This window comes from Anolis carolinensis, chromosome 2, assembly GCF_035594765.1.
Source record: "Anolis carolinensis isolate JA03-04 chromosome 2, rAnoCar3.1.pri, whole genome shotgun sequence".
In the NCBI taxonomy this organism is placed as follows: Eukaryota; Metazoa; Chordata; class Lepidosauria; order Squamata; family Dactyloidae; genus Anolis; species Anolis carolinensis.
This window is the reverse complement of record NC_085842.1, coordinates 88,233,958-88,351,134: the sequence shown is the minus strand read 5'-3', so window position 1 is coordinate 88,351,134 and position 117,177 is coordinate 88,233,958. Positions and strand designations below refer to the sequence as shown.

At 44.6% G+C, this 117,177-nt stretch overlaps 4 protein-coding genes and 1 long non-coding RNA gene across 9 annotated transcripts; 2 read left to right on the top strand and 3 right to left on the bottom strand.

Moving 5' to 3' along the window:
- Window positions 1–16,071: 16,071 nt before the first annotated feature.
- On the bottom strand, window positions 16,072–30,865 carry rab24 (RAB24, member RAS oncogene family). Of its 3 annotated transcripts, none has more exons than XM_008104959.3 (9): window positions 30,727–30,865; window positions 21,649–21,855; window positions 21,072–21,140; window positions 20,590–20,668; window positions 19,653–19,720; window positions 18,867–18,966; window positions 17,883–17,933; window positions 17,160–17,219; window positions 16,072–16,555 (listed from the first exon to the last, which is right to left on the bottom strand). In XM_008104959.3, the coding sequence occupies exons 2-9, from the start codon at window positions 21,763–21,765 to the stop codon at window positions 16,488–16,490; spliced, it is 612 nt and encodes a 203-aa protein (XP_008103166.1). In that variant the 5' UTR covers window positions 21,766–21,855; window positions 30,727–30,865; the 3' UTR covers window positions 16,072–16,487. The 3 variants fall into 3 exon arrangements, with proteins under 3 accessions (XP_008103166.1, XP_003217583.1, XP_008103167.1); XM_003217535.4 differs by lacking the exon at window positions 30,727–30,865 and adding an exon at window positions 30,591–30,715; XM_008104960.3 differs by lacking the exon at window positions 17,883–17,933.
- Window positions 30,866–30,956: 91 nt separating this feature from the next.
- On the top strand, window positions 30,957–36,646 carry prelid1 (PRELI domain containing 1). The gene is made up of 5 exons (XM_003217536.4): window positions 30,957–31,211; window positions 34,140–34,365; window positions 34,471–34,584; window positions 34,800–34,878; window positions 36,089–36,646. Exons 1-5 carry the CDS (start codon window positions 31,120–31,122, stop codon window positions 36,226–36,228), a joined length of 651 nt encoding a protein of 216 aa, XP_003217584.1. The 5' UTR covers window positions 30,957–31,119; the 3' UTR covers window positions 36,229–36,646.
- Window positions 36,623–47,900, bottom strand: mxd3 (MAX dimerization protein 3). Of its 2 annotated transcripts, none has more exons than XM_003217537.4 (6): window positions 47,690–47,900; window positions 47,399–47,498; window positions 42,767–42,796; window positions 40,075–40,189; window positions 39,280–39,448; window positions 36,623–37,455 (listed from the first exon to the last, which is right to left on the bottom strand). In XM_003217537.4, the coding sequence occupies exons 1-6, from the start codon at window positions 47,898–47,900 to the stop codon at window positions 37,337–37,339; spliced, it is 744 nt and encodes a 247-aa protein (XP_003217585.2). In that variant the 3' UTR covers window positions 36,623–37,336. The 2 variants fall into 2 exon arrangements, with proteins under 2 accessions (XP_003217585.2, XP_008103168.1); XM_008104961.3 differs by having other exon boundaries at window positions 36,623–37,452.
- Window positions 47,879–93,199, top strand: LOC134296107 (uncharacterized). Of its 2 annotated transcripts, none has more exons than XR_010002679.1 (3): window positions 47,879–50,389; window positions 57,258–60,858; window positions 92,180–93,199. It is a non-coding gene; the product is annotated as an uncharacterized LOC134296107 (long non-coding RNA). The 2 variants fall into 2 exon arrangements; XR_010002680.1 differs by having other exon boundaries at window positions 47,935–48,364; window positions 48,949–60,858.
- Window positions 50,391–96,161, bottom strand: zfyve28 (zinc finger FYVE-type containing 28). Its single transcript, XM_008104962.3, has 13 exons — window positions 96,007–96,161; window positions 72,264–72,404; window positions 71,319–71,456; window positions 70,658–70,860; window positions 70,114–70,203; window positions 69,802–69,891; window positions 68,524–68,625; window positions 61,180–61,332; window positions 60,469–60,605; window positions 59,440–59,553; window positions 55,548–55,634; window positions 54,697–54,809; window positions 50,391–54,037 (listed from the first exon to the last, which is right to left on the bottom strand). Exons 1-13 carry the CDS (start codon window positions 96,046–96,048, stop codon window positions 53,906–53,908), a joined length of 1,542 nt encoding a protein of 513 aa, XP_008103169.2. The 5' UTR covers window positions 96,049–96,161; the 3' UTR covers window positions 50,391–53,905.
- Window positions 96,162–117,177: the final 21,016 nt, after the last annotated feature.

Sequence of the window (117,177 nt, the reverse complement as noted above, 5' to 3'; positions counted from 1 at the left end):
AACTTCAGCCGCCACGGGGGTTAGAAAAGCCAACAAGGAGAGGAAATTATAACAAACACCTTGTATTTGCAGCAGAGTGGAGTAACAGAGTAGTAAATGTTGTAATCCACAACAGTGACCCTGTGTAATGTTTGCTTCAGCTTCAGCTTCCAGAGTCCTTGGAAAGTTAAACAGGTCAGCTTTTTTCCTCACCCCTCTTTTTCCTTCTATGCTGGGAACCTTCAATGCTGATTAATAGCTTGTTATTGGTTAAGTTTGAAACTCCCCCTGAGATAAGAATTATTTAGTAGTAACTTATCAGCCTGTTGTTAGTCTGTTGTCGTTATTCTCTCTATTGTGCTGCTCGGAAGATTAGGGAGTGAAAAACACTTGACTCCAGTCACGCCGCCATCTTTCACCGGAACTCCCGTGTCTTCAAGTAATTTCCAACGTTTGGTGACTCTGAGGGACATGTGTCAAACTCAAAGCCTGTGGGCTGAATTTGGCCTGCCATGTCATTTTATGTGGCCCTCCAGATTCTGGACTACAGCTCCTTGTTCTTCATCATTAAACATCATGACTAAAGCTGAAAAGAGTTGTGATAAAGTAACATCTGAAAGGCTGCAGTTTGTTCTGTTTAGAATTTAGATACAAGGCTTGTAGATGGGGCCAGATGTTAAAATATCCTATAACCTTTCTCCAATCTTAGAACCACAAGTGCTATTCGGTTGCAATTCCCATTTTTAAATAGACATTCGTCTCTTTAGCATCTGTTTCTGAAAGCTTTCTCAATCCTGTACTTATGGGAAATGAACTCCACAAACGGACCCTAATCCTCCTTATCATTTGTCTCAGGTTTTAAAAATCGGAGCAAAAGCTAGACATCAAAATTTACAATCGAGACTCATGGGTCACTTAATCCTTGTATTCTACCACACACAAGCAGAAGGTTGGCCACTGTACTTTGGTCAAGCTGTCTAGGATCAAGGGGGGCTGGCATTTGACATCAACAGGGGGCACATATTAAATATTTTTATAGTGTTATTGATAGCTTTACTACAATTTAATTATAACCTTTGGTACATGCTTAATTTGGTATTTGCTATGAATTTTAAGCTGCCTTGACTCTTGGCAGTGAAATTGAGTAAGTAGCTCGGTGAATGGCCAGTTTTCTATAGTATCAACCACTCATGCAGGATACTAAATGACCTAGTAATTCTTAGGTACTGAAGCCCTCATGTTACAAGTAGGAGTCATATAGTGACTGGCAATAGTGTATAATTCTGCATAGCATCATCACGGGCTTTCTCTTCCATCAACTTTGAGCAAAATCTTAGCTGTAGTTTTAAAAGCCTATTACAGGGGGCTTATTGGATGGTTTTGTTGTTGGATTTTTATGGTACACTGAATTTATATCAAAATTATAGTCATCCATAATATTTATAATTCCTTCAAATGTCAAACCTGGACAGTAGAAAAAGCTGACAGAAGGAAAATCCACTTAATTAAAATGTGATCATAGAATCATAGAGTTGGAAGAGACCTCATGGGCCATCCAGTCCAACCCCCTGCAAGAAGCAGGAAAATCTCATTCAAAGCATCCCCGACAGGTGACCATCCAGCCTCTGCTTAAAAGCCTCCAGAGAAGGAGCCTCCACCACACTCCAGGGGAGAGAGTTCCACTGCTGAACAGCTCTCACAGTGAGGAAGTTCTTCCTGATGTTCAGGTGGAATCTCTTTTCCTATAGTTTAAAGCCATTGTTCCGCGTCCTAGTCTGCAGGGCAGCAGAAAACAAGCTTGCTCCCTCCTCCCTATGACTTTCCTTCACGTATTTGTACATGGCTATCACGTCTCCTCTCAGTCTTCTCTTCTGCAGGCTAAACATACCCAGTTCTTTAATCCACTCCTCATAGGACTTGTTCTCCAGACCCTTGATCATTTTAGTCGCTGCCCTCTGGACACTTTCCAGCTTGTCAACACCTCCCTTCAACTGCAGTGCCCAGAATTAGACACAGTATTCCAGGTGTGATCTGACCAAGGCAGAATAGAGGGGTAGCATGACTTCCCTGGATCTAGATGCTATACACCTATTTATTCAGGCCAAAATCCCACTGGCTTTTTTTGCTGCCACATTACATTGTAAGCTCATATTTAACTTGTTGTCCACGAGGACTCCAAGGTCTTTTTCACACATACTGCTGTCGTGCCAGGCATCGTCCCCCATTCTGCATATGTGCATTTCATTTTTTCTACCTAAGTGAAGTATCTTGCATTTGTCCATGTTGAACTTCGTTTTGTTAGTTTTGGCCCATCACTATAATCTGTCAAGATCATTTTGAATTCTACTATCTTCTGGAGTGTTAGTTATCCCTCCCAGTTTGGTGTCGTCTGCAAACTTGATGATCGTGCCTTCTAACCCTTCGTCTCTAAGTCGTTAATAAAGATGTTGAACAGAACTGGGCCCAGAAAAAGAATTCTACAGAGACATTAAGATGCCAAAAAGACAAATAAATGGCTTGAAATCATGACTGGAAAATGTAAAAATGCACAATACAGGTCATTGGAAAAGATGGTGATGCCTAGTAAAGGGGAAGTTAGTAGGAAAACGGGATGATTAAATCACAGATGGATTAATTTAGTCCATGAACTCATGGTCCTGAGCTTGGAAGCTCTGAGCAGGACTATTAAGAGGATCTCTTTGGGGTCTTTCATTCCCAGCGTTGCCTTAGTTTGAAGCCAAGTTGATGTCATAACAATATTTTGGAATATGCATCCTTTTGTTTGTTGTCCGCCTCTCCTCATGGTTTGAGGTAGAGTAAAATATGATGTCAGGTGTTACAATTTTTGTCCTGTAGTAGCTTTGCCACTACCATAGATCCTCAATATAAGAGCTGATCTATAGCGAAATGGCAGATGTGTAGAGCAATCCCATGTATATTTATGTAATAGCACATACAGTATGCTCAGTGTCTTCACTGCCAGGTGAGGGAGAATAGGAGTGCAGGATCAAATCCTGAGCATACCAACTAGGGCACTCTGTCTATTGGCCTGTTTGGGACTTCGGGAGTAAACTTGCTTAGAATGTATTTTGCATGCTGTAGTACCTAGCAAAGAAAAGAAAGAATGCTGTTTTCGGATTGCCTATTCTGATCATTAAACAGCTTGAGCTGCATCCATAATCTGATTGTGGTGGAAGGATTGAACCAAGGAGAACCTCCGACCAATTTCTAGAATGCCCCTTTTTTCCTGTACTGAGAAAAGGGCTGCCAGCTCACTCAAGGGGGTACCTTCCAGGGGGAATCATAGAATCATAGAGTTGGAAGAGACCTCACGGGCCATCCAGTCCAACCCCCTGCAAGAAGCAGGAAAATCTCATTCAAAGCACCCCCGACAGATGGCCATCCAGCCTCTGCTTAAAAGCCTCCAAAGAAGGAGCCTCCACCACACTCCGGGGCAGAGAGTTCCACTGCCGAACAGCCCTCACAGTGAGGAAGTGCTTCCTAATGAAGCAGCAGTCTGCTTCTGACAACCCAGTTCCACATGCTGAAATCTGAGTCCATCCCTATATCTACATTCTGAAATCTGGCTACAGATTACAGATTGAGTTTGAACTAGTCTATTATCAAGTGATCTTTGTTATGTATGGCACTAAAATCTTCCTGGCCTCACACAAAATTGCAGTGCAAGTCTTCTAAAACCTCCTTGGAAATGCGGTGAACTAGCAGTCTCTTATGATGAAAATCAGGAGGCTTCTGTACTTGCTTCAGGTCAAAAATACAAAATTGTAGAACAATGATGGTGGGGACAATGGTCTTAGCAAGGGAAAACTGGTTAATCACATGCAGTACTTAAAAGTATTGCAAAACAATGTATTGAGTCAGCTTCTTAGATGCATGATGTTTACTCATTTTAGAAGGAAGCTGGAAAATCTTGTGTGAAACAACCATGGCAATTTTTCTCTTTCAACAAGTTTTTTCTAGCTTCGGTGAATGTGAAATTCATAGCAATTATGCTCAATAAGGCTTTGGATATTCTAGCCAGGAATTTTTGGGGAGCTATAGCCCATACAAGTAACTCAACCTCCTGTCTTGTTGATTACTAAGGGAACTTAGAAGTCATTTCTATAAAGCCTCAAACCATGCCTTTCAAGGTTTGTTATGTTAGCTTTATGACATACTGGGCTAACGGAAATCCCTTTAGTTTTTGACATACGCAAAGGAAGGTCAACCTTGCTTTCATGTAAAGTTGATGTATACTTTTCTTTTTTAAAAAAATGAAAGCTAGGAAGAAAGGGAAGCCCATTCAACTGACTGAGTAGCATGACAAAAACAATGTACACAAGATCTGTACATACAGAAATTCTGGGTATCTGACTGTTTCCTATAAAAATTGTAAGTGTGCTGTAAAATGGTTACGTTTGCAGTGCTGTCATTAGGAAGTTAGCTTCATGGGTCCTTTGCCCTGCAGGAAAGATTGTTAGTTTCTGATTTACTAGCCCCATCCACCTACAATGTGTAGGCCATAGAACCATACATTATGAAGAGGCAGACATGGAAAAACTGATTTTGTGTTTCCCCTCCCTATTTCTTTATATACTGTTATCAAATAAATGTCACCTTTTCCTGAATGATGTGTCTGCCTCAAGCAATAAAAAGTAGAAATTACTCCATGCAAGGAACAATTATAGTAGTTGAAGAATACCAAAGTGATTAAATTATGGAGGGAGATGGTCAACCCCTGGAATCTGAAGAGTATTTAGACATTGATATTACAGAAAGCTATAAATTGCATCAGTTTACATGGTCTCTGTGGAAATCACACCTGTGGTAGTTTTCTGCAGCTGTGCAGCCAGCTCAAAATCTTCCGGAAAGTCCTGAGAGTTATAGGGCTGCAGCCCCGCCCACACTCCCCATAAGTGTATAGCCAGTGGGAGAGGCTTAGCCTCAGTTCCTTTTGTCTGTGAAATCAGCATCTTAGGAATCTCAAGCTCAGATCGCTCTTACTATTTTGACTAATGGATTGTTAAACGACTAGTCTTTGCCTACTCCTACAATACTATTATTGGATAATTGACTTGGACTACTTCACTATGCTTCTACTTGGACTAATAAAATAATAATAATAAAACTTTATTTATATACCGCCCTATCTCCCGGATGGGACTATGTTTGCTAGCTCTACCAGTACAGGCCAGTAATGTCTACAACCTTGTTTAAAAAGTGCTCATCTTGCGACGGAAAGCTACCCAATGCACACAGCCATACTATGTGTTTGTTGTGTTTGGGGAGGTGCATGTGGTGGTGTCCTGTGCCATTTGGCTTGCCTTTACCCCTCAAGCACAGAAGAACCAGGAAGCCCGACTTAAAGCCCTGCTGTAAAAGCAGCCCCCCCCCCCCCCAGTGACATGTGGTGTCGGAAGCACAGGCTCCGACACCGCCTCTGCTGCAACTAACTTATTTCCACTGGAGAATATATCCTCAGCTCCATCTAGCCATCCATCTCCATCTCCACCTGGTTTAAACTCTTACATTTAACCCTGAAAATTCTGGATGGTGACCCTACTCACCATTCTTCCCGTTGACAAAAGGGGCCTGGTTTGTGACCATTGACCTCAATGACGCCTGGTTCCATATTGGGATTTGACCGCAACTTTGTAGGTTCCTCATTTATGATAGGAGACCAAGCATTTTGCTTCCATGTTCTCCCTTTTGGCATTTGAATGGCAGGTGTTTACAAAATGTATGGCTGAGGTAGCGGCCCATCTCCATCTGCAGGGCATAACTTTATACCCCTACATTGATAACTGGTTGTTAGTTGTGAAGTCCAAAACCCAATTCCTGGCCCATATCTGGTATGCTTTATCTCTCCTAAAGAATTTAGGATTCAGCATCAATACAGAAAAGTCTCACCTTAACCCTATGCAGTGGATCTGCTTCATTGGTGCCATCTTGGACTTCGTACTGCAAAGGGTTTACCATCCCGATGACAGATTTAGGGCTCTATGAGCATCCGCCCTGTGCTTAATACGAAAGAGGCACATTCCAGCCAAACAAGTCCCGTCACTGTTGGGACACATGGCTTCCACCACAACAATGATGCCTTTCACACAGGTAAGGCACTGGCTGCTGCAGGCCTGGTTCCTGAGGGCATTCAAGATGCCCCAAGATGATTCCAGCAGGCTGCTTACTATTTCTGAGTGCGTCAATCACTGCGGTGGTGGACACATCAGTCTAACATGTATGTCGAATCCCCAAGCCCGTCGGAAATCCTAATGACGGGCGCTTCTCTCTATAGTTGGGGGGCACACTTAAGAAACCCCTTTCCTCTTTTAAGTGGTACTGTCACGACCCAGGCGGCAGAGGCACCAATAACCATACACAGAGGCCAGAATCTAACTAATATCTTTATTGAAGGAATATATAAAGTTAATAAAAACAAGTATAGAAAATAGTCCAGAATTAGACCCTTCAGGAAAGGTCAGAATTAGTCCAAAAAAGCAATGTCCAATAAGAAATATTAAGGTCCAAAGTTGTAATCCAATAACCGAAACACTCACTTTGCCAAGCAAAGTGAGGGGAGATGACAAGGTCCTTAGTCCATAAAACTTGAGCGTGGCTAGGAAATAACTTGATACTTGAAACAAGGCTTGAACGTGGAACAAGGTAACTAAGAACAAGAACAAGGTCCGTGGAATAACTTGGTAAAATCCGTGAAACAAGGCAAGGATTAGTCCTGGGAAACAAGGCAAAGTCCGTCGGTAAACAAAGGCTGGGAATCAAGGCGAAGGCTGGATAGCAAGGCAAGGCATGAGCTGAAGCGAGGCTTGAATCGGAGCGCGCTGTCCAGACACAACTCGCTCCGTAGGCTGACGAATTGACTCCGCGAAGTTGCTACGCGGGCAAAACACCTATATAGAGTCCAACTTTCTCACCAAAGCGGTTCTCTGGGAATCAGAAACGAAAGCTAAACTCTGAGACCAGATGTTAAACTCCTTAAAGATTCTCACGAGAACCAATGTTAATTGGCAACATTCTTAGCTGCTATCCTCGCACTCCTGCGCGAAGCTGAATCCAAACTTCTCTGTTGTTTACAAAACTCCCGGCGCAAGAACACGGGAGAAGTAGGCTCTGGGGTTGTTTGACATACTTCTGGGGCACAACTTTCTTGCAGGTGCAAGGTTTCCAGATCTGCCTGGGAAGGATCTGGCTGAGAGGAATCCAGTTCAGACTGGGAAGGTAAAAAACCCAAGTTTTCATCTTCATCAGGGATTACAATGTCCTGAGCAGGACTACAAGGCCCATGGTTCATCACACTATCCCCCTCCTCAGGGCCCCTCCCAAACTGGGGTCCTCTCCCCGAGGCGCGAGGTCGCGGTTTGGTGGGATAGGTCAGATGGAAGCGACGGGTTAGATCAGGAGCATGGACTGTGGAGGCGTCTTCCCAAGAGCGTTCCTCAGGCCCAAAACCCACCCAGTCAATGAGATATTGTAGGCGGCGGCGATGAAAGCGAGAATCCAAAATGTCCTCAACCTCGAACTCCTCCTCCCCATTCATCAAAACAGGAGGGGGGGCCGGTTGGTCTGTATCAGGACGCACACCATCCGCCGGAAGGAGCAGGGAACGGTGAAACACTGGGTGAATGCGCATTGAACGCGGAAGTTGGAGTTTGAAAGTCACGGGGTTTAATTGCGCCACCACTGGATAGGGGCCAATGAAGCGGGCATCTAACTTCCGGCATGGGCGGTGGGAGGGCAGAAAGCGAGTGGACAGAAAAACCCGATCTCCTACCTTGATTTCGGGGCCCGGCTGGCGGTGTTTGTCAGCGTGGCGTTTATAGTCCTCCTTGGCTTGGTCCAGTTGCTGGAGCAAAAGTTGTTGCACCGCTGTGAGTTCCTGCAGCCAATCCTCTGCTGCGGGAACTTCTGAAGTTTCAATGACAGGGGGAAAGAAACGTGGATGGAAACCGTAGTTTGCAAAGAACGGCGTTTCTTTTGTAGAAGCTTGAACTCCATTATTGTAGGCAAACTCAGACAGTGGTAACAGAGAAGCCCAATTGTCCTGTTGGTAGTTTACATAACAGCGAAGATACTGTTCCAAAGTGGCATTGGTGCGCTCCGTTTGCCCATCTGTTTGGGGATGATGAGCTGAAGATAAGCGAGAGTCTATGCCCAGTAGTTTTTGTAGTGCCTTCCAAAAACGAGAGGTGAATTGAGATCCACGGTCTGTGACTAAACTCTTGGGCAATCCATGTAGTCTGAAAACATGCTGAAGAAATAGATCCGCAGTTTCTTTGGCCGTGGGGAGGCCTTCGCAGGGAATGAAATGGGCTAACTTGGTGAATAGGTCCACCACCACTAAGATCGTGGTGAATCCACAGGAAGGTGGTAGGTCAGTGATGAAATCCGCGGAAATTATTTCCCATGGGCGAGATGGGGTAGGAAGGGGGTGCAAAAGCCCTGAGGGCTTCTCCCTTCGTATCTTGGAGCGCTGGCATACTGGGCAGGTGTTGACATATTTTTCCACATCCTTGCGGATCTTGGGCCACCAAAAATCTCTTAGGATCAAATGCATGGTTTTAAATAGTCCGAAGTGTCCTGCTGGTTTGCAGTCATGACACAGACGAAGCGCTTTTTCCCTGCCCGGTCCGGGTGGGATATAAACATGATTTCTATAGCAGAGCAGCCCATCTTTAAGCGAAAAGGGAAAATGCAGACCTTGGCGAAGTTGGTCCTGCGCCCAGGCATCTGCTTGCTGACTAGCCCTGATTTCTTGAGCACAGATGGGTCCTGGAGTAGGGGAAGTTGAACCAATGGGACTGGATTTGGTGTTCCCCACTGTGAGCGTGGCAAAGTTCTCAGGTTGTAGCAGTTGGGATTCAAAGGTCTCCTTGCGTCCTGCAGCGTATTCCGGTTTACGTGACAGGGCGTCTGCTTGCTTGGTTTGAGCTGGGGTCACATAATGGATCTGGAAGTTGAAACGTTCAAAGAATAAAGCCCAACGTTGCTGCCTCTGATTTAGTTTGCGGGCAGTTCTTAGATGTTCTAGATTACGATGATCAGTGTGGACTTCAATGGGGAATTTGGCCCCTTCTAGCCAATGTCTCCAAGTTTCAAAGGCTGCCTTTATGGCCAGTAGTTCTTTTTCCCAAATGGTGTAATTCCTCTCTGGTGTGGTTAGTTGACGAGAATAAAAGGCACAGGGGTGGAGGTGATCTCCCACCGGTTGTAAGAGTACAGCCCCAATTGCCACATCAGAGGCGTCCGCTTGCACCACAAAAGGGGTTCCAGGATTTGGGTGCTGTAGAATTGGCTGGGAGGTGAATAGTTTCTTCAGTTGCTGGAACCCTTTCTCTGCTTGATCAGTCCAGCGGAAAGGCTGCTTTCCACGGATGCAGCTAGTGATGGGGTCGGACCAGCGGGCAAAATCTGGAATGAACTTGCGGTAGTAGTTCGCGAACCCCAAGAAACGCTGCACCTCTTTCTTGTTAGTTGGCGCCCGCCATTCCAATACTGCTGAAACTTTGGCTGGATCCATGGAAAGCCCTAGAGGCGAGATGCGGTAGCCAAGGAAATCTACCTCTTGTAGATCAAAAGCGCATTTTTCTAGCTTGGCATAAAGTCCATGATCCCGCAGTCGTTGCAACACCATTTTGACGTGGTTCTCATGTTCTGATTGTGATCTGGAAAACACCAAAAAATCGTCCAGGTAGATTATCAAGAATCTGTCTAGATAGTCCTGAAAAATATCGTTGACAAAATGCTGGAACGTTGCGGGAGCTCCGCATAAACCGAAATTCATAACTCGGGACTCGAACAATCCGAATTTAGTCTGGAAGGCGGTCTTCCACTCGTCCCCTTCTCTGATGCGAACTAGATTATAAGCCCCCCGAAGATCCAGCTTGGTGTAGACCTTGGCTCCTCGAAGTCGGTCCAGTAGATCCGAGATTAAGGGCAGGGGATAGCTGTTCCGCTTGGTGATATTGTTCAATGCTCTGTAGTCCACCACCAAGCGTAATTCCCCTGACTTCTTCTTCACAAACATCACTGGGGAGGCGGCTGGGGATTGAGAGGGTCTGATGAACCCCTTGCGAAGGTTTGTCTCTAAGAATTCCCTGAGAGCTTCTTGCTCTGGTTCAGTCAGGGAGTAGAGATGCCCTCGCGGGATCGGGGCCCCCTCCACCAAGTCAATGGCACAGTCATAAGGTCTATGTGGGGGTAATTTCTCGGCTTCTTTCTCATTGAATACATCCCAATACTCGGAGTACTTCTTTGGCAAGGTGATGATGGGCTCGGAGTCTGTGGCATGGCATACCTTGGCTACGAGGCAATGGTTTTGGCAGTACGGTGAAGCAAACTGCAGTTCTCTGTTGGACCAGGAGATGTTAGGGTCGTGGAGTGTCAGCCATGGAATTCCCAAAATCACAGGGAAATGGGGAACCTCGGTAACAAAGAAGGAAATCTCTTCCATATGTTCCCTTATCCACATCCTGGTGGGTTCCGACCACTGGCTTACGGGGCCCGTCTTGAGGGGACGGCCGTCTATGGCTTGCACCACACGGGCATTCTTGAAATCATGATATTGTAATCCCAGAGAGTCGGCATACTCTCTATCGATGAAATTGTTGGTAGCTCCAGAGTCTATCATGGCGTGGATCATGACGGGTCCCCTTTTTGCTGACCATAATGTGACCACGAGAAGGAACAGGACCCCGGTTGGCGGCTCTTGGATGGATTTTTTGACCGGGTTGGCGAGCCTCTCTACACCCGGTCGTTGGCTTCCCCCGCCGGCTGTGTGCCAGTCGGCTCAGACGCCTTCGACTCCGTGGAGGACGCCGCCGCAAGACGGGCGGCAGGCTTCCCTTTGGCTGGGCACTCTCTGGCGAAGTGGCCCCCGTTCCCGCAGTACCAGCAGAGGTTCAAGCGTTGACGACGGGCCTTCTCGGCGGCATCTAGTCTGGGACGCACATTGCCCAACTGCATCGGCACCTCCTCGCCTCCTCTGGGGTATGGGGTTGGCGGCGGGGGTCTCCACACCGGACGTGGCTGAACACTGGCGGGAGCGGGGGGTTTTGCCCCGGCTCTACCGCCCTGGCCTCGAACCCATTGTTTCCTGTTGGCAATCATGACTTCAGCCCGTAAACATTGATCAATGAGTGCCTCGAGGGTCTGGGGAGGATCCACCTTGGAGATTTCTTCCAGCATTTCAATGTTGAGACCCTCCCGAAATTGTTCTCTGAGGGCTACATCGTTCCAGCCGGTGTTGTGGGCCAGCACGCGGAACTCGGCTATGTACTGAGACATGGGTCTGTCTCCTTGAAGGAGGCGCCGGAGTTTGTGACCGGCTGCCTCCAAATTGTCCTCGATTCCCCAGGTCTCCTTAAGGTGATCCAAGAAGCGTTGTGCTGAACTTAGGTGGGGGGAGGCTTGATCAAACAGGGCCGTCGCCCAGCTAGCCGCTGGTCCGTCTAGAAGACTGTAGACCCACGCCACCTTGATGTCTTCTTGGGGAAACTCGGCATCACGGGCCTCTAGATAAGCTTGACATTGGCGGCGGAAAACATGAACCTTAGCAGCTTCTCCAGAAAACTTGGTAGGCAACGCCATGGCCGGGAGGCGAACTCCGCGCTCCCTCAACCCTTTTATTTCTCCATCCTGCGCGTTGAGTCTGTCACGGATGCGGTCCACTTCGTCCTTGCTGATGGTGTAGCTGAGCGGCTGTCCAGCCGGCGCGGCTCCGGTAGACATCCTGGCCTCGGTTAGTTGGTGCTTATGGGAGGCGGAGTCAAACTGTCACGACCCAGGCGGCAGAGGCACCAATAACCATACACAGAGGCCAGAATCTAACTAATATCTTTATTGAAGGAATATATAAAGTTAATAAAAACAAGTATAGAAAATAGTCCAGAATTAGACCCTTCAGGAAAGGTCAGAATTAGTCCAAAAAAGCAATGTCCAATAAGAAATATTAAGGTCCAAAGTTGTAATCCAATAACCGAAACACTCACTTTGCCAAGCAAAGTGAGGGGAGATGACAAGGTCCTTAGTCCATAAAACTTGAGCGTGGCTAGGAAATAACTTGATACTTGAAACAAGGCTTGAACGTGGAACAAGGTAACTAAGAACAAGAACAAGGTCCGTGGAATAACTTGGTAAAATCCGTGAAACAAGGCAAGGATTAGTCCTGGGAAACAAGGCAAAGTCCGTCGGTAAACAAAGGCTGGGAATCAAGGCGAAGGCTGGATAGCAAGGCAAGGCATGAGCTGAAGCGAGGCTTGAATCGGAGCGCGCTGTCCAGACACAACTCGCTCCGTAGGCTGACGAATTGACTCCGCGAAGTTGCTACGCGGGCAAAACACCTATATAGAGTCCAACTTTCTCACCAAAGCGGTTCTCTGGGAATCAGAAACGAAAGCTAAACTCTGAGACCAGATGTTAAACTCCTTAAAGATTCTCACGAGAACCAATGTTAATTGGCAACATTCTTAGCTGCTATCCTCGCACTCCTGCGCGAAGCTGAATCCAAACTTCTCTGTTGTTTACAAAACTCCCGGCGCAAGAACACGGGAGAAGTAGGCTCTGGGGTTGTTTGACATACTTCTGGGGCACAACTTTCTTGCAGGTGCAAGGTTTCCAGATCTGCCTGGGAAGGATCTGGCTGAGAGGAATCCAGTTCAGACTGGGAAGGTAAAAAACCCAAGTTTTCATCTTCATCAGGGATTACAATGTCCTGAGCAGGACTACAAGGCCCATGGTTCATCACAGGTACCTTGTTGACATCTTTTTATAGAAGAGCAGCAGGCCTTCCATCCTTTGGTAGGGGTTTTTCTCTGGTCACACCAGTGACTTCCTCCTGGAGCCTAGAAGTTGTATTATCTGCACTTACTAAACCTCCCTTTGAACCCATGGCATCTGTACATTTCCTACCTCTTCTGGAAAATGGCCTTCCTTGTTGCTATCACTGCAGCTTACCAAGTCAGTGAGTTGTGCATCCTCCATGTCGATGAACCGTATCTGCAGTTCATCCTTCATACCGATACTGCATTTCTTCCTAAGGTTGCCTCCAGGTTCCATAGGTCCAAAGACATAGTGTTACTGACATTTTCCCAGAATCCATCTACACTGCTAGAATGCTTGCTGCATTCTTTGGATGTCCACAGAGCTCTGACATTTTATGTAAAGAGAATGGCTGAATCTAGAAAATCGCCCCGACTGTTCCTGAAATATAGGAAGGATGCCAGTGGTCTTCCGATTTCTCCTCAGCTGCTATCTTCATGGATTGTGTCAATGATTTGGTTTGCATACCAGCTTACGGGGCAAGACTTACCGTTGCAGATCAAGGCCCACTCCACATGAGCCATCGCTATGTCAACTGCATTCTTAAAGGGCATTCCATTGGAGGATGTCTGCCGGGCAGACATTTTGTCTACCCCACTTACCTTCGTCACTCGCTACAAGTTGGATGTTCTTTCCAACTTGACCTTCAGCAGAGCGATTCTGTTTTCTTCAGTGGCATGACGCCCACCATTCCAGGTTAGTGGCTCGCTACTCCACCACGGGTGCGATTTTTACAGAGACCACAAAAAAAAACCCAACACATTTACAGATAAGCAACCATTCCTTATGTTTAGTCACTTTAGAAAAGAGCCCATTATAGCAGTTGACACGGCATTGACACAAGGACGTTGCTACCTCATTTGTACAGTCCTAAAAAGTCTTGAGATGTTAGAAATGCTCAAAAGCGACAGGCATGCTTTGTGATCAGTATTAACTTTTCTCTACATTCGCTATAGGGATTGTTTTAAAGAGGAAATGTTTGCTCTTAATACCTTAAATAATTCTGGTTATTATCCCAAGCAAACTAGAAATATATCATGTCTTCAGCTTAGGATCCTTTAAGTGCCACTTACTGTTCTTTGCAAACCGAAATGCATAGAAAAAAGATTCACTAGAAGTGGGTAAGCCATATATAGCCCTTCTATCATCCCATTAGCAAGGGTTAGTGGAAGCTGTTTTCAAACAATATTGGACCAGGGGGAACTGTCCACCCTTGCTCTAAAGGTTTGAAGTTTTAAAAATTAATGGTCTAGGAACCCCACTCCCAAACCCCCAAATCAATCCAAGGAAAACTCTTGTATGAAAGGCTCATTGTACTCACTCCAACCATAATGAGCTCGTTAAACAATCCGCTTTCAGAAATAGTGGCAGTGTGAATAAGCACTGTTGGATTTTTCTGTCCTGGGTGAATCAGGAAGTGACACCATGTTTCCCAGCCTGCTTCCAACTAAGCCAAACTTGCAAATTGCTAGGAATAACAGTGCTTGACAGAAGCTTTTTTCAATAAGGACTTAACCCCCTACTTTGGTGTTACAAAAGCAATGGCAAAACTCTTCTGAGCAAACATTACAAAGAAAACTGTGTTAAGTTTGCCATAGGTCAGAAATGACTGTGAAGGTATGCACCAATCTGGAATCAACTTTACTCCTTGTCATCCTATCAGTACATTGAATTACTTGTTTATACCCATCTTTTTTCCATCAAGGAAGTCAATTGCTGACTGTTGGGAGCTTGGGAATCAAAAGATCTATACAATCTCTAGAGCAGGGGTGGACAACTATGGAAGAGAACAGGGCTACACTTTCACAGCATGCAAAAAAGCTTTTTCCCAAATCTTTGTTGGGACATGGGAAATGTTTTGGGACTTTCCTAGGTTCCTAGAAGATACTTTGCACATTTTTGTTTTGTTCCCTTAGAGCAGGGGTCCCCAAACTAAGGCCCGGGGGCCGGATGCGGCCCATTGAAGCCATTAATCCGGCCCCCACTGCCCAAGGGCAGAAGGGGGATGGGCTAAATGACCCAAGGGGTCTCTTCTTCTCTTACAACCCTTAATATTAATATTGAGGCTGGGTGCTTTCAGGGGTGCTTTGCTTGTGCTTTTGGTGCACAGAGGCAGAAGGGGGTTGGACTCAATGGCCCAAGGGGTTTCTTCCAACACTCTTCATTATTATTATTAACATTGAGGCTGGGAGGCCATCTGTCAGGGGTGCTTTGCTTGTTCTTTCGGTGCACAAAGGCAGAAGGGGATTGGACTCAATGGCCCAAGGGTCTTTTGTTGTTGTTGTTGTTGTTATTATTAACATTGAGGCTGTTCTTTCAGTGCGCAAAGGCAGAAGGGGGTTGGACTCAATGGCCCATACAATAAAATAATAATTATCTTGTTTGCGGTGTCATACAATAAAATAATTATTATTATTTTATTGTATGACACCGCAAACAAGATAGATATGCTGGATTTCGTTTCACAAAATCACAAGTCGAACACTTCCCAAGTGTCTAGGACTATGTGATATATTTTCGGATGATGCGCGCAGATCCCAGCAGGGTGGCCTTTTGCAGTTATGTTGTTGACATTGAGGCTGGGAGGCCATCCGTCAGGGGTGCTTTGTTTGTTCTTTCAGTGCACAAAGGCAGAAGGGGATTGGACTCAATGGCCCAAGAGTCTATTATTATTATTATTATTATTATTATTATTATTATTATTATTATTATTATTATTAACATTGAGGCTGGGAGGCCATCTGTCAGGGGTGCTTTCCTTGTTCTTTCAGTGCACTAAGGCAGAAAGGGATTGGACTCAAGGGCTCTCTTCCAATCCTCATTATTATTATTATTATTATTATTATTATTATTATTATTTATTGCTCGGTGGCCAACTATAGTCCGGCCCTCCAACGGTCCAAAGGATCATGAACTGGCCCCCTGTTTAAAAAGTTTGGGGACCCCTGCCTTAGAGGGTCCAATGAGGCTCATAAAAAACCCTCCACACACTAGACATCATTTTGCAGCATTTCAAAGCAGAACGTTTTGTGATTTTGTTTTACTAGCGTAGACACATACAGCCCATGGGCCACCCTTTACCCATCCCATATTCTCTATGAAAAACATAGAAATATTTCTCTTGATTCAAAATCATGACCTTTTCAGCCATAATTACAAATGAACATTTAACTCCATCTGCTTCAAAAAAATCCTCATTAAAGTAGTCTTAAAATGGTATACTATCCATCAAGAAAAAACAGCTGGAAGATACTCCTCAACAACACAAGACTGCAAAGCACTTTTATTTACATGTATATAACTTATTAGAAGCCATTTAAATAAGCAAAAAATCAGGCAACACCTTCAAATTGGCAAACTTGACCACAGCCAGCACAGGATCTCTTCTTCAGAGCCAACTGTGAGTGAGACAACAAAGCAATTCCTTATATGCTTTAATAATTCACTCAGCCTCTGGTGAGGATGGGCACACAAGGCAATCATGGTCTCTGGTCAACAAGGCAGCAAGTCTTGCAGTATTTACAAAAACAAAAGAGGTTCTGCTGAATTCTCCTCCAATTCCAAGGAGAAGTGCCAAAAAGTGATGCTGTAGATGTCCAAGGTGGGATATTCTGAACCACAGGCAAAATGTAGGGACTTTCCAGAAGAGCGCAGGTTGCTATTATTCCAGGAACTCAGTGATGGCAACAGCTGTAGAAGTAAGTGTTGGGGTTCTTCTGGTTCAAATCCAGTCCCTTCTCCTCTGAAAGCAGAATGTATACACAGCTTAGGCAAGATGTGCACAAATTGTAGAAGTTGGATTCTCATCTTACAGGGAAGAAAATTTGGCCCTGAGGTCTCAAGATCAAAGTCCCATCAATGGGACCTAGATCAACCTCATTTTAATGGAGAAAATAAAATTGAATGTCTAAAAGTCTCTTTTCTAAAAATGGAAAGGCATGGAGGGTGTCAGGGCACAATTTATTTGAATAGAAAAGTGCTGTTTCTGGAGTTTCTAGGGTCTATTTTTTTCCTACAGATCTTAGCATGGGGCAGGGAAAGAGGTTGCAAAAATGTTTGGGCACACGTGGCCCTTAAATTAAAAGGGCCTGTATATTGCAGGGGAGTCTTGCCCTTTCTTCTTCAGTTGAGCATAACAGGAAGGGCAACAGCTTCCAACTCTCCGTGTTACTGACAAGCCAATAAAGTAATGTTTGGGGGACCATCTCATGAACCCTCTGCTTCCTGCATGTGTAATAAACATCCTCATGTTATGGCACTTATCCTGTGTAACAGAGGAACACACATCAATGGATATAACTGTTTTCAAAAACGATAAAAACAATTTGTTTTGGTCAAAAGCTCACCTGACATCTCAAATGCAGTGAACTGTACATAATCCTCAGCCACCCTCTGGAAGAGTTCATCTACAAAATAACACAAGTTCTTGTCTCACCTACAGTTGTCTTCAGTATCAAACAAACAAGCAGAGCTGAACTCAGAAAACTGAAGTGCTCAGGGGAAAAAAACCTCACATTTTCCTTAGGGAAACATCAGCCAAATTAAGCCATTCAAAGGACATACATTAACTATTTTTTCATACTATCTGTTCACATGAAGTTATATTCCTGAACTCAGGCATGTGCCTGAAAATCTGCTCAGAGCCATGTTGTAGCTCTACTTGAACAGAAGACAAGGCAGCAACTCAATAGCATACTTCCTCCTCAAGAAGCAAAGTGACTCCATTTAACACAGGTAGGGGCTCATGAAATAAAGGAAAGCAGGAACAGGAGATCCACGGAAAAGAGGGACACCTACAATCTAGTCAACTATTCTTCAGCAGATGAGCAATTTCTAGATGTGATTTTCCAAGATCACAAGTCCTGTTTTTGAAGTTATTCACGTTACTTTGTTGCATAAGTATTCCACCATTCCTCCAATTAACTCAAGGCATATACAAGACTTCCCTCTCCTTCCCATTTTATCTTTATGGTGAGACTGGTAGTTCAGTCAGTTTGGGGAAGAGAATGAATCAAAACTGCCAGTTTGTTTTTATGTCTGTTTGGTGACATGGTGAGGAAGATACTCACCCACATTTTGACCAGTCTTACTAGAAGTTTCAAACAGCTCAGCTTTGATCTCTGAAAGCACAACATATTAGGAGAGTACAGGTGTTTTATTCTACAGTACAACTTTCCCCAAGCATCAGTGATGCTGCTCCCACAAGACACCCAGATATAGGTCATGAATACAGCTGTAAAGATGAGGCATGTTTGAATCCTCTGAATCTTGCTGCCCTTAACTAGTCTAGCCAATTAATAAAGATGCTGTCCAACAACATCGTAAGGGTCACACACTCCCTATCTGGAGGTTTAGTAACTGTCTACAATGCAGTCCATCTCCCAAATGTATGGACAGCTCTCCCCCAAATTTCTTCCTCCAAGCCTTATGATATAGAGGGACACCAGAGGCAGGATTGCAATTTTCCAAGAACTCTGCTGGCTGCCAAAACATGAACAAAAATCTAACAACCTTGAAATGATGCGAAGTTACCTTTCTATCTTTAAAAGATTTTTTTCCCAATTAAACAGTGATATATTTTATGTTAAATAGGACCTGCAACATATTTAAAAGGTGAACAACAAGGACAGTCTAGGGAATCTGGAGAGGCTAGAGGAGTCGCAGAAATAACTACGGACACTGTGATTTTGTCCATTTCATTTATGGTTACTGTGTGGCCTATTTCTTTATTAAGGTCACCACCACCAGCTTTTCTCTAAGGGCTTATAGCTGATCACTTCATATAACCCAAACACAACTCGCTCACTGCTGCATCCATGACAGGCGTCTTCTCTGCATCTCCCTTTAACCCCTTAGGTACTTCCAAAGCCCCACTTCCTAGAAAGATTTTAGCCTAGAGGAAAACATTTCTTTCCTGGAGCAGGCTGCGAAGGCCATTCAATTTCCTACTGAACTGCTCATAACTGCCTCCCAAGAGGAACTGCCATAGATCTCAGAATGGAGTGTCATAAAAACTGGTTCCTTTCTCCAAGCAATGAATAAAGAAGACAAACCATCTGCATAGTCCTGCACGTCATGAAAGTCGATTTCCCTTTTCCTCCTGTCTTCATCCAACAAGTCACTCTTTGTGCCACATAAATAGATCCTGCAGTTCTAGAAAGGAAGAAAACAAGGCCAATACTTGCACACAATAGATATACTTTCATCTCTGTCCCTAAATCTGCATGTCCACACAAATTAAGGTCCAGAAACAAGCTAATGATCTGTTGAAGCAGTCTCTTGTAATGCCCCAAATGCAAATCCAAGACACACACAATTAACTGGGCTCAGGAAATGGTGAGACAGTAATTTGGGCTGACTGGTACCCAGGTAGGACACTGGTTGGAAAGCCCACATAAGATGTTTTGAAATTTCTACAGCATGGATCATAAATGTAAAATACTGGCAAGTAGTCAGGGCCGTAGCCAGAAAAAATTTGGGGGGGGGGGGTTGAACCCCCCTCCCACCCCCAGCTACAGACCTGTCAATATCTGCTTGAGATAGTGCCTGGAGGGACTCTTAATTTTTTGCGTCTCATAGACTTAGCATGGGGATTTAGTTAACCAGTTAAAATTCATAAGTAAACCAGGTTTTTTTTTAACCAGCTACAGCCCTGTAAGTAGTTAACCAATAGTTCAGGACCATGTTACACACAGTCTCAAGTGCCTCACGTAAAGACTGGAATCAATACGCCTCATATACAAGACAGGACTATGCTCCTCATTAAGGCCAACATTCCCTTCTCTCTGCAAACACTCAAGCAAACCCTTTTCCCTGCTTCAAAATGGAAATCTACTTACCTCCTCAAAGTTCTGCAGCTCATTCACCCAGAATTTTGCTCTCTGGAAACTGCTGCTATCGGTAAGATCTGTGGAAGTGGGGAGGTGTCAACACTAAATCTCATCCCAAAATATATTATTTCACTCACCCCCGTGTAGTCAAAGAAACATCAAGCAAACACAAAGAGCCATGCATTCCCATCACTCAATGTCTTATGATAAAGCCATTGCCATAGCCTTTGAACACCAGTTCTCAGTTGGCCAGACATATGTAAAGAAACTGTACATGTCTATAGATTAATTTGTAACTATGTGAATTAACATTGTGCAGGGAGATCAGGAGTCCCTTAAAGAACACATATTGATATTGCCTTGATGCATGGAGTAAGACAGTCCATGTAAAGTAACACACCACTCTTGCTGCCTGTGTGCTAATTTGATAGGATTTTCAAAGCTTTACACACAGACCTCCTTCAGAATTTAAGTCTGCCTAATGCAGTTTTCTCCCAATCCGCTAGGCCAGGTTTCTTTAAAAAATCCACTCACAACCCCTTCCCACCTGATAAATTTTTACATGACCCAGGTATACAAAATAACTATAAAAACAAAACATTAATCATAACCAGCATTTGTAAGGCTTGCTAAACAGGCTGATTTTCCTTTTTATGGCACACAGCTGAAACATTTTCTGCAGAGTCACCTGTAAACACTGAATTCTGTTGCAAAAGATTTGTGTAAATGGGTGACATTCTGAAACCTTTTACAGTTGCCAATCTTTTGAGACCCCCAACACTAAGTTTAGGAGACCCCATTTGGGGTCAGAAACCACAGTTTAAGAATCAGTGTGCTAGATCAATCAACCCAACTGCAACAGTGTAGCCACTCAGGAGAAGAATGTTCTCTAGATACTGGAAATCCAGTGCTACATGTGTGCTCTGAAATGCAAGAGAATTCTTACCATAACATACAATGGCAGCTTTCGCCCCACGATAATATATCCGGCTCATGGCCTCATACCTTTCTGAGCCAGCTGTATCCTAAAACATAGGAAAAGGGAGGAAGTCAGATTTTGGACTTATGAGCAAAGAACAGAAGAGCTCAATATATACTCTTATTCCAGGTAATATACAAAAATAGCAATAACAAATAGACTAAAGGAATTAAAATTAGAGCAATTAAAGCACAACAAAGGGGCAAAACTTGACATTTCTAACACCATAGCAGGCCCACTGAAATCAACAATTTGTGTATTTTGGGAAAGACTAATGTTGGATTTAGCCCAAATACTCTTAGCGTTGTGTTTAAGGTTTGGGCAACAAAAGTTCGGGTTTGCAAGACCTTGCATCCTATCCTACAAAAAAATTCAATACAGCAGTATTTACAACAAACATTCTCCAGTGCTTTAAACTTTATGCTGCTTCCATTTCAATTCTGACTTACCCAGATTCCCAAGGTCACCGTCTGGCCTCCCACTGACATTACTTTGGCCACAAAGGCAGCACCTATGGTCTAAAACAACAATACTAGTTATTAACACTGTTACACCATCCCCTTAGTGCCTTGTATGCAGCCATTGATGCATCAAGTACCTATTGCTCCCAGAAGAAATGAGGATTTACAAAAACAAGGAAGCTTTTGTAAGTAGGAAGGGTTATTTCATTCTCAGGTTACTGATGTTTCACAAATGACTAACAGTGGTATGTCTTTGAAAAGCAAGCTAGCAAATGTTTTTGTGGATTAGTAACTTCCCTGAATTTTCTGCAAAATTTCCTTAAATTGACACTGACATTTAAAGTTTTTTTCCTGGATCCAAGATGTCTCTTTGACAGTAAGAACGTCTGCATTTTCCAAGATTTCCTTGAGGTTAAAACTATCTGTTCAAATGTGTCTATAAGTTACAAAAAGAAAAAATCTTAACTGTAAAAGCTCAAAAAGGATTATTGGAATGGTAGAAGTCAAGGGAGGGCAATGAAGTGCTCAGCCCAAGAAGCTCTGTCATCATGAAGGAAGAACTCACATTCTGGTAGGGTCCCACGAGGAAGCGGTTGTGGACGTATCTCTCCACCAGGCTGGTCTTACCAACGTACTCTTTGCCCAGCATCACAACCTTGGCATCCACCCGCTGGCCACTCATCCTCCTGCCAGGGGCTGCCCTCCAATGGGGTCCCAGAGGTCCACTGCCTCAGCAAGAAGTCAGTCATGCAGCACAGCCCCCAAAGCTCACCTGCAAGAAGACGAGGAAGGGAGGCAGTAATGGAGAGATGGTAGCAGCATAGAAACCGAGAGCTGGAAGAAACCCTAAGGGCCATCCAGCCCAGCCCCCTTCTGCTTTGGAGGAAGACACAATTAAAGCACCCCTGACAGATGGCCATTCAGCCACTGCATCGCCTCCAGAGAAGGAGACTCCCCCATGCAGTCTGCCCCCATTTTAGTTGCCATGACTCAATACTATGGAATTGTAGGAGTTTATTTATTTATTTACTATATTTATATACTGCCTTTCCCACCCCTGGGCAGGACACAAGATGGTTTACAACATATTAACGGCAAAATTTCAATGCCAACATACATATAATAGAAAAGTAATAATTAAACACTAACATATAACTATAAATTAAAATTATTAAAACCTCAAAAACCATTTAAACCATTAAACATATGCATAAACAACATTTAAACTGTCAAGGACAGAACGCCACAAGATTCAAAGTAACAGAGTTTATTAGATACAGAACTCAAAAATGCCCGTAAAACACAAGGGCCAGGCAATTTTTGCCTTTAGGAGCAAAAAGGGGCAAAAGTAAATGTTCAAAAGATAAACCGGATTAAACCGGAGTTTAATCCGGGTAAAAACAAACTGCTTTCTTCAGCCTGGGTATAAACAAAACGAAAGCCAAGGAACAAAAGATACAAAGAATGCAACTAATTGGCAGCAGATTCCTCTCTGCTGCCAACACTGTGTTTAGAGTAACTTGCGTCGCTCCCACACACACACACAGCAGACAGGATTCCAACACGAACAAATCAGCCAGGGATTTTAGCAGTAGAGTAGACCAGTTCCGTTCCGTAGATCAAAGCCAGAAGCAGACGTTTGTAGTTTTTCCAAGTCCAAGAAGGGGGGAAGACAAGCCGTGGTCAGTTCAGTCCGAGTTCTCAAAGCAGGAGATGGCGTCCGTCAAGAAGACGACGGAAGGTCAAGCTAATAAGAGTAAGCACAGGTTTGCACAAACAAATGCCCACACAATCCCTCCCGCCGTCTGACCCTGGATTCCAATCAACTTACGTCTCAGCACAGGAAAGTACACAAGTCTTCAGGGAAGCGTCCCACACACACACACGAATCCCAAGCGTTTGCCCAGATTACCTTGCCCGACGCAATTTGCAATTGCTCCCAAGCCCCATTTTATGCCAGTTACAAATCTTCATCACTGTCAGCTGTCCTCCTTAACCCGGGCGTTTCCTCATCACTTTCCTCGTCAGAGCTGGAACACCTCTGACTACGCCCAACAGCATCTCCAGCTGTGGATCCCGTCCCATCCCTCCAGCTAAGCCATGGGTCTAATCCTGAAGGTCCCCATTCATCTTCTGCCCCATCATGGCCAGTGGCCCCCAATTCCTCCCTTACCCGAGTCCAATCCATCTCATCCTCCTCTGAGCTAACCAGCCCTTCCTCCATTCTCTCTGTGAACCCCTCGAAAGATTCTTCGTCAGATGGTGCTGCAAATATGTCTCGCAGTCTTTTTCTCTCTCGCTCCTCGAGAGTATCCGACTCTCGAGGAGTCTTACGCCCACGCCTGTCAGAAACAGAGCCACGAGGCTCAATCATAACACTATCCCCTCTCACAAAGGCCTCCTCCCCCGATGGCGGAGAAGTGGCAGTGATACCCTCCGCTATAGCACCACGACGACTAGAGGTATCAAGTTTCAACAGCGAACGATGAAAGACTGGATGGACTTTTAAACTAGACGGTAAACGCAAACGAAACGCAACAGAAGAAATCTTTTTAACGATAGGAAAGGGACCCAAATACCGAGGCGCAAACTTTCCCCCAGCCTGTTTAATATGTTTGGAAGATAACCACACCAAATCCCCTTCTTCCAACTCCTCCCCTGCCTGCCTGTGGCGGTCAGCCTGAGTCTTCTGCGTTGCCTTAGCTTCCAACAGTAAGCGACGGGCAACATCATGCAATGCAGCCATTTCCGTAGAGCGGTACACAGGGTCCGAAGAGACCACATTGGTCGACGGCGCCACACCTCCCCGTGGGTGAAAGCCATAAGTAAGCTCAAACGGCGTATGCTGACTAGACGTGTGCACCGCATTGTTGTAAGCAAATTCCGCCACCGGTAACCACTTCACCCAAGCCGTGGGTTGATCTAAACAAAAACAACGCAAATACTGCTCTAAGAGCCCATTAACCCGTTCCGACTGTCCATCCGTTTGCGGATGGAAGGCGGACGACACGTTTAACTTAGTCCCCAAGCACTCATGGAAGTGTTTCCAAAAGCGTGACACAAATTGCGGAGCCCTATCGGAAATAATCACCTCGGGTGCTCCGTGCAAGCGATAGATGTGCTTTGTAAATAGTAAGGCCAACGTAGGGGCCGCCGGAATGGTTGAACAAGGAATAAAATGAGCCAGTTTACTAAATAAATCCACCACCACCCAAATACAAGTATAACCCCCAGACTTAGGCAAATCTGAAATGAAATCCATGGAAATGATTTGCCATGGCCTCTCCGGAACAGGTAAAGACGACAACAACCCTCTAGGGCGCCCAACAGGCGTCTTACTCTGCTGGCAAACGGCGCAGCTGTCACAAAAGCGCAGAATGTCTTGCCGCATCTTTGGCCACCAGTAGCTCCTGGTGATAAGCTGTACGGTCTTGAACCTGCCAAAGTGTCCAGCCATGGGTTCGTCATGGTGGGCTCTAATCACCTCCAACCTGAGGGCCCCCACTGGTACGTAAACCTGCCCCCTACGCACCAATACCCCGTCTTGATCTTGGAGATGCGGCAGTATGGTACGGTTACCTGCTGAGAGCAGCATCAGTTGCTCCTGTGTCCACACATCATCTTTCTGAGCCTCAAGGATCTGATCATGTAACCCGAGCTCATTATCTACAACACACAGCGAGGCAGTAGGCAAGATGGTCTGACATACTACCTGCTCATTGGTCTTAAATTCTGGCTTGCGGGATAAAGCATCGGCCCGCAAGTTTGCCTTCCCCTCCACGAACTGCACCTTGAAGTTAAACCTGGAGAAAAACAAAGCCCAGCGGATTTGACGCTGGTTTAACTTCTTTGCTGTTTGCAAGTGCTCTAAGTTCTTATGATCAGACCTGACCACGATCTGGTGCCGTGCCCCTTCAAGCCAGTGCCGCCACACCTCAAACGCCACCTTAATCGCCAACAACTCCTTCTCCCATATGGTATAGTTCTGCTCGAAGGGTGTTAGTTGCCGCGAGTAAAATCCACAGGGACGCAAGGTCCCTGAGGAATCCTTCTGAGACAATACAGCCCCCAACGCGTAGCTAGAAGCGTCCGCTTCTACCACGAACGGTTTGTCAACATCAGGATGGGTTAGTATGTTGTCCGATTGAAAACTAGACTTAAGTTGTAGAAACGCCTCGTGAGCTTCCCGCCCCCACACAAATGGCTGTTTCTTGCGCAGAAGCTGCGTCAAAGGTACCGTGAGCTTTGCAAAATTCGGAATAAACTCCCGGTAATAATTAGCGAAACCTAAGAACCTTTGTACATCCTTCTTAGTCCTCAGCTCCTGCCATGAGTTGACGGCGTCAACCTTATGTGGGTCCATTTTAAGTTCCCTACCTGACACTACATGACCTAGGAACTCCACTTCAGGCACATGAAAGACGCACTTGGAAGCCTTGGCGAAAAGCCCATTAGCCCGCAGTCGGTGCAGAACCTGCTTGACATGTTGACGATGTTCTTTCTCGTCCTTAGAAAAAATCAAGATATCATCCAAATAAATCACTAAAAATTGGTCAATTAGGTCCCTGAACACATCGTTCATGAACCTCTGGAAGACCGCAGGAGCATTACAAAGCCCAAAAGGCATGACTCGGAACTCGTGGCATCCGAAACACGTGTTAAATGCCGTCTTCCATTCATCCCCTTCCCGTATACGGATTAAGTTATAGGCCCCCCGCAGGTCAAGCTTGGTAAAGACCTTAGCCCCTTGCACCCTTGATAACAGTTCCGAGATTAAAGGGAGCGGGTACCTATCCCGAATGGTGTATTTGTTTAGGATCCGATAGTCGCAGACCAGCCTAAGTTCCCCAGTCTTTTTGGCTACAAAGAATACTGGTGCCGCAGTTGGAGAACTAGATGGGCGAATAAACCCCTTGGCTAAATTTTCATCTAGAAACTCCCGCAAAGCTTGCCTTTCCGGTACAGTCAAGGCATACAGCCTCCCTGCTGGCAGTTTAGCACCTTCTGCCAACTTGATGGCGCAATCATATGGCCTGTGCGGTGGTAATTTGTCCGCTTCTTTTTTACAAAATACATCAGAGAACTCCCCATACTCAGCAGGCACTCCCTCCATATCAGAATGAGTAACATTTAAAGTGCAACAGTCCTGCCTCTTTAAAATCACTTTACGTGTTGCCCAATCTACTTGTGGGTTTACTACAGCTAGCCAATCCATCCCCAGGATCACATCATATCTAGGCAAGCTCGTAATGTCCCACACAAACGTTCCCGTTACTCCCTGCACCTCCCACGTTACTGCTGAGGTTTCCTGGTTAACCACCCCAGTCTCCAGCAGTCTCCCATCTGCTCCTTCCACCCACACGTCGCATGCCTTGCGCACCTTAGGAATGCCATGCTTCTTAGCAAACTCAATATCTACATAAGAGACCGTGGCCCCTGAGTCCAGCAGTGCCAGAGTAGAAACAAGTTCCCTTCCCCCAACAGATAATGTAATGGGTACGAAAACATGCTTCCTCCCCTCAGTTGACTGCTTGAGGAGCCCTAGTGCGTTGGACTCACGTCGCACTAGGGCTGGCCTTTTCCCGAAAGCTGGGAAGGTTTCACATTACAACTTTTGGCAAAATGCCCAGCATTCCCACAGTACAAACACAAGCCCAGCTGCCTCCTACGGCTCTTTTCCTCTGTAGACAGCTTTTTAAAGACCCCAAGCTCCATGGGCTCTTCCCCCATCACCACAGGTGCCCTGGTTACATGCATGGGTGGCGCACACATTGCTTTTGAATGTTTACGAGCCTCGAACCTTGCGTCTAAACGCAGCACCTTAGCTACTAAGGCGTCCCAGCTTTCAGCCGGCTCCAAGCGTGCTAATTCATCCTGGAGCATATCACTTAACCCGGCAGTAAATAAAAGCATGAATGCATTTTCCCCCCAATCCAGCTGGTGGCGATACAGGTTAAACTTATTTAAGTAATCCAAAACAGTCCCCTTTCCCTGTTTCAACCGATACAGAGCCCACCCAGCGTTCTCCGTGCGGAGAGGATCCCCAAAAGTATCAGTTAACAACTTTTTGAAATTATTCAAATTGTCCTTGACTGGGTCATTTCCCAAAATTAAATTAGTGGCCCATTGTCCTGCGGGACCGGTCAACAAACTCAAAATAAAGGCCACTTTGCTAGTGTCTGTAGGATAAGCATGAGCACTGAGCTGAGAAAAATAAAGCTCCACTTGTGCCAAAAAGGTTGGCAACTTGCACCTGGTTCCGTCAAAGCGTTCAGGAGTCAAAACATGTCCTTTCACGGCATGAGCGGTTTGGCTAACGGTAAAAGCCGTTTGCAATTGGTCTAATTTGACCCTTAACTCATCCATCGTCTTCCTGACGGGTTTATTGCTGCAATAAACCTTTTATGGGCGTCGGGCAATCTGTCAAGGACAGAACGCCACAAGATTCAAAGTAACAGAGTTTATTAGATACAGAACTCAAAAATGCCCGTAAAACACAAGGGCCAGGCAATTTTTGCCTTTAGGAGCAAAAAGGGGCAAAAGTAAATGTTCAAAAGATAAACCGGATTAAACCGGAGTTTAATCCGGGTAAAAACAAACTGCTTTCTTCAGCCTGGGTATAAACAAAACGAAAGCCAAGGAACAAAAGATACAAAGAATGCAACTAATTGGCAGCAGATTCCTCTCTGCTGCCAACACTGTGTTTAGAGTAACTTGCGTCGCTCCCACACACACACACAGCAGACAGGATTCCAACACGAACAAATCAGCCAGGGATTTTAGCAGTAGAGTAGACCAGTTCCGTTCCGTAGATCAAAGCCAGAAGCAGACGTTTGTAGTTTTTCCAAGTCCAAGAAGGGGGGAAGACAAGCCGTGGTCAGTTCAGTCCGAGTTCTCAAAGCAGGAGATGGCGTCCGTCAAGAAGACGACGGAAGGTCAAGCTAATAAGAGTAAGCACAGGTTTGCACAAACAAATGCCCACACAATCCCTCCCGCCGTCTGACCCTGGATTCCAATCAACTTACGTCTCAGCACAGGAAAGTACACAAGTCTTCAGGGAAGCGTCCCACACACACACACGAATCCCAAGCGTTTGCCCAGATTACCTTGCCCGACGCAATTTGCAATTGCTCCCAAGCCCCATTTTATGCCAGTTACAAATCTTCATCACTGTCAGCTGTCCTCCTTAACCCGGGCGTTTCCTCATCACTTTCCTCGTCAGAGCTGGAACACCTCTGACTACGCCCAACAGCATCTCCAGCTGTGGATCCCGTCCCATCCCTCCAGCTAAGCCATGGGTCTAATCCTGAAGGTCCCCATTCATCTTCTGCCCCATCATGGCCAGTGGCCCCCAATTCCTCCCTTACCCGAGTCCAATCCATCTCATCCTCCTCTGAGCTAACCAGCCCTTCCTCCATTCTCTCTGTGAACCCCTCGAAAGATTCTTCGTCAGATGGTGCTGCAAATATGTCTCGCAGTCTTTTTCTCTCTCGCTCCTCGAGAGTATCCGACTCTCGAGGAGTCTTACGCCCACGCCTGTCAGAAACAGAGCCACGAGGCTCAATCATAACATAAACACTAAGACAGAGCATTAAAATCCTAATATAAATATTAAAATCACATGTTCCAAAAATCATACACCGTGGCCATTCCGATTGTCATTGCACATATTTAATTAATCTTGGCATGGCATTACTGGCCAAATGCTTGGTCCCACAACCATGTCTTTGTTTTCTTTCTAAAGGGCAGGAGGGAGGGCGCTGATCTAATCTCACTGGGGAGAGAGTTCCAGAGCCAAGCAGCCACCACTGAGAAGGCCTTGTCTCTTGTCCCCACCACTCGAGTTGTAGTTTGGTGAGGCATTAGCCCTCTTTGACAGAGAAGGTGCAAGACCTTGTAAAACTGCAATCCATAAGATTATATGCCATTCAGCCGTATCAATTAAAGTGGTATCCAACTAAATTAATTCTACAGCGTAGATCAGTGGTTCCCAACCTGTGGGCCATGGCCCATTGGTGGGCCATGAGATCTAAAATAAGGTCCATGAGACATAGGGGAAAATTGGCGCCAGGGCCTGTTCCTGGGGTTATTTGAGGTGCTGATTCAGAAAACGGCATTGTATAGACCACATCAGCTCTAGATTATTAAATACAGTTTTCTGTGGGCGAGCAGATGGCGACTCCTGTATGGCATATGCTCTGTATCAGAAACTAGAGCTGATTTTTTTTTCATGTCAGGAGTGATTTGAGAAACTGCATATCACTTCTGGTGTGAGAAAATTGGCCATCTACAAGAACGTTGCCCAAAGGATGCCCGGATCTTTTGATGTTTTTACTATTCTTGTGGGAGGCTTTTCTCATGTCCCAGCATGGAGCTGGAGCTGATAGAGGGAGCTCATCAGTGCTCTTCCCAAGTTGGATTGCGGCATCCTTCAGGTCAGCGACCCAACCTTCAAGTCATCGGTCCTGTCGGCACAAGGGTTTAACCCACTGCACCTCAAGAAAAACATTGTTTTCAACTTTATGAGTAATAATGATGAGGACATTCCAACTCTTGAGGCTTTTTCTGCACAAAACATACTTTGTTTTGCACAGAAAGCAGCATTTTCTACACAGGAAACAGTCACAGCGAGAGTAGGAAGATATTGTTTTGTTGTTGATTTGCACAGAATAAGTCCCAAGGTATGGTTAGGTTTCAAAAACTGAGTTCTTTGGGGGAATTTTCTCTCAGTGGGAAGAAAACTGTTTAAATGACTAGTTGCTTCCTCTGAGAATATTAGTGAAGAACTACATCTGGAGTACAGGGTAAAGGATGGTCAGAAGAGGAAATTACCGTTTTGTGTGAAAGAAAAGGAAGTGAACCTACAGCTATGGTATCTTCTGAAACTGGCCTACAGCAGCTGAAAAAAGTGTTATACTTTCATTAAGTACATACAGTGTTAGCCTCATTACTATACCGTTGGTATCTTCTCCCATTCCTGCAATAACAGTGGAATAGAAATGTTTTTCTTAAGAGAGATTGTGAGGATGCCTGAGGATGCCTGCCATAGATGTGGGTGAAACGTTAGGAGAGAATACTTCCAGAACATGGCCATACAGCCCGGAAAACATACAACAACCCTGTGACCAAAAACTGATTCGTAACCTTTTTGGTACTAATGCTGGGGAGTGGTCCCTGGTCAAAAAAAGCTTGGGAACCACTGGCGCAGATGCACCCCAAGAGGTAGAGGAAGGCCTGAACCCCTCTTCTCTGTTCCCAAGCCACTCTTCCTTCTGAGAAGGGCGCAAGGCCAATGAGCCAAAGCCCTGGCACAGAAAGAAGGGCTCACCCCCTGCATCGCAAGCAGGACCAGAAGCTCCATGGAATCAATCATGGATGAGGAGGAGGAATAATGGCAGCAGGACTCCCCTTTGCCTCCCCAGCAACACAAAGCGGGCAGCAGGGAGTGTCCACCCGCCTTAGACAGCTCAGGCACCGGGGCAGGAACGGGGAGGAGGAGGGGGGCACCTTTTCAGCAGGAGCAGCAGCCTCCAGAGAGGATGGCGTAAGAGGAGCCCCATGTTCTATGGGAGCCATACACCTCGCGAGTATGGAGAGCTGCTCTCGGCCACCGTAGCCCCAGGGCCCCAGAGGAGCCACTCACCCCGGCCTCATGGCGCTGGAGCCGGGCGGAGCGCGCGGGAAAGAAGAAGGCAGGCAGGCAGGCAGGGAAAGCGGCCGAGAAGGCACCGCGGTGAGCAGCCCTGCGAGCCACCTCCCGGGCCGGGGCGCCACTGGGCAAGGGGCGGGGCCTAGCGTCAGAACCGGAAGCGCGTCCCACGGGGCGGGGCCGAGCGCGCGAGGACAGGAAGTTTCCAAGCGGCCCGTCGGAAGTCGTTGCCGCTCCCGTGTCCCCGCATGGCGGCCGCTGGGCGCCTCCTCCTGCTTCCACCGCGGACTGTGGGGCTTCCCGGCTGGGCCGGGCTGAGGGCGCCCGGAGCCTGAGGCGGACCAGGCCGCTCCCTTCCTTCCTTCCCCGCCTCCTGCCGCAGGACCGATGGGGAAGTACTTCCTGACCCTGAGCGTCCTCAAGGGGCCCTGGGACCAAGTCTTCGCCGCCTTCTGGCAGCGCTACCCCAACCCCTACAGGTAAGAAGGGCACCGGGAGGGCAAGGGAGGGGAGGGGAAAGGAGCACCCGCACTGCGGAATTAATGCGCTTTGATACCACTTTACCCGACGTGGCTCAATGCTAGGGAATCACGGTAGTTTTATAAAGTTTTTCGCCTTCTCTGCCAAAGAGTGCTGGTGTCTCACCAAACTACCACTCTCAGGATCCCATATCATTAAGCCATGGAAGTTAAAGCGGTGTCAAAGTGCATTAATTCTCTTCTGAAGACGCGCCTTCAGTGTATTCAAAGCGAGGAAATGAGGGGCCCTTCCACACAGCCATATAACCCAGGATATCAAGGCAGGAAATCCCACAATATCTGCTTTGAACTGGGATATCTGGGTCCACACTGCCATATATTCCAGTTCAAAGCATATAATGTGGGATTTTATTCAGCTGTGTGGAAGGGGCCAAGGAAGGAATCCCATCACTGCCCAGGGAAGCTCATTCTCTGTGCCTAAGCGCTGCAACACAGAGTGTGTCCATACAGCACTTTGACTCCACTTTGAATTGCTTTAGTTCCTGGAATTTGTCATTTTGGGAGGACTTTTGGGCAAAGGAGGCTACAGACTTTGCAAACCTACAATTCCCAGAATTCTTTTTCACTATCCCGTGATCACTTTATTTTTTTCTCTGCTTCCTGTGTTTTGGATATCGTCAGCTTTTAAGCAAAGCCAGGGATGGGCCGGAGAGCTCAGAACTGGATGCTGATGAGGCCTCGGGTGGCAAGCGCCCAGCAGGGAAGTCTGATCCCTTTAATCCCCTTGGCTGAGGCCAGCAGGTGGACCTTTCACCCAGAGAGAGAGAAGGAGGGAGGGAGAGAGTGATAGACAGTGATGTCACTGCCGCTGCAAAAAGCACAGAATGGGTTTCTGTGCATGGACCCAGTAAAACCAGAACATTTTGCTTCCTAACTCAGTGTTTCCCAAGTTGGTCTTTTCAGCTCCCAGAATCCCTGATTATTGGTCAAAGCATCTGAGACTTCTGGCCGTTGAAATCTTCCAAACTTCACCTGGAAGACTATAGGTTGTTTCAAAACGATGGACCCTATTTCAAAGCAGTACATTTCACAATGTCAACATGTTACAATTACACACAAAGTTATAAATGGGTTGGCGAATTATCAAGTTTTACCGACCATTTTGAATCAGAAACAAAACTAGAAAGTAACTCTTCAAATTGAGAATATCTCATTAGGCCTCATGGTGGGGGTTGTCATCTGGCAAATGACTGAGGTGAGGGACTGTTTATGTGCTGGGAGAGGCATCAGTCCTTTGAAACTTAGTGCCCCACCCTTCCAACTAGTTAGACTGATAGACTTGAGTTTCATTCTTGGCCGGTTTGTGGTTGCAGAGATAACAGCGATTTCAAATCAGATCCATCTTTTTGAAATTCCCTGTAGTGTTTGGGCCAGTGTGGAGGATAAGCAGAATGTACAGGTCCCTTATTTGTAGAAAATAGTTTGAAAATGTAGAGACTTCAAACAGTAAAAAACCTTTTGAAATGCACTTTATTAAGTAATGACTTCTGAGGAATTTAGTCTAACATGATGTTGGAGCAAAAAAACAAACCAGAGACTGGGTAAAAGATGGAATGGAATGGTTGTGGAATTTTAGGAACATAGGTTAAGTATCAAAGGTGGGAAGCTGCCATAGCAACACTCTTCTTAGTAAGGCTCCCCGGCACTTACTTTGTTATCCTTTGTTTTATTTATTTACGACATTTATACCCCACTTTTCTTAACCATGGAGGGGACTCAAGACCATAAAATGACCTACAACATGCTGTCATAGGGTTTTCATAGCAAGATTTGTTCGGCAGATGTTTGCCATTGCCTTCATCTGGGATTCAGGGGTCATCTATATTGTAGAGTTAATGCAGATTTTTAGCCTTCTCTGCAAATAAAATGCTAGTGCCTCAGCAGACTGCAACTCCCGTGACTGGTGTCAAACTGCATTAATTCTACAGTATAAATGCACCCTTGTATATTTGTATATTTTAAGTTGTATTGCAATGCTCTTACTTGTGAGTTGCTTTGAGTCTCTGTATGGAAAGAAAAAGTGGGATATAAATAATAATAATAATAATAATAATAATAATAATAATAATTAGTGTGACTTGTCCAAGGTCACACTGCAGGGTCGAATGATGACTGAAACTCTAGTCTCAAGTCATAGTTCAACAGTCAAACTACTATAGCACACTGGCTCATCCTTGTTGCCCTTTTAGCACCACATAAAGTCTTTTTTACTAAAGTTTTTAAAAATAGCTTAATGTATATTGTTTAAACTTATTTTAGGCTATACAGTATTTGTATTTTGTAGATTTTAATTTTTTTGTATTTTCATTTTAATTGTTTGGTAAATTGCCTAAGGAATGATTGAAGGGCAGTGTACACATAAATAATAAACAGTTTACCCCAAAGGGAAAACATGTGAGTAGATTGTCCACATATGAATCATACCTATGAGGCAGTACTCCTGGCCAGCTAAAGAGACTGATTCAGTCATGATAGAAACATATTTGCAAATTTAGTATTTCAAAATCGATTGAAATCATCTTCCATGAAGCAATCTAGAGTGAATCCCAGAGGATCATGCCTCTCCTTTCCCACCCCAGTAATAGTAATAATAATAATAATCCACCTCTCCTTGAGGCGGGATACAACATAGTTAAACAGATAAAGCACAAGACTATTAAAATGCACAAACCAAAGTGCACACAACAAAGACCAGCACCAAACTCCCAGTATTTCCCTGCTCACATGTCCAGTGCAGACTGGTCCATCAAGAATCAGTGTTGTTGTTCTCTGCTGATTTGCACCCCCATTGAATGGGTTGGGACTTGGCTTGCTTTGGTTGTGACTAAAATGAACACTTTTAAGTAGACCTTCCCATCTTTTTCCCAGCAAACATGTCCTGACAGAAGACATCATTCATAGAGAGGTGACCGAAGACCAGAAGCTGCTTTCCAGGCGGCTCCTCACCAAAACCAACCGGATGCCTCGCTGGGCAGAGTGCTTTTTTCCGGCTAACGTTGCCCATTCTGTCTACATTCTAGAAGATTCCATTGTGGACCCACAGAATCGAACCATGACCACCTTCACCTGGAACATTAATCATGCCCGTCTTATGGTGAGCAGCGGCAATAGGGAGCTTTATGTGGAACAGAGAAAATTGCTGGGAGCCGTGTTCACTGTGGGAGAATTGAGTCACTTTGCTGTGTCCTCTCCTTTGTAGGTAGTGGAGGAACGGTGTGTTTATAAAGAGAACCCAGAAAACAGTAACTGGACAGAAGTTACGCGGGAAGCTTGGGTGACCTCCAGTCTGTTTGGGGTCTCTCGTGCTGTCCAGGTGAGTGGGCCACCGGTCTGCAGGTATGATATAGTTTGCATTAGAACCATGAGACTACCTGTCTCACATGAAATGAATTGTGCTTTGGCTGTAAGGTTAAAGGAATGGAGTGATTCCCCAGTATTCAAGCCATGCAAATCAACAAGGAGAGGAAAAGGTTGCATGTTAAGCTCTTTCTTCATTATTTAACTCAAACTTGCTTTTCTTTTGTTTAGGAGTTTGGTTTGGCTCGGTTCAAAAGCAATGTGACCAAGAGCACCAAAGGGTTTGAGTATGTACTGGCCAAGATGCAAGGTGAGTGGATCTGTAAATGTCAGTTTAGACGAGGTATGTGGGCAGTGGCAAATGACACATTGTTACCAAATAATAGGCTGAAGCACTTAAGACTTCCAGCATAATTAACAGATTTGACATGTCAGATAGTCTGGATGCAACTCTGTACTTTTTTGAAAGTAAATGAATGCACACTGCAATTTTGTGGAATAGTATCTACTTAAACTGAATATGATTAAGAAAAAATTAGAACAGTTGAACTACAGTCATCTGTTGCCATGGCCTGGCTGATGTGAAAGAAAATCGTAACAGTATCTGAGGGTTTGCATTTTGGTTGTAATGCAAAGCATAGGGCACCAAATCATTTCCCTTAGTTTGTTGTCATTATGGCTAAGCAAATTATATTGGAGTCTAGTGAACCTTCTTAACAAGAACTTGCTGGACCATTCTGGCTTAAGGTCTAACTGCTGAATTTAATTTCTGATAAATATTTGGGGGCGTCCGGTGACAGGTGAGGTAAATGAGCAATATTTTGCCTACTATATTTTAAGTTAAAGTTATTACCAATATCTAAGACACACTTCTACCTCTTAAAGTAGGAATTGTATACAACAGTAGGGAAATCACCAAATGTTGGTGCCATGAGGAAGAGATTCTGGCCATATAAAGACAGACAAAAGGCATGTTTGTTAACTAAGGAGGACCAGATTCAACCATTGCTCTCCATTATATCAAAGGGAGGTGGCTCAATTCTAGTTTTGCAGGAAATTTATGGGTTGGTAACTTAAGGAATCACGACAGAGTAGTTCCACTGTTCCAGCTCAAGGAAGGGTGGAGAGAAAATGCAGCTTACATCCCATTTGATTATGACTCTTGAAGCTATGAGACAGAGATAGATGTTTGGCAATAAAGGGAGAGAGCTGTTAATAGCCTTGACAAATATGTGGGAGACATGTAAAACAATCTCCTGTTTCAGAGTCCTTAGCTGACTCACTTTGTTTCTCATGAGAACTAGGCCTAGAAACTTGGCTGCATGATAAGGGGAAGCACCAATTAACAGGTTTTGCTATGTGGAATGAAATCCAGAGGTAGTCCTCTATGGTGACAGTCACACTGAGAAGAGCAGATTAGATTCAGCACAATGTTTTATACAAGTCTTTTGTTTTTTGGCAGCAGTGAAGTTCAGTGGGCATGCTTTTCTGAACCTTTTGGCTTACTGATTTCTTTACAGGCGAAGCACCATCTAAAACTCTGGTGGAAACTGCCAAGGAGGCAACTGAGAAAGCCAAGGAGACTGCCTTGGCTGCTACTGAGAAAGCAAAGGACTTGGCCAGCAAGGCAGCTACCAAAAAGAAGCAGCAATATGTGTGACAAAACAACCCCACCCACACATCTTCCTGCTCAGGAGATAGAATACTGCTTGCACAGTGCAGTATAGTAATGCTGGAAGGCTCATCTGTAACTAAAGCTTCCCTTCCAAGGTAGAGCCAACTAGAGTGTCTCTAGATTTTATGTTGGTTTTTTTTTTACTGAAACTGTATAAATTGGACAATCATCTTATTTCTAAAAAGGTGTAATTATCATTCAAAGTATATAATAGTTTAGCCCATTCCTTGGGCCTGTTCCTGCAGTACATGCTGCTCTTCGAACTGTGACTAAAACAATATAAATCCTCCTGTTTACATTTACCTCCATCACAATATGGAGGCTTCTGTCTGTATATTAAAATTCTTTTAATTCTTAAGCAAAACACAGATACAATGCAAATAATTAAAATATTTACTACAAATGCTGCTGGGTTTACAGAGATGGTCACAAAAGGAAAACACACTTAAGTTTCAGGGAAGTAAGGCTGTCTGTACAAAGCAAGCTTATCATGATACACATATATGGGCGGACACACACTTTCCAGCATAAATACGGGCGGTTACTGACTTCCGTCAGCTGCAATATAAACCCTTTCAAGGAGAGGAATAGAAGTGCTACATGTTTTGCCAGACTTTTACAAAATCTTTAATGCTTGCAGCTAAATACATTTTCTCTTTAAAAACAATTTATATCCCAGACTTTATTGGGATTTGTCTTTAGCTTCCATTGCAAAAGCCCATCTGCTTCATCTCAAGGAACCAAGATGTGCAATGGGATGGGATAAGACTAAATACACTCATTGTCTACACAGTCATCACATAAAGTTCAAGTACTTGAGACCTTGGTCTTCTTTTACAACTCTTACCAAAATTGAAAGTGAGTTTGGCCATCAGTTTCTGGTAGTGACCCTGCCTGCTTCCAAGACAAAGGTAGTGGTGCATTATATGTGGTATAGTCCTTTGCACCATGGGTGAGGTTTCTCCTTTACTTGTGGAAGGCACCGTATTCTAGTGACCCAGGTTCCATTCATATTAGCACAAAACTGTAGCCATGTTGCTGGGAAACAGGAAATCAGAGGAAGTGCTTACTTTCCGAACTTGGTTTATTTCCATCATAACCAGACGTTGTTGGTGTTGGAATAGCTGTGTTCCTGCCCAGTGCTGATGGCAGCCACAACATCCTCTTCAGTGCTAATGAAAGCCAAACCTTCCACATCCACCTCAGCATCTTCTGTAGGAAAAAAGAACCTTAGTATAGTTCCCTAGCCAGGTGGAATATAGTCTCTTGAGCAAGGGTTTTATCCAAAGACCAAGAATGTAATCCTAAATTACTTTAAAGTATGGATGTGCCAAGTACAGCCCTCCAGATGAAATTGAACTGCATGTCCCATAATCTTTACAATTAGTGATACCGATTAGTAAGCGTTGGTGTTCATGCCTCTAAATACCTTCAGATAACCTTCGGATATATGGGAAAGTGTTTTAATTCAACCAACATTTGCTATTCAGGAGAGAAATCCCCCTTCCCGTTTTGGAGTGGCTGCTTTCTATGGCTCTCTTAAACCGGCTTCAGAAGTGGAGGGAGCCTGGATCTTGTCTTCCCGCGCTTAAACTTGGGCTTGCAAAAATGGAGGGAGGATCTCCCTTGCAAATCACTTCGTCTTCCCGTACTTAAACCGGGGCTTGCAGAAGGGAGAGAGCCTGATAATTGTAGGGCTTTAATTCTGCAGGATCTCCCTTGCAAAACCCTTCCTGCTTTTGCCAGAAACTTTAAGTGAGGAAAGGGGGGATCAATCCCAATGTGCTGGCAAGACCCCAAACTAGAACTCTCCACCCAATGGGCAGGGAAAGCAAACTATCACCCTGCTAAGGATCTTCCACAATTCCCCCCTATTATTTTAAATTACCTTGATATTATTATTATTATTATTGGCACCCCACTTTTCTCTCTAGATTTGAGATGGAAAGGGACTCGCGTTATTTATATATATTAGTATTCTGGGAAGGGAAAAGGTTGCATTTTAAATCTATGTTTTAGTAGTATGTGTATGTGACATGTGTAAGCCCCATCCACTCCTGAGCACGGGAAGAAACCCACTCCTAGATCATCTTATCCCAGTTTATATGGCAGTGGGGACATATGTTCTCTTTCTCCTTGTTTACAAGATGAGGCTGGATCTACACTGGCCTATATCCCAGGATCTTATCCCAGATTATCTGATTTATACTGGATTATATGAGTCCCCACTGCCATATAATCTGGGATAAGAAGAAAAGTGACGGATCTTGGCACACAGCTGTGAATCCTGGGGGAGTTTTGGGAGTGTTGACCCAAGACTTTTGGGAATTTTAGTTCACCCACATCCTTATACATTTTCTCATGGGAGCATTCATAAAAAACAAAAGACTGAGTTTTTTTCCTAAGAGATAGCGTAACATCGGATGCGGACTAAGCCTCATAGGGAAGAAAGCCACTTGTGAGGGGCTAAGCCTCAAAGGCAGAAACAGCTGGCCCCTTTTTGGGACAGCATGGTGTGGTGTAGTGGTTTGAGAGTTGGACTACTATTGTGGCTTCATTCCCCACTCAGCCATGGTGGTCACACACTCTCAGCCCCAGAAAACTCAATGAAACCTGAAATAACACTTTCAAACCAGGAACAGATTTCCTTATTCAGAGGCTGATGGCCATCTGTCAGGAGTGATTTGATGGTGTGCTATGATTTCTGTTCCTGGTTGCTAAATGTCATTCCCTAATTGGTTCTATCATCCTATAAAAAATAGCACATTCTGGTTTGTTGAGTCTCTCCATCAATTTAACAAGGTTTCAGCCACAAAAACAAAGTATTGAACAATTTTTTTCATGGATCGCACATGCCTACTGATTAGGGCTTTAACAGTAGCTCAACTTTAAAATGATACACTTTGCCCACCTCTTTTAGGAGACATTAACTGCCCAGCCCTCCATGTTATTGTACCATTGTGAATGTTATACAATTGAATTTACCCACAACATGGAACGCTGCATGGACAGCTGGACTTTTTGGGCAACACTCACCTGAGTCAGAGTGTTCTGAGGAAAATCGAGAAGAGTCCAGGCTGTCTGCGCGTGGCCGCTCCACACTGGAATGAGCCAATAACTCCTCTAGCCGCTGGTGCAAGTTCCGCTGCTCCGAGCGTAACCTCTCCTTTTGTCGCCGAGCTTTCTCTTCCTGGTCCTCCAGTTTCTGGAGATTGAAGAATGAGAACCATCTCCAATAAGTATAGGAAATGCTTTGGCTCCATATGGACCTACTAGCATTTGTGTGCACATTTTTGGAGTCTGAATTGTAAACCAGAACTGTCCAGGAGAACCTTGATGCTCTGCTTGGAAGCCCACCCAGAAGCACCAAGCCAGCCAAAGACTAATGCTGGACTCAAGGAGCTTCTAGTTTGATTCAGTGCTGCGGGACTATTAGGTTCTTAAAATTAAGCCCAGAACGTGTTCATTCAGAGTTGGAATGTCTTATTACAGGCCGAGTATCCCATATATGAAATGCTTGGGAACAGAAGTGTTTTGGATTTTGGAACATTTGCATCTAAATAATGGGATATGTGGGAGATGGGGCCCAGATCTAAACACAAAATTCATCTACATCTTACACACATTGTCTGATAGTCATTTTATACAAGATATTTTAAAAATTTTGTGCATGAAACGGTTGTGTATATTGAACCAGAAAAATCAAAGGTGTGGATAATTTTGGATTTTGGGATTCTGGATTAGGTATGCTCAACTTGTATTGTGAAAGCAAGCATAACAAACAATTTAGTTACTGAAATCCTGCAGCTTTTGATAATGTGTGTCACTTACCTTAATGTGCAATCTAGCTCGGTGCAAAAGATTGAGGGTCGTGTAACGGGAATGCTCTGTGTTCATGGGAATTTGCTGCTTCAGCTGTTCTAAACAATGTCGCAGCTGGGCTCTCCTGAACAAGGTGAGAGGAGGAAAAACAACATGTCTTGAAGCTGTGTCTTAAGTAAGGCTTGGGGACAATCGGTCCCTTTTAAAAGAAGCACACATTTCCTAAATTCTCCCAGATGAGCTACAGTCATCCCTGTAAGCCAGATTCCCAACAGGTCACTTAATTAACGGTGTTTCTGTGCAATGGTGTAAACACTGGGGTCAGCAACTCTAAGAGGCCACAGGACCCCACTAGAAGACCGCTAATGCACTATGCCCTCACACAGAAAAAAATCTGCATGTCCCCATCACCCTCTAGTGGCTGTGGAGGACACACGTCATGTTTTTAGGCCCAAAAGAGGCCTTTCTTCAAAAACAAGAAGTGACTGGAAATTATTGCTGGCTTTCAAAAAGGCCTAAAATGACCCAAGGGCCACCCAAAAGTTGCAATATCCCCTATGCCTTTAAAAGGTATTGGGGAGTGGGAATTAATGAGATCTTTGATATATGGGGAGCTATCATTGTGACAGTCTGGCTATAAAAGTTTGTGTATATCCAATCAACCTTAAGAAAATCCTTATAACTGGGTGGATAAGTAGAATAACTAATATCAGGAAAATGGTCGATTCTTGATACCACCAACAAAACATCTATGACTCTTTCCATCTGCACCATTTTGCATCAGAATTATTAGTTGTCCTAATTTTGGCAGGATTTGAGTGGCCCCTTGTAAGATCATGAAACTTAAAGTAGGGCCAAACTAATAAATATATCACAGGAGTGGTAACTAGGTCTCTTTAGTGAATAGAGTCAGGAGACTGATCATTACAATTGTGGTGCGGAGTTAAATACCTTGGGCTACGTTTTAATTCACATACATGGGTTGGAAGGGAAAGTATCAATCATAGATCTCCCAACAACATGTTCCCTTTTCAAGCCTCTCTGTGCAAAAGTATCTGGATTGGTCACTTCCTTGATTATAGTGAGAAGGCAATTTCAAATGTCCCTGAACCAGAACTGAGAAAGACCACTGGAATCAACGGACAATCAAAATGATAATGTAGCTGGAACTGGGCACAAGTATGTCACCCCTTCCCAAAAAAAATAAAGAAGTACTCCCATATCACACACCGGTCTATGGAAGGGCACAGAATGTTGATAGAGATCTGGACAGCATGAATTTTGCCCTGTAATATTTTGCTTCACATGCCAAAGCAGGTCTTGTTAATCATAGGCAGTTGAAATGCAAAAAGAAGAAACAGAGAAGATGATTGTGGAGAAATTTGGCCTAGGATCAAGAAATTAAGCAGGAAAAAAACTGATTGAATTATGCAAAGCCAACAGTTAGTTCAATGCAAACACATTTCTTCAAGCAACCCAAGAGATGACATCATCTCGTGGTCAATGCAGAAATCAAATACACTACATAACTGGAAGCAGGAGATGGAGAGGCTCTATTCCCTCCAGTAAAAACAAGCCTAGGAGCAGATTATGGTAAAGACCATTAATAGATAATATAAAATATTAGAGTAAAGCTAAAGAATAATACTAAAACAACCATCATGCCAAAATACAACCTGAAGAACATTCCCATAGAATTTGTGAAAAATAGATTTGCACTATTTAAGCACAATTGATCGGGAACCAGGAGCTTTCGAATGATGTCAGAAACATTATCAGAGAGGAATGCAAAAAGACAGCACTGCAGCCAAAAATAAAGCAAAATTTCAATGGATGACGGATGAAACTCTCCAAGCAATTTAAGGATAAATAAGAAGCAAAGGATGAGAGAAATAAAATTAGAAACCTGAAAGCAATTATTTGAGTTTAGGGAAAAGGAAAACTACTACAATAATCAATCGACAGTAGCAAGGGAAAAAAAAGGAAGAACAAGAGACATCTTCCTCAAGATCCAAGAAATCAAAGGGAATTTTAAACCAAGGCTTTGTGACCAGGATCAAGACACAAACAAGTAAAAATAAAAAGGCAATGGAAACAATACACAGAAGCAAAAATGAAGGGGTGACAGCTTTGTTTAAGAAAGAACCCTATATAGATGCACCTCCAATTTTAGAAAGTGAACAGAAGACAGTAGTAAGAAGACTCAGGAGAAATACGTCACCAGGAATAGATGCCATACCAACAGAACTGCTTCAGTCTACAGAGACAAATATGGAAAACAGAAGAATGGCCCACAAATTGGAAATGCTCAATATACAATTCCCATCCCCAAGAAGGCACCAGTCATTGCAGTAACCACAGGGCAATTGCAGTAATTTCCCATGCAAACAAAGTGATGCTCAAAATCTACAACAAAGCCTTCTGTGATTCTATGGAGGGTCACACGATCCCCATCCCTGGTCAACAGCATGCTCATTCATACAAGGATTCTGCCCACATTTCCTAGGTTTGGCACGAGACATAAAATGTATTGATACAGAGGTCTTATCCATTTGGCTGCTATTGCCATTTAATGAATATCACCTCATGCTTTAGAGAAAGTACATCCAGTGCTACTGGTTCCCCCCCCCCCCCCCCCACACACACACCTTTACCTAAACATTCTGCAGCAAGACAAATGAAACTATCTGTATAAGTTTACCTGTGCTTCTCCAGCTCATTGTGTGCAGATCTGAAACCAAACACAAAAGAAAATAATACAGATGAACCACATGCACATTTCCAGAAAATGATTGTCACATCCATTCACACCGTTCACTGAAGCATAGGTAAACTAAGATCTTATCTAAAATCCTTTCTTCACGTATGTGAGCATGGATACAATCTGTTCTGGGTAGTGCACGGCGTTTGTGGAGAAGCTCAGTAATTAAAACTGAACTACTGTATTACAATGGAACAGCCTCCTTTCTACAAGCAGTAAATATCAGGTGCCTACTGTAGAAGGCTATGTGCCCAAGGCAATGCTGAACTAGATGGTCACCTGAGGAAACTAGTCAGATTTCACTGAGAAAATATCCTTTTGAGACTGCCTATTGTACTGTGGCTGACAGACTTATGATGGGATTCAGTTCCCACTGGCCCCAGCTAGTGGAGATAGGAGCTAGAGTTTAGCAGCATCTCAAGGCACACTGGTTCCCCACTTGCTGCAAGCAGACCCCATGGATGCATGAGCCTGTAGCTCACTGGTAGAGCACATGGTTTAGATCAGGGGTCCCCAAACTTTTTAAAGAGGGGGCCAGTTCAAGATCCTTCAGACTTTGGAGGGCCGGACTATAGTTGGCCACCGAGCAATAATAATAAATAAATTATAATTATTAATAATTTAAAAAGAGGGTTGGAAGAGACCCTTTGGCCCATTGAGTCCAATCACCTTCTGCCTTTGTGCACCAAAAGCACAAGCAAAGCACCCCTGACAGATGGCCACCCAGCCTCAATGATGATGATGATGATGATGATAATAATAATAATAAAAGTTTTAAGAGAAGAAGAGACCCCTTGGGTCATTTAGCCCAACCCCCTTCTGCCCTTGTGCTATGGGGGCCGGATAAATGGCTTCGATGGGCCGCATCCGGCCCCCGGGCCTTAGTTTGGGGACCCCTGGTTTAGATGCTGAATATCCTATGTAGTCCTGGATTAAAGCAGACTCTGAAATCTAGATGGGCACTGGGACCAGACCCCCCAAGACTGCTTTTGTAGCCTTCATCTCTTCTGCAGATGTCCTCAGTCCTCCCAATTTCTCACTTAAAAGGGGGAATTGCCACTCCTTGGAAGTCTACAAGACCAGGAACATGCATTTGCAGTAAGTTACAGTTTAACTTTTTTTTTTTAATGCTGTTTTCCAAAACCAACAGTGGGCCTTCAATCATTTCTATTTTCGGGATGACATAGCACTTTGGGCAGTGAGTGAAACCTCAAAGGGTCTCATTATGGCCATGTTCCAGAAGCATTCTCTCCTGACTTTCACCCACATCTATGGCAGGCATTCTCAGAGCTTGTGAGGTCTGATGGAAACTAGGCAAGAGGAGTTTATATATCTGTGGAATCTGCAGGGTGGGAAAAAGAACCCTTGTCTGTTTGAGGCAAGTGTGAATGTTGCAATTGGCAAGCTTGAGTAGCATTGAAAAGCCTAGCAGATTCAAAGCCTGTCCACAAGCATGTGGACAATTTCAACCGAAAGGAAAAAACCAGGAAGATGAACAAAATCTGGCTACCAGTATTTTAAAAACTCTAAAATCAGGACAGTAAATAAATAACATTAAAAGGGGGGGGGATTTCAGACAAGAAACAATCAGGGCCAGCTAACAGCTCCCAACAAAGGATGCCCCCCAGGCAAGAAACAGCCAGGCTTTGAAGTTGCTAGGCTTTTCAGTGCTAATCAAGCTTGCCAATTGCAACATTCAGACCTGCCTCAAACAGATAAGAGTTCTTTCTCCCACTCTGGAGATTCCAGATATATAAATCTCACTTGCCTAGTTTCCAACAGACTTTACAACCTCTGAGGATGCCTGCCATAGATGTGGGTGAAACATCAGGAGGGAATGCTTCTGGAACATGTCCATACAGCCCTGAAAACTCACAGCAACCCAAACTAGTCAGTTACCTACTCCTGAGTTAGAAAAACCAAAGGGCTGGTTTGATACGAGGCAAAGATTTGTGTATCTATGTGACTGTGACAAAACAGGTTTCAGAGAACTTGACACCAGCAATATTTATGATTGCTAATGACATTGTTATGGATTCACACACAATCTCACCGGACACTTCAAAGTATTGGTTCTAGCATGCTTCTTCCTGCAGTTGGGAATTATATTATAAGCTGTTGTTGTGCACCTTCAAGTCATCTCCAATGTATGATAATCCAAAGGTGATCTTGTTATGGAGCCTTCCTGGCAAGATTTGGAGTTGTTATTGCCTTCTTTTGAAACGGAAAGAGTGTGACTTGCCCGAGGCAGTTTTCCATGGCTGAGAAGAGATTTGAACCCTAGTAGTCTCCCAGTCCTAGTCCATCACTCAACATCATGCTGGCTCTACATAGATGGCATGGGCAACATTCCAACATGTAAACCATTCTTCCAAAGAGCATTTAGAGAAAAATATTAATCACTGAATTCCAGACGCGGGCAAACCACCATGGAAGGATGCTTTCATATTCACCATCTGGACAGCCTACCCTTATTCTGAATGAAAATGGAAAACAGTTTCACTTCCAGCACTGATGAATTTCTTGAAAGCTCTTTGGCTGCCTTTCAAATTTTTACTCATTTCTCTTAGTTTATTCCATTTTCCTAGTATAGGAGAGGGTGTTTTTTTACTACCCCCTTACTTCAGCTTTCTTGTATAGGAACTATTTCCCTCTCTGAGAAGAGTGGTGAAAGGCAGGAGCATAGTCCATCCTGGGAAAATCCAAAAACACACTGACCCCTCTCCTGTCTTTGCTGTGGTGTCGCTTTTGGCCTTCATGGATGCCTGGGCAGAGAAATAGCAATGCTGGCTGGGGCGACTGGTTCCCCGAGGCCCAATTGATTCTTTTCCCTCTCTGTAGAATGACTTTCAACTTAACCACAGGTCATATCAAAAGCCATACTTTTGGTCCCTAAACTTGCTCTTGACCTATACATGAGGTCAACTTATAATGAGCATATGTGTACGTCACTGTGGCATGGTGTGGCAAAGAGAATCTCTTTGAATAAAGAGAAGCACATGTCCTGGAGCAGGGCTTCTGAAACGTTTTCTACTCATGACCCCTTTCCTCTGGAGAAATGGTTTCGCAATCCCAAATATATATGGTAGGTGTAAAATCAAACATTTACTGATAATAAACCAGCATTTGCAAGGCTTGCTAAACAGGCTAATTTTCCCTTTTCATGAAAGAATAGCTGAAGTATAGCTGAAGCTATGGAACAGAGATGGCACTGGTCAGCTTGGTGGATGATTTACAAAGAGAGCTAGACAGGGGAGTGTGTTCCTGTTGGTTCTCCTGGACCTTTCTGCGCTCTTTCAATACCATCAACCATGGTATCCTTCTGGGCCACCTCTCCGGGATGAGTCTTGGAGGGATTGTTCTACAGTGGTTCCAGTTCTTCCTGGAGGGCCGGACACAGATGATGTAGCTCCATGCTGTTTAACATTTACATGAAACCTCTGGGAGAGATCATCCGGAGTTTTGGAGTTTGGTGTCAAATTTACGCAGACGACACCCAACTCTATTACTCCTTTCCACCTAAAACCAAGGATGCCACCCTGAACCTGAATCGATGCCCGTCATCAGTAATGGACTGGATGAGGGCTAACAAGTTGAAATTAAATCCAGACAAGACAGAAGTACTCCTGGTCAATCATAAGGCAGAACAGGATATAGGGTTGCAGCCTGTGCTGGATTGAGTCACACTCCCCCTGAAGATACAGGTTCACAGTCTGGAGGTGATCCTGGACTAATCGCTGATCCTGGAAGCCCAGGTGCTGGTGGTGGCCATGAATGCCTTTGCTCAGTTAAAGCTTGTGTACCAGCTCCACCCATACTTTGAGATGCCAGACTTGGCCATGGTAATCCATGTCTTAGTCGCATCCTGTTTGAACTACTGCAATGCTCTCCACATGGGGCTGCCTTTGAAGATAGTTCAGAAGCTTCAAATGGTCCAGAGATCGGCAGCCAGGCTACTAACTGGAACGCTGTTCAGGGAGAGAACCACTCCCATCCTGGGGCAGCTCAGCTGGCTGCCGGTCTGCTTCCAAGTGCTGGCCATTAAAGCCCTAAACAGTTCAGGCCCAGGCTATTTGACCAATCACATATCCTCTTATAGACCACCTCTGATGCTCTGGTCAGCGGAGGAGGCCCTGCTCTCGGTCCCACCCCCATCACAAGTACAGCTGGTGGGAACAGGAGAAGGGGCCTTCTCCTTGACCCCCCCCCCTCTAGAGCGCCCTCCCCAAAGAAATAAAAACGGTCCCTCTTCTCCTTTGCTTACACATCTTTGCTATCAATGTATTTCTACTTATTATTGTATAGGCATTGAATGTTTGCCTTCTGTTGTTGGAATCCGCCCAGAGTCCCCCCGGGGAGACAGGGCCCTGTCCTCCAGAAGCACTTCCCAGTCTCTGGTCCTCCCAGGAGCCCCTCCCTCCCTCGGCCAAGTGGGTTGGCAGGCACCCCTTGGAGCTGGAGTCCCGGAGGACCCACGTTTGGGAGGCGCTGCTTGAGAGCAAAGGAAAGCTTTCCTCTATAAACAAGCGTGGCCTCTCTCCCTTGTCGTGCAAGGGAAGTAGTGTCTCTCACCTGAGGCTTTTGACGGCCTTCCGAGGCTTCGGCCTCCTCCGCGACTGGCGCGCGTCCCGCCCACAGTGAGGCGAGAGAGAAGCATAGCCATGCTCGGCTTCTGAGGAAGGAAACACCACAACCGTCGGCCCAACGAGATCATCATCGCCGCCGCCTCCCGCATCCCCGAGCAAGGGGCCCGCCGATCCGTCCCTCCCGCCCGCTCCGCTCACAGCTCAGGCAGCCTTTCAGCGGAGGCAGGCAGGCAGGCGCTCCCCGCGAAGGGCCCACCCGCCCCCTTGCCACAGCTACCTCTCTCCCGGCGCTCCAGGTACTCGGCCGCCTGCAGCAGCACCTGAATGTTGCTAGCCACGAGCTCCATGACAACCAGCATGGGAGGCTCGATCCGACCAAGGACTTTGTTACGCCGACACTGTAACCGACCCACGGCCGCCTTAATGGGCAGCCAACCCGGGCTTGACCCCGCCCCCTTCGAACGCTCCAAGGTTCTGTCCCCGCCCATTCCATCCCCGCAGCAAGTGCTGGCTCCTGGGCCCCTTCCGGATTCCGCCCGGGCCAGCCGCGTGGAGGCGAGAAGGCGGGCTGCTTTGCTTGTCCCCCATTTACATTCCGAAGGCGCCAGGACCGGAGCCCCCTCCTCGCCGCCGCCGCCGCCTCCCCCGACGTCTTCTGAGCGCGCGCCGCTGGTTGTTTTGAATTTCAACCTGCGCTGGGCGGGGCCAGGGAACACGGCGCTCCTATTGGCTGGAAAACGTGAGCCGACCTTTATACGTCAGCGGACTTTCAAAACAAAATTCGGGCGGGAAAATAACAGAGGGGGCTTCAAATTTGAATTGGGGGCTGTCCTTCGGATCGAAGGAGTTTTATTGGGGATGGGGACATGGGCACTGCCTTTGACCCTCCTGAATGCTTACGAACTAATCACAGAAACTCGTGCTTAAAATATAGCAACGGTTCGTCGTGAAGGTGCTGCTAGATTTCTTTTTTTGGTTTGTTTCTCTTTATTCTTTTCGGGGGGTTTTGCAATGACATGGGGTGCATCTAAAATGCAGAATCAATGTAGATTTTTGCCACTTTAACCTCCATGGCTCAGTGCTATGGAATTATGGGAGTTGTAGTTTCATTTGTTGTCTTGCATTGGACTAGGAATATTTTCACCTTACTCTGTGTCTCACTACTTTCTGTTCTGCACATTTGGTGAGAAACAGGATGCCATTTGAGTTGCTGTTTCCAACCTCGTCTTTTCTTATGGTCCCTGGCTATACATAAGTCTCATCCGACTCTTACATTAAAATTCCCCAGGAGGACAGTTTCCTTAGGTATCTCCGATAGGATGGTGTCCAGCTGACGGCAACATTTTTCTTTGATGTCTTCGTCAGCATCTAGTGTTGGTGCATAGGCACTTATGATGGTTGCCTGTTGGTTTTTGGCAAGGTTAATTTGGAGGGTTGAAAGTCGTTTGTTAATGCCGATAGGTGCTTCAGACAGCTGCTTCACCAGGTCATGTCTGATAGCAAAGCCAACTCCGTGTATTCTTCGTTCTTCTTCAGGCAGTCCCTTCCAGAAGAAGGTGTAGCCTCCTTTTTTCCCCTTCAGCTGTCCCTCTCCTGCTCTCTGGATCTCCTGAAGGGCTGCTATGTCGATGTTAAAGCGTCCCAGCTCCCTTGCAACAATAGCGATCCTGTGTTCGGGGCATTCACTGATGATAACATAGTCTGTGCATGTTCAGAAGAAGACCTACAAACAACTATAAACACCTTTGTAGAAGCACAGCTTCTCATTGAACTTCAAGACAACCAAAGTGCTCTTCCAGCCAATCCCTCTGCAATGCCAGAAATACAGCTTAATAGTGAAACACTAGAAAATGTTGATCTTTTCTGCTACCTTGTCAATCACTTCTCCACAAAAGTCAACATTGACACTGAAATACAACACCTTCCAAGCTCTGCGAGTTCAGCATTCTTCCAAATGAAGCAGAGAGTGTTTGAAGATCGGGACATCTGTAGGGAGACCAAGGTGCTTGTTTATAAAGCTATTGTCCCTGTTATACATTTGTGAAACATGGACTGTCTATAGACGTCACACTCAACTCCTGGAACGATACCATCAGCATTGCCTCTGAAAAATCCTATAAATCTCTTGGGAAGACAAGCAGGCAAATGTCAGTGTGCTGGAAGAAGCAAAGACCACCAGCATTGAAGCAATGCTCCTACGCCATCAACTCGGCTGGACTGTTGTCCGAATGCCTGATCACTCTCCCAAAGCAGTTACTGTACTCCCAACTCAAGAATGGAAAACGGAATGTTGGTGGACAAGAAAAGAGATTTAACAATGAGCTTAAAGCTAACCTTAAAAACTGTGGCATAGACACCGTGAACTGGGAAGCCCTGGCCCTTGAGTACTCTAACTTGAGGCCAGCTGTGACCAGCAGTGCTGTGGAATTCGAAGAGGCACGAATGGAGGGTGAAAGGGAGAAATGTGCTGAGGTGGTGTGTCAAGCCAACCCTGACTGGAACCACCTTCCACCTGGAAACCAATGTCCTCACTGTGGAAGAACATGCGGGTCAAGAATAAGGCTCTACTGTCACCTGTGGACCTGCTGCCAAGGCACTACACTTGGAAGGCCACCTACTCGGACGAGAGATCATCTAAGACTATTTTCTGTCATAAGTGTCTTGCTTTCTGAAAAAGTGTTCAGGATATTTGCTGTCTCTGCCCATATTTTCTGGGACTCTGCCTATACTATGCAAATTCATACTTTCTTGTTGACTACCTGGAAAACAGAGGACACCCCTCCCTTGCTTGATGTGTAACTGATTGCACCTTGTAGAAATCTGCTTAATCAGACTATTGGTCCAGCTAGTCTGGTGCTGGAAGCAATAACCAAGATTTTAGGCTGGATTATTTCCTAGCCCCCTACCTGGTAGTTTCCTGTCCAAGTACATAGCAGATCTGACCCTACTTAAATCTTATATAAACTGGTGAGATCAGGTGAGTATCCAAATATATATTTTTTATTTATTTACAATATTTATATTCTGCCCTTCTCACCCCGAAGGGGACTGAGAGCAAATCACAGAACACATAAAAGGCAAACATTTATTGCAGATTATAACAATAACAAGACAGACAATAGGTAGAGGTATATATAGGATTTCCAATCTTTCGGCATCTTTTGTAGGCTGTGCTTGGTTCCGGCCATTTGGGGGTGCTGTTGCTCCATTGCCAAATAGCATTGTTGCTCCCTACCAAATAGCTTTGTTCGTAAACTTCCTCCTTTTCCTGATCAAAATGCAAAGCCTAAATACTTCCCCGCTTTAATGTGGTTCCTATTTATCTACTCACATTTGTTTTCGAATTGCTAGGTAGGCAGAAGTTGGGCTAAAGGCCAGGAGCTCACTCTGGCCCAGGCTTCAAACTCTCAACTTTCCAACTGGCAAGATTTATTGCAGCTTGGTGATTAACCTGCTGTGCTAAAGCCTGGCCCTGTCTTGTTGGATGTGTCAAACAGCTGAACCCAACAGAAAAACTGTTTGTCTGATGTTAACATCATGCCTGACAGAGTTAATGAACAGTGATAGAGTTATCTCATAAATTGTGACTTTTAAACTGTGATGGCCTTAGAATATTACGTCCATGCTTAATATTTCTATCACCGTGCTTAGTTTTAGGGGAAACTGCAATGGTAAGTCTTGTCTGCAGTGGCCCTGGATATTGACAAGTTTGAGACAGACCCTCACTATTACTGCTCCGTACAATGTAGTCTCTTCACAATGAAGTTGGAGGCACTACTATCGGATCTAAGGTCACACCATTCCCTGATACTACTCACTGGGTCTCCCTGTCCCTTCTGAGAGCCTTGCAGCCATCGGTGCCTAGCCTATTGCTTCAACTACTGTATCTTTCATATTAGCTCATTACTTGCTGTCCAAGAGACATTATTACTATGGCTCCTGCTCTTTTCCTCCAATCGCACACCCAATCAAAACATGTTTGTTCATGTTTGGGGTCTTGAATAGCCCTAGGTTGGTATTCAACCTGCGTGTTCAGAAAAAAGCACTAAACAACCAGAGTACTTTTATGGCTCCTATTGTCAAGCCAATTAAAATGAAAACCTCTGTAGTATCTCTAATGCTAAGCCAGGAGTGAGAATTATGAAAGCCTCCATATGCTGAATTGCAATTCCTATCAGTCCTAACCAGCATGCTAATGGTGAAGAAAGCTGTGTTGTGGTCTATTAAGGTCTGGAATGCTATAAGTTTACTACTCTCCCCTAAGGCATCACCATGTCTCTATGTGGAAAATGCTTTTTAGGACTGAAATAATACAAGTGTCTCTGACTAGCTCACGGGCATGCCTTTCTGATTCAAACATGTAATGCCCAACTTCATAGCCCTTTATGTGGAATGGCCAAATCCCCAAAGTTTGTTGCTTCCTCAATTCCTATTCCACCTAAAAGAAATCATCCCCTGTCTTGTCACTGCAGCGTTTCAACATATATGAATGTATGCTATATAGTAAGTATATATACTTACTATGTAGCATATATTCAAACAGTCTGACCTTAAGCTAACGTATATTTCATGTTCTTTGTCAGTCTGTTCATTTCTGTATCTTGTGGTGTGCTCAATAGCTGCAAACACAGGCTGAAGTTTTTAGGCAAGATATTTGTGTACAGTACTGAAAAATACGTATTCCTGAGGAATTAGAGCACTAAATGAGGGGTGAGCCACGTGTAATGTTTTAAAGATTTGATTAAAACATTGGAGGCAAGGGTTTGAATCCCTGCTTGGCCTTAAAAACCTACTAGGTACCCTAATTTTTGGCAGGTGCCATTCTCTCAGCTTTAGAGGGAGGTAAGAACAAAGAAATCCTGCCTGTGATGGGTTCACCTAAGAGTCACCATAAATTGGAAATGACTTGAAGGTACACAAGAAACAACCACCAAGGGACAAATTTGTTAAACTAGGCCTAAATGACATGAATTCCACACAGCTCTTTCATTCCTTTTTTGTGGTGGCTAATGAAGTTGCAGAGCATCTCCACAGCACAGTGGGCCCACCATATTTTAGAATGCTCTAAATGTTATTCTTCATCTAACAAAAGCAATATCAGCTTTGGAATGAAAAACCTAGTACTTTCTTGATGCTAAGATAACACAGGTGTTAACATCTTTGTGTTAAAAGTGTATACCTCTGTGCTGCTTTAGAAGCATTCACTAAATGAATACATTACTGCAGGTTGAGTATTCCTTATCCAAATTTCCAAAATTCTAAATATTTTAAAATTCTAAATTGTCCTTTTGGATGGCTGAGATAGCGACACCCTTGCTTTCTGACAGTTCAATGTACACAAACTTTACTTTATACACAAAATTATTTAAAACATTGTATGAAGTCATTTTCAGGCTAGATAGACAGACAGATAGATAGATAGGAAACATAAATAAAATTTGTCTTTAGAGACCATCTTTATGCAAGTACTCCAAAATATAAAGAGATCCCAAATGCAAAACACTCCTGGCTCAGAGCATTTTGAATGAAGGATAACCAACCTGTACTGGCTCACATTTCCAGTGCGGCCTACTGTTTTAAGTTAGATCAAAGGCAAATGCTGCAGCCAATTAAACCACACCCAGAGACACTTAGGCGATATGGCAGAAGAGGAAAAGCAACAAGTTTTATAGTCTTCCTGGAGAAGAGTTCAGAGCAGGTTCCCTCTGTGAACTCCCAGTGTAACAATGCAACAAGTGCAGGTATTGTGAACCCAGAGAAGACAGGTCAGATATAATAACAGCATTTATTCAAGTATTTAGGAAAATAACCAATTTAATTTGGTTACAAAAATTATGAGTCTCACAGAAGTTTCCAAAGTGTCTTCCACACAACCCTGTAGTAGGTGGGTTCTACAGAAAGCACACTGTGCATGAAGACTTCTGCATCTCTTAGCTGTATCCTAAGCTGGTAGGCAAATAGCTATGGCTATCATTCCCAAGGCTCTATTTCTGGGCAATCTCTTCAGTTCTAGCCAAAGGCACCTTTAAAGCCCTTACTGCACATATACCAAGATCTGGTAATGCAACCCTCACAGGTTTCTCAAAAACAAACTGTAGGACAGGAGATTAACAATTCTCCACCAGAAGCCAATACCTGGCAATCTTTATAAAGGTCAGAGTTCTTTCCATCCTGATGAAGAATAATGGAGACCGGGAGAAGCTTTCGTTGGGATGTTGAAGATTTTGCCCAGACATCTGTAGTTCATTTTAGCTCAAGCCAAAACAAGTCCCAGAGAGTCCTTTGCATCAAACAGGAGAGATTAAATCTTGGAATTCCCCTTCACCCCAAACCCTGTCCACCAAATGGGTTCCGAAGTGCTCCCACGAGGATCCTAGTAAAGTGTGGTTGCTCCTCTGTAGGTGATACAGGCGGCTGCCACTTTCCAGTATTATCTGTTGTTTTCTCAGGCACAAGTGGTGTTTTGATGAAGTCACATTGTGCAAGCTACTGCTCATGAACCATTCATATTTTTGCTGCTAGAAGGCAAGTGGGTGGTGTAGCAGTGTGTACACACGCGGACTGGTTTCAGTTGCCTGAAGTGGGGCAGAGGTGCCAGGTGTGACGAGCAACGAGAGCAAAAAATCTGGAGAAAAATAAAATTGTGCATTAATAATGGATCAGGGGGGTTACCTGATATTGCAAGCACTGCTTCAGACACAAAGAAAAACATGGCCTCTCAATCAAGATTTGATCCAATGTAACCTAGTACAGAACCTGGCATGAATGTTACCAGATTCATTTTAGTCCTCTTACAAACAATATACAGTCTGCCCACCACACCTGTGGATTTAATTTTCACAGATTTGGTTGTGTTTGATTAATCCAGTGACTGCCTCAATAATAACATATATTTCACGGGATAGAGGAAATATGGGCTTCGCACCTTTTTACTGATCTCAAAAATTGTTTTTTTTTTCCTTGGGAAAAAAATCTGCTTAAAGGTGCCCCAAATTCCACCTACAGCAGTATTCTCATGCTAAATAGTAAAACTCCCCAGTCTTTGCTGGTTTTCAGCCAAAATAATCTGACAAAATGTTAAGTACATTTCCAGTTATGGACAGGCCTCATTTATGGTTGATATCCTTTTGGAAAATCAGACTGTAGAGCTTTCCACAGGAGCTAAATTAGACTAAACAACAGTCCATAGTTAAAACAGAGACCAGCATTGTCCCTCCAACCATTATGTTGGTTTGACCTCTCCCAATGAAAAGGACTTTACAGATCCTACATAACGTTTTGTACCTTTCCACAACTCCGGCAATGATGGCGTCGCCGAAGAAATGTGAAAGGTTGACGGCAGGCCATACAGTGGCTGCAAGTACTGTCTGGCACCCATTCTGGTGGCCCCAAAGCACCTGGAAAGAAGCAGAAGGGCAGGTGTTGAGCTAGCTGTGCATCTGAGGTCAATCAGAGCCGCAACATCTCAGCTGAAAGGTTTTAAGAAAACATGTAAATTCATCGAGCCTCCTCTGACCACTATATTCATAAATAGCTGAGAACAGTAACAACAAAGGTGTGCTAATCTATTTCAACATAAAAACAAGATGGATGGGGGGAAGAAATATAGTAGCACCTGTAAGGCTGATTTATTTAAACACGAACTTTTGTGGATTTCAACTTCTTTTTTTCATTACATCTCATCCTATAACAACCAAAATTTACTCTTAAATGTGCTGCTAACTTTTATCCCTCCGCCCCGCAATTGCTTTCAGGTAAAGAGATTCACTTAATGGCAAAGAAGTAGGGCAGAGAGTTGGGGGAGGGAGGTTATAGAGTTCCACATTAAGATTCATCTGGCCAGGAACCAAGTTTCAGAATAGGACAGACTCAAACCCAACAGGGTCTCAAGTGGGAAATACCCGTAATAAAGCAACAACTGGACTTTGAGCAGGATCTCCAGTATGAAAAACAAAACTCCACCTTGGCAAAATCTGCTGTCCCATCTTCTGCCTAAAAAATATTTGAACATGCTGTGTACTTTTCTTGAAGGTCAGGCAGAGAGAATGACTGACTGGATCAAGCAATTTTCCCTCAGACAGCGATCATGCCCAAACAGGCCTGTAAATGACCCATTCCACATTCTGTGTTCTCACCTTCTCTGCCATTGCCTTCTCTGCTATTGGAACAGAGAGCACAGTTTTGTGTTTGAGAATCTGTTGGCACCACGCATCTCTCTGTCTCTGAAAATGAAAAAAGGAGAGAATTATTATGAAGCAGGTTGCTACCATGCCACAAAAAATGCCTGCACAAATGCAATTATGCCATATCCAAGATGCAGATTGCATAACTAGCACAGAAGTTTGTAGACTGCTTCCATTATTATTATTATTATTATTATTATTATTATTATTATTATTATTATTATTATTATTATTATCACCCTTTATGAAAAATGGAAGAGATCAATCTATGTGGTATGTAGAATCTGAACAAATGTCCAAATACTGTATATTTGCAGTGGGGAGTGTGAATTTAGCATTTGGTGCTGGTGGTGGGGGAAGTTAACTATTTCTATCACAAAGCTTTGCCATTCTAAATATTCTTCTTCTAAACCTGATTTTTCCCCCGTTGCAAAAAAAAAAAAAAGGAGGATCAAGAAAAGTGAAGGAAACATTCAGTTTCCCCTTAGTGCTGATCTTTATTATATCCAGAAGGTGACTGCATTACAAATTAAAAAAAAATCAAAATACTCTGAGATTTCACATTGCTCTAGTATAGTGTAACTATCTGCCCATAGAATTCTATTTATTTATTATTTATTTACTTTATTCTTATTCCTCCTTTCTCCCAATATAGGGACTCAAGGCGGTTAACAGCAAAAATGATGCAATAATATTACCCAACATCTATGATGAATATCAATGTCGTACAGCCTATGGTTAATATGCATGGCTACCAATTCACGTGCAATGTACAATACGCAAAAGTAATGCATAGAGGCAATGTGTTTTTATATGTTCCTTTATGTATTAATGCATGTGCATGATTCAGCTTATGCCACCACTAGTTGGCTATGACCGTTATTGTCCAAAAATATTACTTAGCAAATGTAACATAAGTAACAATTGTGTATGTCACTAACAGGATGATGGTCATTTTGTATAAAATGTACATGTTAGTCAAAAATGTGTTGGGGAACTTTTGTAGGTATTGAGTGAAGGAATTTTCTGCTTTTGGGATGCTCTGAGGAGACCACCAGAATTTTTTTTTAAAAAAATTGCCGGTGAAGGAAAAAAATCTAACAGTAGCCAGAGATCCACTTCTTGTTTTGAAATACATTTTTAAATAGTTCAAGAATGCAGCAGAAGGGAGAAATGTCCTGCCATTTACTTAAAAAGTGAATTGTGATCCTGGAGGGTTCCAGGAAGGGCAATTCATTATTGCAATTATTGTTGTTAGAAAAAAGGCAGTCCAGGAAACTCATGAAGGCCACAAAAACAGTCCTGGGAGGTCAGATTTTGTCTGCTCTGAAAGCAGGGGATAGAAAGAAATAAAATCTCATAGAACACATCTCATGATTCATGAATCTCATGATTCATGAATCTCATGAATCACTTCAGGCATGTGGTCCATTGAGAATTTTTTTTCCTAAGTTCATTGTTGCTAGCATGCCTGCTATGACAAATCCAAAAGACAAAGGGGAAGAAAACAGAATTAAGCAAACCCAATTACAACCACCAAATAGGCTTTCAATAGCAGCAATGTTAATGGCACTTTGGCTTAGACATCAAGAAAACTAGCAGACTTCTAAATAGACAGTTATAAAGATGATCTGCAACTTTTCCATCTTTTCTTCTTAACAGATTTTTTTGGTTAACAAAAATGGAAGAAGGAAGAGAAAACAGAAGAAGGTTAGTGATAGAAGATGCCATTATCTAGACCTCCATAAAATTCTGTAAACAAGACAGGGTAATTGCACAATAAAACTGTTGTCTGGAATGATCCTATAATTCTGAAACTCCCTTCTAGGGACTATTGTGCTGTGTCAACATGTAACCAATGGAGAAGAACAATAAGCTTTCTTGGGCCCCTTCATACATCTCAGTCTTACTGTACCTAGGTAAATCCCCATGAAGTAGCACGGGTGGCAGGATAGGTCATACCAAGCCGAGTCTACTCCTGTCACTTTGGGGCTCAAACTGAGGCAGCGGATTTATGCTTTAAAACCAGACAAGCCCCTACACTTAGACAAGCCCCTACACTTCAACACTTTAAGAGTTAAAAACTTGTTTTTTCCAACAGGCATTTGATAACGTTTAGACAGTAACCAGAACTGATTGCTAATCACTTAGCACTTTATATCTACACTAGCTGTGCCCGGCCACGCGTTGCTGTGCCGTTGTCTGGTGCTGTTGGTGAGAAATTGTTGAGGTAGTGGTGGTATTGAATGTCTGTTGTATGGTTGTCTTTATGTTTAGTATGCACACTGAAGTGGATTATATGGCAGTGTGGAGTCAAGATAATCCAGTTCAAAGCAGATAATATAAGATAATATAAGATTCTAAATGGGTTATTATAGCTGTGTGGAAGGGCCTTGAGTCTACACTGCCATATAATCCAGTTCAAATCCTAAGTGAGGCCTAACTGTGCCTGTCCCCTGGGCTGAGTAGGTTGCTAGGAGACCAAGTGGGCGGAGCTTAGCCTTCAAACTGGCAGCAATTGGATAAAAATTATTATTCCTCTCCCTGTAATTAGGACTTTATTTTTCTTTTCTTTTTGTTGTATCAACCTAGAGGCATGAATGATGGGTTGTGTTGTCAAATTTCGAGGTTGGGGGGCCTGTAGTTTTGTTGTTTTGTCCGCTGCCCTGATGCCATCACTCTTTTATATATATAGATTCTATGCATTCAGCTGAGCTGCAATGCTTACATGGATCTTTTAACTGATTCTATTTTAATAGAGGTTGTTTTATCCAATTTATATATCTGGTTTATGTAATGTTAGTATTGTTTTCATGTTGATATATTTTATTTTATGTATTATCTATTTTATGTATGGCATCTCTGTATGCTATTTTGTAAGCCGCCCCGAGTCCTTATGTGAGATGGTGATGAGGTATAAAGTTTTATTATTATTTTATTATTAAAGGAACAGCATCACTTAGAAATAACTTGCTTAACTTAGATTGTTTTATTCAGACAGGCATTTTAAAATTAGAACCCCTGGCAATATGTTTAGTTTGCTGCTGTGGATATACTTTTATAAAACAATTTTATTGCTGTTTATTTAATTGTGATCAGACAGTTTTAAAACTGATATGTGTATGCATGTGTGCATATGCATGGGCCTCCATCAAACCGATTTTCATCATAAAAGTACGTTAACAAAACGGAAATAGGTATTTTAATGAGAAATATCTAGGCATCCACTCAGAGATTTATATCCCTCTCTTCAAATTCATTTTCATTGTTCTGCCTGGCTCAGAACAACAAAATCTGCACTTCATAATAAAAAAACTTGAACAACAATATAAAACCAGGCTCAGCATATAAAAAGCCACAGAGAGGAATTGGGATACAAAACCACAGTATCCCAACCTTCAGTGCAAAACCTTGCCAGGACAAGAATGTTTTTAACCAACAAAGAGAAAGCAGAAAGAGAAGGCAGCAACTGCAGAAGCAGACAACTTGTGGCCTGCCAGATCTTGTTGGATTGCCATTCCTGTCATTCCTTGCCAACATAGCCAATAGTATAGGTGTTGGGAATTTATACTGGAAAACATCTGGAGGTCAACAAACTGCCCACCCATTATAGGAGAAGTATTCCATAATCTCTAAACATTGCCAAGAGTTGGAAAATACATGTGGTTGCCATAATCATTACAGCATCATGGCTTAAACTGTCTCAGTGAGATAGCAGCAGTTTCAACCCAGGAGCACTTTGTGCTCTTACTTTCTTTAGTCCTTGGTTTTTCATCCTGCTTTGCTTGCAAACACTAAAGAAAAGGACTATGAAACCACACATAACTTGAGGAGATTTACTCACGGCCAGTGTCAGTCACCACCAGTTCCTCTGTTCGGGATGTCACAATTTTGAACACACTCTTCAGAATGGCACGCAGGTCACTTGCAAAGTTCGTCTGGAGCTGGTCTGCCACTCCTGTCCATATACAAAACACCAGCTCAGCTCAGTTATATCAATGACACATTGATTCAAGAGATGATAGCAGATCTCAATCAACAAACATAACACTCCTCCTTCAAACAGAAGCCAGCCCATTGTGAGTGCTGAACAATGAATTCTTTCCATTTGCATTCTCAACCAGATAGCAAACTATTTTCACCAAATATTTCCAACCAATGCAATCAAATGGCTTATTAGGCTCAACTGCTGGCAGTGTAGTGTAGCACAAAAATGCTTTTGTTTTTATTTGAAAGCTAAGTAAGTTACAGCCGCTTGCAAATGTGTTCGCATGAATATAATAGTTATAATTGTTATAATCATTATAATACAATATATAATAGTTACTACTCTCTCATTATTTACTTTGCCAATAGTTGCCATCTTCTGAGCCACAGAGGATTTCATCAGAGTGCAAAACAACAAACAACAAGTACCACAGACTGATTCAGTTAGTTCTATTTTAAAGTAAAGTTCTTCTTACTTTACTTTACTTTGGTATAGGCCCTCTACCCTATACAAGATTATTTCATCCCGAGTGGCTTCCCAAATCTCGTTATTACTGTTTCTAATCAGGATCAACTTCTCAGTTTCCTTGGGAGAAATAGTACATGTGTCCCCTTCTTGCTAATATTATCAGCTTGTTTCACAAATTCGGATGAAAAGAGGGCCATCACGTCTCTTATGTCCTGAACATGTTTCTTTCATAAGTAGCACTTGATCCCTCATCTGGTTAGTTCACATTGGTGGATTGCAAAGGATGGTATGCCTGTTTAAGTCTCCTTTGCAACCAAAATATCTAAGTGCAATTCACTACCCCAAGAGTACCATGAAATATAGATAATATAAAACCCCGGATTATTTGCCTTTGGCAAAAAAAGTTGTTGGACTCACCAGAGATGCAGACAAACAGCGTGTGAATCATGTCCTCTGTATTGCTGTAGCGGGCTCGCAGCTCCATCCTCCGGGTGCTCTGTGGAACTCCTGTGATCACTCCTACTGGGATGCTAGTAGCCTCTTGCCCAAGATGCCTGTCAGGAGAACAAGCAGTTAGAACACACACTAAACTTACTCCTTTACCTTCTATCCCTTTCACAGAACAAGAGTGGAGAAACTGCAATCTCTCCTAGATTTCTTAGTGCAAGTTAATGAACTGCAAAAGCAAGGCCATTCTTTGACACTGGCGATGCATGTGGCCCCCACATCAGCTCAAGGCCAGACAGAATTCCTCCATTCTCCTTATCGTGTTTCAGAGAGAGTGCCACAAAATTCTAAAATACTGAAGTAAGTATGACTGTTCAGAAATTCTTTCTGGTTTCCTTTATTCCCATCAAGCTAGTAAGTAGTTAAGAGTACTGAAAACCACAAGCTGACAGCATATGACAGAAACACCTCTAGCTAGGCTTGATCATTTCATACTACCGGAGAAAGCTTCATTGCTGCCAAAATTTCCACATTTTGGGGACAGAAGTGTCATGTATCCTGGGTTGGCACCCACATCTTCTTTGCTCCTGGTATTCAAGTAGCCAATCAAGAGGTAATTTGGGTTAAGAGCAGAAATAACTCATTGGAATGAGTGGAGGGAGTAAAGGTTCTTGGTCATACCTTGGGGCAGGTGGGCAACTGTGTCGAGTTGCAAGATCTCTGGAGTCATGAGAGTCTTTGTCACTGAAGGGCTGTGAATCTGCAGCATTCTCATTCAGCACACGTTTTTCCAGCTTGTAGAGCTCTTCCTTGGACAAAACACGCAGCAGATCCCTATAATTGAAAAGGCTTATAAAGGAGGCAACTGGGAAAACTCAACGAAGCCCTGAAAGAAGAGCAGATCCAAGCTACACTTATGACTAGAGTTTAAGTGCAATGCAGTGCAAAAGTAGGCCTTTAAAAAGAATCTACTGGTACATACTATGAACATAAATCTATCTTGCAACACAATGAGACAGTCAACAACTTGCATATTCTTCAAATATGTGCATAAACCCTTACCTTGCTGTCAAGGACAGAACGCCACAAGATTCAAAGTAACAGAGTTTATTAGTTTACAGAACTCAAAAATGCCCGTAAAACACAAGGGCCAGGCAATTTTGCCTTTAGAAGCAAAAAGGGGCAAAAGTAAATGTTCAAAAGATAAACCGGATTAAACCGGAGTTTAATCCGGGTAAAAACAAACTGCTTTCTTCAGCCTGGGTATAAACAAAACGAAAGCCAAGGAACAAAAGATACAAAGAATGCAACTAATTGGCAGCAGATTCCTCTCTGCTGCCAACACTGTGTTTAGAGTAACTTGCGTCGCTCCCACACACACACACAGCAGACAGGATTCCAACACGAACAATTCAGCCAGGGATTTAGCAGTAGAGTAGACCAGTTCCGTTCCGTAGATCAAAGCCAGAAGCAGACGTTTGTAGTTTTTCCAAGTCCAAGAAGGGGGGAAGACAAGCCGTGGTCAGTTCAGTCCGAGTTCTCAAAGCAGGAGATGGCGTCCGTCAAGAAGACGACGGAAGGTCAAGCTAATAAGAGTAAGCACAGGTTTGCACAAACAAATGCCCACACAATCCCTCCCGCCGTCTGACCCTGGATTCCAATCAACTTACGTCTCAGCACAGGAAAGCACACAAGTCTTCAGGGAAGCGTCCCACACACACACACGAATCCCAAGCGTTTGCCCAGATTACCTTGCCCGACGCAATTTGCAATTGCTCCCAAGCCCCATTTTATGCCAGTTACAAATCTTCATCACTGTCAGCTGCCCTCCTTAACCCGGGCGTTTCCTCATCACTTTCCTCGTCAGAGCTGGAACACCTCTGACTACGCCCAACAGCATCTCCAGCTGTGGATCCCGTCCCATCCCTCCAGCTACGCCATGGGTCTAATCCTGAAGGTCCCCATTCATCTTCTGCCCCATCATGGCCAGTGGCCCCCAATTCCTCCCTTACCCGAGTCCAATCCATCTCATCCTCCTCTGAGCTAACCAGCCCTTCCTCCATTCTCTCCGTGAACCCTTCGAAAGACTCTTCGTCAGAGGGTGCTGCAAATATGTCTCGCAGTCTTTTTCTCTCTCGCTCCTCGAGAGTATCCGACTCTCGAGGAGTCTTACGCCCACGCCTATCAGAAACAGAGCCACGAGGCTCAATCATAACACTATCCCCTCTCACAAAGGCCTCCTCCCCCGATGGCGGAGAAGTGGCAGTGATACCCTCCGCTATAGCACCACGACGACTAGAGGTATCAAGTTTCAACAGCGAACGATGAAAGACTGGATGGACCTTTAAACTAGACGGTAAACGTAAACGAAACGCAACAGAAGAAATCTTTTTAACGATAGGAAAGGGACCCAAATACCGAGGCGCAAACTTTCCCCCAGCCTGTTTAATATGTTTGGAAGATAACCACACCAAATCCCCTTCTTCCAACTCCTCCCCTGCCTGCCTGTGGCGGTCAGCCTGAGTCTTCTGCGTTGCCTTAGCTTCCAACAGTAAGCGACGGGCAACATCATGCAATGCAGCCATTTCCGTAGAGCGGTACACAGGGTCCGAAGAGACCACATTGGTCGACGGCGCCACACCTCCCCGTGGGTGAAAGCCATAAGTAAGCTCAAACGGCGTATGCTGACTAGACGTGTGTACCGCATTGTTGTAAGCAAACTCCGCCACCGGTAGCCACTTCACCCAAGCCGTGGGTTGATCTAAACAAAAACAACGCAAATACTGCTCTAAGAGCCCATTAACCCGTTCCGACTGTCCATCCGTTTGCGGATGGAAGGCGGACGACACGTTTAACTTAGTCCCCAAGCACTCATGGAAGTGTTTCCAAAAGCGTGACACAAATTGCGGAGCCCTATCGGAAATAATCACCTCGGGTGCTCCGTGCAAACGATAGATGTGCTTAGTAAATAGTAAGGCCAACGTAGGGGCCGCCGGAATGGTTGAACAAGGAATAAAATGAGCCAGTTTACTAAATAAATCCACCACCACCCAAATACAAGTATAACCCCCAGACTTAGGCAAATCTGAAATAAAATCCATGGAAATGATTTGCCATGGCCTCTCCGGAACAGGTAGAGACGACAACAACCCTCTAGGGCGCCCAACAGGCGTCTTACTCTGCTGGCAAACGGCGCAGCTGTCACAAAAGCGCAGAATGTCTTGCCGCATCTTTGGCCACCAGTAGCTCCTGGTGATAAGCTGTACGGTCTTGAACCTGCCAAAGTGCCCAGCCATGGGTTCGTCATGGTGGGCTCTAATCACCTCCAACCTGAGGGCCCCCACTGGTACGTAAACCTGCCCCCTACGCACCAATACCCCGTCTTGATCTTGGAGATGCGGCAGTATGGTACGGTTACCTGCTGAGAGCAGCATCAGTTGCTCCTGTGTCCACACATCATCTTTCTGAGCCTCAAGGATCTGGTCATGTAACCCGAGCTCATTATCTACAACACACAGCGAAGCAGTAGGCAAGATGGTCTGACACACAACCTGCTCATTGGTCTTAAATTCTGGCTTGCGGGATAAAGCATCGGCCCGCAAGTTTGCCTTCCCCTCCACGAACTGCACCTTGAAGTTAAACCTGGAGAAAAACAAAGCCCAGCGGATTTGACGCTGGTTTAACTTCTTTGCTGTTTGCAAGTGCTCTAAGTTCTTATGATCAGACCTGACCACGATCTGGTGCCGTGCCCCTTCAAGCCAGTGCCGCCACACCTCAAACGCCACCTTAATCGCCAACAACTCCTTCTCCCATATGGTATAGTTCTGCTCGAAGGGTGTTAGTTGCCGCGAGTAAAATCCACAGGGACGCAAGGTCCCTGAGGAATCCTTCTGAGACAATACAGCCCCCAACGCGTAGCTAGAAGCGTCCGCTTCTACCACGAACGGTTTGTCAACATCAGGATGGGTTAGTATGTTGTCCGATTGAAAACTAGACTTAAGTTGTAGAAATGCCTCGTGAGCTTCCCGCCCCCACACAAATGGCTGTTTCTTGCGCAGAAGCTGCGTCAAAGGTACCGTGAGCTTTGCAAAATTCGGAATAAACTCCCGGTAGTAATTAGCGAAACCTAAGAACCTTTGTACATCCTTCTTAGTCCTCAGCTCCTGCCATGAGTTGACAGCGTCAACCTTATGTGGGTCCATTTTAAGTTCCCTACCTGACACTACATGACCTAGGAACTCCACTTCAGGCACATGAAAGACGCACTTGGAAGCCTTGGCGAAAAGCCCATTAGCCCGCAGTCGGTGCAGAACCTGCTTGACATGTTGACGATGTTCTTTCTCGTCCTTAGAAAAAATCAAGATATCATCCAAATAAATCACTAAAAATTGGTCAATTAGGTCCCTGAACACATCGTTCATGAACCTCTGGAAGACCGCAGGAGCATTACAAAGCCCAAAAGGCATGACTCGGAACTCGTGGCATCCGAAACACGTGTTAAATGCCGTCTTCCATTCATCCCCTTCCCGTATACGGATTAAGTTATAGGCCCCCCGCAGGTCAAGCTTGGTAAAGACCTTAGCCCCTTGCACCCTTGATAACAGTTCCGAGATTAAAGGGAGCGGGTACCTATCCCGAATGGTGTATTTGTTTAGGATCCGATAGTCGCAGACCAGCCTAAGTTCCCCAGTCTTTTTGGCTACAAAGAATACTGGTGCCGCAGTTGGAGAACTAGAGGGGCGAATAAACCCCTTGGCTAAATTTTCATCTAGAAACTCCCGCAAAGCTTGCCTTTCCGGTACAGTCAAGGCATACAGCCTCCCTGCTGGCAGTTTCGCACCTTCTGCCAACTTGATGGCGCAATCATATGGCCTGTGCGGTGGTAATTTGTCCGCTTCTCTTTTACAAAATACATCAGAGAACTCCCCATACTCAGCAGGCACTCCCTCCATATCAGAATGAGTAACATTTAAAGTGCAACAATCCTGCCTCTTTAAGATCACTTTACGTGTTGCCCAATCTACTTGTGGGTTTACTACAGTTAGCCAATCCATCCCCAGGATCACATCATATCTAGGCAAGCTCGTAATATCCCACACAAACGTTCCCGTTACTCCCTGCACCTCCCACGTTACTGCTGAGGTTTCCTGGTTAACCACCCCAGTCTCCAGCAGTCTCCCATCTGCTCCTTCCACCCACACGTCGCATGCCTTGCGCACTCTAGGAATGCCATGCTTCTTAGCAAACTCAATATCTATATAGGAGACCGTGGCTCCTGAGTCCAGCAGTGCCAAAGTAGAAACAAGTTCCCTTCCCCCAACAGATAATGTAATGGGTACGAAAACATGCTTCCTCCCCTCAGTTGACTGCTTGAGGAGCCCTAGTGCGTTGGACTCACGTCGCACTAGGGCTGGCCTTTTCCCGAAAGCTGGGAAGGTTTCACATTACAACTTTTGGCAAAATGCCCAGCATTCCCACAGTACAAACACAAGCCCAGCTGCCTCCTACGGCTCTTTTCCTCTGTAGACAGCTTTTTAAAGACCCCAAGCTCCATGGGCTCTTCCCCCATCACCGCAGGTGCCCTGGTTACATGCATGGGTGGCGCACACATTGCTTTTGAATGTTTACGAGCCTCGAACCTTGCGTCTAAACGCAGCACCTTAGCTACTAAGGCGTCCCAGCTTTCAGCCGGCTCCAAGCGTGCTAATTCATCCTGGAGCATATCACTTAACCCGGCAGTAAATAAAAGCATGAATGCATTTTCCCCCCAATCCAGCTGGTGGCGATACAGGTTAAACTTATTTAAGTAATCCAAAACAGTCCCCTTTCCCTGTTTCAACCGATACAGAGCCCACCCAGCGTTCTCCGTGCGGAGAGGATCCCCAAAAGTATCAGTTAACAACTTTTTGAAATTATTCAAATTGTCCTTGACTGGGTCATTTCCCAAAATTAAATTAGTGGCCCATTGTCCTGCGGGACCGGTCAACAAACTCAAAATAAAGGCCACCTTGCTAGTGTCTGTAGGATAAGCATGAACACTGAGCTGAGAAAAATAAAGCTCCACTTGTGCCAAAAAGGTTGGCAACTTGCACCTGGTTCCGTCAAAGCGTTCAGGAGTCAAAACATGTCCTTTCACGGCATGAGCTGTTTGGCTAACGGTCACAGCCGTTTGCAATTGGTCTAATTTGGCCCTTAACTCATCCATCGTCTTCCTGACGGGTTTATTGCTGCAATAAACCTTTTATGGGCGTCGGGCAATCTGTCAAGGACAGAACGCCACAAGATTCAAAGTAACAGAGTTTATTAGTTTACAGAACTCAAAAATGCCCGTAAAACACAAGGGCCAGGCAATTTTGCCTTTAGAAGCAAAAAGGGGCAAAAGTAAATGTTCAAAAGATAAACCGGATTAAACCGGAGTTTAATCCGGGTAAAAACAAACTGCTTTCTTCAGCCTGGGTATAAACAAAACGAAAGCCAAGGAACAAAAGATACAAAGAATGCAACTAATTGGCAGCAGATTCCTCTCTGCTGCCAACACTGTGTTTAGAGTAACTTGCGTCGCTCCCACACACACACACAGCAGACAGGATTCCAACACGAACAATTCAGCCAGGGATTTAGCAGTAGAGTAGACCAGTTCCGTTCCGTAGATCAAAGCCAGAAGCAGACGTTTGTAGTTTTTCCAAGTCCAAGAAGGGGGGAAGACAAGCCGTGGTCAGTTCAGTCCGAGTTCTCAAAGCAGGAGATGGCGTCCGTCAAGAAGACGACGGAAGGTCAAGCTAATAAGAGTAAGCACAGGTTTGCACAAACAAATGCCCACACAATCCCTCCCGCCGTCTGACCCTGGATTCCAATCAACTTACGTCTCAGCACAGGAAAGCACACAAGTCTTCAGGGAAGCGTCCCACACACACACACGAATCCCAAGCGTTTGCCCAGATTACCTTGCCCGACGCAATTTGCAATTGCTCCCAAGCCCCATTTTATGCCAGTTACAAATCTTCATCACTGTCAGCTGCCCTCCTTAACCCGGGCGTTTCCTCATCACTTTCCTCGTCAGAGCTGGAACACCTCTGACTACGCCCAACAGCATCTCCAGCTGTGGATCCCGTCCCATCCCTCCAGCTACGCCATGGGTCTAATCCTGAAGGTCCCCATTCATCTTCTGCCCCATCATGGCCAGTGGCCCCCAATTCCTCCCTTACCCGAGTCCAATCCATCTCATCCTCCTCTGAGCTAACCAGCCCTTCCTCCATTCTCTCCGTGAACCCTTCGAAAGACTCTTCGTCAGAGGGTGCTGCAAATATGTCTCGCAGTCTTTTTCTCTCTCGCTCCTCGAGAGTATCCGACTCTCGAGGAGTCTTACGCCCACGCCTATCAGAAACAGAGCCACGAGGCTCAATCATAACACTTGCTTTCATTATTCTGCCTCATCTTCTGATAACTTCATATCTACCTGCCTAAAAGTGCCACCTTTACTAAATCTCTACCTCCCATCTTAAGCATTTTATTCAGGGCTGCTCAAATCCCGTCAGCAACATCATGCAGTAAAATACTTCTAGGATTGCATCATTCAGATCACAAGATATCAGGAAGTGCATTTTAAGGTATCCCCTTGTATTTATTAAGGTATTACACTTAGGAAGAATAGCTAGGCCAGAGTCTTTGTCCAATGCGATTGATTACCACCTTCAGGGAATTTTATAATATGTGGAAGCATTCAGATTGCAACCTTGTAAATGTCTATACACTTTATCTGCATTCTTATTTGTGTACTCTTTCAAGAGTCTTTGTTATAGATTAAGATACAAAACTATATATAGTAATAAATACAATTTTACTTTAAAAAAGCCCTTCATGTTTTGGAAAATTGTAAAAAGGTGAATAAGTATCATGTGTTTTGTATAGGATGTTTAATTTTGGGACAAAGTGTTTCCCCTTCTAAAAAACGAGACAAGCCCCACCTATTTTGGTGATGTTCCAGCTAGGTTGCTTTGCAACCTTGGTCCCTGTTGAGCCACTCACCTGATTTTTCTAAGCAAGACATAAAATGGACTGAACACTCTAGATATCTCCTCAGGCCTCCTCTCCAAGTTGAGGGGTCCATCTGGATAAATCAGCAGACCACTGGGTAGAAGAAAGAAAGAAAGAAGAGAACAAGGTTACTCCATGATTTTTTTAAACCATCACAAAAAAATTAAATCGGGGTGAATAGTAGACCAACTTATTACAAGGTCTCCCTAGACAACACATCAGTGCTGAAACACAATACTGAGCCCGGCCCCAGCCCTTGAAAAAGTATTTGTCCACCACAACAATAGTAACTTTAGTCACACTTAATAGTCTGCTCCATCTTTTATATAGACACCTATTCAAGCCTGATGCAACTTCTCTTTCTTTGGCCTGCATTCTATGTTTAAACCCACCCAAATCAAAGTCACATGCAGAAACCTGCCAGAAATGCTATGCTGAAGTAGAATAGCCCCTTCTTGCAAGACAAGGGCAGTCTTTTGAAAAATAATCATTATGAGAGGAATGTGGCATGTCAAGTCATGAAGGGAAATGCCACCTGCAAATAATTGGATGTTTGGGCTGGCCTTCCATGCAAAGTACAGAACTCAAAAGCCATACTATACAACTGTTAATCACCAGCAGCCTCTTCCAAGGATGGTTACTTGGAAAAGGAGTGTCCACACATTAGAAAGGCTTTCCATGCATTATAACACACAGTTGCAACGTATTATGAATCATGTCAACACAGCAAAAACTGAAGCAGTAGCAGAAACTAAATTTAACCCAAGTGTAGGCCACTTGAGCAGTAGGGGAATAAAGTGCCCCCCTCCCAAATCTGTATTCTACTATTGCATCACGAAATGTGCAGAAGGGCACCACACCCTATCTGATGTTGAGAAAAGGCTCAGAGGAAGAAAATCTCATTTTCAAGAAAAGCTGTGCATTTCAGAGAACAATTGGCACATACTGTGTCTTGTGTCAAAGTAAATATATAATTATGAAGGGCTGGTGCAAAGTTGACAGTGGGAGGGACTGCAAGTGGCCTGTATACCACATTTAGCCCTAATTTATACTATGTGATATACCAGTGTCATTCTAACCACATTGCCATATCATTCTGTTACTGTAACCATGTAATTCTGTCAAGAATATATGCTTGTCTTGCCTTCTTTGACAACTAGAATTGAATTTCAGACATTTGGGTCTATGGAGCCCAATGCTGCAGTAAAGATCTACATAAGGTAACTGGTTAAAAAAAAAAAAGAAGAGAAGAAAAAGAAACCCACATACCTAATGATGGCCAGGCGGGGAATGGTGAACATCAGCTGTGGTTCATACCCATCAATCATATCCTGAGTCAAATGACCAAGTTTCAAAGCTCTAAGTGGGAGAAAGGAGAGAAAGAGTAAAACTTAATACTAAAAATAAGGGCAGTTTACAGACCACCCCCTACTATCCAGGCAGCTAATCACTCTGGATGTAAATTGGACATAAATTTTCTTTATCAAAAGATTATCAATTTTATTTCATAAGATGTAGGCTCACTGTGTCACAGAAGAAGACTGTGCTTGTCCAAATTACAGGGAGTGCCCAAACCCTCACCTGGCCACAGTTTCACAGAAGAGTACAACGATCTCCTGCTGCCTATAGATCTCTTCAGGCGATTTCACTGAGACTAAAGATGAAACGTAGCTGGAAAAGAAAGAAACCATGAAACTCAATGCTGCCACTGCCAGTACCTGCTTAGCATACAAACATCAAGACATTTACACAACTACCACTGCTTCTGGGTTCATTTCAGCTAGCTATATGTATGCTACCCAATAAGAATACAGATTTCTGTTCAGATTCCCATTACCACCCAGATGCAAGTATCCAGGACGAATCCCTGCCATCATGGCATTCAGCACCGGTCTGCTTATATAAAAATTTCAGCTGGACTTAGAATTTTTAGACTTCTGTGAATAGATATCTGGCTAACTTACTATCTTGTTTCCACTTCTTTTGATGGGACTCTAAAGCACTAGAACTCAGCAACCCTGCTAGATCAGATCAGAGGCTTATTTCATTTGATAGAGGAAAATCTAGACTTTGGAAATCCTCAAAAAGGGGGAAATGATCAATAGTGAGGAAGCCTAACACCTACCTTAGCTCAAATTCAGCAAAGAGCATATCAAAGCGAATCAGTGCTCTCCGGATAGGTTCTGAATAAGGTCCTAGTTGGTTCAGGCTTTGCTCCCGAAGGACCACCCGCACCAACTCTAAGCTGCACAGGAGATCTTTGGCTAGCGGTCGTAATCGTACTCCATCTGCCTCATCCACATCAATATAGGTGCGTGCCATCAGACACTGAAAGGAAATAATACTGACAGCTCAGAAACACTGCCTGTTTTTCAGCTTCCTGCAATATAATACATTTATTTTAGAGCCAGGATGAGTATTCCATCCAATTGCTGAAGGGGAATTCCAGGAACAGTCTCAGATTTCATCCCAGTAAAGCAACACTCCCCAAAGATTAAGTAATATCTGCTCAAGTGGAATCTGGTATAATACAACAAAAGAAACTGAGGTGATGATTTATGGAAGAGCAGAAAGGGAGAGGTCATGACGCCAAGCATTAGAGGTAGCATCAATTCAGCACTTCACATTTGAGCTTGTTGTTCATAATTGCTGTCAAACTGACTTGAAATTACGATGACCACATGAATGAGAGACCTCCAAATTGACCCCATCATCATTTGACTGCTACTTGATTAAGAATACAGAGCAGTGCACCCAATCTCAAATTCATCCCCTCAATGGCTCACCTCAGCAGCAAATAGCATGTGATTACGGAGGTTGTCTACCAGAAGATCTTCAGGGAATTTAATGACATAGTCACGACCATGACGTTCTCTGGGGATGCACTCGTCCATAATCTGTTCTATAATGGACAGCAGCTCAGCCTGGTAAAATGGAAAGACACATTATTATCTGCAAGACCAGTGCATACCAGTGATACCCAATGATTTAAATACCACAAAGCAGAAGATTATTTCTTCCCAGAACACTACTGAAGGGCAGGGCAAGTTCTGGCATCTACTTAACAAAACATCTCTCCCAAAACTAGAATGGAGCAGCAAAGTCAGTTCCTCTATTTGATGGTGAGGGGAGATGGGAATGACGCAAAAGTAGGACTATACACTACAGTTACTTCTTTATACTTTGTACTTTATACTTTTTAAAGGAAGGTTAGAAGCCAACTTATGCAACAAAGAGAAATAATAATTAAAAATACAGTGTGTTGTATAGAGATGTGAGGAGGTGCCTTATTTTGGCAGTTTGGGAAGGATCAAGATAAGAAATAAAATGTGGGGTTGTTGTGTGTTTTCTGGGCTGTATGGCCATGTTCCAGCCTGGAAAACACACAACAACCCTGTGATTCCAGCCATGAAAGCCTTTGACAACACAATGAAATAAAATTTATTTTATTAATCAGTACCAGCCATAGCCTGGAATAAAACTCTAACTGTGGGTACAGTGAGATCAATTGATGTCTTGTCACTTTCCTTGAGTAATGTGTGTGTGGATGGAATTTAAGGTACAGGAGATGTAGTAATGAAAAGCAGATCCACTATCCACAATAGAAACCTTTTATTTGAGACAAAGAGAGAATTAGTACTCCAACCTGCCAAAGCTGCAATGTATAGTGATATCATTTCCTCCTGTTTTTGATCACTGGTTTGCAACCAGATTCATCTCATATGCATTACCTGACTAAGGTGCAACTGGTTTAGTAGTGCAAGGTATTGTTGAGGATCTGTCTCGACATCCAGGCAGTTGATTTCTGTTACTACTTGAGTCACTCGCTCGTCAGCATAGAAAAACTGTGACAACAGTCTGGGATCAGAACGCTGCACAATAAACAAAACAAAAACATGGATTATTCCTTGCAAAGCATGCTGCTCTCAAAATGAAAATGAGGTATCTATTAATCCTGTTTCTGGACTGGGCAACTTCTGAACATGTTTAGAAGCAATTTCCCCTCAATGAGAATAGCCCAGCTTTCTTCACCCTCTGCATACTACATGAAAGATTATTCTTATATGGAGAAATGTTAACACATGAGATTCATCACTTGAGATTTGAATGCTACTCGTTTTGTGAGAGCTATTTCAGATACCATTTATAGCAATCTCTTTTTTTCATAAGATTTTGCAGAAACCTCTTTTGATATTTTAAGAGATGGGGCAGGGGGAAAGAGTATAGAATGAAGAATAAATATCCATTTGCCAAAATGTTTGATTTACACAAAACCAGATGGAAAACATATTATGTAAAAGTTCAGATGAAGAATCCACCTAGCAACTAGACTCTAGTCCAATGTCTTGTTTACAAGAGCAGCCAGCCAGGTCACAAGGCATTCATACATACATATATACTGTACATACTTACGTATATAGCAATCCCTACTTGAGCAACTCTGCCATTTGTTTATATGATACAATACTAAAACTCTCTTGGAAGAAGAAAGCTAGCTTAACTCTCAGGACTCCATAGCTAGACCCTATCCATCCCAAACTAGAGTATCACTGATGCCTTCAAATCTAAGTACTTTTATTAGTGAAGTAAATAAGCATAGTTCCTCCATCCCTATCTCAGTGCCTTCAAATCAAAGCACCTTTAGTAGAAGATGCCAGGTTCTTGCATTGTGCTTGTCAATCTATATTAAGCTAGAGTTCCTTTGATCAGCGTTTTTTAAGTTAACTGAAGTTGCAGCTCAGCAAGTTTTCTCCTCAATATGCCAGCACCATATATGTGTCCATTTGCTACAGCTATTTCATTGCTCAGTCATTGTTTCCCAAACTCTCAGACGTTTTGGACTTGAGCTCCCAGAATCCCTGATTACTGGCTAAGGCAGCAGAAGCTTCTGGGAACTGAAGTCCAAAACACCTAAGGAATCATTAGTGTAGATGTTCCTCTTCTCTATTAAAAAGCCCCCATCAGTTTTTTATTCGATTTCCTGTCACCACTTCTTATGAATGCTAAGAACTGTACTTCTATAGTGGCCTAAACATCAATGATTGTGAGTTTTCCAACAGAACTATATTTCATAGGATCTTGAAGGTGCGTGGGAGATAATTAAATTGGCTTGTGTTTAGCCTATGTTGTTAATACAGACATACAAGTCGACACTTGTTTTATTGCATGCAAGTGTTGAATCACATTGAGTCTATCAGACTGGAAAACTCTACAAAAGCTGGATCTTGCCTTCCTTCAGGTTACCAATGGCTAATATAAGCCTAGGGCGAAAAAGTGGACAGAGCTGTAGAAATGTGGGTCTTCTCGTTAAGTTTGCTTGATTTATTTACAATGCCGTCTTTCATATCAGTGCCTTTCATATCAGTGCCGTGTGAGTGCATAGAACAGCCTTTGCCAAAGCAAAGTAGAAGTAATAAATGTGAGATTATCAACAGTCATGCCAACAAGAGTCAGCACATTTGATCAGATTAACCCTGGGGGCAAGCCAAAATTCTCAGAATACTGCTCTGAAGGCGTTAAACACCTGATAGCAAATCACTTTGCACAAGTGCCTTTACCCTCCCCTTTTAGCAGTTAAAAGAGAGCTAGGCTGAACCCCTAGTCAAATAGTTGTGCTCATCCTTGTCTCCACTGACTAGAGGATTACTAATAGATTACAGTCAGATATTAAATCCAAAAACCCAGCGAGCCTAACCAATGTCAAAGGACGGTGGGAGTTGTAGACCAAAAGCATCTGGGGAGTGGAATTGTTGACTCTCAATTTTTGCAACAAATAGAGTAATGACAGACTTCTAATGGGTTTCTAGGCATACTGGTTTTTAAAACCTGTCAGCTAGCAAACATCCTCTTTATTTGTTCCAAGTACTGTACACAATAAAACAGGCTTTTGTCTGAGCACATTCAAACTGCAAAACCCAATAATTTAAGAAATATGCTAAAGCATACAGTCATTTTGCTGCTATAGATTAACCCAGCAGCTCTTCTGGAATGACTACATTTTTAACATTCACAGATACTCGTTTATTAAAACACCGATAGCTGTGACAACCATTAACCACACTCCTTCAGACTCATCAAGGGGCAGATTCAATGCCTGTTACAGATTCTTTCTAGGCAGAATTCAGCAATGTTACAGTTGGAGTTTCTGGTAACATAAAGGAAATACAAATATACAGGTGCAGAGCTGGGTTTATTGATTACCAATTGGCGCAATCCCACTAAAGAGCTAATAGTGCTATTTGGATCTCAAATTATAAGTATGAAAGGGTGTTCAAAATGGAGAAAGAAACCTTTTGTATTTATTTTGTATAATAAAAACCATTTCTCTTACACTGAATGAAATGAGTTTTCCTGGACATTTTTTAGGGAAATTTTTGTTTAGAGGATTTTTGGGCAAAATACAGCATCTTGCTTGAAACTATAATGCTGAGATAGAAATAAAATGTAACTTCAGCCAGCCACCCACACTCACACACGCATACATATAAATACTCACACGCACTGTGCATAGCATAGGGAAGGGCTAACACACTTGTGGTGTTTGTTTTGCTGTCTGTGCTCCTGATCAGAAGATTTCACCTTACTTTCTGTCCCTGTAATAATTGGATTTTGAAAAATTTGACTTGTTGTGGAAGCAAGGAATGGTGATAAAGCTTCAGTGGAGACACCTTTTCCCCATGATAATTCTTACAGGACTGAATTTCCCTTCCTAAGGAAATTGGGTATTTGTAACTTGGGAACTTCCTGTATTGATCTATATTTTACATCTGTTACTGTATAAGTAACTAATAATTTTGTCACAAATTCTAGAGCAGTTCTTCTCAGACTGTGGGTCTCCTGATGTTTTGGCCTACAACTCCCAGAAATCCTAGCCAGTTTATCAGCTCTTCGGATTTCTGGGAGTTGAAGGCCAAGACATCTGGGGACTCACAAGTTGAGAACCACTGTTCTAGAGAGTAGGCTCCCTCACCTCATCATACCATATAAACACATCTCTTTGAATAACCACAATATTCAAGACCTCATCAGTTGGGCTTTTTCTTCCTCCTAGCACGCTGCTGGAACAAAGCCAGGACGGAGTCTGCCAGAGCCCATCTTATGATGCAGGGCTACTTCCGGCTGGGCTACTTCCAGTGAGGCTTTGTTGAGCTTTCTTCTGGCTCCGTCCTGGCAGCATGCTAAAAGGAAGCCCTGAGGATACAGGTGATTACGTGTATCATTGAAGAACCTGGGACAGTATGGGAGGAAGCCAGGGACAGCTGGGAAACATCATGGGATGGCAGCCCAAGATCAACCATGGTAAGGAATGAAACTGGGCACTGCCCCACGGTTTCCCCTGCTGTCCCCAGGCTTCTGGAACTCTATCTGATGAGGTCTTAAGTCAGCCAACCCACTATTTCACTCATGAAATTGTAATATAGGCAACTAAGTCTGGTGTGTGTTTTAATCCAGCAGTTGGAGCAAAAAGCAACATCTCTTCCCTACGTACTCTCCAGCCATTTAAGTAAGGTAACCAATATTTAGGTTTCCCTGCATGCTGCATACCACAGTAATTTTACTAATTCAAAGCCAGTAATGGAGTATCAGGCCTGTCCTTAAAGTGTTCTGACACTGCCATGCCCCACCACCTCAGCAAGGCTACCTGCATCTTAATATGCAGCAAACTCATGATAATGGATCATAACTAGAAAAGCTGGTGGCATAGGGTAAATCTCTTTGTATTCTGTGGTCACCACAACAGACATACTAGCATTTTTGTTCAGCCAGAATCTCTCTTTCTAGACACTCTCAAAGGTTGTACAAATACCCTAAAAACACTAGATTCTGCCTGGACTTTGAAGCGAAGCAGATTCAGCTCTGGTTAGTATTTTGAATGGAGACCGCCAATGACTACCAGATGCTGTTGTCCGTATTTTAGAGGAAAAAGCAGCTCTAAGTATTCCTTGCATCAAAAAAATCTTATGAAATTCATGGGGTTGTTGTCCCATAAGTCAACAGATGACTTGAAGGTGCATACACATACAATCCATACCAGAAAAATATAGCTGAAAACCACCACCACCACTAGAAACCATTATCAGACTGAGCCATATGCTCACACAAACAGCATTGACGTGTAATAATTTCCAAATAATTGACTCAGCAAAGGGTTTTGGTCAGAGTTAACAGAAGATTAAGTCATATAACCATCTCATGATGCATATTGCGTTGTGGCATGAAGTCAGACACACACCCCTCTCAGGTATGCTGAGAGGGCAGGAAGCTCTCACGCACAAGAGGATATTCTCAGAAACACAAGCATTACATTTCTACCAATCATACAGCCAACTGACTTCATCCAGGTATTAACTTGATTATGATGCTTCTATTCTCCTAACAACTAAAATCAAGAGGCGGAGAAGTAGCATTTTCTGAAGGTGATCTGTCCAAACCACTGTGGGGTCACAACCCCCTATAGACTCCAGTCATGTTATGGGAACTATAACTCAACACACCTGGATGTTGTCCAAATATGAACTGAAAAGCCAACCTTATCTAGGCCTAACCTATGATATTCACGCATGTCTTCCTATAATCACTCACGGGCTAACTTGGTGTCTCAACTTCCCAGCAAAATCATGAAAAGTTGATGTGAACATTAATTCCAAAACAGTGCATTTTACAAGAGGAAAGCAGCAACTCCTTCTATTGACAAAGAAAGGCATATCAGAAGCCCCTGACAATGCCTCAATGGGCATTGTATTTCCCTACCTCTGTGCCGCAGTTTTCTGGAAAAAATGAAATGTTCTCTATCTGGGTAGTAATGAAATGTTAAATATCTTGGAGATTTGCTGTGACTTGTTTGTTGTTTTGTTTGTTGTTTTGTTTGTTGTTTTGAGGAGAAAACCCACTCAGATCCACAATAGTTTGACTACAGTACTGGTGAATGTGTTTAGAGCAGGCATTCTCAAACGGTGTGATGACCCATGGGCCTTGTAGTCCTGCTCAGGACATTGTAATTCCTGATGAAGATGAAAACTTGGGTTTTTTACCTTCCCAGTCTGAACTGGATTCCTCTCAGCCAGATCTTTCTCAGGCAGATCTGGGAACCTTGCACCTGCAAGAAAGTTGTCTCCCAGAAGTATGTCAAACAAGCCCAGAGCCTACTTCTCCCGTATTCTTGCGCCGGGAGTTTTGTAAACAACAGAGAAGTTTGGATTCAGCTTCGCGCAGGAGTGCGAGGATTGCAGCTAAGAATGTGGCCAATTAAGACTGCTTCTCGTGAGAATCTTTGGGGAGTCTCACATCTGGTCTCAGAGTTAGCTTTCGGTTCTGATTCCCAGAGAACTGCTTCGGCGGGAAGCTAGACTCTATTTAGGTGTTTTACCCGCGTAGTAACTTCGCGGAGTCAATTCGTCAGCCTACGGAGCGAGTTGTGTCTGGACAGCGCGCTCCGGTTCAAGCCTCGCTCCTGCTCAAGCCTTGCCTTGCTATCCAGCCTTCGCCTTGCTTCCCAGCCTTTGTTTATCTACGGACTTTGCCTTGTTTCCCAGGATCAATCCTTGCCTTGTTCCACGGATTTATCAAGTTATTCCACGGACCTTGTTCTTGTTCTTAGTTACCTTGTTCCACGTTCAAGCCTTGTTTCAAGTACCAAGTTATTTCCTAGCCTCGCTCAAGTTTCATGGACTAAAGGACCTTGTCATCTCCCCTCACTTTGCTTGGCAAAGTGAGTGTTTCGGTTATTGGATTACAACTTTGGACCTTAATATTTCTTATTGGACATTGCTTTTTTGGACTAATTCTGACCTTTCCTGAAAGGTCTAATTCTGGACTATTTTCTACACTTGTTTTTATTAACTTTATATATTCCTACAATAAAGATATTAGATAGATTCTGGCCTCTGTGTATGGTTATTGGTGCTCTGCAGCCTGGGTCGTGACAGTTTGACTCCGCCACCCTAAGCACCAATTAACCTCGGCCAGAATGTCTACCGGAGTCGTACCTGGGCCGAGCGGCCAGCCGATTACCTACACCATCGACAAGGAAGAGGTGGACCGAATCCGTGATAAGCTCAATGCACAGGATGGAGAAATAAGGGGTTTGAAGGAACGCGGAGTTCGTCTTCCGGCCATGGCGTTGCCAACCAAGTTTACTGGAGAAGCTTCTAAGGTTCATGTCTTCCGTCGCCAATGTCAAGCTTATCTGGAGGCCCGTGCTGCCGAGTTTCCCCAAGAAGACATCAAAGTGGCATGGGTTTACAGTCTTCTAGACGGGCCAGCGGCCAGCTGGGCGACGGCACTGTTCGACCAAGCCTCTCCACACCTAAGATCAGCGCAACACTTCTTGGACCACCTCAAGGAGACTTGGGGAATCGAGGACAATTTGGAGGCAGCCGGTCACAAACTCCGTCGCCTTTTCCAAGGAGACAGACCTATGTCTCAGTATATAGCCGAGTTCCGAGTGCTGGCCCACAACACCGGCTGGAACGATGTAGCCCTCAGGGGACAATTCCGGGAGGGTCTCAACATTGAAATGCTGGAAGAAATCTCCAAGGTGGATCCTCCCCAGACCCTCGAGGCACTCATTGATCAATGTTTACGGGCTGAAGTCATGATTGCCAACAGGAAACAGTGGGTTCGAGGCCAGGGCAGTAGAGCCGGGGCAAAACCCCCCGCTCCCGCCAGCGTTCAGCCACGTCCGGTGTGGAGACCCCCACCGCCAACCCCATACCCCAGAGGAGGCGAGGAGGTGCCGATGCAGTTGGGCAATGTGCGTCCCAGACTAGATGCCGCCGAGAAGGCCCGTCGTCAACGCTTAAACCTCTGCTGGTACTGCGGGAACGGGGGCCACTTCGCCAGAGAGTGCCCAGCCAAAGGGAAGCCTGCCGCCCGTCTTGCGGCGGCGTCCTCCACGGAGACGAAGGCGTCTGAGCCGACTGGCACACAGCCGGCGGGGGAAGCCAACGACCGGGTGTAGAGGGGCTCGCCAACCCGGTCAAAAAATCCATCCAAGAGCCGCCAACCGGGGTCCTGTTCCTTCTCGTGGTCACATTATGGTCGGCAAAAAGGGGACCCGTCATGATCCACGCCATGATAGACTCTGGAGCTACCAACAATTTCATCGATAGAGAGTATGCCGACTCTCTGGGATTACAATATCATGATTTCAAGAATGCCCGTGTGGTGCAAGCCATAGACGGCCGTCCCCTCAAGACGGGCCCCGTAAGTCAGTGGTCGGAACCCACCAGGATGTGGATAAGGGAACATATGGAAGAGATTTCCTTCTTTGTTACCGAGGTCCCCCATTTCCCTGTGATTTTGGGAATTCCATGGCTGACTCTCCACGACCCTAACATCTCCTGGTCCAACAGAGAACTGCAGTTTGCTTCACCGTACTGCCAAAACCATTGCCTCGTAGCCAAGGTATGCCATGCCACAGACACCGAGCCCATCATCACCTTGCCAAAGAAGTACTCCGAGTATTGGGATGTATTCAATGAGAAAGAAGCCGAAAAATTACCCCCACATAGACCTTATGACTGTGCCATTGACTTGGTGGAGGGGGCCCCGATCCCGCGAGGGCATCTCTACTCCCTGACTGAACCAGAGCAAGAAGCTCTCAGGGAATTCCTAGAGACAAACCTTCGCAAGGGATTCATCAGACCCTCTCAATCCCCAGCCGCCTCCCCAGTGATGTTTGTGAAGAAGAAGTCAGGGGAACTACGCTTGGTGGTGGACTACAGAGCATTGAACAATATCACCAAGCGGAACAGCTATCCCCTGCCTTTAATCTCGGATCTACTGGATCGGCTTCGAGGAGCCAAGGTTTACACCAAGCTGGATCTTCGGGGGGCTTACAACTTAGTTCGCATCAGGGAAGGGGACGAGTGGAAGACCGCCTTCCAGACCAAATTCGGATTATTTGAGTCCCGAGTTATGAATTTCGGTTTATGCGGAGCCCCCGCAACGTTCCAGCATTTTGTCAATGACATTTTTCAGGACTATCTAGACAGGTTCTTGATAATCTACCTGGACGATTTTTTGGTGTTTTCCAGATCACAATCAGAACATGAGAACCACGTCAAAATGGTGTTACAGCGATTGCGGGATCATGGACTTTATGCCAAGCTGGAAAAATGCGCTTTTGATCTACAAGAGGTAGATTTCCTTGGTTACCGCATCTCGCCTCTAGGGCTTTCCATGGATCCAGCCAAAGTTTCAGCAGTATTGGAATGGCGGGCGCCAACTAACAAGAAAGAGGTGCAGCGTTTCTTGGGGTTCGCGAACTACTACCGCAAGTTCATTCCAGATTTTGCCCGCTGGTCCGACCCCATCACTAGCTGCATCCGTGGAAAGCAGCCTTTCCGCTGGACTGATCAAGCAGAGAAAGGGTTCCAGCAACTAAAGAAACTATTCACCTCCCAGCCAATTCTACAGCACCCAAATCCTGGAACCCCTTTTGTGGTGCAAGCGGACGCCTCTGATGTGGCAATTGGGGCTGTACTCTTACAACCGGTGGGAGATCACCTCCACCCCTGTGCCTTTTATTCTCGTCAACTAACCACACCAGAGAGGAATTACACCATTTGGGAAAAAGAACTACTGGCCATAAAGGCAGCCTTTGAAACTTGGAGACATTGGCTAGAAGGGGCCAAATTTCCCATTGAAGTCCACACTGATCATCGTAATCTAGAACATCTAAGAACTGCCCGCAAACTAAATCAGAGGCAGCAACGTTGGGCTTTATTCTTTGAACGTTTCAACTTCCAGATCCATTATGTGACCCCAGCCCAAACCAAGCAAGCAGACGCCCTGTCACGTAAACCGGAATACGCTGCAGGACGCAAGGAGACCTTTGAATCCCAACTGCTACAACCTGAGAACTTTGCCACGCTCACGGTGGGGAACACCAAATCCATTCCCATTGGTTCAACTTCCCCTACTCCAGGACCCATCTGTGCTCAAGAAATCAGGGCTAGTCAGCAAGCAGATGCCTGGGCGCAGGACCAACTTCGCCAAGGTCTGCATTTCCCCTTTTCGCTTAAAGATGGGCTGCTCTGCTATAGAAATCATGTTTATATCCCACCCGGACCGGGCAGGGAAAAAGCGCTTCGTCTGTGTCATGACTGCAAACCAGCAGGACACTTCGGACTATTTAAAACTATGCATTTGATCCTAAGGGATTTTTGGTGGCCCAAGATCCGCAAGGATGTGGAAAAATATGTCAACACCTGCCCAGTATGCCAGCGCTCCAAGATACGAAGGGAGAAGCCCTCAGGGCTTTTACACCCCCTTCCTACCCCATCTCGCCCATGGGAAATAATTTCCGCGGATTTCATCACTGACCTACCACCTTCCTGTGGATTCACCACGATCTTAGTGGTGGTGGACCTATTCACCAAGTTAGCCCATTTCATTCCCTGCGAAGGCCTCCCCACGGCCAAGGAAACTGCGGATCTATTTCTTCAACATGTCTTCAGACTACATGGATTGCCCAAGAGTTTAGTCACAGACCGTGGATCTCAATTCACCTCTCGTTTTTGGAAGGCACTACAAAAACTATTGGGCATAGACTCTCGCTTATCTTCAGCTCATCATCCCCAAACAGATGGGCAAACGGAGCGCACCAATGCCACTTTGGAGCAGTATCTTCGCTGTTATGTAAACTATCAACAGGACAATTGGGCTTCTCTGTTACCACTGTCTGAGTTTGCCTACAACAATGGAGTTCAAGCTTCTACAAAAGAAACGCCGTTCTTTGCAAACTACGGCTTCCATCCACGTTTCTTTCCCCCTGTCATTGAAACTTCAGAGGTTCCCGCAGCAGAGGATTGGCTGCAGGAACTCACAGCGGTGCAACAACTTTTGCTCCAGCAACTGGACCAAGCCAAGGAGGACTATAAACGCCACGCTGACAAACATCGCCAGCCGGGCCCTGAAATCAAGGTAGGAGATCGGGTTTTCCTGTCCACTCGCTTTCTGCCCTCCCACCGCCCTTGCCGGAAGTTAGATGCCCGTTTCATTGGTCCCTATCCAGTGGTGGCGCAATTAAACCCCGTGACTTTCAAACTCCAACTTCCGCGTTCAATGCGCATTCACCCAGTGTTTCACCGTTCCCTGCTCCTTCCGGCGGATGGTGTGCGACCTGATACAGACCAACCGGCCCCCCCTCCTGTTTTGATGAATGGGGAGGAGGAGTTCGAGGTTGAGGACATTTTGGATTCTCGCTTTCACCGCCGCCGCCTACAATATCTCATTGACTGGGTGGGTTTTGGCCCTGAGGAACGCTCTTGGGAAGACGCCTCCACAGTCCATGCTCCTGATCTAACCCGTCGCTTTCATCAGACCTATCCCACCAAACCGCGACCTCGCGCCTCGGGGAGAGGGCCCCAGTTTGGGAGGGGCCTTGAGGAGGGGGATAGTGTGATGACCCATGGGCCTTGTAGTCCTGCTCAGGACATTGTAATTCCTGATGAAGATGAAAACTTGGGTTTTTTACCTTCCCAGTCTGAACTGGATTCCTCTCAGCCAGATCTTTCTCAGGCAGATCTGGGAACCTTGCACCTGCAAGAAAGTTGTCTCCCAGAAGTATGTCAAACAAGCCCAGAGCCTACTTCTCCCGTATTCTTGCGCCGGGAGTTTTGTAAACAACAGAGAAGTTTGGATTCAGCTTCGCGCAGGAGTGCGAGGATTGCAGCTAAGAATGTGGCCAATTAAGACTGCTTCTCGTGAGAATCTTTGGGGAGTCTCACATCTGGTCTCAGAGTTAGCTTTCGGTTCAGATTCCCAGAGAACTGCTTCGGCGGGAAGCTAGACTCTATTTAGGTGTTTTACCCGCGTAGTAACTTCGCGGAGTCAATTCGTCAGCCTACGGAGCGAGTTGTGTCTGGACAGCGCGCTCCGGTTCAAGCCTCGCTCCTGCTCAAGCCTTGCCTTGCTATCCAGCCTTCGCCTTGCTTCCCAGCCTTTGTTTATCTACGGACTTTGCCTTGTTTCCCAGGATCAATCCTTGCCTTGTTCCACGGATTTATCAAGTTATTCCACGGACCTTGTTCTTGTTCTTAGTTACCTTGTTCCACGTTCAAGCCTTGTTTCAAGTACCAAGTTATTTCCTAGCCTCGCTCAAGTTTCATGGACTAAAGGACCTTGTCATCTCCCCTCACTTTGCTTGGCAAAGTGAGTGTTTCGGTTATTGGATTACAACTTTGGACCTTAATATTTCTTATTGGACATTGCTTTTTTGGACTAATTCTGACCTTTCCTGAAAGGTCTAATTCTGGACTATTTTCTACACTTGTTTTTATTAACTTTATATATTCCTACAATAAAGATATTAGATAGATTCTGGCCTCTGTGTATGGTTATTGGTGCTCTGCAGCCTGGGTCGTGACAAACGGTGACCTTCCAGCTGTTTTTGCCTCCAACTTCCAGAAGCCCTAGCCAGCTTGTCCAATGGTAGGGAATTCTGGGAGTTGGGAGGCCCAAACATTTGGAGGGCCCACAGCTTGATGATGGTTGGTTTAGAGCATCTTCTAGTATGGATTTTAGTTACTATGGCCTAAGAACATGGCGTTTCACAGGCACGTTTGGCGGGGACGAGAGACAGGGCCTTCTCCGTGATTGCCCCCCAGCTATGGAACTCCCTCCCTTGTGACATTAGATCAGCCCCCCTCCCTCTTGTCCTTCAGAAAGATGGTGAAGATCTGGCTGTGGGACCAAGCCTTTGGGGCAGTGCAATGAGGCAATAATAGGAAACCTACTCCGCTGACCGGAGCCAGCATGGTGTCCTGAATTGGTTTAAATAGCTGATCTTAAAGTAGATATAACTGATTTTAATGTTTGTCTATACTTATAATTATTTTATGTTCCAGCATGGAGTGTTTGCCATATACAGTAGTCTCTCACTTATCCAACATAAACGGGCCGGCAGAATGTTGGATAAGCGAATATGTTGGATAATAAGGCGACATTAAGGAAAAGCCTATGAAACATCAAATTAGGTTATGATTTTACAAATTAAGCACCAAAACATCATGTTATACACCAAATTTGACAGAAAAAGTAGTTCAATACGCAGTAATGCTATGTAGTACTTACTGTATTTATGAATTTAACACCAAAATATCACGATGTATTGAAAACATTGACTACAAAAATGCATTGGATAATCCAGAATGTTGGATAAGTGAGACTCTACTGTATATGTTGTGCTCCGCCCTGAGTCCCTTTCAGGGTGAGAAGGGCAGAATAGAAATATTTAAATAAATAAAGTAGTTGAGGAAGGGTCTATTTGTTCCCCTGGCATTTCTTCAATCATTGCTCCTCTGCGTCATTACAAAGAAAGACCTAGGAATAGCTAAAATGTCAGTTTGAGAGAGGGAATTATCACTGCAGAAAGTTTTTCTACATTTTGACTGTTTTTTAAATTCTCTGTTACCCACAAAGAGTACCTTTGGGACCACGATGTCAATGGATGAGGGATATGCAATCCCAGACACTCTTGAATTACAGCAATTATGTAGATCTATCTCAGTCTGGTACTTACTAAATGCCTTGAAGGACTAGAGACTCATCTAAGCAATGTCAGGCCTGGTTGGTAGTGGACTTGGACTGCTAAGGAACATTAGGTGCTGTGGCACATCATCTTTGAATCTCTTTTCTATAAGAAAAACTTATGAAATATATGGGGTTTTCATAAGTCAGCAGGTGACTTGAAGTCACATATTTAACATAGCCTGATGGGGACTATCTATCTGGAACATATCTTAATAGGTTTAGATCAGCTACAATGATCTAAATTCATTTCTAGGAATAATGTCAGGTGGCAGTCTTGTTGACTTCTAAAACCTGTACAGCAGGATTCCTCAATACGGCACCCTTCGGATGTTTTGGCCAGTCACTCTCATTATCTTTCAGCACTGACCACTTTAATAGCGGTTAATGTAAATTGCAGTCCAAGACACCTGTAGGGCACCAAGTTGGGAAGTCTTGGGAGTACCTCAAGGACTACTTGCTTTCACGTTAACCTGCTTGCACACATTCTTCGGAAGTCCTTCTCTATATCTCCCATCTATTGGAAGCAAAATATGGATTAGGAATAGGACTTCTGAGCCAATGGTGTTACATAGGACTGAAATGTCAGCCCTACTGTATTTCCCAAGTGAAACACAGAGCTGCAACAAGTTGTGAAACTGAGAATTTACAGGATGTCTAGCACAGCATAAATGGCAGAGCTCTGCAAGCAACACAGGCCATGGGGAGATGTCAGCTATTGTCAAGATAGAGTTCATCAAGCTCACTAAAACAGATCAACATACAGTTGAACCTTTCATTCTTATCTTATGCCAATAGTGACATTCTGTCTCTGCAATGTCTTCCCCGGGGAGGCTTACCTAGCACCCAGCACCTTGGCGTTTTTAATGTTATTAATAAAGAGGTTTTTATTTTTGCTTGGCTGTGATTTATCTTGTTTTAATGTATATGTTGTTCTAATGGTTTTTAATGTTACAATGTGTCTTAATTTTATATTGTCCAGTTTATTATTTTCATTGGAAACTACTCTGGGAATCCCTTGGGGTAAAATTCCTGTATGTATAACTACAAATACAAGGTGACATTTTCACTTTTCTTGCTCTTTCCTAGGCCCCTTCTACACTGCCCTATATCCCAGGATCTGATTCCAGATTATCTGCTTTAAACTGGATTATATGAGTCTCTACTGCTAGAAAATCTGGGATAAGCCGATAATCTGGGATCAAATCCTGGGGTATAGGGCAGTGCTCTTTCGAAATCCCTTTAAAAAATTCTTTATTGAAGAAATCAGTAGTTTAAGATTACAGCTATCTGGTAGTTAGCTCTGTTTGCTTCTGGCCACCCACCCATTTAGTTGAAGCTCACCACAACCTCAAAAGCATCATTATACACCATTGCAAACACCATCAGAGCTGTCCTCACAATGAGCTAGCTAGCCAGACCATTAGTTTTAGCCAAGACAGCCTCTTACTAGTCATCTCTTCTTCCTTGGCATTATGGAGTGACACATATCCATTCCCAGGCCTAGCACAGGAAGGAGGAGTGAGGGTTTGATATCTGGAAAAGCCCAAGTTCCCAGGTAGCCACTCATCAGATCTCGCAATGTGATGCACCTCTGCACTACCAAAGGCAGAACTGGAAAAAATACCAGAAATCTGAATATAATTGTCCCACCACTTTTGCAGATCTGATTCACAGATTAGATCATCATGTTCTTTTTAGGAATCTGTAGGTCCTTCAGCATGACTCTACACTAAAGTCAAATTCTGCCAGACGTTGGCCACAGAGTTGCATTGAGGGATCTAGAGATGCATAGAAAGAACACTCCTCTAGGCATTTGTAGATCCTCAAGTACAATTCTGTAGTTAGCTTCTATGGAGAATATCTAAGTCCTCCACAAAGTCATGCTGGAGGACCTAGCTATTCCTGTAAATATGCTCCCTTAGAGTTTTTTAAAAAAAACATTTTTACCACATTTAGGAGGGTCCAGAGTCCATAACACAGCAAATGTGGAAGGCTGGCTGTATACACCAAAGATGAGAAACCTTTCACTTTCCAGAGGTTTTGCACTAGAACTCCTCAAATCCCTAATCATTGGCCATGCTGGCTACTGATTCTGAGAGCTGAAATTCAACATGTTTTGGAGTGCAAATAGTTCTTCACATTCCTGCTAGGCAACTCACACAACTTGAAAGGTGTAATGATAAAAAGAAGAACAAAGAGCAAAGGGCAATGCTTCAAAACCTTATGAAAGCTGTAAAACACTGAAATCTGCTGCCAATGTATGCATGACACTGTTAGATACAACAAAAGCCTGCTTCTTTGGAAGGCAACTTCCTGTCTTCCTTAAAGGTACAGGTGCCACCTACACCCCATCCATTACAAGAATAACGAAACTGGATGTTTGTGGAACAACAGTATCTCTGTGCCTTATTATTTAGCAAACACAAAGCATGTTACTACAAAAACATGCTGAGGTGTATAAATAGTGTGAAGACAGGCATGTTTAGTAAATTAGGAACAGCCTTGCTTCTGTCCAAATATCAACATGGGACCTATTTCTTTGCTCCTGGTTTTTTTATTTAGCTTATATATATCTAGGCTTGTTATCTTCAAAAACAGATGAATTTTAATATATGATGTATTGTTTTGCTGTTTCTGTTGTGTGTGCTCAAGTCATTTCCAACTGATAGCAATCCTAAGGCAAACCTATCATGGTGTTTCTGGGCAAGATTTGTTCAGAGATGAGTTTGCCTTTCTCTGAGTATGACTTGCCCAAGATCACCCAGTGAGTTTTAATTGCTGAGTAGGGATAATGATAATAACTTTATTTGTATATCCTGCTTCCATCTCCCCGAAGGGATTCGGGGCGGCTTACATGGGGACAAGCCCGATCCAGCAAAAATTAAAACCAAACATAGATTAAAACATATATCATTAAAATCAACGACAAAAGAATAACATAAAACAGCATCATCAACAGCCAATAGTCTGAGCAGCAATGGGTACTGATTCATTGGTAAAATCTGACCCCTGGTCTCCAGTTGTAGTCCAATGCTCAAACCACTATGCCACACTGACTAACCGCCAGATCTTGAAACAACATTTTGACAGAAGGCAAACCCTGTCCCTCTGGAAAGGATTTGTGTTTGCAACCTAGAAATAATCCTGCATGCCTCTTCATAAAGTTCTCTCATGGCACATATCTGACTCTTACTTCTCTAGCAATGGCCTCAAGGACATCTCTTATGCTCTGCTGAATCACCTCCAAAGCGTGGAAAAGCTACATGTTTGGGCAACAGCTCCTAAAATCCTCCCACCTGCATAGTCATACTGGTGGCAGTATTCTAGGATCCGTAGTCCCAAAAACTAAATTTGCAAAGCTCTGGCATCTACACTTTCTATCTTAAAATTAAAATGCCATCCTGCCCCACCTCCAAGTCCAGTACTTGCTGCATTTGGAAAACTTGAGATATGGTTGGAGGTGGTAATTATAGAGCCTGTTCACTTCTGGAGTAGGGAGAAAACATCTATGACGTGAGGCTGGTTCAGAATTCAGCATGCAATGAGAGAACTGCCTCACACCTCTCCCAGGCTCTTTGGTGGCGTCAGACCTCTTCAAAGAGAAGAAGAGCTGCTAGTGACCACAAATCACCTTGGGTTTCTGAGCAAAGCTTGTATTTGTCCTGTAAACAGGACAATGTGATACATTGCTCATCAGACAATTAACCATCTAAAAACCAAAGGCAGTGGGAAGGTCAGCAGAAAATTAACTTAATTTGCTTTTTTAAAGGAGTACTGTAATTGTAGAGAGGTTTGACTTAGGATTGTCAAAACTATCTGGTTTTTTTAAAAAAAGAAAATCCAGTTCAAGTCCTCTTATCTCAATAGGCTCATAGGCATTAAATAATTCTGCAAATGTTTACTTTGGATAATCTATGCTGACTCTGCCAGCTGAATACTTGAAAAGCAGAGAAGTACCCAGTGCCCTTTAGAACACAAAATCCCACTATGTTCTATTGTGGCTCATTTTACCAAAGACAGGAAGATCAGTGCCACGTTCTGCATTCATATGGTGTCATTACATAACATCTTGATAATTACTTAGATAGAATTACAATTAATAAAAAATGGACAGCCAGTAAAAAAAGACTGACATTGTTTTTAGAGGAAATCACAATCCAATAAAGTGGCGCTAAAAGAGCAAGCAAGCATTGGCTGAAACCCAGTTTCAGTCAATTAACCTCTTTAATGACTATTAAACAAGATATAAAATCACTACTGAGTAAATTGATAGTGTTGTAATGATAATCTGATCCTATGCATGTTTACTCAAACGTCCCACTATGTAGAGTGGATTTAATTATACAATCCTGTACAATTGTACTAAGAAATACGCTCAAGGAGTTCAATGGAATGGACTTCCAAGAGAGAAAATACAATACTTCAATATTACTGGTTTAAACAAATCAGGACAAGCACAGAATCATCCAGGTGTGCTGCTGACCTATAACCATTGAGAATCAGTTGGCTTAAAATGTTAAATAAAATAATCAATCCCTACAAACGGATAAACTACTCCTTAGCCCATATCTTCATTCCAGAATAATTTTTTGCATCTCTTTTAATAGGTGATCATAATTTTTAGTTATCAGTGCTTCTGGGATTCTTCTATACTAGTGAAGGATCTAGCATTAGCATGCCATAAGCCAGTGGTTCTCAACCTGGGGGCCCCAGATGTTTTTGGCCTTCAACTCCCAGAAATCCTAACAGCTGGTAAAATGGCTGGGATTTCTGGGAGTTGTAGGCCAAAAAAATATGGGGACCCCAGGTTGAGAAACATTGCCATAAGCCATTCCAAACCAATTCTGTCAGAGATGCGCATACGGCCATTCAATTTTCAGGAATAATCTTGTAACTGTGTACTTGACTAGCTATTGTGGCACAAATGCAACGGTTTTTATTCTGTCGTTCTTCATCATGTAGGTGATTTGAACATTTCAAAGCAAAGGTTGGCATTTTTGGCAGGTTTTTGGAAATTCCACATTTGAGAGTCAAAGTGATTTAAGCACTGGACTATGACTCTGGAGAACAAGGTTTGAGTCCCCGCTAAGTCATGAAAACCAACTGGGTGACCTTGTGTAAGTCACAGACTCTTAGCCTCAGAATCCTTCTTAAGATTGGAAACGACTCTAAGGCATACAACACCAAAGTGAATGTCACATCTACAGCAAGCCACCAAACTTTGGAGACAAGAAGTGTCTTGTTAGATTTTTTTTAAAAGTCACTTTGGATTGCCAAGGAAGAAAAATAGAGCTCATAATAAAAGAATAGTAAGGTACATGTGAAGAACTCCACCTACAAATCTTATTTACATGCTAAAGAGCTATATAATGATCAAGAGAAGGAAAGTCTGAAATGTGTTCAGAAAATGGATAAATGAAAATCATTACATCCCATCTTACACCAACAAACTCATGATTATGGTATGTGGCGAATTAAAGCAGAGAAATATGGCATACTTCAAAAAGATAACAGTAATGTGACACTAAGCAGATGAGAATGATTAGAGGTACATTATTACAGATTTTTACTAGAGTAGTGGCTTCTTGGCTTGACACAGTTGCACAAATACATGGGACACATATACAAATAAACACACACCACAAAAAAGAATATCAGTATTTTGGGCTTTCTAAAGCTGACAGTTACACAGAAGCAACCTGTATAGTACTCAACTACATACAGCAATTGTTTCTCCCTCCATCACATAGATTTTCTAGTTTAAAAAAAAAAAAAAACCTTGTCTCTATTATGCATTTCTCATTTGTTCTCAGGGAATACTGTGGGCAAGGGCAAGCGATATGGGATGTTCTTTGTACTGTTTACAGCTTTTTTAGCAATAAAAACTGCCCAAAAGGAAGAATCAGCTAATGAGATTATGAAATCTTTGAAGAGGAAGCTGAAAAACAGTTATAGGCCTCTAGTTCATAACCAACTATTACCATTTGTAACTGGAGAAGAAGCATTTTTTAAAATTCCTTCATGGAAAAAAAAACCAAGAACTAGATTTTCAGGAGTTCATAAGAGCAAGGGAGAGAAAGTGTTTTCTGAAAGAACCACTGCCACACAATCAGTAGCACTTTTGGAAATGGAGCACTGGTCATGCAAAGGTATTTTGTGTACTGTGGCTACCTCTCCCAGAGATGAGTGATCTATGTCTGTCTTATGCAACAGTGTGAAGAATTCTTGTGACTTTTAAAACTGTGCAATCAAAATACTAGAATTTAGAGAGAAGGCTGGAGATACAAATGACTCTTGGTTGTGTCGATCAAAACGTAACTGTAACAGTGTTGGAGCTATATCAAGATAATAATTATGCAGAATGACTTGTGAAGTTTTCTTGTTTCATAGCACTGAAAGAAGTAGAACATATTCTGGGCCTATAATAAATTATTAGTCCCAACTTGCTTATTTATATAATTTTGAAGTAGACAATGAGAAAAATGAAATAGTTAAAAAGATTTTCGAAACCTTGGTTCAGCCATTAATCAGAATGGAAACTGTAGTCAAGAAGGGCAGCTATGAAGAAACTAGACAAGATCCTTAAGTATAAAGATGTATTATTAAATACCAAAGTCAGAATTACCCATATCATCATATTTCCTATTCTTGTGTACAATGGTAGAAACTGGGCAGTGAAAAACGTAGCAAGATGAAACAGTCACTGAAAACATAGTGATAGAAAAATATTATACAGATACCATGGACTTCCAAAAAGGTAAATAAATGGGTCCCAGAGCAAATCAAACCTGAATTATCTCTAAAAGCTAAGATGATTAAACTGAGGGTCCTTCCAGACAAGCCCTATATCCCAGATTTTCTGTCTACCCCGGATTATCTGAATGCAGACTCATATAATCTAGATTAAAGCAGAAAACCTAGGATCAGATCCTGGGATATAGGGCCTGTCTAGAAGGTCCCTGAGACTGCTGTATTTTGGTCATGAAAAGACATGACTCACTAGAAAAGACAACAATGCTTGGTTGGGTAGATGACAGTAGGAAAAGAAGACTACATTACATGTGTAAAGTCTCTGTTTATATATCTTATTTATTATACTTTCTTCCAGGACAAGATTCAAGGAAGCTTCAGCCAATAAAGTCACTGCCCAGAATTAGCAAGGCATGTGCAGGGTTATTTATAACAGCCTGACCTGCAGGTCTCTCTTTCATAGGATCGCCATAAATCGGAAACAACTTGAAGGCAATTGGCTTCCTCTTTTGTTCTCTTCTCTTTGTCTGTTTCTCTCTCACACACAAACACACAGATCATTCAGCCCCCAGAGATGTTAGGCTATTTTTAGTGTTGTTGTTGTGTGCTTTCAATTATTTCCAACCTATGGCAACCCTAAGGTGAATCTATCACAGTGTTTTCTTGAGAAGGTTTGTTTGGAGAGGGGCCAGGGGGTTGCCTTGTTGCTTTTGCCTTCCTCTAAGGCTGAGAGAATGTGACTTGCCCAAAGTCACCCACTGGGTTTCCATGGCCATGTGGAAATCTGAACCCTAGCCTCCAGAACTAGAGTCCAATGCTCACTGCACTATACTCGCTCTCATTGTTGAAGCAGATTTCATATACCATCTCATTATATGCAGGTCTTTACTATTTTGGCTTTAAATATTTTAGTGTCAAACAAGGACTCAAGCACATTCTGAAACATGGAATTCCATATGTTACTTACCTGCTCAGTTATCTGTACTCTGTGCCCAAGTTTTCTTTAAACTCCAGCCCATTAAAAAAAATCAATATTATTGCTCCATTCATGAACAAATTATCTGGGATATGAATGGCATTTCAAATCCACCTCTACTTTATAAATATAGAAGGACTTCCTTTTTTTTACGTAAGACAAAAGACATATCAAAAAGCAAGGCTCCCCCAAAACATGACATCTGATGTTCAGATAAATTTCTGTTCTGGCATATAACCCTGATTTGCAAATCCCCGACACCAGGATAGGAAGAAGTACACTGAAATCTATGGCAGAATGAGTAACAACTGAATGGCAACATTTGTGGGAAACGGGAGAGATGGATATGTGAAATGATGTGTCAATTTGATTCTGACCAATAAAACTTGTGTTGTGGATGTGTTCAGAGATACCTGGTTCCTTAGCACTCGGCCTATAGGCCCACCCTAATACAAGGAACACCCTCACAGAGTAGACATCTGTCCACCCCTGCCCTAGACAACAGCAAGATACTCCAGTTCTATTTACATGCTCCCCGAATTACACCTTAGTGTACTTGGCTGAGTGGAAGGTGAGTCATAAACAAGTCAGCAGGAAGCCAACCTCCTGTCAGCCAAGAGACAATCATTCTCCCTGCAAAGCCGGTTGTGCTCACCCACACCTTCAATCTCACCCTTCCAAAAGGCAGGGATGGCATAACAGCAACTCTCACACATGTTTCAGCACCTTCAGCTCCACCCAGTTCCTCAGATCTCACCCTCCTAAACAACTGGTGTGAAGCTCAGTGTTGCAAACTGAACACACAAGCCCCACTCCCTCACAGAAACCGAGACAGGGACACTGCCATTCCCACATCATTATTGTTGAGTGCCTCCTGAAATCAAGGCAACATTGCTTATCTGCTTCGCGTCTCCACCTAACTTTGCTTTTATTTTAATTACAGAGATTGGAAAAGTTACTTCAGGTGGCTGCCGGTATTACCTAGTTAGTCCAGTGGCTATTTTGGTGGGGGATTTTGGGACATCTAATACAAAACCATGCACTACTATACGGTAATTTTCACATATACTGTTTTTGGGCACCTTGTCACACACTTTAAAAAGGTGTCTTTTTAACTAAATACAGTCAGTCCTCTGTGTCCATTGATTCCCCATATTTTTACAAACTCTTCCAAGAGACAAACCTTGATCTTGCCATTTTATATAATTACACCATTTTACTATACCACTGAAGATGATGGAGCCTGGGCATCGGTTGATTTTCATATCCATACAGTTTTTTGAACCAAGCCCCAGCAGATATTAAGGGCCCGCTGATATTGATTCAACTATTATGATACAGTTGTGGTTTCCTTTTTGCTCTTTGTGGTATCTGGTGGGGGTAGATTCATCATTTTGGGGAATTTTGAAAGTATAATTTCAAGCTGTGGGAACTGGACTTCTGGATGCAGAGGCCTAACTGTACAAACTTCTCTACTCTTTGAAGGCACCTCTTCCCTTCTAATCTTGGAAGCTAAGCGAGGTCAGGCCTGTCCAGCCTTTCCTTACAGGGGACTACAAAAGAATGCCAGGAGGTTGCTGCGAGTTTTCCAAGCTGTATGGCCATGTTCCAGAAGCATTCTCTCCTGACATAAATAGGAGTATAGCGTCTAGATCCAGGGAAGTCATGCTCCCCCTCTATTCTGCCTTGGTCAGGCCACACCTGGAATACTGTGTCCAATTCTGGGCACCGCAATTAAAGGGAGATGTTGACAAGCTGGAAAGCATCCAGAGGAGGGCAACTAAAATGATCAAGGGTCTGGAGAACAAGCCGTATGAGGAGTGGCTTAAAGAACTGGGCATGTTTAGCCTGCAGAAGAGAAGGCTGAGAGGAGACATGATAGCCATGTACAAATATGTGAGGGGAAGTCATAGGGAGGAGGGAGCAAGCTTGTTTTCTGCCGCCCTGGAGACTAGGACGTGGAACAATGGCTTCAAACTACAGGAAAGGAGATTCTGCCTGAACATCAGGAACATCAAGCATGTGGACAATTTCATCAGAAAGGAGGAAACCATGAAAGTGAACAAAATCTGGCTACCAGTATTTTAAAAACTCTAAAATTGGGACAGTAAACTCCAAAAACAGGGGGATTCCAGACATGGAACAATCAGGACTAGCTTACACCTCCCAACAAAGGATTCTCCCAGGCAGGAATCAGCCAGGCCTTGAAGCTGCAAGGCTTTTAAATACTAATCAAGGTGATTAATTACAACATTCACGCTTGCCTCCAACAGACAAGAGTTCTGTCTCCCACCTTGAACCTTCCACAGATATATAAACCCCACTTGCCTAATCTCCAGCAGACCTCACAACCTCTGAGGATGCCTGCCACAGATGTGGGAGAAACATAAGGAGAGAATGCTTCTGGAACATGGCCATACAGCCCGGAAAACGCACAGCAACCCAGTGATTCCGGCCATGACAGCCCCCGACAACACAATGCCAGGAGGTTTTTCGGAAGAAAGCATTGGCAAAGCTCCCTCGGAGCCATCCCTCGCCTAAGAAAACTTTACGAGCTGCAAGGGCTGGCGGTAAGCCGACCGGCGACTGGAAGACACACACACACCGAGAAGATAAGGAACTTGGCTGAACGGATAACTAGGAAACCGGGTGACATCATCGGAAGACTGCTGAGAAAAGGCGCGGGACGCCCCAAGCGGGACATCCCAAGGAAACTCCGAGTGAGGAAAGACCCGGCTCGGAAGAAAGGAGGACGGAAGGCCAGGACCAAAAAGACCCTCTCGCAGCAGGCGGCGGGGCACATCAGCTCGGCGCGTCTGAAGGAGCAACAAGGTGGAGAAAGACACGGGGGGGGGGGGAGGAGACCAAGGGGCGAGGAAACAAACGCCCAGTCACGTACACAAAGGCAGCGCTCAGCGCCCGAGCACGCCCCGGTCCCGCGGAGTTGTGGCTTGGCAAAGTCCCGAGCCTCCTCTGCCTCCCCAAGTGACCACCCCTCCAGAGTCGCATCCCTTGAGCCACGGCGGGGAACGCGGCGTCGAACTGGCTCAAGTCTTTGTCTCCGCGGAAAGGGTGGGCGCGAGGGAGCGCCTCTCCCCCAAAGAGCAGGCCTGGACTCCGGGGCCAAAGGCAGCGGCGGAAAGAGGGAGAAGCCCCCGAGCCCGCCCCCTCTGATCCCCAGCCTCGCCTTCTGGGAGCCCCTGCCTCACCTTGGGCTTGTGGAGCCACCTCCGGATGGCGGCGGGCAGCATGGCTCGGGCGTCGGAGGGAGAGAAGGAGAGAGAGCAGCGAAGCGGGGCGCTCCTCCAGGAACACCTGAGCCTCCCCGGCGCCCGACTTGTTGGGTCCGCCGCTCGACTCCGCCCCCGGGGAGGGGCCCACGCCGCGAGGGGGAGGGCGCGCCGGATCTGGCCCCGCCCCGCCTCGCCAGCCGAGAGGGCTGAAAGGGCTCCCCCGCCCCTTTCCAATAATAAACAACAACAACAACTTTATTTGTATACCGCCCTACCTCCTCAAGGGGCTCAGGGCGGTTTCCAATACCACAGCAAACATACAAGTAGTCAAAACCATACAGCAATTAGAACATAATACTACATGAACTTTTTTTTTCGTGTCAGGAGTTTGTGGAGTGAGAGAATTGGCCGTCTACAAGGACGTTACCCAGGGGACGCCCGGATGTTTTGATGTTTTACCATCCATGTGGGAGACTTCTCTCATGTCCCCGCATGGAGCTGGAGCTGATAGAGGGAGCTCATCCGTGCTCTCCCCGGGTGGGATTCGAACCTGGCAGCCTTCAGGTCAGCAACCCAACCTTCAAGTCACAAGGCTTTTATCCCCGGAGGCTCCAACCACATGAACAAAAATACGTAAGACATATAATCAGTTAACAAGGAATTAAAACCTAATGACAACAGCTCCATCAATAAGCACAGATACAATAACCAGGGTTCAGGGGTGAAAGTGGCCCCCTATAAAGTGCTAAGCGTGTCAGGTGCTACAGTACACGAGTGGGCAAGGAGGTTGGTAAAGTGCTAAGCGGGAGTATAGCCAGGAGGGCTAAGGGAGCTCTACTCAAAGCTCTACTTTAAACCACCAGGTTTTCAAAGCCTTATGAAAGGAGGATAGAGTGGAGGCCAGTCTGATCTCTCTGGGAAGGGCATTCCAGAGCCGGGGAGCCACCACCGAGAAGGCCCTCTCCTTCATCCCCACTAACCATACTTGTGACGGCAGCGGAAGCAAGAGGAGGGCCTCCCCGGAAGATCTTAGAGCTCACACCGATTCATAGGGGGAGATACAATCACGGAGATAGGCTGGGCCCTTCTCCTCTATGGCTTGGGCTAGCAGAGAGGGCTCTCCCACTCTCTCCAATATATAGCTTCCAATAGGGTCGACTTTCCTTGTCAGAAATGTGTGAGAGAGGGAGGAATTACCGAGATAGGAGCCCCCTCGTACCGAATTTTGGAGGCGGCGGTCAGCATCGCACACCCTTGCCACACAGCTGTTTCCTCCTTTCACTGCTGTTGTTGTAATAGGTTGCCATGAGTTTTCCGGGCTGCATGATCATGTTCTTTCCTGACGTTTCGCCTGCATCTATGGCAGGCATCCTCAGAGGTTGTGAGATCTGTTGGGTTTATGTATCTACGGAAGGGCCAGGGTGGGAGAAAGAACTCTTGTCTGTTGAAGGGCAATGTGAATGTTGCAATGGATCACCTTGATTAGCATTGAAAAGCCTTGCAGTTTCAAGGTCTGAGTAGGCAATGCCTGAGTTCAATATTTTTTATAAAGGTCATAATAACTTTATTTTTGTACCCCACTTCCATCACCTGTAAGAGACTCGGGGCGGCTTACACATGGCACAAGGTGCCTAAAACAATGCATAAAATAAACACACAGTACAATACAAAATAAAATCAGTAGTATATAAAACAATTTGAACTCATTTCCGGAAGGTATTGAAGAGCACAAATACATTTACTTGCTATGGAACCAGATGCCTCCCCCCCCCCCTTTTTTTGTTTTTTTGTTGTTGCTCTGTATGAAAATTACTGCCATCAGACAAGCACCTCAGCTCTTTATGACAGTTAAAAAGATTTGTACAATGGCAGTGATTAAAAAATAAGGGGTTTTTTTGGGTCCACATGCCACACACCTCCGTTTTGCAAACTTGTCAGTTTATAATACATATATTCACCCAGGGTTTATGGAAGAACTAGCCTTTGGGATGCAACAGCCCTGCGGCTCTGCAAGACCTTCATGGTTTGCGGAAAATATCTCAAGACATGACTTTACATTCATGGAGAAAGAAAGAATTACTGACCAGCTGAAAAAAATAAAGTTAAATATATCAGGAAGAGGGGGAATGTTGTGTTTGCTTGCCAACGCCCAATAACCTCTAGTGTCAACTGTTGTAAAAACATGGCCAACTGTAAACAAGAAGAAAAGATAGTGCAAGCTGTAGATAAGAAACAACAGAATGGGATGAAAGTGCTGTGCTGTATCATAATTGCAGACCATTGGGCTATTAGAAGTAGTCATTGTAAACACAGACTGCAGCCAGGAAACCAGAAGATGTTTACTTCTTGGGAGAAGAGCAATGACCCATCTCAATAAAATATGAAGAGTAGAGACATCACACTGGCAACAAAGGTCAGCATAGTTAAAGCAATGGTATTCCCCTTAGTAACCTATGGATGTGAGAGTTGGTCCATAAGGAAGGCTGAAAGAAGGAAGATAGGGGCTTTTGAACTATAGAAAAATTCTGAGAGTGCCTTGGACCACAAGAAGATCTAACCAGTCCATACTCCAGGAAACAATGCCCAACTGTTCACTGAAGGGAAGGATATTAGAGGCAGAGATGAAATACTTTGGCCACATCATGAGAAGACAGGAAAGCTTGGAGAAGAGAATGATGCTGGGGAAATGGAAGGAAAAAGGAAGAAGGGCCGACCAAGGGCAAGATGGATGGATGGTATCCTTGAAGTGACTGGCTTGACCTTGAAGGAACTGGGAATGGCAACAGACAGGGAGCTCTGGCATGGGCTGGTCCATGAGGTCACAAAGAGTTGGAAGCGATTGAATAAATAAACAACAACAAAAGTATTGTTGTATGTCTTTCGGGCTGTGTGGCCATGTTCCAGAAGTATTCTCTCCTGATGTTTCGCCCACATCTACGGCAGGCATCCTCAGAGGTTGTGAGGTATGGATAAACTAAGTAAGGAAAGGAAAGAACGCCCTGGACTCTTGCCACGCCCTGGACTCTACACAGATATATATTCTTTCCTTTCCTTACTTAGTTTATCCATACCTCACAACCTCTGAGGATGCCTGCCATAGATGTGGGTGAAACGTCAGGAGAGAATACTTCTGGAACATGCCACACAGCCCGAAAGACATACAACAACCCTGTGATCCCGGCCATGAAAGCCTTCGACAACACAACAACAAAAGTCATTGTGTGGTTTTGGATTTTATAACTGGTCCCACCTGGCTCTTTGGATGTTTGAAACACATAATAATAATCATAGTAATAGTAATAATAATAGTACTTTATTTGTATTATTTGTATTTTAATAATCTATCCTGTATTTATTACGATTTTACCATTTATGTGTTTTAAATGCAATTTTTATCCTGTATTTTTTGTTTTAATTGATATATTGTATTACTGTTTTATCTTTTTATAGTGTGATTTGTATTATGTTGCCTATATTTTGTCCTATGTTGTTTGGGCCTCTGCCCCATGTAAGCTGCCCCGAGTCTCTGCAGGGAGATGGTGGCGGGGTATAAATAAAGTTTTATTATTTATTATTATTATTCCACCCTATCTCCCCAGGGGAACTCGGGGTGGATTCCAACATACAATGGCAAACATTCAATGCCTCTATAAAACAAACAAATATCAACATAAAATCACAAAAAAACCCTCACATATGAAAACAACATTAAAACTTCACATCAAATTAAGCCTAACATCAATAAATTAAACCAAACATGGGTCTTTTCATGTGGGTGGATAGCTCTTATCAGCCTTCCTCAACACCCCCCCCCCCCAAAAAAAAACCTTCCCAGTTTGTGAAGTTGGTCATGATGAGCATAGCAGAAGACTGTGATTCGTCTCAAGTTCTCCTTTCAAACACTCCCAAGTAGCTGAAACCTTTTTACTTGCAGAAGGCTTTCACTGGTCTTATTCTCCAATTCTTCTGTATCTTTGCAACTTTCTCTCCTACAGCAACTCTTTATCAACACAACTCCTTCAACACCTACTCTCAAAGTAGCTTTGTGGCTTCTACTCTTGGCACGTATTCAAACTAGGAGGGCATCTACACTGTAGGATTAATGCAGTTTGATGTCATTTTATTGGCTATGTCCTAATGCTACGGAATCATGGGAGTTGTAGTTTTACAAGGTCTTTGAACTTCTCTGCCAAAAAGTGCTGTTGCTTCACCAATGCAATTGCAAATATAAGCTTGAACCATAACAGGTTCTCCTTCCTACCAGCATCAGCTCTTGTTCTCCCATGGAAATGGAGCAACATGGAAAGCCACATCTGTTGGATTTCTGCTCCATAAGGCAAAGCGGTCACAGAAATAGGATAATCTCAGCAATTGGCTGGCAAGGCCATACAAGGCACTTGATCGTTGCCCACTGTTGCCCCCTCCTTGGAGCCTGCAGATACTCAGAATGTGTGTGTGTGGGGGGGGGGGGGGACACTTTCTCAATTGTCCAGGAGCATCTTCCTACGTTCTTTGAAACAGGCTTCAAAACTCTTGGAATTATGATTTGTTATTTATTTTTATAAGCAAATATAAAATACATATTCAAGCATGCTGGTTAGACTTACGTAATTTCCAAGGTATTATAACATACAATCTTTCTTTCCTCCCGTATTCAATACCTTTGAACTGATGCTATAACATTTCCTCAAGCAGGTATGCTATTTTTGCCTGGGGTTCTGCTGATCATCATAAACCATTTGGCAACTGGAAGTTTTATAGATAGGGGCAGATGATGAAAAGAATGGCTGATGATGTCACCACTGTGTGAGTTTATAAACGTAGTCACTTCCACTTCAAAATACGGAAAAAATGTTACAGGATCCTGCTCTTGGTGCATCAGGGACATGGTTCATGTCATACAAAGAATAAGACTGCTAGAAGTTTAATTTTTTCAAAAAAATCTTAATTTCTATAAACAATTTTGATCATGTAATAAAAACATACTGTAATCTAGAATAATTTTAATATGGACATGTTCCTGGTTGCCTCCTAACATCATGAGGTTCTAAAAGAAGAACACCAGCTCATTGGAGACCAACTGGAGGAAAAGACCCAGGAGACCAATCGGACTCTAAATGTATATTATCTCTGACAATATATTAGTTAGAATTGGGGAGAAATAGCTTTTCACAAGTCAAATGTGATAACTTTTTTCCTTTGCCAGTGCTCTGCTATCACTCTTTGGGAAGCAACAGCTGAACTAGTTTACCATTTATTTCTTCAATATATATAAAATATACCCTGGAATTTTATTTTAGCCCAGCCTTTTGAGAAAATTACCTAGTCTTAAAAATGCTGCCAGTTTTGTTTTATTTTTAAATGGATTGTCCTTTCCCTGAGGGCACTTTCTGTTTTCTCTTTCAACAAAGGCTTATGTTTTAGTAAGAAAGAGGCTTAAGATTTGCTATCATTACAAATAATGGAATGCTACTTACATGATACCATAGCAAGGACTAGAAATGGCTGGAATCCTGAATCAGCTTTTACTTTACTAATTACTTAATGAAGTAACTTCTTCCATCCTGACTCCCCCCAAACTTGATGGAAATATCATTCAGTCACCTAGTACACCTAGTAAAGTAGATTGGGGGAGAGGGCGAGTTATAGTTGTGGCAATAGTGTCAAAATAATGTCTAAGTAACCATAATAAATATGAAACCGTTACAGTTAGGTAACTGTTTAATATTCACAATGGCTTCTTAGTCACTATTTGGACACTATCGCCATGATCGTAACTCAACCCACAACCTAATTTACTGGGTGTGAGGTGATGGAGATCTGTTCTTCCAATGATCGACATATTTGTGAACGATGTTTCCAGCAAGTTTGGGAGAATCAGGTCAGGAGACGTTACTTAGTTAAGTATTTTGTTAAGTCCAAGCTGATACAATGTTGCATACTAAATCTGGATAAACATAGCTATTAAACTGTGGTGAAAATGTGTACTGTTTTTATCCAGAAACTGAACATAAAGGAGGATGGGGAATCTGTGACTCTCCACACGTTAGACTTTAGCTCCAAACAGGTTCGAACAGCCTGGTCAGTGAAGAGAGACAGTGAAAGCTGGGAATAGCATGACATTTTAAGGGCCAGACTTCCCAACCCCGAGGCAAAGGACACCAGCATTTATTCTTGTACCTCATAACCTGCAAGTATTATTGATAAGGAGTCAAGCTGGTGGTTAGGAAAAGATGACGTTGGCCATTATTTGGGCAGACAGGCAGCTGAGTGACTGTACATGAACAGGAGAGGTGGAATCAAGTTATCTTAATGACTAGTTACAGTTTAGGGTGTGCTTTGGAAAAATAATTAATTCCACCCTCAAACAGTTAACTTTTAAAAAAAACAAATAGGTAAATCATATACAGTGGACCTTTGGTATCATCTGGTGTTTGGTTCCAGGACTCATATGGATACCAAAATCCATTAATGCTCAGGTCCCATTATCTACAATGTCACAGTAAGCTTGGGTGAGCAAATGTGGTGCTTCAGATCTTAATGGACCTGCCTTCATCAGGCCTAGCTGGGATTGTGCATGTTAATAATAATAATAATAATAATAATAATAATAATAATAATAATAACAATAATAATAAAACTTTATTTATACCCCGCCACCATCTCCCCAACAGGGACTCGGGGCGGCTTACATGGGGCCGTGCCCAGAGCAATACAATGTAACAAAATATAAAAACAACATATCATAACACAATTAAAATACAATAAATAATAATGTACAGTACAACACTAGATCAGAAAAGCAATATAACATGGGCGGGCCGCATGAACACTAAGTTAAAACTTGGGGTGGGAAAGAGATAAGAATAAAAACCACGGGCAACAGAGACATAAGATAGTAGAACAGTCTAGAGGATAGATGTTGGGGGGAGTAACAAAAGAAGTATATGACAGTTACTCTCCAAAAGCGCAACGGAATGTTGGGAGTTCCAGCCAGACAATGTGTGTGTCTATACTGTAAAATTAATGCAGTTTAACATAACTTTAACTAACATGGCTCAATGTTATGGAATCATAGGAGTTGTAGCTTTAGCCTCCTCTTCAAAAAGGTACTGGTGCCTCACCAAACTACAAGCACTATGATTCCATATCATTCAGCCATGACAGTTAAAGTGGTGTCAGGTTGCACTAATAGTATAGTGTAGATGCAACTGACATCTGAAGGTCTAGAGCAGTAGTTTTCAACTCCCAGAATTCCTAACATCCTACCGACTAAGAATTGTGGGAGTTGGAGTCCAAAAAACCTAGAGCACTGTTCTCAACCTGGGGTCCCCAGATGTTTCTGGCCTACAACTCCCAGAAATCCCAGCCAGTTTACCAGCTGTAAATTATTATAGCTGTTTTCAATGGTTTTATGTTTTTCCCATGCTGCATTGAGATTTTAAGGCAAGTATATCATGTTACTGCATTTGTAAATACTGTTGTATTCCGAACATTTTCCCATTTAATCTGGTATGTAAGGCAGTAAAGCCATAATAGATGTTTCTTACTGATTTTCCTAACTAAATTTCCATTATGTCTTTGGCCAATTTGGAGGGGGGGGGGGAGAGAATACAACAATTCTCTTGTTTTAGATCAGCGGGAAATACTGGCAAATTTTCTGCTTGTCTTTCAGAAAGGTAAGACCAGTGCTTATACATAATACAATTTAGGCTATGTAGAGAAACACAATGGATCTAAATTGATCAAAATTACAGTTTGTGCATCTAAATTAACGTTATAATGTATTAACCTTTTCTATATCACTGTACATCAGTTTATGCCATAAGGCATTTTAAAGTATCCCAAATTAAGCTCCATGACATAGAAAACAATAGGGAAATCAATCTAAATTGAACGGTTTATGGACTGGCCAGTATGTCCAGTTCTAGCAGACCTGTCAAAACACACACACAAAGTAAATGATGGTATTCAAGTAGTTTTATTGTCTCCATATCAAGTAGTTTTAATCTAGTTAAGTCATGTGTGAGATGGACAAAATCATTGACTAATAGTTGAAGGAGCTTGGCATAAATACTGCACAACTGATGCTGCCAAGAACCTACCATTTGGAACACAACAGATTGTTCTTTAGATAACCCATGAACACAACAAAGTAGGTAAGATTTATGATTTCAAGTAATAAAATCTCCCAAATCCATCCCTGCTTTTTGTCTTTCTCATTCCCATTCCCAAGAGCTGTAGTATGTACTATGAAGGTGGTCTGCAGTAGATGACAGTAGATTACCGTACATTTTTAATGTAAAATGAGACTGAGGAATTGCACAGAAACAGTTATGCTAAGTTTTCAATCAGCACAGAACGTGACTAACAATTTTGCAGCAAATGTATCATACCATAAGGTTTTGTGGATTGGCTGGTACTCACTTTATCAAATGCATGGATGTATTTTGTTAGGTAAGATCACATAAGCCCCTTCTATATTGCCACATAAAATCCAGATTATCTGCTTTGAGCTGGATTATATGGCAGTGTAGACTCAGATAATCCAATTCAAAGTGTTGTCGACCGCGTTTTAGGGGATCGGGCCCTTAAGGAGAGACCCGATCCGGTCCTGAGGGAACGGACCTTGGCGAAGCCAAAAGGAGAATATAAGCCGCAATACAACCTGAAGCCTGAAATGAAGAAGGTCCGCCAAGGGTGAAGGAAAATCCGCCAAGGAGTTGTGATGACCCATGGGCCTTGTAGTCCTGCTCATGACATTGTGATGCCTGATGAAGAAGAAAACTTGGGTTTTTTACCTTCCCAGTCAGAACTGGATTCTTCCCAGACAGATTCTTCCCAGCCAGATCTGGGAACCTTGCACCTGCAAGAGGGTTATGTTCCAGAAGTATGTCAAACAAACACTGAGGCTACTTCTCCCGTGTTTTCTCGCCATGAGTTTTGTAAACAACAGAGAGGTTTGGAAGCGGCCTCGCGCAGGAGTGCTAGAATAATTGCTAAGAATTTAGCCAATTAAGCCTGCTTTCCATGAGAATCTTTAAGGAGTCAAACATCTGGTCTCAGAGATTAGCTTTCGTTTCTGGTTCCCAGAGAACTGCTCTCGGCGGGAAAGTTAGACTCTATATAGGTGTTTTACCCGCGGAGTAACTTTGCGGAGTCAATTCGTCAGCCTCCGGAGCGAGTTGTGTCTGAACAGCGCGCTCCGCTTCAAGCCTCGTTCCTGCTCAAGCCTTGTCCTTGTTTCCAGCCTTCGCTCCTGTTTCCCAGCCTTTGTTTACCTACGGACCTTGCCTTGTTTCCCAGGACTAAACCTTGCCTTGTTTCACGGATTTTACCAAGTTATTCCACGGACCTTGTTCTTGTTCCTCGTTACCTTGTTCCACGATTCAAGCCTTGTTTCAAGTATCAAGTTATTTCCTAGCCTTGCTCAAGTTCATGGACTAAAGGACCTTGTCATCTCCCCTCACTTTGCCTGGCAAAGTGAGTGTTTCGGTTATTGGATTACAACTTTGGACCTTAATATTTCATATTGGACATTGTTTCTTTGGACTAATTTTGACCTTTCCTGAAAGGTCTGCTTCTGGACTAACTTTTACATTTGCTTTTATTAACTTTATATATTTGGTTATTGGTGCTCTGTAGCCTGGGTCGTGACAGTTTGACTCCGCCACCCATAAGCACCAATTAACCAAGGCCAGAATGTCTACCGGAACCGTGCCGGGTGGGCAGCCGCTTACCTACACCATCGACAAGGATGAGGTGGACCGAATCCGTGATAAGCTCAATGCACAGGATGGGGAAATAAAGGGTTTGAAGGAACGCGGAATCCGTCTTCCGGCCATGGCGTTGCCAACCAAGTTTACTGGAGAAGCTTCTAAGGTTCATGTTTTCCGTCGCCAATGCCAAGCTTATCTAGAGGCCCGTGCTGCCGAGTTTCCCCAGGAAGACATCAAGGTGGCGTGGGTTTACAGTCTCCTAGACGGGCCAGCGGCTAACTGGGCGACGGCTCTGTTCGACCAAGCCTCCCCACATCTAAGGTCAGCGCAACATTTCTTGGACCACCTTAAGGCGACCTGGGGAATCGAGGACAATTTGGAGGCAGCCGGGCACAAACTCCGCCGCCTCTTCCAAGGAGACAGACCCATGTCTCAGTACATAGCCGAGTTCCGAGTGCTGGCCCACAACACCGGCTGGAACGATGTTGCCCTCAGAGGACAATTTCGGGAGGGTCTCAACATTGAAATGCTGGAGGAAATCTCCAAGGTGGATCCTCCCCAAACGCTTGAAGCACTCATCGATCAATGTTTACGGGCTGAAGTCATGATTGCCAACAGGAAACAGTGGGTACGAGGCCAGAGCGGTAGAGCTGGGGCAAAACCCCCCGCTCCCGCCAGCGTTCAGCCGCGTCCAGTGTGGAGACCCCCACCACCATCCCCATACCCCAGAGGGAGCGAGGAGGTGCCGATGCAGTTGGGCAATGTGCGTCCCAGATTAGATGCCGCCGAGAAGGCCCGCCGCCAACGCCTAAATCTCTGTTGGTATTGCGGGAATGGGGGCCACTTCGCCAGAGAGTGCCCAGCCAAAGGGAAGCCCGCCGCCCGTCTTGCGGCGGCGTCCTCCACGGAGACGAAGGCGTCTGAGGCGGCTGGCACACAGCCGGCGGGGGAAGCCAACGACCGGGCGTAGAGAGGCTCGCCAACCCGGTCAAGAAACCCATTCAAGAGCCGCCAACCGGGGTCCTGTTCCTTCTAGTGGTCACCTTATGGTCAGCAAAAAAGGGACCCATCATGATCCACGCCATGATAGACTCAGGAGCTACCAACAATTTCATTGATAGAGAGTATGCCGACTCTCTGGGATTACAATATCATGACTTCAAGAATGCCCGTGTGGTGCAAGCCATCGATGGCCGCCCTCTCAAGACGGGCCCCGTAAGCCAGTGGTCGGAACCCACCAGGATGTGGATAAGGGAACATATGGAAGAGATTTCCTTCTTTGTTACTGAGGTTCCCCATTTCCCTGTGATTTTGGGAATTCCATGGCTGACACTTCACGACCCAAGCATCTCCTGGTCCAACAGAGAACTGCAATTTGCTTCAAAGTACTGCCAAAACCATTGCCTCGTAGCCAAGGTCTGCCATGCCACAGACACCGAGCCCATTATCACCTTGCCAAAGAAGTACTCCGAATATTGGGATGTATTCAATGAAAAAGAAGCCGAAAAATTACCCCCACATAGACCTTATGACTGTGCCATTGACTTGGTGGAGGGGGCCCCGATCCCGCGAGGGCATCTCTACTCCCTGACTGAACCAGAGCAAGAAGCTCTCAGGGAATTCATAGAGACAAACCTTCGCAAGGGATTCATCAGACCCTCTCAATCCCCAGCTGCCTCCCCAGTGATGTTTGTGAAGAAGAAGTCAGGGGAATTACGCTTGGTGGTGGACTACAGAGCATTGAACAATATCACTAAGCGGAACAGCTATCCCCTGCCCTTAATCTCGGATCTACTAGACCGACTTCGAGGAGCCAAGGTCTACACCAAGCTGGACCTACGGGGGGCTTATAATCTAGTTCGCATCAGAGAAGGGGACGAGTGGAAGACCGCCTTCCAGACTAAATTCGGATTATTCGAGTCCCGAGTTATGAATTATGGTTTATGCGGAGCTCCCGCAACGTTCCAGCATTTTGTCAATGACATTTTTCAGGACTATCTAGATCGGTTCTTGATCATCTACCTGGACGATTTTTTGGTGTTTTCTAGATCACAATCAGAACATGAGAACCACGTTAAAATGGTGTTACAACGATTGCGGGATCATGGACTTTATGCCAAGCTGGAAAAATGCGCTTTTGATCTACAAGAGGTAGATTTCCTGGGGTACCGCATCTCGCCTCTAGGGCTCTCCATGGACCCGGCAAAAGTTTCAGCAGTATTGGAATGGCGGGCGCCAACCAACAAGAAAGAGGTGCAGCGATTCTTGGGGTTCGCGAACTATTACCGCAAGTTCATTCCAGATTTTGCCCGCTGGTCTGACCCAATCACCAGCTGCATCCGTGGGAAACAGCCCTTCCGCTGGACTGACCAAGCAGAGAAAGGGTTCCAGCAACTAAAGAAATTATTCACATCCCAGCCAATCCTTCAGCATCCAGATCCTGAAACCCTTTTTGTGGTGCAAGCGGACGCCTCTGATGTGGCAATTGGGGCTGTGCTCCTACAACCGGTGGGAGATCACCTTCATCCTTGTGCCTATTATTCTCGTCAACTAACCGCACCAGAGAGGAACTATACCATTTGGGAAAAAGAACTATTAGCCATAAAGGCAGCTTTTGAAACTTGGAGACATTGGCTAGAAGGGGCCAAATTTCCCATTGAAGTCCACACTGATCATCGGAATCTAGAACATCTAAAAACTGCCCGCAAGCTAAATCAGAGGCAGCAACGTTGGGCTTTATTCTTTGAACGTTTCAACTTCCAGATTCATTATGTGACCCCAGCCCAAACCAAGCAAGCAGACGCCCTGTCACGTAAACCGGAATACGCTGCAGGACGCAAGGAGACCTTTGAATCCCAACTACTACAACCCGAGAACTTTGCCACGCTCACAGTGGGGAACACCAAATCCACTCCCATTGATTCAACTCCCTCTACTCCAGGACCCATCTGTGCTCAAGAAATCAGGGCTAGTCAGCAAGCAGATGCCTGGGCGCAGGACCAACTTCGTCAAGGTCTGCATTTTCCCTTTTCGCTTAAAGATGGACTGCTTTGCTATAGAAATCATGTTTATATCCCACCCGGACCGGGCAGGGAAAAAGCACTTCGTCTGTGTCATGACTGCAAACCAGCAGGGCATTTCGGACTATTTAAAACCATGCATTTGATCCTAAGAGATTTCTGGTGGCCCAAGATCCGCAAAGATGTGGAAAAATATGTCAACACCTGCCCAGTATGCCAGCGCTCCAAGATAAGAAGGGAGAAGCCCTCAGGGCTTCTACACCCCCTTCCTACCTCATCTCGCCCATGGGAAATAATTTCTGCGGATTTTATCACTGACTTACCACCTTCCTGTGGGTTCACCACGATCCTAGTGGTGGTGGACCTTTTCACCAAGTTAGCCCATTTCATTCCCTGTGAAGGCCTTCCCACGGCCCAAGAGACTGCAGATTTATTCCTCCAACATGTTTTCAGACTACATGGATTGCCCAAGAGTTTGGTCACAGACCGTGGATCCCAATTCACCTCTCGTTTCTGGAAGGCACTACAAAAACTATTGGGCATAGACTCTCGTTTATCTTCAGCTCATCATCCCCAAACGGATGGGCAAACGGAGCGCACCAATGCCACTTTGGAACAGTACCTTCGCTGTTATGTAAACTACCAACAGGACAATTGGGCTTCCCTGTTACCACTGTCGGAGTTTGCCTACAACAATGGAGTCCAGGCTTCTACAAAAGAAACGCCGTTCTTTGCAAACTACGGCTTCCATCCACGTTTCTTTCCCCCTGTCATTGAAACTTCAGAAGTTCCCGCAGCAGAAGATTGGCTGCAGGAACTCACAGCGGTGCAACAACTTTTGCTCCAGCAACTGGAACAAGCCAAGGAGGACTATAAACGTCACGCGGACAAACATCGCCAGCCGGGCCCCGAAATCAAGGTAGGAGATCGGGTTTTTCTGTCCACTCGCTTTTTGCCCTCCCATCGCCCTTGCCGGAAGTTAGATGCCCGTTTCATTGGCCCCTATCCAGTGGTGGCGCAATTAAACCCCGTGACTTTCAAACTCCAACTTCCGCGTTCAATGCGCATTCACCCAGTGTTTCACCGCTCCCTGCTCCTTCCGGCGGATGGTGTGCGGCCAGATGTAGACCGGCCGGCCCCCGTCCCTATTTTGGTGGATGGGGAGGACGAGTTCGAGGTTCAGGACATTTTGGATTCTCGCTTTCACCGCCGCCGCCTGCAATATCTCATTGACTGGGTGGGTTTTGGCCCTGAGGAACGCTCTTGGGAAGACGCCTCCACAGTCCATGCTCCTGATCTAACCCGTCGCTTTCATCAGACCTATCCCGCCAAGCCACGACCTCGCGCCTCGGGGAGAGAGTCCCAGTTTGGGAGGGGGCTTGAGGAGGGGGATAGTGTGATGACCCATGGGCCTTGTAGTCCTGCTCATGACATTGTGATGCCTGATGAAGAAGAAAACTTGGGTTTTTTACCTTCCCAGTCAGAACTGGATTCTTCCCAGACAGATTCTTCCCAGCCAGATCTGGGAACCTTGCACCTGCAAGAGGGTTATGTTCCAGAAGTATGTCAAACAAACACTGAGGCTACTTCTCCCGTGTTTTCTCGCCATGAGTTTTGTAAACAACAGAGAGGTTTGGAAGCGGCCTCGCGCAGGAGTGCTAGAATAATTGCTAAGAATTTAGCCAATTAAGCCTGCTTTCCATGAGAATCTTTAAGGAGTCAAACATCTGGTCTCAGAGATTAGCTTTCGTTTCTGGTTCCCAGAGAACTGCTCTCGGCGGGAAAGTTAGACTCTATATAGGTGTTTTACCCGCGGAGTAACTTTGCGGAGTCAATTCGTCAGCCTCCGGAGCGAGTTGTGTCTGAACAGCGCGCTCCGCTTCAAGCCTCGTTCCTGCTCAAGCCTTGTCCTTGTTTCCAGCCTTCGCTCCTGTTTCCCAGCCTTTGTTTACCTACGGACCTTGCCTTGTTTCCCAGGACTAAACCTTGCCTTGTTTCACGGATTTTACCAAGTTATTCCACGGACCTTGTTCTTGTTCCTCGTTACCTTGTTCCACGATTCAAGCCTTGTTTCAAGTATCAAGTTATTTCCTAGCCTTGCTCAAGTTCATGGACTAAAGGACCTTGTCATCTCCCCTCACTTTGCCTGGCAAAGTGAGTGTTTCGGTTATTGGATTACAACTTTGGACCTTAATATTTCATATTGGACATTGTTTCTTTGGACTAATTTTGACCTTTCCTGAAAGGTCTGCTTCTGGACTAACTTTTACATTTGCTTTTATTAACTTTATATATTTCCTTAATAAAGATATTAGATAGAATCTGGCCTCTGCGTATGGTTATTGGTGCTCTGTAGCCTGGGTCGTGACAGGAGTCTTTATTGAGCGATTCAGCTGAATGGACACTAGTAGCGATCATTCAATCTACTAGCGTAACATATGTTTCAAATAAAGTCATATTTATACAATGTTTCGGTCTGACAGCCCTTTGAATTTCCCGCCCCGCTTCCCCGCCCATCCGATCGTGGATAGGCTGGGAGGTTGAACGAGGCGGGCTTTCGTTTCCCGCCTTGCCTTGCTGGCCCAATGGGGAGCCGCTTTTTGTCCCCACTCGGGCCAATCAGAGAGGAGGAGGCGGGAGCTATTAAAACAATGAAGTGACCGGACAGGAAATATCAGATTAATCCTGGCCCGGCCGATTTCTAAAGGAATTAATGGCACCCATCAAGGATGTCCGGGGTCCTGTCACGTTCACAGATTTTAGATATGTCTTTGGGGTGTCAGACGGGAAGTAAAGAAGGGTGGTGATGAGCCGTCATTGACAGGCTCCACAGGGGTGCCTTCCTGAGGCGTCCTGGCCTGGGATATGACAATGTTTGCCTTGGGGGCGAGTCACCTTTAGGAATTTGGTGACTCAAGCCCTATATTGTCCATGCGATCGGAATGAGATTGGATTAAACGGTGGCAGATTATCCTTTTGTTTTTTGGGAAGGGAGGTCTGGGTCATAGGGCTAGAGTTCACGTTGGGGTCATAATATTTCCCATTTGATTTCATGATTTGACAATTATATGGGATAGAATGAAAATTAAAATAAAGTTGGAACATAAACCCTGCTGGAAAAAAATACATATTTTCCGGGGATCCCAAAGAGTACAAATACATATAGGCAGATAGATAGATTTCAAGGAAATAAAGGAGAATCCATAAAGGTGGGTGACATTGCATAAAGGGGAATCATGAATGATATAAACAATAGAAAACATTTGATAAGAACGAAGTTTACAACATCTGGGGAACCCAATATAGAAGTGGAGTTCTAGCAGCATGATTTCACAATTCATGAAGTTAGCCCAACGATTAGAAGTTCATACAACAGTGAGTCATGAGAGTGTCCAAGTACATAGAATATGAAAATTCACAAATACATGAGGAAAAAGAGTTCATAAGGAATTCATAGAGATGGCATGGGGAAGGGGCACATGTGGGTTGTAGTCTTTGGAAGTATAAGATTTCATAAGCCCAGGCATAGGTCTGGGGAAGAGTGTTCTTCTCCTTCATGAAATTATGAAAGTATGAATGAAACGTGGAGGGCACCCGTCCGGGCACCCCCTGGCAGCTGTAGAGAGGGTAAGGGTTCTTGGAGAACTATGTTTCCCCAGCGAGAGAGCGATTCCCCCATCCCCAGTTCACAGAAAGGGGCTAGGGATCTCTTAAAACCATTCCGCGGGCCGCGGGGAGAGGAAAGTCCGGGATAAGGCAGCAGTTTGGCTTGAAAGGAGCCGTCGGTCCCGTTTGACAGTCAGCTGTTGAGGTGCCGAAAACTGGACCGATTCCGGTTCCGCTGGTTGTCTTCGAGTCAGGAGCCTTAGAAAGGGTTAGGACTAAAAGAGGAGCGTTCTAGGGGTAATTTTGATAGAGATATGAGCCGATTTGTATCGTCCGCCATATTAATCTATGGCGGAGAAACTTCAGCCGGAGTTAAAGGGACGCGAGAGAGAGAGAGAAATTGCATGCAAAGGAAGGAGTCAGAGAAAGATACAAAATAACCAGATAGAGAGTGTTATTGTTAAAATAAATGCTACTTTTTATTGGGGGGATTTGTTACATAGTTCAGGGAAGGGGAAAATGAAGAAAAAAGAGTCTTTTAATAATAGTCTGCTGCGGTCCCGCTCCGTTCCTTTGGTGGGTGACCTGCGGAACTCTCCGCTGCGTTTTTAAATTAATTTAAAAGCCGGGGTTTCGGTTATCATAACCCCACTCGGGAGGGCGGGGCGAGATGGGCGGAGCCTATTTCGCCCCTGCCCTACCGCATAAGCATTATAACCTCTTAGCGGCAGCATGGCCATCTGCTGAGAGGGGTTCGAATGGTTCTTTTTGCGACAAATTTGGAACAGAGCGGGCAAATGTGACCAGCAGCAGCTTATTATTAGAAGGAGAAGGATTACAGCTAGAAAGAGGAGAAAACCTTTTCTCAGCCAGTCTAAAGAAGGGAGCCAATCGGTCAGAAAACTAAGGTCGAATCCAGTCGTCTCCTTAATTCCTGAAGCCAAATCATTCAAACTCTCGATGGATTTATGAATCATAGGAGTCTGGTCTGTCAAATTAAAGCAGCACATGTGCCTTACGCTCTCACAGCCATAGTGGTTTTTCAATAAGAGGAAATCAATAGCTGCCCTGTTATCTAATACAGCCTCCCGCAGCTCATGCATTTCCTTTGCCACTGATGCCAAGGCTTGAGAGGTATAATTGATGTTTTTGACCAGTGCGCAGGCCAGATGCTTTATGGCCCTATAATTCATGGCTGAGGCCACTCCAGGAGTGAACAATGCAGCCGCCACAAATTGAGGAATGCCTTTTAGTACTACTGAGGGGTCGCAATTTGGATCTAAGTTTTGAATGGATCTTGCCTTCCGACTCAAAGAGTGTGCCAGTTCTAAGTCGTTCTTGGAAGGCATAAAAAGAGACAGCCTACCCAAGGCACAATTCCCCATGGAGGTATTGGCAGGTAGATAACCATAGGCTGTCTGTCCACACAGGAAAAACCATCCTGGGGGCAGGACCAGATGGGCATTCAGATGAGACAGTTTTTCTACATGGGTGCAATTTAGAGAGTTGTCAATGGGAAGCTGATGGCACTCACCGGTGCAGGTGGGTATTTGAAAACAATTTTCTGCTTGAGGAACATGAGCAAGGCGGATAGTAGCCATGCCGGGCAACTTGTCCATGGAAACTCTTCCCCAGTTTGAGAGATCTCTATAAGACATATCCTTTGGGATGTCTTGGAACATGGTATAATTTCTAAAAATTTCCAGAGGTTCTGGAATGCCAATTAAACAAGTGGAAAACAGGTCTGTGGCAGAAGCTCCACTAGACAGGCAAAAGTCTGAGACATTTAAGGCCTTTGTGGCCAACTGTTGCCAGAAGTTTACTTTGGAAGAAAGCCATTCATACAACACCGGGCTAGAACTGGCAGGGAGAGTCAGAGAAAGAATGAGAATTAGGGTTAGCATTTTTTAGGGTTAGTACGCTGGACAGCTCCCAGCGGGGAAAGAACAGGGAGAGAAAAATAGAGAGAAAATTAGGACTCACGGCTCCTGATGCAGCACGCTGGACAGCTCCCAGCGGGGAACCGCAGTGTCGGCTCCTCCGAGCGGGGGGGGGGGGGGTTGAAGTGAGGGCCGATTTGACAGCTGTCAAAGTGAGCTGTCAAATATTTGTAGGTCCAAATAGGGGTGTTCCCGTGGTGCCAGAGGGATGGGATTTGGAGGGGTCCTTGGAGGGGGTCTTGTGCTTTGGTCTCTGGCTTTTGGTCTTTCTCCGGGCCTCGGGAGGGTGTGGGTCAGGACAGTTCGCGGGCGGCGGGCCCTGAGGAGGTGTTTTCCGGAACAACACCTTCAGGTCGTCTCCCAGCTCAGCAGTCCACAGATCTTTGTCTTCCTCACCGCTGGTGGGGGCTGGCTCAGGTTCAGGAGCGCTCTTGAGCCTGGTGTGATGGATCCAGGCACTGATTCCAGCAACCTTGCAAGCGGTGTAGGAGGTCAGGAGGACTTGGTGAGGTCCGACCCACTTCTCAGTCAGAGGCTCCGGTCGCCACGTCCGCACGAAGACCCAATCTCCAATGGAAAAGTCGTGGACTGGAGCATCCAAGGGGACAGGAAGGTGGGAGAGTAGGTACCTGTTTAGAGAAGAGAGGACAGAGGTAAGAGAAGACAGTCTAGCTCTAAGGCTTTCGGAGCCCACCTCATGTAGGTGTTCAGCCTTCAAGGGAACCTGGGAAGAAGGAAAAGGCCTACCATAAAGAATCTCAAAAGGACTTAATTTTAACTTGCCCCTAGGGGCAGCCCTGACTCGAGTGAGAGCGAGTGGAAGAGCCTCTGGCCAAGGTAGGTTAGCTTGCTGACAGATCTTCGCCACTTGTCTCTTAAGGGTTTGGTTCATCCTTTCAACTTTGCCGCTTGCTTCTGGGTGCCAGCTGGAATGCAAGTCCCACCGGATCTGAAGGGCCTGAGAGACCTGTTGGGTGACCTTGGAGATGAAAGAACTCCCGTTGTCCGAAGAAATGCAGAGGGGCAGGCCGAAACGTGGGATGATGTCATGGAGGAGAGCTTGAGTGACCTCTTTGGCAGTACAAGTATAGCAGGCGAAAGCTTCAGGCCACCCGCTGTAGCAATCCACAAACACCAACAGGTATTTGTACTTCTTACTGGAGGGCAATTCAGCAAAATCCACCTGCCATACCTGTCCTGGCTGCAGTCCTGCCCTGAGATGCCCCACTTCTGGCTTCTTCTGGATCTTGGGGTTGTTCTTTAGGCAGAGGAGGCATCGCTTGCAGGCCCAGATAGACTGTTGGGCCATGCGTGGTCCAATGAAGAAGGATCTGAGGTGTTCCAGCATGGCATCATGACCCCAGTGGGTGCTTTTGTGAAGGCGGAGGGCCACTTCACGCATCAGGGGATCTGTGAGGAGCAGACGGCCTTGGCTGTCCTTCCACCAACCCTCATCCCGTGTCAGTCCTTCCTTCCTAGCAAACTCATCGTCCACAGTTCCATACAGAGGGAGGCTGGTGATGGTGGTATCCGGGATGAGGGCTCCCTGGAAGGTGGGCGTTCGGTTGGCGGCCCCCTTAGCCGCGGCATCTGCTCTCCTGTTTCCCCTGGCGGCGTCCTGGTCTCCTGCCTGGTGTCCCCGACAGTGGATGACAGCAACGGCAGTGGGCTTGCAGACAGCAACCAGCAGCCTCAGGATTTCTGCCTGGTGCTTGACTGGGCTGCCTGCAGTGGTCAGCAGTCCCCTCTCCTTCCAGATGGCTCCGTGGGCATGCAGGACATTGAAGGCAAACTTAGAGTCTGTGTAGATGTTGACAGTCCTTCCTGCTGCCAGCTCCAGAGCTCTGGTGAGGGCGATGAGTTCTGCTTTTTGGGCGGAGGTACCGGCTGGCAAGGGTTCTGCCTCTATGGTGTCCCACAGAGTAACAACTGCATAGCCCGCCTTCCTCACGCCCTGATGGACACTGCTCGACCCATCGGTGTAGTATTCCAAATCTGCCTGGGGAAGTGGTTGGTCCTTGAGGTCTGGCCGGCTGGAGTATACTTCTTCAATGGTGGCGATGCAATCATGTGGCTCCTGGTCGTCTCCTTCGGCTGATTCGATGGGCATCAGGGTGGCTGGGTTGAGACAGTTGGTGGTGGCCAGGGTGAGGTCTCCCTGGTCGATGAGCAAAGCCTGGTAGCGAGTGAGCCGTCCTGCTGACAGCCAGTTGGTCCCCTTAGCATCCAGGACTGCCAGGACGCTATGGGGCACATAGACAGTCATTGGTTGGCCCAGTGTCAGCTTCCGGGCTTCCTCAGCCAGCATAGCGGTGGCAGCCACGGCACGAAGACAGGCTGGCCACCCAAGGCTGGTGGGGTCCAGTCGCTTGGAGAAGTAGGCGACTGGCCTTTTGGTGTTGCCCAGAGGTTGGGTCAACACCCCCGCTGCCACCCCCCGACGTTCGTGAACATAAAGGAAGAAGGGCTTGGTCATGTCAGGGAGTCCCAAGGCTGGTGCAGACATGAGGGCTTTTTTGATGGCATCGAAGGCTGTCCTGCATTCTGCGGTCCAGGTGAGGAAAGTCTCCGGTCCGGTGGTTGCCTCGTAAAGAGGCCTGGCAAGCAGTCCGAAGTTAGGCACCCAGATTCTGCAGAAGCCAGCCATGCCCAAAAAACCCCGCAGTTGCTTCTTGGTCTTGGGCTCTCGGACCTTGCAGATGGCTTCCTTCCGCTCCGGTCCCAAAGCCCGCTGTCCTTGAGAGACATCAAACCCCAAGTAGCGCACAGTGTCCTTGCAGATTTGAGCTTTCTTTTTGGAGACCTTGAAGCCAGCCCCTCCCAGGAAGTTGAGGAGACTGATGGTAAGTCTTTCGCCGGTAG

Bases quoted from the DNA above. Each gene is read 5' to 3' on its own strand.
- rab24 (XM_008104959.3), bottom strand. From the start codon at position 21,765: ATGAGTGGCCAGCGGGTGGATGCCAAGGTTGTGATGCTGGGCAAAGAG. The intron at 17,934-18,866 runs GTTTGTCTTCTT...TTGTGCTTTCAG, and splicing joins CGTGCAGGACTATGCAGATG to AGATCAAAGCTGAGCTGTTT. The intron at 16,556-17,159 runs GTGAGCTTTTGA...TTCTGCTTTCAG, and splicing joins CACTGCATTTGAGATGTCAG to AGGAGAAGGGACTGGATTTG.
- prelid1 (XM_003217536.4), top strand. From the start codon at position 31,120: ATGGGGAAGTACTTCCTGACCCTGAGCGTCCTCAAGGGGCCCTGGGAC. The intron at 31,212-34,139 runs GTAAGAAGGGCA...TCTTTTTCCCAG, and splicing joins CGCTACCCCAACCCCTACAG to CAAACATGTCCTGACAGAAG. The intron at 34,585-34,799 runs GTGAGTGGGCCA...TCTTTTGTTTAG, and splicing joins GGGTCTCTCGTGCTGTCCAG to GAGTTTGGTTTGGCTCGGTT.
- mxd3 (XM_003217537.4), bottom strand. From the start codon at position 47,900: ATGGGCGGGGACAGAACCTTGGAGCGTTCGAAGGGGGCGGGGTCAAGC. The intron at 47,499-47,689 runs GTAGCTGTGGCA...TTCCTTCCTCAG, and splicing joins CCTGGAGCGCCGGGAGAGAG to AAGCCGAGCATGGCTATGCT. The intron at 37,456-39,279 runs GTGAGTGTTGCC...TTTTTCCTACAG, and splicing joins CTCAGAACACTCTGACTCAG to AAGATGCTGAGGTGGATGTG.
- zfyve28 (XM_008104962.3), bottom strand. From the start codon at position 96,048: ATGCTGCCCGCCGCCATCCGGAGGTGGCTCCACAAGCCCAAG. The intron at 60,606-61,179 runs GTATGACCAAGA...TTCTCCTGACAG, and splicing joins AGTTGCCCACCTGCCCCAAG to GCATCTTGGGCAAGAGGCTA. The intron at 55,635-59,439 runs GTGAGTAAATCT...TTTCATTTTCAG, and splicing joins GGTGGTGACTGACACTGGCC to AGACAGAGAGATGCGTGGTG.